At 39.9% G+C, this 144,179-nt stretch overlaps 1 protein-coding gene across 1 annotated transcript; it reads left to right on the top strand.

The window, feature by feature from the left end:
* The first annotated feature begins 139,594 nt into the window (after window positions 1-139,594).
* On the top strand, window positions 139,595-142,411 carry LOC110873147 (protein FAR1-RELATED SEQUENCE 5-like). The gene is made up of 4 exons (XM_022122073.2): window positions 139,595-140,309; window positions 140,424-140,682; window positions 140,794-141,366; window positions 141,460-142,411. Exons 1-4 carry the CDS (start codon window positions 139,645-139,647, stop codon window positions 142,114-142,116), a joined length of 2,154 nt encoding a protein of 717 aa, XP_021977765.2. The 5' UTR covers window positions 139,595-139,644; the 3' UTR covers window positions 142,117-142,411.
* Window positions 142,412-144,179: the final 1,768 nt, after the last annotated feature.

The raw sequence follows: 144,179 nt of genomic DNA, 5'->3' as shown, positions 1-144,179 counted from the left end.
AAAATGAAGTGAAACTTCCTGAATCAATTGATGTCACATTCAGTTCGTCATCTGATGAAGATAGTGTCGAATCTAAAGTGGTTAAAAGTGTGGTTGAAAAGGTCTTAAAATCTGAAAGTGACGCTACTGAGGATGATGAATGTTTTCTTGATAAATATATTCCAAAGTCTAAATCCAAAAACAACTTAAATGACGAACCAAATCTTGTGATGTACAAGATGGCGGGATCTGATAAGTTGTATTCGGATTGTGATTTTCCAATTGAGAATGTGAATGTTGGCAAGTTGAGGAAAGTTTTCAAGTTGATTGAGATCGATGTGTCGGAACTTGAAGGGTTGAAATATGCCAAAAGAGAATTAAACTTTTAAAAAGATAAATCTTACTATAAGAAACATGTTGTTCCTGTAAGTCCCGAAAAACCGGATCTTTCAATGATATCAAACAATCACCAAGTTTGTGCGGAATCCAAACTTGGTGAGATTCAAGAAATAAAACAAAAACCAACAAGAAATATGAACAACGAAGAACAAACCGAATCACTTTCAACACTTGCACACGATTCTATTACTTGAAAAGCAAAACCGTCTGGTACAAGTGTTCACCACTCCAATCGCCTCTCTCTCTAGCTCTATAGGGAATTCTGTAAATGAGTCTCCAAAGGTTCCAACCTAAAAACAAGTTGGAAACTTGTTTATATACTTACCCAAGCCCACTTCCCTACATGGGCTTCCCTTGGGCCTGCTTGGCCCACATGGCCTAAAGCTTGGCCCAAGTGACCTATAAAGGTCCAAAACCTAATATAAACTAACCCGGTAAGGCCAGTTCGTAACCATAGCCCGTTGTGTTGATTTGATGCGTCAGTCTCACACCTTAGGGCCTAACAATCTCCCCCTAGACTGATGCCATCAAATTGCCTTCATAACATGAATTCAGCAACGTCTTCAACGAAGTCTATGGTTGTCATAATGTTGCAGATGTTATGGAAATTCTTGACTTCTGAACTCTCAGCACTGGGTCTCTTTCTTCAGCTTTTGTGGTTAGCTTCATATCAGGATCTCGATCAGCTTTGCTTGAAAATCTTGTTAAAAAGAATGTGAGAGGAGGATTCTCAGCAGCTCTTTTCTTCTTCAATCTTTGTCTTTCAAGCAGGTTCACGGTACTTCTTCAAATGCACTATCACTGTCAGACGGCGTTTCGTATCCGGTTCTTCTGACTCAGGTACATCTTATTGTTGTGATGCTTCAGGCTTCTTCAACAACTAACAGCATCTCAGTCTTCATCAACCCCTGTTCTTGATTGAAATCAAGTTCTGCACATGCTCACAAACTCATAAGCAAACATTTCTTATGCAACAGGGAGAGTACCATATGAACACTTTGTACTCGGATTTCACAATTTAAATTCTTTCAACTTTTTATGATCAGTCAAATCTTCAAGAACGGTTATAATTTTTAATTTTAAGAAAAACAATTAAAAACTCTATTTTTGGACTTTTGGTTTTATAGAAAAACAAGACACTATTTTTGTATTTTTGTAATTTTCTATTTTTTTAATTTTTTTAATTTTAAGAACTAAAACAAATAAAAACTCAAAATATAAAGAACTACCATAATATACAAATACAATTGCAATGGGATCAAAATTCGTTCTCAGGCAGACTAAGGAACACTTTTCAGTACAAGCCTAATCAAACTGGTCTATGTGATTGCCAATATGTTTGTCCACTTAAACTTTAACGCTCAACTTTCAATTTTTCAACTTCGTGGTATGCTTAAGGTAATATTATACTATTATACTCGTGTGTCCCATTCCAAGGCATACCCCTGCGATCAAGGTAAGCACAATGATTCATCGTAACAGGTGAGTATATTGATGTCATCCTTTTTGTTTATTTACAACGTTAGACCATTGGTGACAGGTCAGTACTTTCGTACAGCTGAGCGACCAATGATTATGTCCAACGAGGGCGAGGCAAATACCTTTATGGTACGAATTTGGCTCTTTGAGCATTGGGAATTTTCTCTTTTTGAGATTTTATTCCTTGAGGTTTTTGTCCTCTTTGGGATCTTTTAAGATATCTTGACTGTGTCTAGGTCTGCATATAATCTGGATGCAATAGAAGGACAGCCAAGATATCCCCGGATGATTCAACAATATAAAGACCCGAAACCTCAGATGTTGGCTATCTATCAACGCAAGATTTAAGACCATAAAATCATATGTCGTTGGTATGTTACCCACATGGTACATAGTTCGTTATGTTTATATCACTTGGTATCCTTTATCATTTTGAGCATCAAGCCTATCGACATATCGCAGTAGATCCTAGTCTTTTCAGCTATGGCACCTTACATGTGTTAGTCAAGCCCTTTAACACGAACATTTATTTCACTTCCCATATCATGCAATTTATCTTTTTGGCTTTTTCATTTTTCTAATATTTTTGTATTTTTCTCATTTTCTCCCCCTAAAACAATGCATATATATACAGCAAACTCTTTTTGTATTTTTCATTTCTGAGTTTTCTCCTCCTAAACTCTATATCTATCTATATGTTCCTCTCCCCCCCCCCTAAATTTGTGCATAAATCTTGTATTTTTGCGCAAATTTACTATTTACTAGAGAAATGACACTTTATATACAAAATAATAAACTAAGAAAGAGAGAAAATATTTTTGCTTAACCATTCTATCATCAGATTGAAGACTAATCAATATTCAAATCAAAGTACTGAATTTAAATGGTACCTTTTGCTGATCTTATCTTACTTCTCTAATCTCCTCCAAAGGAAACATATCATCTGTAAAAAAAAAATTGAACTTTTTGCAACAGTGAAATGTTACCCGTTTTTATCTCTGGAACAACCGCTATCAACATTCCAGAGACTGTCAACAGCTCCTCCTTAGTTGTTCCTGAAAGGTAAGGGGATTAGTAAGACATGGGTACACAGGCCATCATGGTCCTGGGATTACCTGAAGCATCAAAATAAGACACTTCCTTTAAACATAAGTCCCCTTTAATTTCAAGGATTGGAGACGTTACTGCCTTGGATTTAGGTTTCCAAATTTGTTTCGTCTTAGCAAACGCGTTTGTTGCCTTCGGTTGAGCAACTTTAGCTGTTTCAGACTTGTTAGTTTTAGAAAAACGTTTTTGTTCCTGAAAAGCTTTGCGTTTGTTTTTGGCAGCGTTCCAATACCCATCAGAAGGTTTAACCTTGGGATTCACATTCTTCATTGCCTTAGGTGAAGATACCTTCATTGGCTTAGAATGGTAGTTATCCTTAGGTGTAACCCTCTGATTTTGCATATAGTAGGGTACGTAGGGACGATGTGTGCAATTCCGAGCAATGTGACCAGCAATGCCGCAATTGAAGCATGTTTGTCTCTTCATGTAGAAAGCATTCTGATCAGCTGGATTTACTCTTGCAGGCCCTGAAGCACGAACCGGTCCTTTCTGTGCTTGATTTTGTTGCATATTTCCTACAGACGACGATGAATTTGGATGCCTATACTTGTCGTTTGCAGGGGCCTTCTGTGGTGGAGATTTCTTTTGAGTTTTCTTGTTTTGAGTAGACTGCACGTCATGTTCAGAAATCTCACCAGTCTTTCCGAAAGCTTTGTTAGCACAGTCAAATGCATATTTCTCACCTTTGCCATTACTGACTGGCTTAACAAAGGCATTTTTCACATCACGGGCCTTTTGAGGACTATTGCTTCCCGTTGAGGACTGTGGAGAGCCTGATCGTCTGTGATGTTTAGGCTTCTTATTTCCACGTCCTTTACCTGCTTGCTTCGGCTCTTGTTGCTTGATCTGAACCTTTTCATCACTAACCGAAGGTTCAGATTGTTCAACTTGCGCACTTGGAGCCTTGTTCACATTAGTCTTCACTTCTTCCTTCATGTCGTCAGCTTTGATAGAATCGGAGAATTCTGATTTATCAGATGAAACACCAGAAACTTCAGTAGAAACTTCAGCTAAAATCATTAGACGAATTATCAGCACAAGATGGTTCTGCACATGACACCCTTGAGCTGAATTCACTAGAATCAACTGATTCTAATTTCTCAGAATCAGCTGCTTCAGGTGATTCGCATTTGGAATCAGATGGTTCAGCTGGCTCATTTGTTTCATTTGCCGATTCAGTCTCTGTTACACAAGCATCAACGTTTTCGCACAAATCATCAGGCCTGAAATTAATCACAGAGCGAAAAACTGATTTAAAAATATCAAACGTCGCAATAGAGTCTAGATTAGCTTCATTTATTAAATTTCCAGAAGCATCAGAGTCTGATGCTTGTTCATCCCCAACTACTTTTTCAACCGTTACTTCAACTACTTCATCTGCACATGTAGAAGAAGCATTAGGATCAATTGTACCCTTAGCAACAAAATTTATTGGAGGAGTCGCTCGTTTATCAACAAGTCTGCTGTTGATTGATGACTTATCAGTATTAGGACCATAAGTCATTTTACTTTCATTCATCAGCTCGTCCTCAGTCACAGGTAAATAAGTATAATTGTCATTATAAGGAGGAGGAGCCTGATTGAAACCCAATCCATACCCTTTCTTTTTCTTATATGCAAGCTGTTGATGACACAAGTTTTTAACTAGTTTGCTGGAAGAATCAAATTTCTTAATATTGAGTTCATTTATTTGATATCTATCTCTGATATCCTCCAGTTCTTTAGTTACAGTGCATAATTTCTCCTGAACATATAAGAGTTGAGTTGCTTTTACACTTACATCATCCTTGAGTTTGATGATGTCTTTTCGCTGAGCTTCAATTTTTTCTTTATAAAGTTTCTCATTTTTTGATAAAGTAAAATTTTTATTCTTTATATCTTGGTAATCTTGTATTAGCTCAGCGTTGTGTATTCGATAATACTCTACTCTACCCCTACATTCAGGAGTGCAAAAGACAGAAAGTAGTTCTTCTTTAGTGATGAATGCCATAATTTCCTTGGGTAGGTGATACTTTTGTTCTTCTCCTCAAAACACAAACCGAATGAGAACCCGTGTACTCGCCAACTTTCTGAATTTTGCACGTGATCGAATGAACCCGCTTTCTGATCCGCACCTCAAAACCTATCAAAACTTTTCACAACCAAACAAACAAACAAACCCCCTTTTTATTTAACTATAAAATAAACCTTTTTTTAAGTAAAAGTACTTATTATTATTATTATTATTATGATAATTATCAATATTATTATAATAAATGACTATGCAATAATGACCTAATGATTAATAATTATTTATATTATTATTTATAATAAAACCCTAAAACCACTGCTGTCTTCTTCTTCGATACCAGACGGTGATACCAACACGGGATTAAAGATGACGGGGATGATGGTCGTTACAGGTTAAACGGTGATCGGTGAATGCGGTAACTCGTATGAATGATGATGTCCAATGAAGATGGAGAATAACGTTATGAGTCGACAGAGATGGTTGTGATATTTGCAAGTTCTAACAACAATGTCAAACCAAAGAATGTTAAACGCTGAGGTTGATTTTCCGTCGGGGATGGTTTCCGGTGGTTCAATAGAGACGAGCACCAGATCACGGCAATCAAAGAAAGTGAACGTCGGTGTCGTGGTGGTGGTGCTCTGGCAGGTGATGACGACTACCGGTGGTGATGAAGATGATGAACATATGACGTTGTTGGTGACCGGAGGTGATGATGAAGAGGATGATGATTGCGACTCAAAAAAAACGAAAAGAGATGACTCGAGATCTTGGTTGCTACTCGTGTCACACCCTGGCTTTGCGGAAGCGTGGTTAATTTGGTGTGACTTCTTAATACCATAGCTTAACCATAACAAAGCTATATGAAATAAAAACATGCAAGATCATCCATTCAATTTAGTTTTAAAAATCCAAAAACAACAACAATGTTTTAACGGGAAAACACCCTAACAACCTTAACATTGTTCAACAAACATTACAAACTTAAACATAACATAAACATGGTTTAAGGACTGTGACTTGTTCAGGAAACAGTCGCATTCCCTAAACCCCGGATGACCTCGTACTGGTGCAGCGGGAAAACGTGTCATACCGTGCCAGATCCTTTAATTCCCTGAAATACATGTAAGTTGAAAAATCAACAATAATGTTGAGCGATTTCATGTGTAAGTGAGTAAATAAACCTTTGTATGTAAAAAATCCTGGTATGTAGCAAATAAGGAAAAAGAGATCACCAATGGTTTGCAAGGCCATTGATATGTGTGAAATGCAAGTAGGAAGGCTCAAACCTAGCAGATTTATGCGTCGGGTACAAAGTCATCCCGAGGTCCGTTATGCTGGGCCTGGGACTGGGCTCGCTACACCCACATAGATCTATCAATCCTACCCCTCGGTCCTACCCTGAGGATTAATGACCTCAAGTTTCCTCCTCCCATTCACATGATCTAAAGCAGTAAACCTCCTTACGCTAACCATACCATGTACAAAGTATTCGTAAACATTGTAACATGTATTTCGCCCCCGCAGTTTAGAAAACTGAAAACAGTTAAGAGAAAAGGGGGACAAGAACTCACAGTCGGTGCGTCTCTACCAAGTATACTCCAAATCAAGCAGCTGTGCAACGACCTACATGGACTAACTCTATTAGACGGACGGCCGTGCCTTAGCTTTATGGTTTAAGTTTTTGGGAAATAGTTAGACAACTATTTCGTGTTTACTTTTTGTATATACTTGGTAGTTAATCTCCTTCCCAAGGATGGGGGATTTAATACATGTGTGTTCGTATATCTTGAAAATATATTATTAAGTCTCACTTAATATATATTTATTTCTAATTCCCAAAATATAAATATTTTTCTCAAAAATATTATATTTTTACTTCACAAAATTCTCCCAAAATAATAATTGTCAAATATACGCGTTCATAAATATTTCCGTAAATTGCGTAAGTTACGTTTTAACGATCGAGTGGTAATAGTAATTACCGGTGTAACTTATATATTTATCGTGAAAGCGTTCGTATTATTTTGGATTCGTTAACGTTCGAAGATATTATTTTTACTCTAAAAATAATATTTATGCATTTTTCACAAAATAATCATAAACACGCATCAAGTGATTTATGAAAAATATATATATTAAATATATATTTACTAAGTTTTATTTTGTGAAATCCCACCTCCGATAATTTTGTAAATAAATTCGTGGTGAAACTTATATTTCGAAAACATGTCAAAAAGTATTTCTAACACTTATAGTGAAAATATTTCTTAGTGTTAGGTTTTTGGAAAAATTTCGCCAGAGTTTCCTCTGTAACTGGAGGTGGCCACGCTTTCAAGCCTATCATTTTCTTTTACAAAACAATTCAACAACTTCTTTATTCAATCAAAACAACGTTCAACACAACAAACTAGTTAATAAATATGTAAATCGCATAAATCACATGAACTTGTAGTTTTTCTAAAATTATAGTGTAAATCTCATCACTTTTAGCGGATTTTTATATAAAGCGATCCGATCCCGTAAAAACCTCGTTTTTAGAGAAAATCCGTCTTTACAACTTCTCGTCATCTTTTACAAGAATTGTTATTTTGTCGAAACTTTACGTTTCACAAGTGTTTACACACTTGTAGTTTATAAAAATCATGCTTGTTAGTGTAAGGTCCGTTTTTAGAAAAAAAACATGATTTTCTTGACACTCGATCCTTTGAAAATACCATTTGTAGATACGTAGATCCGCTAGTTTTAAACACTATTTCACAAGTAAAACGCTTTTACACAAGTTCATGATTCGTGTGTGGTAGAGTTTCACCTTTTAACCCTTGTTCCATTCAAAAGATCCTTATGTCATGATCCATGATCATGACCAAACCGGGTTAAATGATGATCCGAGCTACCACAACCTAGATCGGGTCCAAATAACCACACAAAATAAATACTACAACATTTACACAACTTGTAAGCTTTTAACCATCATTATTTATATTTTTAGTAAACTTTAAAGCTTCATCTTGCAAGATTTCGAGTTTCAATCGTTACACAACATATTAACCGCTTTAGATTAGTTCAAGAAAGGGATTTAAGCATCATACCACTAGCTCGAGGCTAGGGAAGAATCTAAGCGCAAAATGAGAGGATAAAAGCTAGAGAAAGAGGTCCTTCAAGCTCCGAGTGCACCAAGCCTCCTAATACGGGATCCTTGATGCTTGTATATACTTGGAATGTGATGAACAAGATCGAAATATGGTTGATGTATATGGGGGGTGTTCGGCCGAGAATATAGAGCAAGAGGGAGAGAGTTTTGGTGGGTGTTGATGTGTGTTATGATCACTTGTGCTCTAGCTTGTTCTTATAGACAAAATGGAAATTATGGACCAAGAGATCTTGTGTTGCCTTGATATGGGACACCAAGGAATATAAAAATCAAAAATGGTACACTTGGTGGTCACCAAGTGACCGAATCGGCCAAAGGGGGGGGGGGGGTTTCTAGTTCATTTCCAAGTATTAGTTAGGTTATTAGTTAAGTTAAGTAGGTTAGTTAAGTAGTTAACCCGGTTAGTTGTGTGTTGTGTTTTCTAACGGGTGTTATGGTATTCAGGGACCCTAACTGGCTCAGAAAAAGATCAATAATGTTAATGGCAATATTTTCATGTTCCGGGTAAAGTCCGGTTGTTCGGTTGGATAGTAATTCGTTAATGCGCTTAACAAAGCTTTTAGGTGTCGTTAATACCCTTTTTAGTGACACAACTTATTCCCGATACTTTGGAAAGTGTCTAGTAATATTTTTCTCATGTTTTGGCACTTTATTAGTTAACCAATTGCTGAATTGTTAATTAAAGTGTTGTGTTTTGTGCTTAGTGTACGTTTTAGGCACATCCGATCACTGTATCTTATTCCTAGAGACACAGTTCTACAACCCTTGTATCCCTACACTCACTATGGGTGTAGTAATCACTTCTGGCTCATACAGGCCTTAGAGGCAGTATCTGCCTGATGCTGGCTTTATCAGCATGTTCAATAGGTTATCCGTTCATAGTGCTACTGTGCTTTTGTGCATCATGTTTGTCACTAGGGTTCAGCATGTAAATAATGTAGTGACGGTAATTAAAGTATGATGCAGATATGTACAAGTATCAGAAATCAAGTAGCAGTTCATCAGTAATTTCAAGCAAGCACAGTAATTAAGCAGTAATTAATTATTAATTAAACCTTACGGATACCTGGTTTAGTGAGGGTTGTCACATTCTCCCCCCGTTAGAAAAATTTCGTCCCGAAATTTTAAGTTCTGCTTGTAGAAGCAGGGTTCTTGGGAAATAGGTGGGGGTATTTCTCTTTCGTCCGGTCCTCACGTTCCCAGGTGTATTCAGGACCATGTCTGGCATTCCAACGAATCCGTAACCTCAACGGGTTCTTCAACGAAGTGGAGCGTGTCGTCAACATGAATTTCGTCGGTAGGAATGACAACGGTATCTTGCGTTGGACTCTTCCTCAAATTTGATACGTGGAACGTATCGTGAACTCCATTAAGTTCGGCAGGTAGATCCAACTTGTATGCTATGGACCCAATTCTTTCCAGAATTCTGAACGAGCCAATATATCGCGGATTCAACTTTCCACGCTTCCCAAAGCGTGCCACACCCTTCCAGGGTGATACCTTTAACAAAACCATATCTCCTACCTCAAATTCCAGAGGCTTCCTTTTTCGATCCGCGTAGGCTTTCTGACGGTCACGAGCCGCACTGATGCGATCTCGGATCTGTGCAATCTTATCTTTGGTTTCCTGGACCACATCAGGACCAACCAATTGCCTGTCACCTGCGTCAGACCAACAGAGCGGTGATCTGCACTTGCGGCCATAAAGAGCTTCGAATGGTGCAGCCCCAATACTGGCGTGATAGCTGTTGTTGTATGAAAATTCAACCAAAGGCAAATGCTTATCCCAGCTACCGCCTAAATCCATCACACATGCTCTCAGCATGTCTTCCAAGGTCTGTATCGTCCGTTCGCTTTGACCGTCGGTCTGCGGGTGAAACGCGGTGCTCATATTCAATTGCGAGCCAAAAGCTTCTTGAAAGGATTGCCAAATCCTTGATACGAACCTTCCGTCTCTATCAGAGATGATTGAGAGAGGTACTCCATGGCGTGTAACAATTTCTCTCATGTAAATTTCGACCAACTTGCTCGTATTATCCTTCTCTCTGATAGGTAAGAAGTGCGCTGACTTCGTTAATCGATCCACTATTACCCAAATAGTGTCATGGCCTTTTGGTGTTCTTGGCAACTTCGTAACAAAATCCATGGAGATTTGTTCCCACTTCCACTTGGGAATTTCCGGTTGTTGCAGAAGTCCTGAAGGCTTCTGGTATTCCGCTTTAACCTTAGCGCAAGTTAGACATTTGCTCACATAAACAGCCACATCGCCTTTCATCCTAGGCCACCAATAATAATCCTTAAGATCTTGGTACATCTTATCCGCTCCAGGGTGGATAGAGTACCGCGACTTGTGAGCTTCATCGAAAATAACCTTCCTTAATCCTCCAAACAAAGGAACCCAAATCCTTTTCTCAAAACATAACGTTCCTTCCCCGTTTGGTACCAATAACTTCTCCATCCCACGGAGATATTCCTCTTCAAGGTTTCTTTCCTTGAGAGCTTCTTTCTGCGCGGCACGAATGCGCAAGGAAAGATCGGTCTGAATAATCATTTCCAAAGCCCTAACCCTTATGGGCTTGATCCTCTCCTTTCGACTTAGGTCATCGGCGACCACATTCGCCTTCCCTGGATGATACTTTATCTCGCAGTCGTAGTCATTTAATAGCTCAACCCATCGTCTTTGCCTCATGTTCAACTCCTTCTGGTTGAATATGTGCTGGAGGCTCTTGTGATCTGTAAATATTGTACACTTCGTACCATAAAGGTAGTGTCTCCAGATCTTTAAAGCAAAAACCACTGCGCCGAGTTCCAAATCGTGAGTGGTATAGTTCTTTTCATGTACCTTCAGCTGGCGTGACGCGTAAGCAATAACCTTTTGGCGTTGCATCAACACACAACCCAATCCTTGACGCGAAGCGTCGCAGTATACCACAAAATCATCAGTACCTTCCGGTAATGCTAAGATTGGCGCATTGCAAAGCTTATCCTTCAATATCTGGAATGCTTCTTCCTGTTTGATTTCCCAATCAAACTTCTTATCTTTCTGCGTGAGGAGCGTCAATGGTTGAGCGATCTTTGAAAAATTCTCAATAAACCTCCGATAATAGCCAGCCAAACCCAAGAGTTGCCGAATCTCGGTTGGCGTCTTTGGTGTTTCCCAATTCTTGATCGCTTCGATCTTGGTTGGATCCACGTGGATTCCATCTCCATTTACCACGTGCCCAAGGAATTGTACTTCTCATAGCCAAAACTCGCACTTAGAGAATTTGGCGTACAACTGTTCCTTCTTCAGCAATTCCAGAATGGCTCTTAAATGCTGTTCGTGCTCGGCCTTCGTCTTTGAATAAATCAAGATATCATCGATGAACACTATCACGAACTTATCCAAGTACGGCTTGCAAACTCGATTCATCAAATCCATGAACACTGCAGGTGCGTTTGTCAACCCAAACGGCATAACTAGAAACTCGTAGTGTCCATAGCGAGTTCTGAAGGCTGTCTTCGGGATACTCTCCTCTTGTATCCTTAACTGATGGTATCCAAATCGAAGATCGATCTTTGAATAGAAGCTTGAACCTTGCAGTTGGTCGAAAAGATCATCGATTCTCGGCAGAGGGTATCTATTCTTGATCGTCAACTTGTTCAACTCCCGGTAGTCAATACACATACGAAGACTACCGTCCTTCTTCTTGACAAACAGGACCGGAGCTCCCCAAGGCGAGAAGCTTGGTCGGATAAATCCCTTGTCTAACAACTCCTGAAGTTGTGTCGACAGTTCTTGCATCTCAGACGGAGCAAGTCTATAAGGTGCCTTAGCCACAGGCGCAGCGCCTGGAACTAAGTCAATTCGGAACTCCACTTGCCTCTGAGGCGGCAATCCAGGCAAGTCTTCTGGGAAGACTTCTGGATATTCCCTCACGACAGGGATGTCTTCGATCTTCGGTTCTTCAGCTTTCTTATCTACAATGTGTGCCAGAAAGGCAGCACATCCCTTCTGTAAACATTTTCGCGCTTTGAGGCAGCTGATAATCCTTAACGGTGTATCACGCTTCTCTCCGTGAACCACAATGGTCTCACCATCTTCGGTTGGGACACGAACGACCTTTTCGTGACAAACTATTTCTGCCTTGTTGCCTGATAACCAATCCATTCCTACCACCACGTCGAAGCTTCCCAACTGGACTGGTAGTAGATCCAGAGCAAACTCACGCTCTCCTAATTCGATCACACAACCTCTGATAACTTCATTGGCTTCTACCAACTTCCCATTAGCCAATTCGATCGAGTACGGAACATCTAATTTACTAGCGGCTAAACCAAGCATATTCTTAAACTCTAATGACACGAAGCTATAATCGGCGCCAGTATCAAATAAAACGGATGCATAGCGTTGGTTTACAGGGAACGTACCAGTGACAACATTGGGATCCTGGCGCGCTTCCCTTGCTTCAAGGTTAAATACTCTACCACGAGCTTGATTTAACTCCGGGCAGTTCCTCTTGTAATGCCCAAGATCACCACAGTTGAAGCATCCGGATCTTTGCCCATTTCCACCAGCATTTCCAGCTTGATTGTTCCTCTGGTTACAATTCACAGTGCCCGCTTGATTTGCATTGTTAACTCGATTTCCATCACCTCCATTGTTCCCTTGTGGGCGATTTGCATTTCCGCCCCGGTTGGTGTTTCTGTTTCCGATTCCTCCCTGGCCTCTCTGGCCAGCTATGGCCCAACAAGAATCCTTCAAGTGGCCAGTCTTTCCACAAGCTTCACAAACTTTCAAACCACAACGGCCAGAATGGTGGCGCTGGCAGGTATTACACTTGGGCTGGGTGCCCATGTATCCTTTTCCTTTCTTCCCACTACCAGCTGTAACCTGAGCTGGCATGCTTAATTCCCCTTTCTTAACCACCATCCCGGTGCCCTGCTTGAAGTTCGAGAACTTCCGCTTGTTACCTCCTGATGACTCCACATGAGTCTCTTTCTTCTTTGGCTCAGCTTCATCAAACTTGTTCAGGCGAATAGCTTCCTCTGTGAGAGCCACGCTCAAATCAATCGCCTCAGTAATAGTCGCAGGCTTGGAGGAGGTCACCATGCTTATGATTTGAGGAGCTAATCCCCAAATAAAACGTTCAATCCTCTTGAACTCAGGAGTGACCATGTAGGGTACCACATGCGATAAGTCGTGGAACCTCTGAACGTATTCTGCTATCTTTGGACCTTACATCTTCAAATGCCAGAACTCAGTTTCCAATTTCTGGATTTCAGCGCGGGAACAGTACTTTTTGCGCATAAGTTCCTTCAATTCTGTCCAGGTCAGCGCGTAGGCAGTAGCTTCACCAAGTGTCTGTACTTGCAAATTCCACCAAGATAGGGCTCCATCCAAGAATAGCCCAGAGATATAGGTGACTTGCTGATCTAGTGCGCATTTGCTCATGCGAAGAACAGATTCAGTTTTCTCAGCCCAACGAACAAAGGCGACAGCACCTCCTGTGCCATCAAAGTTGACGGGCTTGCAGTCCAGAAACTGCTTGTAGGTGCACCCTGCACGTACAGTATAACATGTGAACGGCATTAGCATCTTTGCTATAGATATCCAATTAGGTCATGGTATGTCTAAATGACTTAGTATTACCATGAGGTGGGTTGTTGTTGTTGCCAGTGTTGCCAGAGTTGCTTCCACTAGTCCCTCCTTGAGAGGCGGGGTATTGTGCGATGGCAGCAGCAATGATTTGCTGGAGTTCTGCCTGAGTGGTAGGCATCTGCGGTTCTTGACGTCTCGGCGGCATCTTCTAAAGATGTGTTTACGTCGGTCAGGTCATAGTAAAGTGCACGTATATAATAATAGTAATAGTACATAACATCTCATGTTATCAATATATCATTCACAATCCACACAACATCCCATGTCATAAAAACATAAATAATCAATCAAGCATCAAATATGATGAGAATACTGCGATTGCCATATATCGAGACCACATGGTAAGTGTATCAGTACATCTTAGTGTCATACAATCATCAACCAACTAGGGGCTACATCACCCCTGTCCAAAAACTATATCAAGTCAGTGTCAAATACATCAAATACATGTCAACAAAAGTCAGAATCATCATGTAGTCTCCAAAAATGCTGTGCAGTCAAAAGCAATCGCGGTCCTCTCACCAACGTCTACCCAAACGGTACTGATGAGCTCTATACGGATGGCGGTGGAGGAGGGGGAAAGTGAGTGTAAAACAAACGACGCAACTGGAGCCAGTCCTCCTCCATGGCTCTCTGAGTACGAATGAAAGAAGCAACCTGCTGCTCTAGTGCAAAGAGGCGTGCAGCATAATCTGGGGGTACAGGTCGAGAAGGCTGCAAAGGAGAGTGTGTCTGACCGTGACACGGACATGGTGGCAGCTGAGCTCTCTCAAGCTCCTGAATGCGCTGCGTGTGTGACTCATGCTGAAAAACGAAAGACATCAACACGTCCTCAATAGTGTGCCCCACATGGAAGGGATGGTAGGGGTCAGTCAGTGGCATGGCAGGCGGTGATGACCAGAGAAACGGATCCCTGGCTGGATCGAAAGGTGCCACATGAAATGGAGAAACAGGGGGTAAAACAGGTGGAAACTGTGGCATGAAAGGAACAGACGTCGGCACATTCCCAAAGGGATGGGCCGAAGAAGCCTCTCTAGGTCGCGCTGGAGGTGTAAACTGAGGAACTGGAAAAGAGAAATCAACGTGTCGAGCATCAGTGATGTGAGGGGGAATAGGTGGAACATCATCATCAGCAGGAATCCACCCGTGCTGTGCGTGCTCATCTGGTGGATCCATGTGTGCCGCGAACAGTGCATGCTCGGGCTCTAGTGGAACGGGATCAGGTGGGGGAGCAACATAAGGGTGAACGGGTGCAATGTGATCAACAGGATGGTCAACAGGTATATCAACAACAGGTGGGGGATCAACAGGATCAGCAGCAATGACATGATCGCCCTCCAACAACGGAACATCCACAGGGTGATCATCAACAGGTGGGTCAGCAAACACAGGCTCAATAAGGGGTGCGTCAGCATGAACTGGGTCATGCTCAAACACAGGGTCTAGAGCGGCTGCCTGCTCAGGGGCCATGGCAGGCTCGGGATCATCAAAAGCCATCTCAAAGTCAAACTCGGGGTCGATGGGATCCACTGGGTCAGCTGGGTCGACTGGATCCTCCATAGGCTGATCCATAGGTATAAACTCTATATCCTGATCCGGGTCGAACCCCGGGGGAAAGATAGGATCAGAATCCTCCACATCATCATGGTCAAACGCAAAACTAGGAATAGGAGCAATAGAGGATGCCTGGTCAGGATCTGAACCATGCGAAAAGTGCTGTGCGCTCAGAGTGTGGGAAGGTGCGGATGCCACAGACTCAAAGGAGTTTGGGACCGGAGAGTGTGCGGGTGAATCCTCGGCGGGAGCATCAGCGATCATCAGAAGATCGCCAGCAGGAAGAAGGGCCTCGCCCTGGATCTCATCCTCGATGGGCTCATCATCATACAGATCAATGTCGCCGTCAGCCTCCGCGTCAAGAAGTAAATCATACGCAGGATAAACAGCTAGGGGTATGGGAGCAGGAATCTCCACTAACGGTAGGTACTCAACAAGAGGGCCATCAGCGAGCTCATCAGCCCCATCAGGTAGTGCGAAGGGCTGGAAGTCGTCCTCATCAGTGCTAGAAACGTCCGACGTGTGCACCTCGTGCTCTGAAGAGGCTAGGTCATCTGATACTACAGGTATAGGTCCAGTGGTGTCCGAATCGCCGATGCCTGGCGAGTCCATGTGTCTGTAACATAAACACAAATATGCACAAATAATCAGTCATACAATCAGGTAATCACATAAGTCACCAAGTAAGAAATCACATAATTTTCCTAGTCCCACTAGCCTCCCAGTCTCCTAGACTGACACTCCTTGTCCCACTAGCCAAATTCCTCCCAGTCTCCAAGACTGCTCTATCATCTACCTCGACCTCTTAGATCGAGCCTCGGCCTCCAAGACCGAGCCTCAGCCTCCAAGACTAAGCCTATTCTCCCTAGTCCAACTAGCTATCTACCTCGATCTCTTAGATCGAGCCTCGATCTCCAAGACCGAGCCTCAGCCTCCAAGACTGAGCCTACTCATCCTAGTCTCACTAGCCCTCTACCTCGATCTCCTAGATCGAGCCTCGGCCTCCAAGACCGAGCCTCAGCCTCCAAGACTGAGCCTAAACATAAATAAATAAAATGTGCTCAACATTTGTTTGTAAAAACGTTTTGGATCTGGACTTAAGTGGTATGCAGTAAAAATGTTTTCATGAGAGCCCTAGTGATCATAGTCTAGACTCGAGAAGGAATCCTAGTTCGCTATGATCAGAGCTCTGATACCAAGCTGTCACACCCTGGCTTTGCGGAAGCGTGGTTAATTTGGTGTGACTTCTTAATACCATAGCTTAACCATAACAAAGCTATATGAAATAAAAACATGCAAGATCATCCATTCAATTTAGTTTTAAAAATCCAAAAACAACAACAATGTTTTAACGGGAAAACACCCTAACAACCTTAACATTGTTCAACAAACATTACAAACTTAAACATAACATAAACATGGTTTAAGGACTGTGACTTGTCCAGGAAAGAGTCACATTCCCTAAACCCCGGATGACCTCGTACTAGTGCAGCGGGAAAACGTGCCATACCGTGCCAGATCCTTTAATTCCCTGAAATACATGTAAGTTGAAAAATCAACAATAATGTTGAGCGAGTTCATGTGTAAGTGAGTAAATAAACCTTTGTATGTATAAAATCCTGGTATGTAGCAAATAAGGAAAAAGAGATCACCAATGGTTTGCAAGGCCATTGATATGTGTGAAATGCAAGTAGGAAGGCTCAAACCTAGCAGATTTATGCGTCGGGTACAAAGTCATCCCGAGGTCCGTTATGCTGGGCCTGGGACTGGGCTCGCTACACCCAAATAGATCTATCGCTCCTGCCCCTCGGTCCTACCCTGAGGATTAATAACCTCAAGTTTCCGCCTACCCATTCACATGATCTAAAGCAGTAAACCTCCTTACGCTAACCATACCATGTATAAAGTATTCGTAAACATTGTAACATGTATTTCACCCCCGCAGTTTAGAAAACTGAAAACAGTTAAGAGAAAAGGGGGACATGAACTCACAGTCGGTGCGTCTCTACCAAGTATACTCCAAATCAAGCAGCTGTGCAACGACCTACATGTACTAACTCTATTAGACGGACGGCCGTGCCTTAGCTTTATGGTTTAAGTTTTTGGGAAATAGTTAGACAACTATTTCGTGTTTACTTTTTGTATATACTTGGTAGTTAATCTCCTTCCCAAGGATGGGGGATTTAATACATGTGTGTTCGTATATCTTGAAAATATATTATTAAGTCTCACTTAATATATATTTATTTCTAATTCCCAAAATATAAATATTTTTCTCAAAAATATTATATTTTTACTTCACAAAATTCTCCCAAAATGATAATTGTCAAATATACGCGTTCATAAATATTTCCGTAAATTGCGTAAGTTACGTTTTAACGATCGAGTGGTAATAGTAATTACCGGTGTAACTTATATATTTATCGTGAAAGCGTTCGTATTATTTTGGATTCGTTAACGTTCGAAAATATTATTTTTACTCTAAAAATAATATTTATGCATTTTTCACAAAATAATCATAAACACGCATCAAGTGATTTATGAAAAATATATATATTAAATATATATTTACTAAGTTTTATTTTGTGAAATCCCACCTCCGATAATTTTGCAAATAAATTCGTGGCGAAACTTATATTTCGAAAACATGTCAAAAAGTATTTCTAACACTTATAGTGAAAATATTTCTTAGTGTTAGGTTTTTGGAAAAATTTCGCCAGAGTTTCCTCTGTAACTGGAGGTGGCCACGCTTTCAAGCGTATCATTTTCTTTTACAAAACAATTCAACAACTTCTTTATTCAATCAAAACGACGTTCAACACAACAAACTAGTTAATAAATATGTAAATCGCATAAATCACATGAACTTGTAGTTTTTCTAAAATTATAGTGTAAATCTCATCACTTTTAGCGGATTTTTATATAAAGCGATCCGATCCCGTAAAAACCTCGTTTTTAGAGAAAATCCGTCTTTACAACTTCTCGTCATCTTTTACAAGAATTGTTATTTTGTCGAAACTTTACGTTTCACAAGTGTTTACAAACTTGTAGTTTATAAAAATCATGCTTGTTAGTGTAAGGTCCGTTTTTAGAAAAAACATGATTTTCTTGACACTCGGTCCTTTGAAAATACCATTTGTAGATACGTAGATCCGCTAGTTTTAAACACTATTTCACAAGTAAAACGCTTTTACACAAGTTCATGATTCGTGTGTGGTAGAGTTTCACCTTTTAACCCTTGTTCCATTCAAAAGATCCTTATGTCATGATCCATGATCATGACCAAACCGGGTTAAACGATGATCCGAGCTACCACAACCTAGATCGGGTCCAAATAACCACACAAAATAAATACTACAACATTTACACAACTTGTAAGCTTTTAACCATCATTATTCATATTTTTAGTAAACTTTAAAGCTTCATCTTGCAAGATTTCGAGTTTTAATCGTTACACAACATATTAACCGCTTTAGATTAGTTCAAAAAGGGATTTAAGCATCATACCACTAGCTCGAGGCTAGGGAAGAATCTAAGCGCAAAATGAGAGGATAAAAGCTAGAGAAAGAGGTCCTTCAAGCTCCGAGTGCACCAAGCCTCCTAATACGGGATCCTTGATGCTTGTATATACTTGGAATGTGATGAACAAGATTGAAATATGGTTGATGTATATGGGGGGTGTTCGGCCGAGAATATAGAGCAAGAGGGAGAGAGTTTTTGGTGGGTGTTGATGTGTGTTATGATCACTTGTGCTCTAGCTTGTTCTTATAGACAAAATGGAAATTATGGACCAAGAGATCTTGTGTTGCCTTGATATGGGACACCAAGGAATATAAAAATAAAAAATGGTACACTTGGTGGTCACCAAGTGACCGAATCGGCCAAAGGGGGGGGGGGTTTCTAGTTCATTTCCAAGTATTAGTTAGGTTATTAGTTAAGTTAATTAGGTTAGTTAAGTAGTTAACCCGGTTAGTTGTGTGTTGTGTTTTCTAACGGGTGTCAGGGTATTCAGGGACCCTAACTGGCTCAGAAAAAGATCAATAATGTTAATGGCAATATTTTCATGTTCCGGGTAAAGTCCGGCTGTTCGGTTGGATAGTAATCCGTTAATGCGCTTAACAAAGCTTTTAGGTGTCGTTAATACCCTTTTTAGTGACACAACTTATTCCCGACACTTTGGAAAGTGTCTAGTAATATTTTTCTCATGTTTTGGCACTTTATTAGTTAACCAATTGCTGAATTGTTAATTAAAGTGCTGTGTTTTGTGCTTAGTGTACGTTTTAGGCACATCCGATCACTGTATCTTATTCCTAGAGACGCAGTTCTACAACCCTTGTATCCCTACAATCACTATGGGTGTAGTAATCACTTCTGGCTCATACAGGCCTTAGAGGTAGTATCTGCCTGATGCTGGCTTTATCAGCATGTTCAATAGGTTATCCGTTCATAGTGCTACTGTGCTTTTGTGCATCATGTTTGTCACTAGGGTTCAGCATGTAAATAATGTAGTGACGGTAATTAAAGTATGATGCAGATATGTACAAGTATCAGAAATCAAGTAGCAGTTCATCAGTAATTTCAAGCAAGCACAGTAATTAAGCAGTAATTAATTATTAATTAAACCGTACGGATACCTGGTTTAGTGAGGGTTGTCACAACTCGGAACCGGGAAAGAGATAACTCGAGACCAGTGAAGATGATGAGTCGAGACCAGCAACTTGCAGACCTGAAACCGTGGAGGTTGCGACTCGAGACCACTGCAGCTATTATGTAGGACTCGAGACCACAGAAACTGTTGTGAGTCGAGACAGGGGTTGCGACTCGAGAACTCGTGATTGCGACTGCGGAGCTTGCGACTCAAAAACCTACAACTCGAAATCTTTTGTTGCGACTTGAATATGTGGAGATTGGACTCGAGATCAGATGATATGGGAACACGCAACCTCAATATGAGTTTGAAACAAGATCTGGTCAACCAAAAATCTTTTAGAAGCAATTTTTTTCGGAAACTGTTGGAAATTAATCAAAGATTTAAAATCTTATCAAAATTAGAAAGAATTTCCAAATCAGTTTCAAATAAAATTTAATCCTTTAACACAAAAAAAAATAATCAAAACACCAAAATATGGATAGTTTTCAATAGAAACCCGATGAACACTTCAAGAACACGAAGAACGCGATGAACAAAAATTCTAATTCTTGAATATTTGATATCAAACCGAGCCTAGAATAGGTTCTAAAGGCTCTGATACCACTTGTAAGTCCCGAAAAACCGGATCTTTCAATGATATCAAACAATCACCAAGTTTGTGCGGAATCCAAACTTGGTGAGATTCAAGAAATAAAACAAAAACCAACAAGAAATATGAACAAGGAAGAACAAACCGAATCACTTTCAACACTTGCACACGATTCTATTACTTGAAAAGCAAAACCGTCTAGTACAAGTGTTCACCACTCCAATCGCCCCTCTCTCTAGCTCTATAGGAAATTCTGTAAATGAAACCTAAAAACAAGTTGGAAACTTGTTTATATACTTACCCAAGCCCACTTCCCTACATGGGCTTCCCTTGGGCCTGCTTGGCCCACATGGCCTAAAGCTTGGCCCAAGTGAACTATATAGGTCCAAAACCTAATATAAACTAACCCGGTAAGGCCCAGTTCGTAACCATAGCCCGTTGTGTTGATTTGATGCGTCAGTCTCACACTTTAGGGCCTAACAGTTCCACCATGTTTTTATAACAACAATCAAAACAGATGGTCGGGTGGTTATCAGGGTGGTAAAAATTATCAGAAAAGGAATTTTCAAAACAGAAAGTTTGTTGAGAAGAAAGTGTTTGTGAAAAGTTCGAGTTCTCATTCCGAGCAAGAGTCGGAAATTTTTTCAAAGACAAATCAAGAATTTTTTGAGAAAAAGGTCTCACAGCCTCACACTGAAGGTTCAAGTCGGGTAGTTGATACTCGAACATGTTTCAAATGTAATCAAGTTGGACATATTGCACGAAAGTGTACCAACTTGAAGCCTAAGTCTGAAACTGTTGAGATTCATAAGAAGAAAGTTGTTGAAAAGAGCAAGGTTCCATTGGTTGTTGAGAAAAAGGTTTTGAAAAATGACAATACAAAAATCAAAACTGAATCTGTAAAGAATGTGGTAACTAAAAATGACAAGTTTTACGCACAGGTTGCATCACCTCAACAAAAATGGAAGCCAAAAGTGGTTGAAAAGAAAACAAGTGCTCCAAAACCAAAGGTTTCAAAGTCGGAAAAACAATCTTCTTCTACCACATCGGTAAAGATGAATGTTCCTTTTGATTATTATGTTAAACTTGAAAAACAAGAGTCTAAGGTTTCTGAAAAGAAGGTTGTTCCAAAGAAAGACCAACCATCTGGTCAACTTCAAAAAGTCAATTTTTTCTTATACAAAGAAGTTGAGGTTGGGTCTGAAGAAAGTTTGAACGTGAATGATAAAAATTTTCCAAAATTGTACACCAAAACCACAGTTGTAAACATTCAGCTACCTGAGTCGAAAGAGGCTTGGGTGGCATCCAAATCAAACTAAACTTGTTTGATTTGTGCAGGAGCTTCCAAGATCCGTTTCACGATGGATTATGGATAGTGGAGCTTCTCGGCACATGACAGGGAAGACGACCCTGCTGTATGATGTTAGAAGTTTTAATGGAGGTTATATGGGTTTCGCAGGCAATAAAGGAGGTAGGATTATAGGTGAAGGAACTTTATCAAATGGGATTGTCACATTTGACAATCAAGTTAACTACATCGCCGAGCTGGAGAATAATCTTCTGAGCATATCTCAAATCTGTGACAGAATGTACGCAACACACTTCACAGACAAAGAATGTTTGATCTTGAAACCAGGATTTGTTGTCCCCGAAGAATGGATTATCATGAGAGCACCGAGAGTCAATGATCTGTACGTGTTGGACATGAGTATAGCTACTACAACCACGGGCCAGACTCACTGTTTTATGTCAAGAGCAACCGAAAAAGAATCTCAGTTGTGGCATCGAAAGATGGGCCACATTCACCTACGAAAAATGAATCACCCGGTGCACAATGAGTTAGTTACTGGTGTTCATCTAAAAGGTTTTCATCTTGAGGGGGAGTGTATTAGCTGCATCAAAGGCAAGCAGAAGAAAAAGTCACACCCTAAAAAGAAAGTCAATTCAGTCTCAAGACCTCTAGAGAGACTTCATATGGATCTTTTTGGTCCAGTGAATGTCAAAAGTATTACAGGAGATCTTTATTGTCTTGTGGTTACTGATGACTACTCAAGATTTTCGTGGGTATCATTCTTGAAGACGAAAGATGAAACATTTGAAAGCTTGATGGCGTTGTTCAGAAAAATTGAAAATCTGTACCAGACTCGAATAAGAAGAATCAGGAGTGATAATGGTACTGAGTTCAAGAACAACAAGATGGAAGAATTTTGTGAAGAAAGAGGTATATTGCAAGAGTTTAGTGCTCCGTACACTCCACAACAGAATAGAGTTGCAGAACGTAAAAACAGGACACTAATCGAAACGGCCAGAACAATGCTTGCTGATTCAAAGTTACCGATAAATTTTTGGGCAGAAGCAGTTGCAGCCGCTTGCTATACGCTCAACAGAGTTCTCACTGTCAAGAAATTCAACAAAACATGCTTTGAGTTGATCAATAACCGCAAACCAAATCTGAAGTATCTTGAACCGTTTGGGTCACCCTGTACTGTTCTAGAGCCTTTTGGAAAGTTTGGTCCGAAGAGTGTTGAGGGAATATTCATTGGTTATTCAAGTCCATTACGACAAGTGTTCGTTCCAAGTCTGAAGCGGATTATTGAAGCTCTCAATGTTGAATGTCAAGGTCATACAATGCCTCCACAGAATCCTTGAGATTCATGGCGTTTTAACTACGACACTTTGAGGGATTCATTTGACATGATGGAAGAACCAGAAGAAGAAACGAAGTTCTTTGATGAGCTGGATATTCTGAGAGAGTATGAGTCATCGCAGGAGAGGTTTCCAGCTGAGTATTCTAGACGACCACAGCAAACTTCAAATGATGATGAAGCCGGTCCAAGTAATGCTGGTGAACATGATGATATTCAACAGTTTTCAGAACAAGAAATTGCTCCTAATAATCAGACGACAGTCAATGATAATCAAGCATCAGATGACAGACCAATATTTGATCATGGTGATTCAGATTCTGAGGCGGAGCAGATCCAGATTTCAAGTCAAACAGATCTAGTCAATGAACACGATGCAAACCAAAATGTTACAAATTTGGAAGGTGAAGTAGATGTTCCAGGCGAAGTGATGCCAAGAACTCTTTCATACCATCCAGAGGAGTTGATCATTGGAGAATTACAATCAGGCGTTCGCACTAGACGTCAAATTGACCAAGGGCTTACTTGTCTTTATTCTACAGTTGCTCCTTTACAAACTGAGTTTTCACTAAGTTGTTTTATTTCGTAGATCGAACCGCGAACTTACAAAGAGGCGCAAACTGAAGATTCTTAGGTCAATGCTATGCAAGAAGAGTTAAGTCAATTTCAGAAGTTGGGAGTGTGGAAGTTAGTAGACTTGCCTGATGGTCACGGGAAGATTAACACAAAATGGGTTTTTAAATGCAAGAGAGACGACCGAGGGGTTATTGTTCGTAACAAAGCTCGACTCGTTGTCCAGGGTTTCAGTCAGCAGGAGGGGATTGATTTCACTGAAGTGTATGCTCCTGTTGCTAGACTTGAGGCGATTAGGATCTTCTTAGCATTTGCGCCGTGGAAAGGTTTTAAAGTCTTTCAGTTAGATGTCAAATCGGCTTTTCTCTATAGGAAAGTAAAAGAGGAGGTATATGTCGGACAGCCACCGGGTTTCACCGACCCAATCCACAAAGACAAGGTTTATTTGCTGGATAAAGCGTTGTATGGTTTACACCAGGCCCCGAGAGCTTGGTACGAGACATTGTCTCAACACCTACTAGCCAACAGCTTCATCCGTGGAAAAGTGGATGCCACTCTCTTCACCAAGTTAGTCAGTGGTCATCTTCTGATTGTTTAGATATACGTGGACGACATCATATTTGGGTCAACAAATGAAGATTTGTGCAAAGAATTTGAAAAAGTTATGAGGAAAAAATTTAAAATGTCATCGATGGGTGAGATGAAATTCTTTTTGGGTCTTCAGGTTGAACAGCTACCAAAAGGAATTTTCATACATCAGACGAAATACGTTCGTGATATTCTAGAGAAATTTGGGATGTCAGGATCTACTCCAGCCTCCACCCCATTAGCAACGAACCATGGGATAAACCCTGATCTCACCGGAGAGAAGGTAGATGAAACAATGTATCGTTCCATGATCGGTTCACTAATGTATTTGACAGCTTCAAGACCCGATATCATGTATCCTACGTGCCTCGCAGCAAGATATCAATCTAACCCGAGAGCTTCGCATATGGTGATTGTGAAATGGATATTACGCTACCTGAGAGAACTCCATCCCTGGGGTTGTGGTATCCAAAAAATGGCGATTTTATGCTCGAAGGGTATTCCGATTCTGATTTCGGATGCTGCAAAGTTAACGCAAAATCAACAACGTCGGGTTGTTAGTTTTTCGGACCTCGCTTGGTCACCTAGCAATGTAAGAAGCAGACCTCTGTAGCTTTGTCCACATGTTAAGCGGAATATGTATCTGCTAGCAGCTACTGTTCTCAGATCTTGTGGATCCAGCAACAGATGCGCGACTACGGTTTGCAATTTCTTACTACCCCTATCTTTGTTGATAATGAGGCAGCGATTAACATCATGAAAAATCCTATTCATCACGCTAAAACGAAACATATAGAGATTCGTCATCACTTTATCCGAGATTGCTTCGAGAAGAAGTTGATACGAGTTGAGAAAATCCACACTGACGAGCAAAAAGCTGATTTACATACCAAAGCTTTTGATAAAACCCGTTTAAAATATCTTCTAAAACTGAACGGTATGAAGCTTTTATCAGTGTCGGAGGAAATTCTTGGCGTTGAAGAGGGAGATATAGTTGAAGATGCTGAAAAGCAATCTGCAATGGTTTGTCGATTTTTTACTTGTTTTGGTATTTAGGGGGAGTTAGTATATTTTCGGAAAATACAAAAACAGTAAAAAATTCAAAAATACAAAAACATGAGATATTTCATAATCCAAAAACAATAGAAAACTGAAAAAGAGCTTGTGTAAAAAGGGAAAATGATAGTACATCGGCTAGACAGCTACAGTATGCTAAAGATTTGTAATGTTTAAATAGTCTTAAACAGTCTCGCTGATGATGTGCCGATAGGTTTTTACACGCTTAGTAGGTTTGTTCGGGATATAAACCTAAATTCATCACTTGCTTATTTCGTGGGGAACATCTCTCGGATATATAGGTAACCCCTGTAATCTTGTTTGGAAGACACTATTTCTGACATACTAGGTCTTTATACGTGATGATATCTGGAGTATTATACCAAGACTTCTGATTTTGCGGAAGCAATAGCCTAGTCCTCGTATAATGCTTTACACAGCTTTGTACTTAAAAGCTCACCCTCAGCATAAAAAATGATGAAACATTGCAAAATGTGAATCATGTGCTGTTGAAATAAAAGATTCCCAAAGGGAACACACCGGAAGTCGAACCGTCATCTCTCTGCGCGAACGAAAGTTCTGACCTGAGCTCTCACGGTCTCGCATTCACCCTATTACAGATATCATTAGTGTGCATTCACCTGTAAGACTGAATATAGATGTCTGGATACGGGAGTATATTCTGAGATGGTACACGCGTATAAGTTAAGTCTCTAAAACACTAAATTCGTATCCTGAACAGATTGAAATTTGTGTGAAAATTTAAAGTGGATCAGTATATCGACAATCTAAGTGAATTGTTTAATTCTGAGTATGTAATTAAAGCTTAACGGTACTCGTAGCTTGTCTAATAGCTGATATGATTCCCTAACACGCTCACCAAAAATATGTTTGTAAATAGTTTACTTTTACTGTATTTTATTTCTGTTTCTCAGATTCAAAAAGCTCAAAAAGATTTTATTGCTTTCTAGTTTAGAATCTTTATTAAAAATCCAAAAAAGATTTTTCATTTCTGCTTTATTTTCCGACAAACCAAAGTGGAAAGCTGATCTACAGATTCGCAGTTTGAAGCAGATGCAGGAAGATTCTAGCTGGATGATGAGTTTGGAGCTTACTATGATTGTACCTGGAAAAGTTAAAGTCAAAGCAAGTTCATTAAATTGAAACTTGTAATTTTCAGAAAATGTTTGAAAAATGTTTGAACAAAATCAGTTTTGTTTCTGTCACAGATCATCCAAGGTCACTGAGTTGGACTTGGTAGATAAATTAAGTATTCAGGGTCATTAACTTGGTCCTGAAGACTTAAGTGGATTTCTAAAACTGATGAACCATGATAGAAGTTAAATTATGAATAGTTTGTAATGTTATATCTTTGAGAAGCAGGTTACAAGTTTGTAGTGAGGAAGCAGAGAAGTGAAATCCCCATGGCAAAGAGAATGTCAAAGTTTGAAACAGAAATCCCAGCTTATCGAGAGGGGGAGTACACATTCTGGATCAACATTCAAAGGGGAGTTTGAAGTTTGAAGATTAAAGATAGAAGATTGAAAGATGCTTTACAATGTCAATACAATTTCGAGCAGAGAACGACAAATCAAGACTAAAGACTGAAGACTGGATGCTAAAGACTTCGTCAACATCCAAGGGGGAGTCTGTTGGTGCACTGCTGTCTGTTAACTTCGTCTTTGTTGAGTCTTGTATTGTATTAGATAGATCAGGGCACGAAAATCGAGAAAACAGGATTAAAAGGTTAATTCCGCTTGAAATGTGCTTATTGTCAGTTCAAACAGAATTAGATGTCTCAAGCGAAATTAACTAATTCCGCACGGAATTAGGTAATTCCGGTTGAAACGTAATTCCGTGTGAGATGGTTTCAAGCGGAATTACAACGCCTATAAATACCTGATCTTGATGTTCATTTAAAACGGAATTAAGAGTGTGTGTTTCAGAGCCGAGGTGCTGCCGGATTGTTATTTGAATCGTAAAAGCTCAGGAAATCAGTAAAAGAAGATAATTAGAAAGTATCAAGCTGTGTTACGTCGTTTTCATTGATTCCGCCTTTGATTTTGATGTTGAACCCTTTAGATTGACTCGTTAGGGTCACACGACGATCCAACAGGTCTGATAAAAGGAGGAAAATCATCATCGTCCTTGATCCACCCATTGTGGGTGAATGCATATCTGGGGTCTACATGGGTAGCAAAAGGAGCACGATCAACAAGTACAAGGATCGGGTCAGGCAAAGGTGGTGCAACAACTGGAATGTCAACGGGTGCAAGGTCATGCTCAGGCAAAAGGTCGTGAGCAGGTATAGGCTCGGGTGCAATCTCAGGCTCAGGGTCGGTTGGAGCAAACTCAAGATCAGCGGGTATATCGAAGAGCTGATCGTCACGAATGACAGGTGCCTCAAAAGGCTGCTCGTCAGGGACAAACTCAATCTCATGGTCAGGGTCAAAGTCTTTTGGAAAGACAGGATCAAACTCATCGTCAAACTCGAAGTCCTGTGGAGGAACAGGTGCAGCAGACATAGCGGTGTCGGAATCAGTGTCAGTGGGATGATGATGCACGCCCTGTGAGTGTAAAGTAGTAGATGACACCGACTCGAATGAATCAGGACCAGAATGGTCAAACAAAATCTCCACGACAGGAACCTCGACAAGCGGAACAGCAATGATATCAGCGACTAGGACCTCGACAAGTGGAACAACAACGTCATCATCGACTGGAATCTCTGCAAGTGGGACGACATGATCACCATCAACTGGATCTCCCTCATCCTGGGTACCCTCAGGGGGACCCTCAATAAAAAGATCGATGTCGTCGTCAGACATAACATCAAGAGGTAGATCCTCAAGAGGAAATGTAGCAAGAGGAAAAGGAGCAGGGATCAGAACAGGAAGTAGATCCCCGTCAGGAAAACCATCAGCTATTGGTATATCATCTCCAAAATCTGGTAAAGCAAACGGCTGAAAATCATCATCGTCGTCACTCATAGTGTCAGATGTAAAAACCTCAGGGTCCGTGGCTATCTCATCATCCGAGACTATGGCCATAGGGTCTACCGTATCGGATACTCCACTCTCAGAAGAAGATGACATAGTATCTGTAACAACACAATCACAATATATGCACATATATCAACAATCATCCAAATAAGCATGTAAGTAATGATAATGTAAGCATGTAATCATCCTAGTCTCCCCAGACTATCCCACCCAGCCTCTCAGACCGACTACCTAGTCTCTAAGACTAAAACCTTCCCAGTTTCTCAAACTGACTACCCAGTCTCTAAGACTCAATTCCCCAGTCTCTAAGACTTAATTTCCCAGTCTCTAAGACTGAACCTCCCCAATCTCTAAGACTGAACCTTCCCAGTCTCTAAGAATGAACCTCCCCAGTCTCTAAGACTGAATTATAAATATAGCCTTTGAAATGTATCTTGTGTCCTTTTGTTTGTAAAAATGTGTGTTTCCCTGGATCTGGACGTTTAGTGTATGCAATGTAAACATGTTTGAAAATGTTTTCATGAGAGCCCTAATGATCATACTCTAGACTCGAGAAAGAATCCTAGTTCGCTACAACCGAAGCTCTGATACCAAGCTGTCACACCCTGACTTTTGCGGAAGCGTGGTTATTGGTGTGACTTCTTAATACCATAGCATTCAATCATAACAACGCTATATGATAAAAACATGAGATGTTCATCCATTAATTAAGTTTAGAAAATACCACAACATACTTTTCTGAAAACATCGACACCAAATTAAGTTACAAACCATGACATGTCTAACTGAGTTCATAAAGACTCCACAAAAGACTTTAAATAAAATCGGAGTTTAGAAACATGTATCCCGTCCAGGATTAGGATACACCCCCTAAACTCGACAACCATGGATAACATCTCTTATTTCACGACGCAGCTTGAAGATACATGTATACACCTGCCAGATCCACTAGTTCCCTGAAATACATGTAGTTTAAAACTATCAATAAAAGTTGAGCGAGTTCATGTGTAAATGTTTGAATAAACCTTTAAAGTATGTCTGTATATGTCCATGGTATGTAGCAATAAGGAAAAACAGATCACCAATGGGTTGCAAAGCCAATGGTATGTGTGAAATGGTGCAGGAAGACTCAAACCTAGCAAATTTGTACCGGGCCTCCGGCTGGAAGACATAGTCACCCTATGGGCCACCCTGGTCCCCATGGGTGTGGGCTCGCTACACCCAAATAGATCTATCACTCATGTCCCTCGGTTCTACGACGAGGATTAATGGCCTTAAGTGTTATACCCACCTTTCACATGAACTAGCAGTAAACCCTCCTTAAGCTAATCATACCATGTATAAAACGTTTTTAATAATTGTAACATGTATTTCACCCCCAAAGTATAAAACTGAAAACAGTTAAAAGAAAAGGGGGACATGAACTCACAGTATTGCGTCTTCAGAATCGTAACCCAAATTTCCTCAGCGAACACGACTCCCTACAATGTACTAATGTCTATTAGAAGGACGGGCCGTGCCTTGCTTTTGTATTTATGTTTTTGAGTTACATTTCTTATGTTTCCAAATATTATTCCAAGTTATAATCGCTTGTTAAAATAAATTATTTTAACTTTGAATTATATTTAGTTTTGGAATAATTGTTAAACAATATTAATACTTCTCAAGTATTTAACTTCGTATTTCCTTCCCAAGGATGGGGGTATCTCATACATGTACTTTCGTATTCTTGCATTTGTAGATCAAAATAATATATTTTCAAATCTCACTTTAGAAAATATATAAGTAAACTCATTTTGTCTAAAAATAATGTATTGTCCAGAAAATATATATTTTTCCCAAAATCATACATCTTCTAAATATTCAAGAAAATATATTTTTACTTCCCAAAAATAATATATTTTCTCCTTGCTGAAAATATGACTTAACTTGGTAATATGTACAAAAATCATATTTTCACTTCTTTCGTTTCTAAAATAATACTTGCCAAAAATATATTTATAAGAGTATTTTACGGAATATTTTGTAAGTTAAGTTTTTGCGTTCGGTTTCACAATATCAAGTGTGTAACTTATGTATTTATCCCGTGAGATTTTTGGTATTATTTTGGATTTGTAAGTTCTTGGTATTTGTTAAGTTATATTATTTTACCCTAAAATAATATAACTATTCCACAAAGTATACAAATATTCACACAAGTGTCTTTAATATAACATATATATTGTAAATATATATTAATCCATTTTTATGTACAAAAACTAATCTCCAATACTTGTATTTTTGTAACAAAATTTATGGCAAGGTTTATATTGAAAAACATAGTTTAAAACATACTTGTAAATACTTGTTTAGAAAATATTTTCTAAGTGTTTGTATTTTTAGAAAATTTTGTCATAGTTTCCTTTGAAAATGGAGGTATCCATGCTATTTAAGCATATTATTTTCTTTTCAAAATCAACACACAATAATCAACAATCAACTCTAAACAATATTATACTTACCAAGTGCAAAAACAAGCTATCTACACAAAGATCATGAACTTGAGTTTTCGTAAAAACTTGTAGTAACTTGGTAATGTTTTAGTAGGTCTAGTTATCCTTTAAAGTGTGTTCATTTCTTTAAAAATCTCATTCTTAAAGAATTTAGGTGTTTACAACTTGTAAACATATTTTACAAAAATGTTTCTTTAGTGTTTCTACACTTATTTTATCACCAAAAATAGTGTAAGTTTAAGAACCAATATTTTCAAAAAAATCATCTTTTGGACTTGGTTCTTTTAGAAAAACCATTCATAAGTCTTAGATCTATAAGTTTAACAACTCACTTGATTATCATTTTTCAAGAAATCATTTTATTTTCAAGTTCATGTTTACACATGAGGATGATCATCTTTTTTCTTTACATAATCATCCTCTCACTGGCTAGATCATGTGTCTAATCACAATCTAGCAAGCTCCTTATGATGATCAACATCATAATCTCAAGAAAACAATAATCAAATATCATACATATACTAAACAACATCATTTCATCCATATTTCATCATATGTTAAGCTTATGTTTAAGATTCAAGATTATGTCTTTTAGTGTTCTTGTGATTTACAACATAATACATCCTTTAACCTGTTGGTGCACTGAATGTCTGTTAACTACGTCTTAATCGAGTCTTAGGTCTAGATAGGTTGTTCGGAGTCGGAAAACACGAAAAGTGGATTTAGCATGTAATTCTGCTCCAAATGACACTTGTGTCATTTGAAGCGAAATCAGGTATTGATGTAATTCCGCTCCAAAGTGTTTTTTGGTGATTCCGCTCCAAATGTTAACCAGGTAATTCCGCTCGAGATCACATGGGGTTCTGCTCGAACCATTTCGAGCGGAATCAGCTGCACTATAAATAGATGATATGTGATTTCATTCAGTAGTTGTTGGAGCGGAATTAGAGTCGAGGTGCTGCCGGATTTTTGTCAGAAATCATTGTAATCGACTCAGAAAGCATTAATAGAGAGGAAATTAAGAGGATATAGCTGTGTTACTTCATTTACTTTGATTTCGCCTCTGTATATGAAGATGAACTGCCTTTTACTGACTGTTTAGGGTCTCAAAACGGTCCAACAAGTGGTATCAGAGCTCAGGACGAGGAGTTCATACCATTACAGCTTGATTCTACCAGATTTTCTCACTTCTACTCACTTCTTCTTATACTTTTCTGATTTGAACCAGTTTCAGCGGTTGAAATGGCCTGAATTTCGAGTATATTGTGTAAAACATAGCATTAACAAACCCTAGAAAGAATTAGGTTAAAATTCGAAGTAAAAATGGTAAAAATAACCTAAAAACCTGATTTCGTTCGAAAAGGTCATCGGAGATTTCGCTCTAAAAAGTTAACTCCGCTCGAAAAACATTTAGACATTTGAAGTGAAATAGCTGATTTCGCTCGTATAGACATAAAAAACTGATTCCGCTCGAAAGTTAGGTTCTAATTCCGCTTGTATTCAGATCAGTTCTGATTCCGCCTGTAAGTTACAATCTGATTTCGCTCGAAATCAGAATATATCTGATTTCGCTCGAACACATTCTGTTGATTTTGCTCGAAAGTTGATTTCGCTCGAAAGACTGATTTCGCTCGAAATTGCTGTTTGTCAAAACTTTGAAAATTTTCTAAGTGTTTGTTGATTTTTTAGGTACGTGCAAGATGGATGATATTTTCATGAACCCGTTTAGCGACATGTATGCTTTTGCTGGAAATTCTGGAGACGATACATCTTCAAGCAACAACAATGAGAACACGCAAAATGCAAAGAAAAAGTTATCGGATGCTTTGGAAGTTGAAAGTGCTTTCGGAACTTACAACAAACCACCGAAGTTGATGGCTATTGAAGAATATTGTCGGTGGGCCAAGAAGTTTGAAGATTGGTTGAGGGCTTTTGCTTTTCCTAGCTGGAAGAGTCTCAAAAATGGATACAATGATGGAGGCAAAAGTGGTGAAAGTTTAACATCATCGGAAGACATAGATGCATTTGTCGCTGAGCAGAAATGCATTGCATTGCTATTTCAGTCTGTTCGGGAAGATATAATATCTTTGATCGAGTACAGCAGCTCTAAAGATCTCTAGAAAAAAGTTAGAAACCAAATGTTTAGGAAGTATAGAAATTGTGAAAAACAAAAAGTAACTACTTAGAAAAGAGTTTGATTTGTTTGGGTGTTTAAAGAATGAATCAGTTTGTAAAATGATTGAAAGGTTTGGGCACCTTAAACTGGAACTGGCAAGAAATGGAATTTCTTATTCTCAAGAAGAGCTAGTCGACAAGCCGTTTGACTCGTTACCGGATGAAATGGATTGGCAATATTATGCGTTGATGCTGAAGAATACTATCAAGCCGCCAGAAGTGTTGACTGTAGACTTGCTGATTGAAAGACTAGAGAGTCACAAGTTGGAGTTCAAGAAGACACACAAAGTCAATCACTCGTCTTACCAGCAGAACTTGGATTTGTATTATCCAAAGAGCATGATGCCAAAGAATACATCTCCCAAGACTGTGTTTTCGGCTGAGAGTTCCAATCCTTCAAGCAAAGAAAGCCAAAGCAGTGGTTATCACAGTGGGTCTTCATCAATTTCAAACCAGTCTGATGCAAAGAACTTATTTCAATGCAACATCGTTGTAGACTTAAAGAACGCTCAGAATTTTAGCGAAGAGTTGGCAAAGTAGCAGATGGTTTTCCTAGCGTCGGTACTGGAATCGTATGAAAGTCTTGTGGCAGGGAAGATTGGCAACACCAACCTGACGAAAGAAGATCATGACCAAATAGATCCTGAAGAAATGGAATTGATCGACATAAGGTGGTGTATGGCCGGTGCCGTTTGTCGGGCACAACGTTTCATGGAGATAACCGGAAGGAAGTCAATTGGTGGTCCTTCTACCAAGTTGGGTTTTGACAACTCCAAAGTGACATGTTTTAAGTGCAAACAGAAAGGTCACTTTAAGCGTGAATGCCGAAACGCGTATGCTGATGAATCTGAAAACCCGTTCTGAGAAGACTACTACAAGAAGGAAATTTATCATTAGAACAAATCGGAACCGCCAAGAATGAAGCAGATTGAAGATAACAAAGAGAAATCTAGAGCTCTTGCGGTGATTCATGATGATGAAGGGTTCGACTGGAGTGAGTTGTTACCGGAAGAGGACCGAAGAACAGAAGTATAATCACAGAAAGTTGTTAGCTCAGAACAGAATGATCAGAATATCTGGTATCTATTGTGAATCAAAAAGAGCAAATAGATGGGATCCAGACAGAGAATGTTATCTTGACCCCCAGGGAAACATTGCTATCGATCATAATACTCTTGATATGGAAACCATAATCAAAGAATTGAAAGAAGAAGGTGATTACTGGCAAAAGAAATGGTGGGGAAGCGGAGAAGAAGAGGAGAAAGAGAAGAAGGAGAAAGAAGAGAAAGAGAAGTCAAAGAAGGTTGATACTGGGATCATTGACACGACACAGGAGTTGAATGCTGAAAACTTAGGAAAGATGGCTGACAAGGTGCTGGCAGCTAAGGCGCTTGAGGTAGATTCTAAATCCGTCTCTAAGTCTAAAAGCCAGGTCAGGTCAAACACGTCAACAACTGAGTTACGTAAGAAAGCCAATGGTGGGTTTGACTGCAAAAATTGCATCAAGGAATGCAAAGTTTGTAGTACGGTCACTTATCTCAACGGTAAGAAGGTTGATGATCTGACTGCAAAAGTCAGAAGTGTTGAAGATCAAATCCTAGATCGAGATAAAATGGTGAAAGCTTCAACTGAACGGTTAAAAGAATTAACTAACAAAATTGAAAATGATAAAATTGATCATGAAAAGGTTAGGAAAGAAAATGAAAGGTTAGTTCTTGAAAACCGTCAGATCACTGAAAATTTTGAGAAGCTTAAGCGCACAATAAAAGATAATGATGACAAAAATGGTAAAACGTATAAAGAAAATGTTCATTTGTCAACAGTGCTTCGGTTAAAAGAAGAATTAATCAACCAACAACTGGATGAAATCGCAAAATTAAAGCTTAAATTTCAAGAAGCTGAAATTGAAAATGAGCGAATCAAGTTGAAGCTTAAGAGTTACAACTCCGCAAGCTTTGTTTTGCAACACATTGTTCCCAAACCCATCGGGAAAAACAAAGCAGGCGAAGATGTGTACTCTGATGGAACCGGGGTGGGTTTTCATCAAGTTCCACCACCAGTTCTTGATAATTACTAGAAAAAGCAATCTGGGTTGGTTGAAATTGAAGAAGAAAATGAAGTTAAACTTCCTGATTCAATTGATGTTACATTTTCTTCTACATCATCTGATGATAGTGTTCAGACAGAGATTGTTAAAAGCACAGCTGAAAGTGTTTTGATGTCCGATTCAGCTGAAGATGATGAATGTTTCTTGGACAAATACATTCCGAAACAAAAGTCCAAAAACAACTTAAATGATGAACCTACTCTTGTCATGTACAAGATGTTGGGATCTAATACGTTGTATTTGGATTCTGAGTTTCCCATTGAGAATGTTAATGTGAACAAGTTAACAAATGTTTTCAAATTGGTTGAAGTTGAGTTGTCAGAAATGAACAGTTTGAGTCAAACAAAGAGACAAATGAATTTTGAAAAAGATAAAGCGTACTACAAGAAACCTGTTGTTCCACCATGTTTTAACAACAATAACCGAAACAGATGGTCGGGTGGTTATCAGGGTGATAAGTCTTATCAGAAAAAGAATGTTCAAAACTAGAAGTATGCTGAGAAGAAAGTATTTGTGAATAGTTCAAGTTCACCGTCTGATGAAGAGAAAAAGATTTTTTTTTCAAAATCGAATGAAGAGTTCTTTGAAAAGAGAGCTTCACAGTCTCAGTCTGAAGGCAGAAGTCGAGTTGTTGACACTCGAACTTGCTTTAGATGCAATCAAGTTGGACATATTGCACGAAAGTGTACCAACGTGAAGCATAAGACTGAAGCTGTGAAGATTCAGAAAAAGAAAGATGATGCGAAGGGAAAAGCTCCATTGGTTGTTGAGAAAAAGAGTTTGAAAAATGACAACACTAAAATCAAAACTGAACCCGTAAAGAAAGTGGTAACTAAAAATGACAAGTTTTACAAACGGGTTGCATCATCTCAACAAACATGGAAGCCAAAAGTTGCTGAAAAGAAAGCAAGTGGTTCAAAACCAAAGGTTCCTGAGACTGAAAAACAATCATCTTCCACCACACCGGTGAAGATGAATGTACCTTTGGATTATTATGAAAAACTTGAAAAATCCATGGTTTCTGAAAAGAAAGAAGTTTCAAAGAAAGACCAACCATCTGGTCAACCTCAGAAAGATGAATTTTTCTTATACAAAAAGGTTGAGGTTGGGTCTGAAGAAAATTTGAAAATGAATGACAAAAATTTTCCACCACTTTACACTAAAAAGACTCACATTAAAATTGAGTTGCCTAAGTCAAAAGAGGCTTGGGTAGCTTCAAAATCTAAATAGGTGTTTGTGGTCTTTGCCAGAGCTTCCTAGTTGGTATCGTGAAGCATGAATCGGCATCTTTATTGAAATGTTTTTGAAAATGATTGTGTGTTTTATCTAAATCATTTTGTGATGTATGCAGGAGCTTCCAAGGTCTATTTCAAGATGGATCATGGATAGTGGAGCTTCTAGGCATATGACAGGGAAGACTGCGTTGCTGTATGATGTGAAGAATATCAATGGAGGTTACGTAGGATTCGCGGGTAATCAAGGTGGTAGGATTATTGGTGAAGGAACGTTATCCAACGGAATTGTGACGTTTGAGAGAGTTAATTACATTGCTGAGCTAGAGAATAATCTGCTGAGTATCTCACAGATCTGTGACAGGATGTACACTACTCACTTCACTGACAAAGAATGTTTGATCTTGAAGCCAGGATTTTTTATCCCTGAAGAATGGATTATTATGAGGGCACCAAGAGTTAATGATCTGTACGTGTTGGACATGAGCGTAGCTACTACAACCACGGGTCAGGCTCATTGTTTTGTGTCCAGAGCAACTGAGAAAGAATCAAGACTGTGGCACCGCAAGATGGGGCATATACATCTGAGGAAAATACATCTGTGAGGAAAATGAATCATTTGGTGCACAATGATTTGGTTACTGGAGTTCATGTCAAAGGTTTTCATCTGGAAGGGGAGTGTATTAGCTGCATCAAAGGCAAGCAAAAGAAAAGGTCACACCCTAAAAAGCAAGTCAATTCAGTATCAAGACCCCTGGAGAGACTTCACATGGATTTGTTTAGTCCTGTGAATGTCAAGAGCATTACAGGAGATTACTATTGTCTTGTGGTTACTGATGATTATTCCAGATTTTCGTGGGTTTCATTCTTGAAGACGAAAGACGAAACGTTTGATAGTTTGATGGCGTTGTTCAAAAAGATTGAGAATCTGTACCAGAGGCGTATCAGAAGAATTCGCAGTGATAATGGTACTGAATTCAAGAACAACAGGATGGAAGAATTTTGTGAAGAATGAGGTATTTTGCATGAATTTAGTGCTCCGTATACTCCGCAGAAGAATGGAGTCACAGAACGCAAAAATCGGACGCTAATCGAGACGGCAAGAACAATGCTCGCAGATTCAAAGTTACCAATAAATTTTTGGGCAGAAGCTGTTTCCGCCGCATGCTATACTCTCAACAGAGTTCTCACTATCAAGAAGTTCAACAAAACATGCTTTGAATTGATCAATAACCGCAAACTTAATTTGAAGTATCTTGAACCGTTCGGGTCACCCTGTACTGTTCTAGAGCATTATGGAAAGTTTGGTCCGAAGTGCATTGAGGGAATATTTGTTGGTTATGCAAGTCCTTTGCGACGTATCTTCGTTCCAAGTGAGAAGCGGATTATTGAAGCTGCAAATGTTGAATGTCAAAGCAATACTATGTCGCCGCAGAATCCTGGAGATTCATGGCGTTATCATTATGACAAGTTATGGGATTCGTTTGACATGAGAGAAGAATCAGAGGAGGAAGAAGATTTCTTTGATGAGTTGGATATTTTGCGAGAGTACGAGTCGCAGCAAAGGTTCCCAGCTGAGTATTCTAGACGACCATGGGAAACTTCAAATGATGATGAAGCTAGTCCAAGCAATGCTGGTGAACAATATGATGTCCAACTAGATGAAGTTGCTCCTGGTAATCAGTCGGCAGAGAATGATAATCAAGAAGCTGAAAACATGCCAGTATTTGATCATGGTGATTCAGATTCTGAGGGGGAGCAGATTCAGATTTCAAGTTAAACAAACCCAGACGGTGAACATGATGCATATCAAAATGTTACTAATCTGGAAGGCGGTGTAGATGTTCCAAGCGAAGTTATGCCAAGAACTCTTTCATACCATCCAGAGGAGTTGATCATTGGAGAACTACAATCAGGCGTTCGCACTAGACGTCAAATTGACCAAGGGCTTACATGTTTTTATTCTACAGTAGCACCTTTACAAACTGAATTTTCATTGAGTTGTTTTATTTCGCAGATCGAACCGCGAACTTACAAAGAGGCGCTAACTGAAGATTCTTGGGTCAATGCGATGCAAGAAGAGGTAAGTCAATTTGAGAAGTTAGGAGTGTGGAAGTTGGTAGATTTGCCGGATGGTCACAGGAAGATCAATACAAAATGGGTATTTAAATGCAAAAGAGATGATCGTGGAGTTGTTGTTCGAAACAAGGCTCGACTCGTAGTCCAGGGTTTCAGTCAACAGGAGGGGATAGATTTCACTGAAGTGTATGCTCCTGTAGCTCGACTGGAAGCGATTAGAATCTTCCTAGCATTTGCATCGTGGAAAAACTTCAAAGTTTATCAGCTAGATGTAAAATCGGCGTTTCTCTACGGGAAGGTTAAAGAGGAGGTATATGTCGGACAGCCACCGGGCTTTACCGACCCAATCCACAAAAACAAGGTCTATTTGCTAGACAAAGCGCTGTATGGTTTACACCAGGCCCCGAGAGCTTGGTACGAGACTTTGTCTCAACACCTACTAGCCAACAGTTTCATTCGTGGAAAAGTGGATGCCACTCTCTTCACCAAAGAGGTCGACGGTCATCTTCTGATAGTTCAGATATATGTGGATGACATAATATTTGGGTCAACAAATGAGAAGTTGTGCAAAGATTTTGAACAAGTGATGAAGCAAAAGTTTGAAATGTCATCAATGGGGGAGATGAAATTCTTTTTGGGTCTTCAAGTTGATCAACTACCTGAAGGAATATTCATTCACCAGATGAAGTACGTTCATGATATTCTAGAGAAATTTGGTATGTCAGGTTCTACTCCGGCGTCAACCCCACTCGCGACGAATCATGGGATACACCTGGATCTCACCGGAGACAGGGTAGAAGAGACACTTTATCGTTCCATGATCGGTTCGTTGATGTATTTAACTGCTTTAAGACCCGATATCATGTATCCGACGTGCCTCGCAGCAAGATTTCAATCTAACCCGAGAGCATCGCACAGGGTTATTGTGAAGAGGATATTACGTTACTTAAAGGGTACTCCATCTTTGGGGTTATGGTATACTAGAAAAGGCGATTTCACGCTCGAAGGGTATTCCGACTCGGATTTCGGATGCTGCAAAGTCAATGCAAAATCAACAACTGCAGGATGCCAGTTCTTTGGACCTCGCTTGGTTACCTAGCAGTGTAAGAAACAAACGTCTGTGGCGCTATCCACATGTGAAGCAGAGTACGTGTCTGCTAGCTGTTGCTGCTCTCAGATCCTGTGGATACAGCAACAGATGCGCGACTACGGTTTGCAGTTTCTTAACACACCTCTCTTTGTTGATAATGAGGCCGCAATAAATATAACGAAAAATCCAGTACATCACGCTAAAACTAAACATATAGAAATTCGACATCACTTCATCCGAGATTGCTTCGAGAAGAAGTTGATTCGAATAGAGAAAATCCACACTGACAATCAGAAAGCTGATTTACATACCAAAGCTTTTGACAAAAGACGTTTTAAATTTCTTTTAAAACTAAATGGTTTGAAGATTCTTTCGGTGTCGGATGGCATTATTGGCATTGATGAGCGTACTATTGTAGATGAAGATGAGAAACAATCTGCAATGGTTTCTCGATTTTTTACTTGTTTTGGTATTTAGGGGAGTAAATATTTTCAGAAAATACAAAAACAGTAAAAAATTCAAAAATACAAAAACATGAAAAAAATTTCAAAATCCAAAAACAATAAAAAATGAAAAAGTGCTTGTGTAAAAAGGGAAAATGATAGTACATCGGTTTGACAGTTACGGTACGCTAAAGATATGTAAAGAATTAAATGCGTTAAACAGTCTCACTGATGATGTGTCGATAGGTTTTCGCACATTTAGTAGATTTATTCGGGATATAAACCTAAAATTTTAAACTTGCTTATTTCGTGGGGAACACTACTTGGATATATAGGTAACCCCTGAAATCTTGTTTGAAAGGTCCCTCTTTCTGAGATACTAGGTCTTTATACTCAGTGATATCTGGGGTATTATTCTGGGACTTCTGCTGAATGGAAGTTCTGACCTAGTCCCTGAATAATACTTTCCGCATTGCTTAAAATATAGCACCACCCTTAGCATAAAAAACGATGAAACATTGCAAAATGCTAATCGTGTGTTGTTGAAATTAAAAGATCCTCTAAAGGGGACACACCGAAAAGTCGAAGCCGTCATCTCTCTGCGTATACGGAAGTATCGACCTGAGCTCTCACGGTCCTCGCATTTAACCCCTGACAGATATCATCTGTGGTATACTCACCTGTAAGACTGAATATTGGGATTCTGGATACGGGAGTATATTCAAGAGGTGGGACACATGAATGAGTTTAAGTTCATTAAGACATATAAATCGTATCCTGAATAGATTGAAAATTGTGTGAGAATTTAAGTGGACCAGTATATCGACAATCGAGGTGAATTGTTTAATTCTGAGTATGAAATTAAGCTTAACGGTACTAGTGACTTGTCTGAAAACTGATATGATTCCCTAACACGCTAACCAAAAATATGTTTGTAAATAGTTTACATTCTTTACATTCTGCAATTTAAGTTTCTGTTTTTCATTCTTAGTTTAGAAATCTTTATTAAAAATTCAAAAAGATTTTTCATTTCTGCTTTATTTTCTGATAAACCAAAGTGGAGAGTTGATTGTTGGATTCTCTGAAGAAGAAGCAGATGCAGGAAGTTTCCGGACTGGAGGATGAGGAGAGCTTATCTTTGATTAAAATCTGATTGTTGAAAAGTCAAAACAAGTTCGTTAACTTGATAACTTGTTATTTTCAGAAAATGTTTGAAAATTGTTTAAACAAAAATCAGTTTGTTTTGTCACAAGATCAACCAAGGTCATTAAATTGGACTTGGTAGATTAATTGAGTAATCAGGGTCATTAACTTGAACTTGAATACTTGAGTGGATTTCTAGAACTGATAGATGCTTATTATTGTGTAAAGATAGAATGTAATGTTATTTGGTTGAGGAAAAGGTTGTGGACTTCATCATCCCCACGACAACAAAATGTTAAAGATTGAACCAGATCAAAATCCCTGATCCCAGCATACTGAGAGGGGGAGTCTGGATCAACAGTCAAAGGGGAGACTGAAGATGGAGTCAGATTGAGATTCTGAACCTATGAAGAGAGAGTTTACAATGTGAAGACAAAGATTGGAAAGAGACCGAGACTGAAGGCTCGACGCCGAAGACTTCGTCAATATCAAAGGGGGAGTCTGTTGGTGCACTGAATGTCTGTTAACTACGTCTTAATCGAGTCTTAGGTCTAGATAGGTTGTTCAGAGTCGGAAAACACGAAAAGTGGATTTAGCATGTAATTCCGCTCCAAAGTGTTTTTAGGTGATTCTGCTCCAAACGTTAACCAGGTAATTCTGCTCGAGATCACATGGGGTTCCGCTCGAACCATTTCGAGCGGAATCAGCTGCACTATAAATAGATGATATGTGATTTCATTCAGTAGTTGTTGGAGCGGAATTAGAGTCGAGGTGCTACCGAATTTTTGTCAGAAATCATTGTAATCGACTTAGAAAGCATTAATAGAGAGGAAATTAAGAAGATATAGCTGTGTGACTTCATTTACTTTGATTCCGCCTCTGTATATGAAGATGAACTGCCTTTTACTGACTGTTTAAGGTCTCAACACGGTCCAACATAACCAACTAAAATAGAAGTAAACAAGGGTTATTAGAGTCTTACTAGGGTTATGGAGTGGATAAAAGCAATTGAGAGAGGTCCTTGATGATCTACAAGCTTCACACTTCGTTAGACACCTTCTTACACCCTTGGATGGTCTTGGATTGAATGGACTTGAAAGGAAAATGAAGATGGTGGTAGTGGTTACTGTCACACCCCGACCACGATAAAACAACAAATCGTGGCGGAAATGTCGGGGAGTGTTGTAACAGAATCATTGTTTCACAACCATGGATCGAACAGTATCGTTTTATTGAATTAAATGAGTTACAATGTCTTAACAACAAAGAAACATAACATAATTAACTAGTCTTGCATCTTTTAATGTCACTAAGGCCTCGTCCATTCCTATGTGAGCATACACCAATATCATCAACTATTGTACCTGAAACACATGTGAAAATACGTCAGCATAAAAATGCCGGCGAGTACATAGGATTTGTGTGAGTGTTAGATTCATGGCTCGTTTTGCATATTGCAATACTTATTTAAAAACCTTGTTTTGAAAAGCGTAGTATTGCGACATAATTAACCAACTCAAATCAAGTTGATTATAATTTATAAAATCTCGTAACCATGATTCCTAACTCCAAAACATTTGTTTAATTAAACCCAAATTTGAAAATCGTTTTTGAAATAAAAACTTGAATAGTATATATATATATATATATATATATATATATATATATATATATATATATATATATATATATATATATATATATCGTTAGAAAAACCTTGTAGTATAACTTTGTTTTGATAACCTTGCCCAAGTGATCTAGATAACGCAACGATATATAATGTGTTAAAAGAACTTATATATAGGAAGTACCAGCGGCATATCCACCATGCTTTTAGCACATTACACCCGCCCCGTTACCTAATCACTTCCCTAACCCAACGGTTCAAACATATTTCAAACGGTTCATGTCAATCAACAGATACAAACGGTTCACACAGTTCAACAGTTACAAACGGTTCCCATATTTCAACGGTTCACATAATCAAATAGTTACAACGGTTCACATAGTCAAATAGTTACAAATGGTTCAAAATGTAATTTAATGTGTCCATATGCTGGATGAGCATATGCAACAAAATGTAATGTAAGACAATGTACTAAGTATGCACACAATGGACATACATAGCAAAAACATAATGAAATCATGTACTAATAGTGTACTAATGAACATAGCAAGTATATGATATGAAAACATGAAAAACATGAAAGTAACAAGTAGGCGCATGTGTTTCACCCCAAAACAGTTTGAAAACAGTAAAAGAGGGGACTATGTACTCACTTGAGGGTGCTTAGAAGTCTTGAACAACAACCAAGCAAAGCTAGAGGGATCACGGAATCAAACGGCACCTAATATAGGTAACTATGTAAATAACCAGACCTAAATCAGGAGATCGGATAGAATGAGGTTTCGTAAATCAAATGAGTATAGGAACTCATGTAATATGGTTTAACAAAGCCTACATTCAAAAAGGAAACCTAACCTAAGTGCATACAACCCATTTCGACCCGTTTAGGTAGCTTATGCTACTTTAACGCGTCGTTCGCGTAAAACGTGTTTGGATCGCCTAACTAGTACTATGACAAGTAATATATGCCTTAACATGTCTAATACTGTTGCCTAATTGGTTTAGATGTCAAAATTTATGTTACATATGCTTAAAATGAATTTTGGCGCAAAAAGGGCATTTTGGTAACTTTCCTAAGGCATATAAACTACCTATCATACGACTAACTAAACGACGTGACCATAAGGTATAACCTCGGAAGGTTATTCCCTATACAACTATGTCACCTAATGTGTTTGGTCGGATCCTAGTGATCTACCAAACGGGTCGGGTTCGAAAGTATAAGCGATTGTTTAGATCGCTTACCTTACGACCCTATATAAGCACAATTCTAAAAGTGACGAGTTAAACATGTTAAAAACATGTTTAATGAGGTTTGAAAACAAGTTTAATATCAAGACAAAAGGTCTTGATACCCAAAAGTAGTTTGGTTACAAATTACGCAAGAATACGCATTTTGGCCGAAACTACGACTCGTCACTAAGCCTAGATAACGTGGTAATCAGTAGGTATAGTCACTAGGGACTATAACCATCGTGATTCCTGTCACACCCCCAAAATCCACATGCGGAGTATCACCGCTTGGAGGCGTGACTGACCAGGATCAAGCCACCAATCATATTGAACATTGTAAGTAGTAAATAAAATTCAACTCAACAATACGAAAGGTGTCCAAAACAAAACATAGTTAAGTGTTTAGCGGAAGCATAAATGTGAAAACCCAACATAAGCTGTTATAATGTTTTTAACATGGCACCCACTGTCCATGTCCCACAACGACCGCGCCACCCTGTGCAAGCTCCATGAGTACCTATTGACCTGCAAGGCATGTAACAACGAGTCAACAACAAAGTTGAGCGAGTTCACAGTTGGTAGTTCAGTTTTACCAGTTTGTTTTGATGTCATAAGTTGTTTCGTAAACCACGAGTTAACCAGTTCTTTTGTTTCCCAAACCGTAACCATAATCAGTGGGGGGCTTCCCCTGTGAACCACTAGACCATGCCATATCGACTACTAACGAAATATAAGTTGTGCCCTACATCAGTGTCTATCATCACTGACAGTTTTCCATAGTCCATTAGTACACGCCCGTTCGAACGAGACGGTGTGAGGTTTGTTAAACCTAATAGCGCGATTAACTAATGACCCGCTCGCCATCGGCCTTGGCGATTAAGTCGATATAAAGAGGAGGGACTTCATGATAGAGTTTTGTCTAGTAAGTTAAGGTTGTTGTCCTACCCAAGGAGGACGAACGTACGTAGTTCTACCCAAGGAGAATATGCAGGAGTTATAGTGGCATCCTACCCAAGGAGGATGGCCGTACATATCCTACCCAAGGAGGATATGTAGATTTCCATTTTAGTTTATTAACCCATTCCCAACCCTTGGGAATCCCATGCCTTGTAGAAAGTGTGAACTCACCTCGGTTTGCTCGGTAAGATTATTACTCGCTCACAAATAATTCAATCCAATCCTATAGTTGCACGTAAACACAATCAGTTGATATTCACATGTTCGACTAACAGGCAAGATCATCACATACATGCAAGTAACAACTAACACATAGCATTTATCAGTTATACAAGTTCATGCAAATCATGCTTATCCTTTAACAACAATTAACTAACCCAGTTAACCCCTAACAGACTTAACTAAGTTCACTGTGCAGTTTACCCATTTGACGAAACGCCCCCCTGTTTTGTCGAAATGTCCTTATGATGAAACTCCCATGTTTCGTCGGACTTTCCCTCGGCGAAACACCCCTGTTTCGTCATAATTACCTTCGGCGAAACACCCCTGTTTCGTCGTAAGCCCCATCGACGAAACACTCCGGATTCGTCGACGTGTGTTTCGTCGACAGGCAGCTGTTACGTCATCATCAGTTTCGTCGACATACCAGTTTCGTCCATTAAGTCAGTTACGTCATGTAACTGATGATTTCCCAGAAACCCTAACCGCCGATCATCATCACACAGCAATCATACAATCATACAGTAATCATCGATACCATTTTATCATACTCATTCACCATGGCATAAAACATCTAGCATGAGCCCTAGGTTACTAGATCATCATCATCACAAATTCATAACACCGATTCTTTAAACATACATAACCAGTGGATGACATACCAGATGAACATTAAACAGGAAAACATAAGTTCTAAGCAGTGAATCATGGATGAATGCAATCACAACATTAGATCCGGTTCACTAGATTAGCAACGGAATATCAAACCCTAGTTACGTGAATCTCAACTCAAGCATTAATCACAGCCAAAACATTTAGTAAACAAGCTTTCTTATTGTGATAAATATCTACGCATATAGTAACAAGTAGATCGTAACGATCATCGTGACTAACCGGTTGAGATGAAACACACGAACTCTCGGAAAAATGATGGTGAGGAATGAGGGTTGCCGTCGCACAGTGGAGAGAGACCTTAGGGTTTCACAATAACAAGTTACGTAACCTTTGACCTTTAAATACGTAGGTTTTACCGTGTTGGGCCCTTACTGTGCTTCGAGGAAACTGGGTCGGCGAAACACTCCGTTTCGTCGGAGTGTGGATGGCGAAACACTCCTGTTTCGTCGAGGTGTGTGTGACGAAACACACTTTGTTTCGTCGCTATGGTTTATGACGAAGGGTGTAGGTTTTGGCTAACTCTCATGTTTTCGTCATATTTATGTAATAATAATAATAATCATAATTGTCATATGTCAAACAGTTCACAATTAATCATATAGTCCATCAACAATGTGTCAAACATATAATCAACAAGAACAATTTCAACTCAACAAATTATACAAACATAGCTGTGAACAAATAACGTAAACAATTAACGTGCAATTAATGCAAAGATGAAACCTTGGAAACTCGAGTTGTCACATTATCCCCAACTTGAAAGAAATTTCATCCCGAAATTTAGCATGCGCTTACTGAGGAAGCTAGTTACGTTGCGTGGTTTAGTGGTTTTCCTGGGGTGTCACATCATCCCCCCGTTGATTTTGAATTTCATCCCGAAATTCCGCAGTAGCTTCAGCCGCAGTAGTAGTTGCATTGTTTCCGAACAACTGGGGATACTTGAGTTTCATTTGGTCTTCTCGTTCCCAGGTGAACTCTGGGCCACGACGGGAGTTCCAACGAACTCGAACAAGAGGTATTCTGGTGTGCTTGAGAACTTTCACATCTCGGTCAGTAATCTCTACCGGTTTCTCGACGAATCGCAACTGGTCGTCTATAGTGAGCTCCTTAAAAGGAACTATGAGGGTCTCATCTGACAGACACTTCTTCAGATTTGACACGTGAAATACGTTGTGAACTCCACTGAGTTCTGTGGGTAGGTTTAGCTTGTAGGCCACCTTGCCTATTTTCTCTATGATTTCGAACGGTCCAACGTAACGTGGGTTAAGTTTACCTCGTTTGCCAAAACGAACCACACCTTTCCACGGTGAGACTTTGAGTAGCACTCGATCCCCAACCTGGAACTCGTGTGGTTTCCTATGCTTATCAGCGTAGCTTTTCTGACGGTCACGAGCTACCGCCATTCATTGTCGTATCTGAGCAATCCTTTCCGTTGTGTCTACTACAAGTTCTGGACCCGTGATCTGACTATCACCCACCTCTGCCCAACAAAGAGGTGATCGGCATTTACGCCCGTACAATGCCTCAAATGGAGCGGCTTGAATGCTGGTGTGGTAACTGTTATTATACGAAAACTCCACTAACGAGAGGTGTTTTTCCCAGCCGTTACCAAAATCAATCACACATGCCCTAAGCATGTCTTCAGGGGTTTGGATGGTGCGTTCAAACTGCCAATCCGTCTGTGGATGATAAGCGGTGCTCATATCTAAACGTGAGCCAAAGGACTTGTGCATTGCTTGCCACAGTTCAGAAGTAAAACGCGCATCACGATCAGAAATAATAGAGGTTGGCACCCCGTGCCTCGAAACCACTTCCTTAAGGTAAACATCTGATAAGGTGGAGAACTTATCAGTTTCCTTGATAGCCAAGAAGTGTGTAGACTTTATGAGTCGGTCCAAGATCACCCAAATAGTATCATTCCCACGTTGAGATCTAGGCAGGCCAGTAACGAATTCCGTGGAAATTTGCTCCCATTTCCATTGTGGTATTTCTGGTTGTTGGAGTAGGTCCGATGGTTTCTGATATTCAGACTTGACTCTCGCACAAGTCAAGCATTTGCTGACGTAAGTTGCTATGTGGGCTTTCATGCTAGGCCACCAATACGTAGTTCTGGGATCGTGGTACATCTTATCCGAACCAGGATGTACTGAGTAGCGGGACTTATGTGTTTCATCCATCACAAGCTCGCGTAAGTTTCCAGAGAGTGGGACCCAGATGCGTCCTGTTACATAGTAGGCGCCGTCTTCCTTTTGTTCTAACCGTTTCCTTGATCCGCGTAGGGCCTCAGCCATGGCGTTTTCTGGTTTCAATGCTTCTACCTGAGCATCTCGTATCTGGGAAGGAAGACTAGACTGGATGGTAAGTTGTAATGCTCACACGCGCTTAGGCGTAGTATCCTTTCGACTGAGGGCGTCGGCCACAACATTGGCTTTCCTCGGATGGTATTTGATCGCGCATTCGTAGTCATTCAATAGCTCGACCCATCGACGTTGTCGCATGTTTAATTCCTTCTATTGGAAGATGTGCTCGAGACTCCTGTGATTGGTGTAAATGGTGCACTTGGTACCGTACAGGTAATGTCTGCATATCTTGAGCGCGAAAACAACAGCTCTCAGCTCCAGATCGTGTGTAATGTAATTCCTTTCGTGAATCTTAAGTTGGAGCGAGGCGTAAGCGATGACTTTATCCCATTGCATCAATACACAACCAAGACCCTGAATTGATGCGTCGCAATAAACCACAAAGTCGTCTGTGCCCTCTGGCAATGAGAGAATTGGTGCGCTGCAGAGTCTATCCTTTAGGTGCTGAAATGCTGATTCCTGTGCATTACCCCAACGATAGATGACACCTTTCTGAGTTAATGAAGTGAGGGTTTGCGCAATCTTGGAGAAATCCTTGATGAACCTTCTGTAATAGCCCGCCAAACCCAAGAATTGGCGGATTTCTATTGGTGTACGGGGTGCAAGCCAGTTCTTGATCGAGTCTACCTTGGATGGATCAACGTGAATCCCATCCTTGTTTACCACGTGGCCTAGAAAGTGAACTTCGCGAAGCCAAAAGTCGCATTTCGAAAACTTAGCGTACAACTGTTCTGTCCGAAGAAGTTCCAAAATAAGTCGTAGGTGACGCTCGTGTTCCTCCTGACTCTTAGAATAGATCAGGATGTCGTCGATGAAAACAATAACGAACTTATCCAAGTAGGGCTTGCACACTCTGTTCATAAGGTCCATGAATACTGCAGGTGCGTATGTCAATCCAAAAGGCATAACTAGAAACTCGTAATGCCCATAACGAGTTCTAAATGTTGTCTTAGAGATATCCTCGTCTTGGACTCTCAGTTGATGGTAACCTGACCTCGGGTCAATCTTCAAATAGTAGTTCGACCCTTGCAGCTGATCGAATAAGTCATCAATGCGTGGAAGTGGATAGCGGTTCTTCACAGTCACCTTGTTGAGTTCGCGGTAGTCGATGCACATTCTGAAGGTACCGTCCTTCTTCTTCACAAATAATACTGGATCTCCCCAAGGCGAAGAGCTAGGACGAATAAAGCCCTTATCCAAGAGCTCTTGTAGTTGCGTGGATAGTTCTTCTAGTTCTGATGGAGCTAAATGATAAGGTGCTCGAACTATGGGTGCTGCTCCAGGAGCTAGTTCGATTTGAAACTCAACTTGCCGATGAGGCGGAAGACCAGGTAATTCCTCAGGGAATACCTCAGGTTAGTCACATACAACCGGAATATCTTCTATCTTCTTCTCTTTCTTTGAGGTGTCAGTAACGAGGGCTAAAATAGCAGTGTGGCCCTTTCGCAAACACTTCTGGGCTTTAAGAAAAGAGATGATGCCCACCACAGCACCACTCTTATCACCATGAATCACTAAGGGTTCTCCATTTGAACGAGGAATGCGGGCGATCTTCTCCTGACAGAGGATCTCTGCTCGATGTTGAGATAGCCAATCCATACCAATAACAATGTCGAAGCTACCCAAAACAATAGGAATAAGGTTGATAGAGAAGGTCTGACCAGCTAAGATGAGATTACAACCCTTAACTACGTGTGTGGCCTCTACACTTTTACCATTTGCTAGCTCTACCATGTGCTTGGTGTTCAAAAGTGTTGGGACACGCTTTAACATTTGACTAACTTTTAGAGACACATAACTGGTATCGGCACCCGAATCAAATAAAACATTAACATAAAAGTCATCCAGTAGAAACTTACCCATCACGACGTTGGGATCATTCCTTGCATCTCCCTGACCAATCACGAACGCACAGCCCCGGGCGACATTGTTTCCGTTGTTTCCCCCGTTGTTATTCCCATTGTTGTTCCCGTTTCCCTGATTATTGTTGTTATTCTGATTCTGGTTCAACTGGGGGCAGTTTCTCTTGAAGTGACCTTCAGCACCACACTGAAAGCATCCCCTGTTACCATACTGTTGTTGCGGTTGATTCTGTGGAACTTGCTGTTGCTGTTGACGATTCTGATTTGCAGGTCGTGCACTCCTGCAATCCTTGGCTTCATACCAAACTTGTTACACCTCAGACAACGGCCCTTGTTGCACTGCCCACTGTAATGCCTGCTGCATCGGTTGCACTTGGGGTGGTTTCCCCTGTATCCACCCTGCCCTTGACTACCAGACGATTGCTGACCAGGACTCTGGTAGTCGTCGGTCTTTCGGTGCTAAGACTGAGACTGAGCCGATGTCGAACCCTTGCTTGAGACTCCATCCCATTTGCGCTTGTTGTCGCTGGGGGCATCAGAAGTAGTAGCGCCTGTAGCAGTAGTACCAATACGCTTGGGCAGTTTGTTCTGTTCCACCGCCTGATCAGTGAGACGATGAGCAAGTCGAGTGACTTGCTGGATGGTTGCGAGGTTTGCTGCTGTCACGTGACTCTGGATCTCTGGCACTAAACCTTTGAGGTACAACTCGATTCGCTTAATGGGAGGATCCACCATAGTAGGACACAAAATTGCCAGCTCATTAGACCTTTTCGTATACGCTTCGATTTCTGACCCCGTCATCTTTATGTTGAAGAACTCGACCTCTAGCTTGTGGATGTCGTCGCGACTACAATACTCTTCCTTGATCAGTTCCTTAAAATCATTCCATGGGGTGGCATTAGCAGCAACAATCCCCAGCATTTGAACCTGAGCGTTCCACCACGTGAGCGCTATTCCTTCAAGAGTACCAGTAGCATACTTCACCCTACGTGCCTCAGGGCATTCACACATCTCGAAAACAGACTCGAGCTTCTCAAACCAGTGGAGGAGGCTGCGAGTGGCTGCGAGTGCTGCAGCTACTTGCTCATTGATTAAAGCCGTCAGCTGGGCTTGAGTCATGTTGATACGTCCACTCATGAGCTTCATATCAAAGAAAATATGAGTGAGAGGGGTTCGCGAAAGTGCGATGACAGAAGAGAGTAAGCAAACATGGGTTCTCAAATAATAGTTGTTACGTTCATATAAGCATATCATGAGCAAAATTTCTATGTAACTAGCAAGTAGGCAATAAAACATAAACCATATCACCTATAGTGTTGAGTCTTGCACGTGGACCGAAGCATCGTTGTGGATCGTTGAGCACGGTATAGGTTATAGTCTGGTTTTAACAAAACCCTTTTCCCCTCATTAAAACCAAGTTCACTATAACCAATGGCTCTGATACCAATCTGTCACACCCCCAAAATCCACATGCGGAGTATCACCGCTTGGAGGCATGGCTGACAAGGATCAAGCCACCAATCATATTGAACATTGTAAGTAATAAATAAAATTCAACCCAACAATACGAAAGGTGTCCAAAACAAAACATAGTTAAGTGTTTAGCGGAAGCATAAATGTGAAAACCCAACATAAGCATTAAGTTCGAAATGTTATAATGTTTTTAACATGGCACCCACTGTCCATGTCCCACAACGACCGCGCCTCCCTGTGCAAGCTCCATGAGTACCTATTGACCTGCAAGGCATGTAACAACGAGTCAACAACAAAGTTGAGCGAGTTCACAGTTGGTTGTTCAGTTTTACCAGTTTGTTTTGAAGTCATAAGTTGTTTCGTAAACCACGAGTTAACAAGTTCTTTTGTTTCCCAAACCGTAACCATAATCAGTGGGGGGCTTCCCCTGTGAACCACTAGACCATACCATATCGACTACTAACGAAATAAAAGTTGTGCCCTACATCAGTGTCTATCATCACTGACAGTTTGCCATAGTATATTAGTACACGTCCGTTCGAACGAGACGGTGTGAGGTTTGTTAAACCTAATAGCGCTGTTAACTAATGACCCGCTCGCCATCGGCCTCGGCGATTAAGTCGATATAAAGAGGAGGGACTTCATGATAGAGTTTTGTCTAGTATGTTAAGGTTGTTGTCCTACCCAAGGAGGACGAGCGTACGTAGTTCTACCCAAGGAGAATACACAGGAGTTATAGTGGCATCCTACCCAAGGAGGATGGCCGTACATATCCTACCCAAGGAGGATATGTAGATTTCCGTTTTAGTTTATTAACCCATTCCCAACCCTTGGGAATCCCATGCCTTGTAGAAAGTGTAAACTCACCTCGGTTTTCTCGGTATGGTTATTACTCGCTCACAAATAATTCAATCCAATCCTATAGTTGCACGTACACACAATCAGTTGATATTCACATGTTCGACTAACAGGCAAGATCATCACATACATGCAAGTAACAACTAACACATAGCATTTATCAGTTATACAAGTTCATGCGAATCATGCTTATCCTTTAACAACAGTTAACTAACCCAGTTAACCCCTAACAGACTTAACTGAGTTCACTGTGCAGTTTACCCATTTGACGAAACGCCCCCCTGTTTCGTCAAAATGTCCATATGACGAAGCTCCCTTGTTACGTCGGACTTTCCCTCGGCGAAAACACCCATGTTTCGTCGTAATTACCCTCGGCGAAACACCCATGTTTCGTCGTAAGCCCCATCGACGAAACACTCCGGATTCGTCGACGTGTGTTTCGTCGACAGGCAGCTGTTACGTCATCATCAGTTTCGTCGACATACCAGTTTCGTCCATTAAGTCAGTTACGTCGTGTAACTAATGATTTCCCAGAAACCCTAACCGCCGATCATCATCACACAGCAATCATACAATCATACAGTAATCATCGATACCATTTTATCATTCTCATTCACCATGGCATAAAACATCTAGCATGAACCCTAGGTTACTAGATCATCATCATCACAAATTCATAACACCGATTCTTTAAACATACAAAACCAGTGGATGACATGCCAGGTGAACATCAAACAGGAAAACATAAGTTCTAAGCAGTGAATCATGGATGAATGCAATCACAACATTAGATCCGGTTCACTAGATTAGCAACGGAATATCAAACCCTAGTTACGTGAATCTCAACTCAAGCATTAATCACAGCCAAAACATTTAGTAAACAAGCTTTCTTATTTTGATAAATATCTACGCATATAGTAACAAGTAGATCGTAACGATCATCGTGACTAACCGGTTGAGATGCAACACACGAACTCTTGGAAAGATGATGGTGAGGAATGAGGGTTTTCGTCGCACAGTGGAGAGAGACCTTAGGGTTTCAGAATAACAAGTTACGCAACCTATGACCTTTAAATACGTAGGTTTTACCGTGTTGGGCCCTTACTGGGCTTCAGGGAAACTGGGCAGGCGAAACACTCTGTTTCGTCGGAGTGTGGATGGCGAAACACTCCTGTTTCGTCGAGGTGTGTGTGACGAAACACACTTTGTTTCGTCGCTATGGTTTATGACGAATCACCCAGTTTCGTCGGGTGTGGGTTTTGGCTAACTCTCATGTTTTCGTCATATTTATGTAATAATAATAATCATAATTATCATATGTCAAACTGTTCACAATTAATCATATAGTCCATCAACAATGTGTCAAACATATAATCAACAAGAACAATTTCAACTCAACAAATTATACAAACATAGCTGTGAACAAATAACGTAAACAATTAACGTGCAATTAATGCGAAGATGAAATCTTGGAAACTCAAGTTGTCACATTATCCCCAACTTGAAAGAAATTTCGTCCCGAAATTTAGTATGTGCTTATTGAGGAAGCTAGTTAAGTTGCGTGGTTTACTGGTTTTCCTGTGGTGTCACAATTACGCTCACGTTACGAAGTTCAAACGAACTTCGTGTTGACCACAAACTGGTCAATGCAGATAGTCAAACGTAGTTTGACTTTTAAGCTAAAAACGCATAAAAGAACGAAGGAATACTTACAAAGGGTCCAAGCAAGCAAATCTTGATCCAAATAGCTCAGGTATGAAGCAATGGCTTCAACTTAGAGCACATTAGATCAGATTTGTGTGAGTTGCAACAATGAAGCTTGGGGGTATTTATACAAGGGGCACTCAAATACCAGTCCATAGATTAAAGAAATACCATTTGCAAGTGGGAAAACAGGTAGAACAGCTGGAAACAGGCTAGAAAAGGATTCTGTGCAAATCTGGTGATCTCATGCAGGCCACGTAAGGTTTAAGGGGGGCTTACGCGGGCCGCCTGAGCTTTCTGATCAGCAAACAAGTTTCATAAATTGCAGTTTCAGTCCCTGCATGCTTTTAAGGCCATTTTTGATGTGTTTAATACCCGTTAAGACATTTTCAAGGCTCTACAATGATGCCTAAGTGTAGGGGACATGAAACGTGCTCAAAAATATGTCGGATGTGGGTTCGTTTGGCCTTACGATTGCGTTATTCGGTTAATTACGACGGAAGTCGTAACGAACGCAAAGACGTTCCAAATTAAGCGACGAATGGAATTTTATCATGCCAAACACTAAAAAAAATATTTTAATGCTTACATAAATTTTCGGATGTCCGGATATATTTAGAATGTAAAATATGCACGAAAATGCAAACTTATGCACTTTTTGACGCTTTTAGTCCCTATTGATCAAGAAAGTTTATTTTTGCGCACCAAACACCTCAAAGCCTATTTCTAAGCTATGTAAAGGATATTTATGGCATATTTAACTTATGATCAAGTTCCGGAATGTTTGTTACAGTACAAATCGGCATACTTTTGTAGTTTGTCGAATTTAGTCCCTGTAAGCGAACAAAACTTGATTTCGGCATACCAAACCATCCAAAACTTATTTCTAAGTTATGTAAAGGTTATTTAAGGTATGTTAAGCCTATGTCACTGTTCCGGAGTGTTTGTTGCATTAAACTGGTTATATTTACGCGTCAGATCGCGTATAACCTTCCAAAAAGCGATTTAAAGCCCGAAATTGAACAAGAATTGATATGTGCAAACGATACACATATTTATACAAATCCTAAGTATGAAACACAATATTTCATTGGTTTGGTATTTTTTTGATGGTCACAGTGACACAGGTGTCACAGTTACCTACGGCCGAGAGGGAGGGAGGGAGAAAGAGAGTGGTGGTGGTGAGGAGTGTGTGAGATAATGGTCCATCAAGTTTACTTATAAGCTAAACTTTGGGTATTATCCATTGTGTTTTATGTTTAAGAAGTACACTACATAATCTTCATCAAATCCAAGGGAGATTAGCAAGAGATCTATGAAGATTATGAAATCTTGAGGGTGGGGTCACTTCTTGTGACCGTAAGTGTGAAGGGGGGGGGGTTTATGTGTAAGTTTTGATGGTAAGTAGGTAATTAGTTGGAGGTTAAATGTAAAGTCTAGTGTTTATGTGTATGATGCATTATATAGTGTGTTAGGGTGTTCGGGGATCATAACTAGCTCAAAAATAATAAAACAATGCTTCTAGTAATATTTTGGTGTTCCGGGTAATGTCCGGTTGTTCGGTTAGATACCGGTTCGTTAAAGTGTCAAGTTATTCCATTTAGTGTCCTTTATGTAACTTTTTGTGACACTTTTAATTCCCGACACTTAGGAAAGCATTCAGGACCATTTTGTCATATTTTCGCATGTTACTAGCATGTTAAAATGCTGATTAATGCAGAATTCTGCACTTGTAGTAGGTTTTAGACACTTTCCGGCACTTAAGCTATCATCTAGTGACGTAGTTTTATGGTCCTTACTTCCCTACACACCATACTAGTGTAGTACCTTGTCTTTGGCCCTTACGGGGTCTCAAAACACTGTCTGTCTATGTACTGGCATTGTCAGCATGTTTCTGAGTTATCCGCTAACTATGCTAGCCGTGCTTTGTACATCATGTATGTCACTAAAGTCTGTATGTGAAATGATGTGACAGTATGTAATGTGTGATACACATGTATGTATGTTATAGAAATCAGAAAGCAGTTTAAGTCATCAATTGTAATTCAGCACAGTCATTAAGCACTAATCAGTATTAATTAATTGTACGGATACCTGGATTTATGAGAGTTGTCACAACCTGGGTGATCGTTGGTTGTCTCATGTAACCAGCACACTTTCTTGCAATCAAGGAAACTGACGAGTCTTCACAGCTTGTAAATATTCCTCTGAGAGATGCAGTTTTAGGCACGAGGTGTCAACTCCTGATACGTTTGATTTGATCTATACCTGGTTTATGTCAGGCAATACTCAACACCCTTGGCTCACGCCTAGGCATGAGCATTACTTATCACTGTAGGACAACCGGACAGAGTAACGAACCATCCAGACACACGAAGACATGTTGCGAGCATGTGCGTGATTCGTTTTGGTAAACATTTGGAAGGATACTTACCCTTGGTGGAGTTCTACTGCAGCAGTTACCATTTTAGCATTCAGACAGCCTTGTTTGAGGCATTGCATGGGCATTAATGCCAATCTCTTTGTTGGAATAAGGTGTGTGACAACCTAATCACGGGTCCAGATCTTGTACTCGAAACTCTTGGGAAGATTGCTTAAGTCGGAAATCGTTTAGCGGCAACGCGTGACCGCCAGGAAAACTGACAAGATCGTATCATGTCGAGAGTCTCACCCTGGGAGGGTGTGGTACGCTTGGGAAGCGTGGCAAGTTTAATCTACGTTACGTTGGGCCATCCAAAAACTTTGGAAAGAATCGATCTGGTGGCTTACAAACTCGGGTTATCCGACGAATTGGGTAACGTACACGGTGTCACTTAAGTTTTGAAACTCAGGCAGTGTTGCCAGATGAAATACTTGTGGTACTTTTACTAGAACCTAAGGCAAGTGACGAATTGCAGTTGTCGAGGAATCTATCGAAAACATGGACCAGGAAGTCAAGGTTAGTGATATAGTCGAATTTCTAACGCGAGGGTTCGATGGAACTCAAAGCGTGGACCGGAGTTCATGTGAGAACGTCAAGAGCTGATAAAGCTCTAGCATCCTCAGTTGTTGGCATAGTTGAATCAACTTTTGCGTTTATTGGCGAATTTCGAGGCAAAATTCCCTTTCAAGTTAGGGATGATGTGGTACCCGCGGAAAATCCATAAGTCATCCTGAGTTAACATTTTGCTGTTTTGGATTGCTTGTCAAATTTCGCGACGAAATTTCTTTCAAGTTGGGGATGATGTGACAACCCGAGATTTCAAGACCTTTCCTTTATGCATCAGCTGTTTTGCAAATCCTGTTTTACATTTCGTTGTACGTTGTATCATTAATATCATTGTAGAATGATATTAACATTAGTTGTGTGGTGGTTTAATGTTTAGCATGTAGGACTTTCGTCACAGGCCCATAGCAACGAAAGATAGGACTATTCGTCACTCCTGAAGCTCGACGAAACATGTCTTTTGCCAGGAAAGTGTTTCGCCAAAAAGGGGTTCGGCCCAATCCACTTCGTGGACCAACTGTTTAACGCTATGTTATGTTAAAACCCTTGTAACCGGCGAAAACATCAAACCCTAGACCTCTCTAGTCTTTGACGGCAACCACCATCATCATCACTGAAGCGTTCCAGTCTCTCGTTCTAGGCACTACACATCTCGGTTAGTATGATTATATATAATTGTCTTGTTTGCTATTGATTGTTCTAGGCTAAGTGCCACTTGCTGTGATTATGAATGTGATCTTGTATTATGGTTGTTAACATATGAATGATGAAGTGAAACGGATCTGATGTGATCTATCTATATCTTGATGTTAGTGAGGATTTATTATTAAATTAGGTTTTGAACAATATTGATGGTTCGATTATTACTAGCATGATATACATGAGATTATTTGCATAACTAGAACATGAACAAGGAACTGATAGGTGACTCGATCTATATGTTAAACCAGGAATTTCAGGACTCATGAATGATTACGTTTTTCAATCTAATTGAATAATTAACTATGAATAGTAGATCTCGCTGATATGATTGCTAGTTGATGATTAGGGTCATGACAGGTTTGAATATGTAATTGAATTGATTGTTGGCAGTTGTTAAAGAATGGTTAGGGTAGCATGCAAATAACTGAAACCAGTATACTGATTTAGAAGAACCTTAACCTGTAACTATTAGGGTTAGCAACAAAAAACTGTTGACAAACAATCAACGTTGACGAAACCCAATTTAACGAATCATGGGTCTTTCGTCACCCATATTCTCGACAAAACACTAGGTTTTTCGTTACCCCTCATCTCGATGAAACATGGGGTGTTTCGTCGTGTAAGTAAAGGAGCTGAACAGATAGGTTGTTGTACACTGGTGTTTGTGGAACTTAGTTTGTTGTATGATGAAAATGATAACCAGAAATGAGAGGCTTGACTTAACTGTTGTGGGTAGTCAACTTATCTGTAAAACATTGTATGTATCATGAACACAGGATGTAGACCTATTTGGAAACTGACTACTTGATATGTGTTATACTATGATCTTAACCAAATGGAATCTGTGACAACACGTGAATCGATTATTATGAAACTGGTGTCCTCAGTGATTACTGTTGGGAACCTGAACTTGTGATGTAAATGCTTATGAAATCTAAACACTTACTATGTGCTGCATGACTTAATGTGTACAAATACGTGACTTGTTGACTATGTGACTGATGTTGATTGGTAACCACGATAGGGTTTGGTTGACCAACTAGGAACGGGTAATGTAACGTAACGTACCGAGCAAATCTAAGGTGAGTTCACTGCTCTTCTTCAAGCATGCGTCCCGGGGAGGGACATCTAGTAAATATTCTGGGAAGGAATATTGGGTAAATGGGTTTAACTGGAATGTTAAACTGGGATGTTGGTTAATACACGTATATCTATCACTCAAGTCCCTTCTACCGATTGTTGTCGGGGAGGCAACGGGGTATTAGTTAATAGCGCTATTTAGGTTTGGCACCCTCACACCGTACCGGGGAGGACGGGAGTGAACTAATGATGTAACACCCTTATTATTATTTAAAGGTTTTCGTATAATTTACGAAAACAAACGAGTAATTATGATTTCAAATACATTGAAAATACGAGTTCATTAAACTTTATTTACAGAATTAAAAACTATACAACATATTATGGGTGAGTTCGTCATTTTACATAACAACGATACAAAGTGCAGAAGCTTATATCTTGATCGTGTTCGGTTCTTCGTTGTGCTTGATCGTCCTCCGGTGCTAAAATTATACCTGAAACTCATAAAACATGAGTTGGATTAGTCATACGTAACTTAAAACGTATTTAAACGAGTCTGGGAAGCGAAACTGATTAAAATAAAAATTTTTCGCCAAAACAGGGTTTTTCGCGCCACGCGAAGGAACCCAGTTGCTCCGTCGCGCCACGCGAGGGAGACTGTTTTGCAGCAGATCTGCAGCTCAGTTCAGCTATGCTAGTTTTTACGGAAACGGCCATAACTTCTTCGTTATTGATCCGTTTTACCCGATTGTTTTTCCTACGCGTCCGTAATTTAATCCTCCATCTTATGGAGTTGAAACCCAACATCCAACAAAATAATTTTTTAGACTTTTAAGCCTTCGACTCATCACCTTTTTACCGAATTTTAACCCGTTTATGCATTTTATCAAACAAACGTATTTGTTTGATTCCTATATCACATACACTTCTTCAAATTAATGTTACCTACCATATTAGGTTCTATTCATAGGTTTGTTACACAATTTAAACCCGTTTTCGCTCGTATGCTTATTTTGACCCGTTAAGGGTATTTAAGCACTTTCGAGCCTAAAATCGCTTCTGATTGCTTCTAACATTTCATCACCACATTTCTTATCCTATAATCTTCCACTACAACTATAAGTGTGTTGGATCTAATGTGGATATCTATATATTCCGAGTTTTACCCCTCGGATAAGAGATTTTACGGCAAGAAGCATTTTAAGGCATTTAACCTTTGAAAGTCACGCCTACAACTTTTATACGCATCTAAAGGTTACAATAATCATAATATGAGTTTCTAAACAACCTCTAAGGGTTGTTTACCCGGTTTACCCATCAAGGGCTTTTTGGTCACATTTAATCCTTCATTTTTACGATGAAGGACTTCTACTAATATTTGACCAAATTGCACATCTTACTACAACTTATTTATGCGTACCTGGCTCGGATCAACGTATAGACCCGTTTACACCTCGCTTTTATTAACCAATATTCTATAGCGTCGCAATTATCCCAAAATTGCTACTCATTCCTGTTTACATAGGACTTGACAACCAACATTAGTCATTATTGTCAAATGGTGTTATCACCACCATTTGACCCGTTTGGCTCATATGGCCGAACATTTACATATGTAGTAAAACGGGGTTTTCAATTTCCACTTTACACATCCGACCCATTTCGGATGTTGCCTCTTGACCCCTTCTTTTCTTTTTAACTCATTTCTTACAATTTTGACCCTATTTCGGCTTACGCCATGGGTATCCTTTTATTGTCAATTTACATTAATCAACACTAGATTAAATTTCCATTTTTACCCATTGTCTCAATATTAGATTACACTACAAGGTAATCTTATCAAAACTCATAATCTCTTAGTCATTACATGACCAATTTACCGATTCACCCTCTTTACCATAAACCATGGTTTTTATCATCCTTATATGTTCCGACTCGTACCAACCGCGTCGGAAACCATATTTTCGTTATTATCGTTATCGCATTTATTACTAGTAAGGTAAAAAAAGTATTCTACATAAGTGTGTAAGTTTCACTTACCTTGCATCCGAGCTCTTCTATGCTTGACTCGTTTGACCCGCTTTCACTCCAAGCTTCACCTGGCTTGTTTAAGCGCCAACTATTATTCATCATTTACAAGGCGGTTAAATTAGTCAATAACAATCACGACTATTCCACCTCACTTATATTCTATGTCTAATTATCATTCATCACATCGTAGGTCAGTTTGACTTTTTCTAAAAGTCAAATGCCCGTTAGTATTCTAATTGCATAATCGAGTTCATCAATTAGTTTTAGCGTTATTTAATTACCCGGTAGGCGTTATCTTTAGACCACCGTTTTAACCAAAGTGCTAACCACGTTTATCACATTTAGAACTCTTTTTAATCACATTTTGCATAATAGCCAAAACATCATAATTAGGTGTTTTAACTACAAAAATTCTAGTTTCGAGCCTTCTTTGAGGCATTTCTACAAACACTTTAAGGGCAGAATTTTACATGTTTATTTATCAAGTCTCTAGCTTATCTCTTAGCCCTAATTTCACATAAATCGACCATCTTACAAGGTTGTTAACTTCTATAATTCTGAAGTCACTTCACAATTGTCAAATTACACTGGAATATCACCCAATTTCCTGGTGTTTATTAAAATCTACATAACTCACTAATCACCTACAATGGTGTTTATGGATTTTTACTAGATTTTCACATGAATTCAACTTGTATTGGTCTAGGGTTTGTCCCTATACACTGTATTGTTCTTATTTCATCATAAAACTAACATGCAACCATAAATTTCAGAAATTCCCAATTTCATGAGAATTTCGAGTTGAGAGTTTTCATCAAATTTTACATACCTTGTAATCCTCTTGTGATGAGGATCAATAATCTATGCTTCAATTTGGATTTCAGCTTGGATTGAGCCTTCAATTTGAAAGTTTAGTGATGTTGAGGGTTTTGGAGAGTGGGGGATCGCCCCTGCTTGTTCTTGTACGACCAGACATCCCAAATGGGGTGTTTGGTTTTTGTTTTAATTAGAATTAGCAACATTAGTTTCAATTTTAACATCTTTGGCCCCTCCATTTTCCTTAGTTCATAATTTAAGTGTTTGAACCCATTCATCAGTCACTACCTAACTAGGTTAGAAGTATTCCTAGTTAGCTTAGTACGTTCGGGAAGTCGTAACCCGTTTTACTTTAAGTCCCGTTAAATCGGGCCTTTTATCTTCCTATTTTCTTGAAAGCTCTTATTTACTTTAAATAAATATTAGGATTATTTAAATAAATTCCTAATACTTGCCAATTTACTTTTACCACTAACGGTACTTTCCCCGTCTTTAGTATTAACGGGATTTAATTACCAAACCCGTTTTCGGGGTGTTACAAATGACCCCAATATTGACCATTGCTATGACAGAGGCATTGGAGTGCAGGGCAAATAATCTGGAGCCATCGGCGGTAAGCGTGTGATTAACAACAAATCATTGAAATGTTTTAATCTGGAAACTGGTAACTAAACGCGTAAACAAAACTTTGAACTCACCAGCGTCGTCTGACACACTTGTCTGCATGCTTGCAGGTCTATAGGGTTGTAGCATTGGGAACTTGCTATCTGGAAAGCTAGAGTGGTCATGGGTCGAGATACATGGTATCGCAATACAAGTCTAATGGTTTTTGTACATGTGATTTATAAAACTCTTAACAAATGAGTTATGCTTCCGCTGTATACAATGAATTATATGTAACCTTTTGTAGCACTTTATGTTAATGAATGAAAGTTGTATTTAAATATATTTTAAGAGTTCAATGTGATTGGTGGCTAGATCCTGGTACGTCACAACCCGCAGTGTTTCCGCAAGTGGTATTTTGGGGGTGTGACATGAAGGGTCTAAAATCACAAGTCATGCGTTCGGATTGTCGTTCGATCGGATGGCGGTCCAATCGGACGACAATCCGTTCAGCAACCTGATCATTTTGAAAACTTGTAAAATTTGTTAAGTAGTGAAGTTTTGCGATTGAACCGAGACGGTATGACCACGTGCCAAACAACGGAAACTCCATCAAGTCCATGTTATCCGATCATATGGGAATCACCCCGTCCGATCAGTTAGTTGTTCTTGACAGAACTTCATATTCAAGTCGTTAGGTTGTTCATCTCGTCGATAGAAATCAGTTCTCAAACTGGCACTTCACCAGAGAATGAGTAGAAGGCCTGAACGAGGTCAGATCCTATCGTTTTTTTTAGTGAAAAGTGAAGAAAGTTTAAAGAAAATTTTGAAACACTTGAAAGGTGTTTAGATTTAGGTGAAATCGGTATTTAAACATTGTAGAAATCCTTTAGATCTGAGTTGTTCTTGGTGGAATGAGATCACACTTTGGTGTTCTTGAGAACCCATGATGACATCATCCAAGAATAGCCCAAATCCACCGATTTCATGGTGAAAAATTAAGATTTGTGGGTGGAATCGATGAGAAAGTGTGTGCTGATTAAGGAAGTACACGATTTGAGTCGAAAACTTACAAGAATCGCGAGGAATCGAGAGAAAATGGCCTGAAAGCGTGTTGGTCGGAGGAGAGCTGTCACATCACATGAACAGTGATGTGACAGGTGGTATTTATAGGTGGTGAGGAAGAAAGGCGGTGCAAGTGTGACGGATCGAAGGGCCTTCCAATCGGATGGCCATCCGATCAGATGGTCATATGGACGGATGACCATTCGATCGAATGGTCCTTTAATCGGACGGTTCGGGTAGGTTGGTTTCCGACTTTTCGTTTCGTGCGTTGAGCATTGCGATGCGTTTAAGCGAGTGCCGAATAAGTGATGCGATAGATTTAAATAATAGTTACACAAATAACATAACTCACATACAACAACATCAATAACCTTGCATTTCCAGATCTCGATGAGATTGCGTTGCGATAGAGTTGCGATTGCGTTTTTGAATAACACCTTTAACGAACCTGCACAAGTAACACATAAATAGCACACACACATAAAATAATATCCAGAACATGCGATTCGAGTTGCGATGCGATAGCGATGAGATTTGCGTTAACTGCGATTATTGCATTTACTTCACATAATACAACTAAAGTAACATAAATTAAAGTATCGATTACAAAGTCAAAGAGTACAAGTTATAATTAAGCAAGGAATGACAAATCGAATTAGCAATCTTTTCTTCCTTTTACTTTGACTTTGACTTGTACTTTGATTTCCAAAACGTCGGGTTGTTACAGCCTCCCCTACTTTAGAGAATTTCGTCCCGAAATTAAGATGCATGCGCAACGAACAACTGTGGATACTTAGCCTTCATGTCACTCTCGAGTTCCCAGGTGAACTCGGCGCCGCATTTGCCTTCCCAGCGAACCTTCACTATGGGAATGCATGAGCGTCGAAGCTTCTTGGTTTCTCGATCTATGATCTCGACAGGCTTTTCCACAAAGTGTAATGTTTCGTCCACTTGTAGATCCTCAAGTGGTACATGTAAATTCTGCTCGGCAAGACCCTTTTTGAGGTTCGAAACATGGAAAGTCGGGTGGATGTTGCTAAGTTCCTCCGGTAGTTCGAGTCTGTAGGCCACTTTGCCAATCCTTTCTAGAATTTTAAAGGGTCCAACATATCGAGGCGCGAGCTTTCCTTTCTTGTCGAATCTGATCACCCCCTTCCAAGGTGAAACCTTTAGGAGTACATGATCGCCAACGTCAAATTCAAGGGGCTTGCGGCGTCTATCGGCATAGCTCTTCTAACGACTCCGAGCTTTCAGCAGACTGTCTCGAACTTGGAGGATTTTGTCATTCGTTTCCTGCAGCATCTTAGGACCGGTAATTTGTGCATCTCCGATCTCGTGCCATACAATAGGCGATCGACATTTCCTTCCATACAATGCCTCAAATGGTGCCATCTGAATGCTAGAATGATAACTGTTATTGTACGAGAATTCGACCAAAGGTAAGTGCGCGTCCCAGTTACCACCGAAATCTATGACACACGAGCGAAGCATGTCTTCAAGGGTACGGATCGTTCGTTCAGTCTGTCCGTCGGTTTGGGGATGGAAAGCGGTACTTAGATTAAGAGTAGTACCGAGAGCAGGTTGAAACGTTTCCCAAAGATGCGAGGTAAACCGACCATCGCGGTCAGAGATGATGTCACGAGGCGTTCCGTGTCGACATATAATTTCGTCGGTGTAGATCCGTGCTAATCGTTCTACCTTAAAGTCTTCTCGTATCGGCAGAAAATGAGCAGATTTAGTAAGACGATCAACGATAACCCAAATGCTATCGTGACCTGATGGCATGCATGGAAGTTTCGTTATGAACTCCATAGCTATACTCTCCCACTTCCACATAGGGATCTCGGGTTGTACGAGTAAGCCAGAGGGGCGTTGTTAATCAGCCTTGACTTTCAAACAAGTCAGGCACTTCGAAACATAGATAGCGATATCCTTCTTCGTTCCAGGGCCACCATTACCGAAGACAAAGGTCATGGTACATCTTTTCTGCACCAGGATGAATGGAATATCGAGATTTGTGGGCTTCAGTCAACAATATCTCCCGAAGGTTATTGCGACTTAGAATCCAGACGCGATCGAGATAGTAGAGGATACCGTTCGATTTGCTTTCTAATCGGCTTTCGGAACCAAGAATTTTTTTTCCTTCAGAGTACGTTCGGTGAAACAGGCATGTTGAGCATCACGAATAAGAGCTTCGAGGTCGTGCTGGGCTTGGATATCACGAACGCTATGCAAATAGCTTCGTCGACTTAGAGCATCGGCTACGACATTTGCTTTGCCAGGGTGATAATGAATCTCACAGTCGTAATCGTTGAGAAGTTCAACCCATCGGCGTTGGCGCATATTCAGTTCTTTTTTATTCAAGATGTGTTGTAGGCTCTTATGGTCGGTGAAGACCGTACACTTTGTACCATAAAGGTAGTGTCGCCAAATCTTTAATGCAAAAACAACTGCACCAAGCTCGAGATCGTGGGCTGTATAGTTCTTCTCGTGGATCTTAAGCTGACGAGACGCGTATGCGATAACCTTGTCTCGTTGCATAAGGACACAACTGAGACTGAGGTTAGAGGCATCATAATAGACTATGAAGTCATCGTCTCCATCGAGTAAGGCGAGAACAGGAGCATTGCAGAGCATATGCTTGAGAGTTTGAAAGGCAGTTTCTTGTTCAGTTTCCCAAACAAAAGGTTTGTCTTTGTGCGTCAGACAAGCAAGCGGTACAACGATTTTAGAGAATCCTTCAATAAATCCGCGATAATAGCCCGCTAGTCCTAGAAAAGAACGGACTTCAGACGGGTTCTTTGGTTTAACCCAACTCTTAACAGCTTCAATCTTTGCGGGATCGACGTGAATACGTTGACTATTGACAATGTATCCGAGGAATTGAACCTCCTCTAGCCAAAATTCACACTTGGAGAACTTGGCGTAGAGTCAATTACCTTAGAGTAGTTCGAGAAGCAAACATAGATGTTGCGCGTGTTCGGCTTTCGACTTGGAATAGATCAGGATATCATCGATAAACACGATGACGAAGCGGTCGAGAAAAGGCTTACACACGCGATTCATCAGATCCATGAATACCACAGGTGCTTTGGTTAAACCAAAGAGCATTACGACGAATTCATAGTGACTGTAGCGAGTTCTAAAAGCGGTTTTAGGTATAACTTCCTCCTGAATTCGTAATTGGTGATAGCCTGAGCGTAGACCGATCTTCGAGAAACACGTGGCACCTTGTAACTGATCAAACAAATCATCGATTCGAGGCAAGGGATAGCGATTTTTGATAGTCAGCTTATTCAATTCCCTATAATCGATGCACATCCGGAACGATCCGTCTTTTTTTTTTGACGAAAAGGACTGGTGCGCCCCAAGGAGAGGTGCTAGGGCGAATAAAACCTTTATCAAGCAATTCCTGGAGCTGACTCGAGAGTTCGCACATTTCGGATGGAGCTAGACGATAGGGAGCTTTTGCAACAGGATTTGCTCCAGGAATGAGGTCAATAGGGAAATCAATATCACGACTCAGGGGTAAACCATGTAAATCGTCAGGAAAGACACGAGGAAAATCACGAACCACAGGCACCTTATCTATTGCCTTCTCTTTCTTTTCCTTCTCCGCTACTACGATGTGCGCCAAGAAAGCTTTGCATTCCTTGCGGAGATACTTGCTTGCTTGGATACACGACATGAGTTTGAGATCCTTCGAGGGAGTTTCGCCATACACACAGAGTTGATCACCATTAGCGAGAGAGAAATGAAACATTTTGTCGAATCAAACGACTTCAGCACAATTTTCGCGAAGAAAATCCATGCCTACTATGATGTCAAAACTACCAAGCTGCATCGGGATAAGGTCGACAGGGAAGACGTGATTGTTGAGTTCAAGCGTACAATCACGGAGAACAGAATTAATAGTGACGGTTCTTCCAGTGGCAACTTCTACATCGAACGTCGAAGGGAGGTAAACGCATTTACGTTTTAGGAGCCTTTCGAATTCTAACGATACAAAACAATTATCGGATCCAGTATCAAATAAACACGAAGCATATATACCATTGACAAGAAACATACCATTAACCACGTTGTCATTAGCTTGGGCCTGGCGGACGTTGATGTTGAAAGTACGTCCACGGGCTGCTTGTTGAGCTAGTTGCTGGTGCTGTTGATATTATTGCGTTGGTTGCTGCTGTGGCTCTTGCTTCACCACTCTGTTTGGGCAGACATTTGCAAAGTGGTTGGGATCACCACATGCAAAGCAGGCTCTTGTGTGGGCAGCGGGAGCAGCAGCTGCTTGGTGGCCCTGGGGAGCAGGAAGTGGAGCTGGCAGTGCAGGAGCTTGAACTTGAGCTTGAACTTGAGCTTGAGCTTGGCGGGGACTAGTACGGCAGTTGGCAGTGAAGTGGCCATACAGGTTGCAGTGCACACAAGATCGACATGCGATCCCAATAGGATGATGATAAGTACAAGTAGGGCATAGCGGGTGTGGACCAGTATATGCACGCTTAGCTGGCGGTGCATTGGTCATGGGTGCTGCTACCTAGCGGTTCTGGTTCTGGGGTTGAGCGGGGACAACATTGAGTAGAGCAGCGGTGACAGCACAATTCTTGTTGTTGTTGTTCTTGCGCTTGCGGCGGGAAGACTTGGAAGCTTGTGGTGCAGTGGTCTCAGCGGTAGGAGCAGCGGTAACTTGATGGAGACTTTTGGCGGTGTTCTTGAAATAACCAGTCCTAACTCGTTTGTCATTGATTTCTACGGCGAGTAGGTAAGTCTCTTCGATGGTTGTCGTCTTCGCGGCTTGGACAAAATCAGCAACACAATCCGGTAAAGCACGGATGTATTTCTTGATGGTGATATCGGGAGTAGAGACTTGGCCGGGACAAATGATACTCAGCTGCTTAAATCGAGCAGTTAGACCAGCGTTGTCGCCACCCTCCTGCTTGATGTTCCAAAACTCGTCCTCCAGCTTCTGAAGCTCATGGGGAGGGCAGAATTCCTTCATCATGATATCCTTCAACTCATCCCAAGTAAGCTCATAGGCTGCATCATTCCCTCGCCTGTTCCTTTCGGCGGTCCACCAATCCAGAGCCCTGGGCTGGAAAACGCCAGTTGGGTTGATAGTGCGGAGGTTATCAGGACAACCGCTTTGGCGCAGGGTGACTTTAATTGAATCAAACCATTGAAACATGGCAGTAGGCCCGTCTTCTCCGATGAATTCATTGGGGCGCAGGCCTTAAACTGCTTGAAGCTAAAAGTAGCGCGAGAAGAGTCAGTCCTAGATTCCTCTGATGACTTGCTAGCATTTTCATTCAGCTCGCTGACAATTTGCGGAATGACCTTAGCCATTTGCTTGGCGACTATCGCAGCGATGCGTTTATCTTCGTGGTTCCGTCGTGAGGCGCGAGCAGTGTGAGATCCGAATGACGACATTGTCTGCAACAGACATCGCCGTAGGACTTAGACACTAATCGATTAATCTAGTATAGTCTAGCGAATCTCCAAAAGCTACTTTATGTAAAGCATAGGAACACGTCTAACACATAAGCACGTATCAAGTAGGCACATAAACCACATAGGCACGTAAACACATAGGCACATAAGCACGTATACACATAAGCACATAGCTCGCTAAAACCACATATTACACTATATTTTGCACGTATTCACCTACATTTATTGCATGTATTCATCTATCTTTCACAGCTGCGTAAAGCGATCGAGAGTTGCGAGTACGAATAGCGAGTAGCGATTGCGAGTATCATAGCACGCGATTTGTTAGCGTTTTGAGGTAGATGTGCAGTGCGAGTGGTGCGTGTTGATCAAAGCGAGTAGCGGAAAAGCATATAAATCTCCAAAAAATCGAAACATGTAAACAGGTAAAACCATATAAAACACCTAAAATTCCTCGTAAAAGCAATAAATCACAGAATCAGTGGCTTGCGAGCTCAGAATCGAAACACATAAAATTAGCGATTGCGAGCTTGAATTCGAAAATAGATTGTCCTGGGTGATAGACGTCGACTACCCAAAGTGATTTGACTATTCTCAAGGACTTCGAGTACACGTTTTAGCCTAATAGACTGTGCTCTCTCACCGACGCATGGTGAATGGCACGCATCCTCTCGGTTATCCACGCAACTCGAGTCATTGGAACCCATCGAGACATTGGTGAGAGTTTTGTAAAACCAAAATAAAGAACGAAACAAGTCATCAAGGTTCGGGTTTCACTCCTAACTTAACGACTGTGTTCCTGCTTGTGTGATAGAATCACGAGATAGAGAGGGAGAACTGCGTCGAAGTATGGATTTCACTCCTGATCCAACGCAAATTCTCATGTTTATAGTAAAAATGCGCGTCGAGCGAGCGATTTAATCGAGAGTTCGCGGTTTTCACACCTAGTCTCGATCCAATCACTCGTTCATTTTCGAAAAGTCATGTGCGGTGCTTGTCGGCTTTCCTAAGCCAAGCAGTAATATCCCATGTAACAATCCTAGCTAAACTGACACCCTCGATTATTTCCCGACACTCTAATATATTTTAAAATATCCCAACATGTCTTTAAATACACCCCGTATGTGAAAACCGAGCCTGAAATACAATATAGCGTTAAAAATAAATTAAAAACATAAAATTTTAGTTGAGGCGGGTCGCGTAGAACCCACCTCAACCTTACGCGGGCGGTATCAAGGTTTAGACCTGATTTCGTTGATTTTATTAAGTTCAGGCGGGCCGCGTAAGACCTCTGATTAGTTTACGCGGGCCGCAAGAGTCACAAATGGTGGTGCAGCCCGGTGATGACACGTGTCATCATCGTGTCGAGCCTACTAGCTGATCCGGATGAGCTACATGTTGACTCGGAATCAACGCGGGCCGTGTAGGCCTTGCCCGTATGTTACGCGGGCCGCGAGAGACCCAGATTCAGCAACTATAAATAGATGGCCTCGGATCTCAGTCGAAATCGTTCAAAATTCATTTCTCAATCTCAAATTCTAAAATAGTGGGCATTATACTCGAGTCTAATACCCCCCTAAATAGCGAGGTTCTGCTACGATGTAAGTATCATAACCCCTGGAGACGTATTAGATAATCTGCCCGATTGATCTAGGGTTTCGTAACGGCTGTCGTGGTTCTGCCCGACGTAGTCGTTGGAATGTCGTCTCGGGGAGGGTATTACTAATGTTAAAATGGGTTATTATACTAACACACGTGCATTTGTGTAATTTATAGATTATTCCCAGAAAATCCTTACTGAAAACCCTAAGACCGCAATGTGAGTAATCCTCTTTTTGTTAAATGTTTTTACAAAACCTCACTTAATTTAATATATACTAAATAGTTATTGAGTATTTGTAAGAATACAATTATAGTGGGTATGTTGGGGTTTTGTATACAAAATTTGTTACTGGCGTGGTAACATTCCACAAGTTGAGTATGGCAGTACCACTAATGTTAATTGTTATATCTTGGAAACAAATGTAATTGCGGATGCACCCTCAATACTGTAAAATGATTGGTATTTCAACTTGATTAAACTAGGATTCACTCACCAGTATTTCCCACTGACAAAATGTTTTTAAAACGTGTTTCAGGTAACAAAATGTGAAAGCCAAATAGAAGCTAGTTGGACAGCACTGAATGCTTGGAAAAGTGGTAATAAAGTTACCTAAAAGAAATAGATGTTTTTCTTAAATAAAAATAGGATTTATTCCTATGATGTGTGTATACTGAAAACTTGGGTTTTACCCATGTGTTTAATATATGGAAATGTGGTATTTTACTCTGATAAAATATTTCCTAACTACGGTCCTGATGAAAAATTCCGCTGCCAAATTAGACAATAACGTGATACCACCGAAACTGGCTCGCGGCCGCCCGTTCCCGGGGATTAGGGATTGGGGGTTGCGACAGAAGATGGTATCAGAGCTATGCCACTGATTCAGCCACAGAAGTGTTCTGCTGACAACAAATGCAAAGTGTTAGGAAATAAATAGCGGGAATACATGCATAATTGTATTTTCTTGTTATGTGTTATCTGTCACACCCCGACCACGTAAAACAACAAAACGTGGCGGAAACGTCGGGGAGTGTTGTAACAGAATCATTGTTTCACAACCATGGATTAAATAGTTTTGTTTTATTGAATTATTGAATTCAATGTTTTGGTACAATTTATAATAAAACAAATAATTGTTTCTCAGTTTTAAGTCGCTAAGGCACAAGTCCATCCTATATGTAGCGTGCATCAACAATCATCACATAGCTGTACCTGAAACATATATGAAAATATGGTACGTCAGCATAAAAATGCCTGTGAGTAACATAGGATTTTGTGTATTAGATTCATGGCTTTAGATAGTACGAGAAAAGGTTTTATGTTTTCAAAATAGCCATGAATCTAATGTAAAAGTTATGTTTCTGAAAGTGTGTCGTTTTGGAAAACGGGTTTATAGTATAGACAAAAATATACTTTGGTTTTGAAATGTTTGTATAAATAGTATATCAAAGTATACTTTAGTTTTGAAATAGTTAAATGGATAGTATATCAAAATATACTTTAGTAATTAAAATAATAGTTTTGGTAGTATATCTCAAGTATACTTTGGTTTAAGAATAAAAGTACTGGTAGTATATCAAATTATACTTTGGTTTGTAAATAGCATATCAACTATGCTTTGGTTAAAAGTAGCATATCAACTATGCTTTAGATAGTATATCAAAATATACTTTAGTTTAAAATAACAAAGTTGGTAGTATATGAAACTATACTTTGGTAAACAGTAGCATATCAAACTATGCTTTGGTAAATAACAAAGTAGTATGTTAAAACATATGTTGGATTTTGTACTTAGTATATCAAAATATACTTTGGTAGATCACATTTGAGAGCACATCAAACTGTACTTTTGTAGTATATCAACATATACAAAAAGAGTGTGATTTGGTATTCAATCATGCCTTAGTGTATCAAACTACACTTTGGAGACTATAGAAACACCACAAAGGCAATTTCTATTTGGTTAAAATTTGGTTTATGACATTCCATACAACAGGAATGGGGTGTCTAGTCCTATAGCGCTATATCATACTACCAATCGGCTGGGTGAATGTATAAAAACGGTACAATCCAACAATTTGTTTATTAAGTTTTGGAAAAAAAATCAGTGTTTAAACCATAGGAAATCGTTTAATTTGTCAAAAGAATGTGTACTAAACATGTATAATCATGTAGTTTAAAATCAGGAAAATAACAGATAGGCATATATGTTTCACCCCAAAACATTTGAAAACAGTAAAAGTGGGGACTATGTACTCACTTGAGATTGCGAGTATCCTTGATTAAGTGTCCTAACAAAGCTCGGGAAATCCAGGAATCAAGTGGCACCTAGAATGGATCACTATGTTAAACAATCGGATCCTAAGTCGGGAGGTAGGATAGAATGAAGTTCTATAAATCAAATGAGTATTGCAACTCATATGGCATGATTTAATAGAGCTAACATTCTGATTTGGAAGTTTACCTAAGTGCTTTTGACCCGTTTCGACCCATTATGGTAGTATAAGCCACTATAATGCGTCGTTTGCGTAAAACTTATGTTCGGATGGTTAACTATGTGCTATGTCAAGTCTTACATGCCCAATTATCCCTAAACATGTTACTAATTCAGATTATATGTCAAAAATATGTTCACATAATCAAAATATGGATTTTAGCTTCAAAGGGGCATTTTGGTCATTTCCTATGGGCATACAAGCTAACTAGCATACGACTAACCAATCCTATGTGATCATAAGGTATAACCTCAGTGGTTATTCCCTATGCAACTATGATCACTAACTAAGCTTGGTCGGATCTTAAAGATCGACCAAATGGGTCGGGTTCGAAAGGCTAAGCGGTTGTTTAGACCGCTTACCTTACGACCCTAAACAAGCACTAATCTAACAGTGTCGAGTTAAACATGTCAAAACATGTCTAACCTACTGATTTGGTATCAAAACAAAGTGTTTTGATACCCTAAAGTAGTTCCGAGGCAAAATACGTGCTAAAACGCATTTTGACCGAAACTTTGACTCGACACTACAACTAGCTAACGTGGTAATCAGCAGCTATAATCACGAAGGATTATAACTATCGTGATTACAATCACGTTTCAAAGCTCAATTGAACTTTGACTTGACCAATTGATGGTCAAAACCGAAAGTCAAACTGTTGGCCAAACTGTTTGACTTTCTGCACTAACATAAGGAAAAAGCAATTAAAGGAATGAAAGAAGGCTCACTTAAGTCCTTGCTATCTTTTCTACAAAGAAGACAAGTCCCTAACTCAGTTGAGAGAGCTCCAAAGCAGATGTAGAGAAGATAAGAGAGGAATGAGCAAGGAATGAAGTGAACTTGGATGGCTATTTATAGTGTTCATGAATTCACAAGATCATGACACTTGTTTTGCTTGGTCATTAAGCATGAAATCCTAGCCATACATTTGTTTGATGCAGGTGCAAAGCCTTGGAGAGGTGGTAACTTGGTTACCACACAAAGAAATTGCAAGATTGGCCCCTGAATTTACAAACTGTTGCTGAAAACAGACTTTCTGCCCAGATATGATGCTCGCGTAGCGCGACGGCATAGGCAGGAGGTGCTCGCGCTACGCTACCATGTGTCTGATTCAGCAAAGTTTCAAAAATGGCAGAAATGGTCCCTGCACGTGTTTAAAGCCTTTTTCGATGCGTTTAAACCCCGTTAACCTCATTTCAAGGCTCTAAAATGAAGTTAAAGTATAGGGGACTCAAAACATGCTCAAAAATATCTCAGATGTCGGTTCGTTTGATCGTACAATCGCGTTGTTCGGTTAATTACGACGGAAGTCGTAACGAACGCAAAATCGATCCAAATTAAGCGACGAATGGAATTTTTGCATGGCGATCACTAAAATAAAAATATTTTAGTGTGTACAAAAATTTTGGATGCCCAGATGTGTCCAGAACGCAAGATATGCGTGAAAATGCAAACTTACGCCGTTTTTGACACTTTTAGTCCCTGTAAGATCACATAAGCATGTTTTCGCACACCGAACCTATCAAAGCTTATTTCTAAGCCATGTTTAGGTTATATATGGTATGTTTAACTTATGATCAAGTTCCGGACTGTTCGACACCATACGAATCGGTATAGTTTCACAGTTTGACGCAAATAGTCCCTTCGATCGAATAAACTTGCTTTTGCCATACCAAACCTTCCAAAACTTATTTCTAAGTTATGTAAAGGTCATTTAAGGTATGTTAAGCCTATTTCACTATTCCGGAGTGTTTGTTGCGTTAAACTGATTACGTTTACGCATCAGTGCGCGTATAACTTTCCAGAAAGCGATTTAAAGCTCGGAATTGAACAAGAATTGATATGTGTAAAAGATACACATATTTATACAAATCCCCAGTATGAAACACAATGTTTCATAGGTTTGGCATTTGTTTGGTGTTCGAGGTGACACAGGTGTCACAGTCTCCCCTACTTTAGGAAATTTCGTCCCGAAATTTAATTCTAGAGGAAACTTGTAAAGACAACTGTGATCGTTTCGCTTTTGAATGAATCCTCCGTTTCCCAAAGTAAAACTCTAGGTTACGTTTGGATTCTTAGCGAATCTGATAACTGCCAGAATGTCCTTGTTGCAGTAACAAAAACATGGGGTTTCGAACAACGGATAGGAGAATGTTTCCTATGAAGACTATTATAGGAAACTTGTGTGTGCTCGAAATTAGAGTCGGAGATTACAAAATAAGATGTCATTGGCCAAGGTCCAGGACTTCTAGTAATTTAAATAATGCTACTTTCGCAATGTAATAAGGAACACTTATATATAGGAAGTACCAGCGGCGTATCCACCATGCCCTTTTTACATTGCTCCCGTCTCGTTATTCTCATCACTATAGGTCTTAACACATGACAAAATTTGTTGTGGTTTCTGTGCACTAAATTCCATAATTACGTATGCATCCATAATTACGTAATTCCTTGCACAGTCCGCACAGTTCATTTCATAATGTGTGGGGTAAAATCAATCAAATAAACATGAAATGATTTGACTAGACCACCAAAGGATCTTTTTTAACTAGATCAATGAACGATCCTTTTAATCAGATCAACACATGATCTTCCTTAACTAGACCGTTGTATGATCTCTTTAAATAGACCACTTAAGGGATCTTTATAACTCAGAACCAAATAATCATTTCGATACAGCACTTTGGAATCCAAGGTTCTTACTATTTGCATAGAAGCCCCTTAAGGATTTAAGATAGTACTTTGAGTATCCTTCAAAGAATCTATCATATGAAAATATGGAAGATTCCACCAGGACTTAGATAGCGAGCTTTGGAGTTACACATAGACACAATATCACCAAATTGTGTGTTCGTTAATTTAGTTACTAGCTCGATCGTTAATATGAATTAATGCATTTGAAGTACACCAGAAATCCAATCACGGACTTCAATTAGTACTTAAGACATCCTCAAGAATCTAACTATGAAGATAGGAAGATCTTATAAGGATTTGGAATTTGTTTCTGTCGTTTTATAACATTCGTTTTAGGATATTTAAAGAATCCAATTAAGGACTTATGATAGCACCTTTATCAAATCAAAGATTTGAAATGGTACTTCAAGTATTTGATTATGAATTGCACCTGTACTTTGTTTCTTAAAAGAAACTAGTACTTAGGATTTTTGGGGAGATCACAAATGATCATAGAATGAAGGAACCACAAGAGTAGTTTGTTCTGGAAAGAACATGGTTCTTTGGTGTCGGTATTGTAGGGGTATGTCGACACATACACACAATCGTATCAGTTTTGGAAATAAAATTGGAATAACCATTTTATTTATAATAACTGAATTGTCTCAAATGTCAAAAGATAACATCAAAGGAAATACAAAAGACTAATTGTTCACTGCCGCGTTGTCATTTGCATTTGCCTCGTTTATGTTGAATACTCGTCCACGTGCTGGATTTGTATTAACAAGTATTGGGCAATTGTTCCTGTAGTGAGTAAGGTCACCACAGTTATAGCACGATCCAGGAGGAAACTGTGCTCGAACAACGGCAGGATTTGCAGCATTTTGGTTTTGGATAACATGGCGACATGTATTGACCAAGTGTCCCAAACGCCCACAGTGGGTACACTTGAGACACGGTGTTTGATTCACATGATGACGGTTGCATTTGTTGCACAAGGGTGCAGTACCAATATAGTTCTTCCTAGCACGAGGCTGTGCTGGCTGATTTGGTGCAACCTGATCATTCTGAGCGACCACTGCGAAGTTTTGTGAAGCCTTACGCTTCTTCGACTTCTTAGAGGACTCAATCTGTTTATCCTTTGGTTTATCTTGTGTTGTCTTGTCAGATGGTCTCGGATCGCCTTTTCGGAAAAGCTTACCCTTCCTGATTTGAGATTCAGTCAGGGTGGCAGACAGTTCAATGGCTTGTCTGACGGTAGTAGGGTTGCTACCAGTAACAATATCCTGAACTGGGTCAGGAAGACCATCGATGTATCTTTCAATCGCCTTATCCAAGGGCGTAACCATGGTAGGACATAACAGACTCAATTCCTCGTAACGATCAGTGTAGGCTCGATGTTCACCGCTGTCTTGTTTGAGATCATCAAATTCCCGTTCCAAAGCCCTAAGCTCATGACGAGGACAGAATTCCTTCATCATTAGAGCCCGAAGCTCTTCCCAGGTTTGTGCCATTGCTACATCGGCACCTCGATCCCTCATTATGCCATTCCACCATGTGAGTGCTCTTTTCTGGAATACACTCGACGCAAACTCAACTTTTCGCTCGTTGGGGCATTGCACATGACGAAATGTGCTTTCAAGACTCTCAAACCACTATAGGAGTCCCGTGGCCCCTTCAGACCCAGTAAATGTGAGTGGCTTAGCTGAGTTGAATGTCTTAAAGGTGCACTGAACATTGTTATTGTTATTGTTTGCCTGATTTATCTGGGCGATAAGGTTCGGGAGTACAGCAGCGAATTGCTGAGCGATTAAGGCTGCCAAAGCGGCATCCTGAGCTTGATCACGTCGAGGAGGCATATTCTAAAAGAGCAAAGAATCATGAGGGAAAAACGAGTAAGATGTCATTGGATATTCAAAACTGGATGTTTAAGAATATCGACAGAGCATAAGGATTGTGATCATTCGTTCGTTACTTAAAACAAACAAACGACACTGTGACAAATCAAAGTAAATGGGTCAATATAATGTATCACTGAAGACATGCTCGCCTATAAGTGAACACTCACCCCAAGAGTTCCCAGGTAAGAGTGACTGGTCCGGTACTGCGGATTTGTACGAACACTCTAGCCTTAGACAGAAAACTCAGGGTACAGGCATTCACTCTTCCAGTTTGCATGTGTTCACATTATTTAGACCCAAACTTTGACGAGATTTTGAAAACTCAAAAGGCACAAAGCTAAAGATGAATCAAACTGGAAGGGTTCGAAACCTTATAACAAAGGGTTCAAAACCTAGTAATCAATCATCCAAGGATAGATGATTAATTTTCGAAGCGGATTCGTTATTGTGTTCTCGTTGTGGTTATCACCTAAGGATAGGTGACGTGTATTGTTTTAAGACTAAACACAAGATAACTTGTGTTAGGGTCCTAGGAAGGTTATAGTCTAGGTCAAAGCATTACTAATAACCTAATTCCCTATAACCATTGGCTCTGATAACAACTTTTCTGTCACACCCCGACCACGTAAAACAACAAAACGTGGCGGAAACGTCGGGGAGTGTTGTAACAGAATCATTGTTTCACAACCATGGATTAAATAGTTTTGTTTTATTGAATTATTGAATTCAATGTTTTGGTACAATTTATAATAAAACAAATAATTGTTTCTCAGTTTTAAGTCGCTAAGGCACAAGTCCATCCTATATGTAGCGTGCATCAACAATCATCACATAGCAGTACCTGAAACATATATGAAAATATGGTACGTCAGCATAAAAATGCCTGTGAGTAACATAGGATTTTGTGTATTAGATTCATGGCTTTAGATAGTACGAGAAAAGGTTTTATGTTTTCAAAATAGCCATGAATCTAATGTAAAAGTTATGTTTCTGAAAGTGTGTCGTTTTGGAAAACGGGTTTATAGTATAGACAAAAATATACTTTGGTTTTGAAAAGTTTGTATAAATAGTATATCAAAGTATACTTTAGTTTTGAAATAGTTAAATGGATAGTATATCAAAATATACTTTAGTAATTAAAATAATAGTTTTGGTAGTATATCTCAAGTATACTTTGGTTTAAGAATAAAAGTATTGGTAGTATATCAAATTATACTTTGGTTTGTAAATAGCATATCAACTATGCTTTGGTTAAAAGTAGCATATCAACTATGCTTTAGATAGTATATCAAAATATACTTTAGTAACAAAGTTGGTAGTATATCAAACTATACTTTGGTAAACAATAGCATATCAAACTATGCTTTGGTAAATAACAAAGTAGTATGTTAAAACATATGTTGGATTTTGTACTTAGTATATCAAAATATACTTTGGTAGATCACATTTGAGAGCACATCAAACTGTACTTTTGTAGTATATCAACATATACAAAAAGAGTGTGATTTGGTATTCAATCATGCCTTAGTGTATCAAACTACACTTTGGAGACTATAGAAACACCACAAAGGCAATTTCTATTTGGTTAAAATTTGGTTTATGACATTCCATACAACAGGAATGGGGTGTCTAGTCCTATAGCGCTATATCATACTACCAATCGGCTGGGTGAATGTATAAAAACGGTACAATCCAACAATTTGTTTATTAAGTTTTGGAAAAAAAATCAGTGTTTAAACCATAGGAAATCGTTTAATTTGTCAAAAGAATGTGTACTAAACATGTATAATCATGTAGTTTAAAATCAGGAAAATAACAGATAGGCATATATGTTTCACCCCAAAACATTTGAAAACAGTAAAAGAGGGGACTATGTACTCACTTGAGATTGCGAGTATCCTTGATTAAGTGTCCTAACAAAGCTCGGGAAATCCAGGAATCAAGTGGCACCTAGAATGGATCACTATGTTAAACAATCGGATCCTAAGTCGGGAGGTAGGATAGAATGAAGTTCTATAAATCAAATGAGTATTGCAACTCATATGGCATGATTTAATAGAGCTAACATTCTGATTTGGAAGTTTACCTAAGTGCTTTTGACCCGTTTCGACCCATTATGGTAGTATAAGCCACTATAATGCGTCGTTTGCGTAAAACTTAGGTTCGGATGGTTAACTATGTGCTATGTCAAGTCTTACATGCCCAATTATCCCTAAACATGTTACTAATTCAGATTATATGTCAAAAATATGTTCACATAATCAAAATATGGATTTTAGCTTCAAAAGGGCATTTTGGTCATTTCCTATGGGCATACAAGCTAACTAGCATACGACTAACCAATCCTATGTGATCATAAGGTATAACCTCAGTGGTTATTCCCTATGCAACTATGATCACTAACTAAGCTTGGTCGGATCTTAAAGATCGACCAAATGGGTCGGGTTCGAAAGGCTAAGCGGTTGTTTAGACCGCTTACCTTACGACCCTAAACAAGCACTAATCTAATAGTGTTGAGTTAAACATGTCAAAACATGTCTAACCTACTGATTTGGTATCAAAACAAAGTGTTTTGATACCCTAAAGTAGTTCCGAGGCAAAATGCGTGCTAAAACGCATTTTGACCGAAACTTTGACTCGACACTACAACTAGCTAACGTGGTAATCAGCAGCTATAATCACGAAGGATTATAACTATCGTGATTACAATCACGTTTCAAAGCTCAATTGAACTTTGACTTGACCAATTGATGGTCAAAACCGAAAGTCAAACTGTTGGCCAAACTGTTTGACTTTCTGCACTAACATAAGGAAAAAGCAATTAAAGGAATGAAAGAAGGCTCACTTAAGTCCTTGCTATCTTTTCTACAAAGAAGACAAGTCCCTAACTCAGTTGAGAGAGCTCCAAAGCAGATGTAGAGAAGATAAGAGAGGAATGAGCAAGGAATGAAGTGAACTTGGATGGCTATTTATAGTGTTCATGAATTCACAAGATCATGACACTTGTTTTGCTTGGTCATTAAGCATGAAATCCTAGCCATACATTTGTTTGATGCAGGTGCAAAGCCTTGGAGAGGTGGTAACTTGGTTACCACACAAAGAAATTGCAAGATTGGCCCCTGAATTTACAAACTGTTGCTGAAAACAGACTTTCTGCCCAGATATGATGCTCGCGTAGCGCGACGGTATAGGCAGGAGGTGCTCGCGCTACGCTACCATGTGTCTGATTCAGCAAAGTTTCAAAAATGGCATAAATGGTCCCTGCACGTGTTTAAAGCCTTTTTCGATGCGTTTAAACCCCGTTAACCTCATTTCAAGGCTCTAAAATGAAGTTAAAGTATAGGGGACTCAAAACATGCTCAAAAATATCTCAGATGTCGGTTCGTTTGATCGTACAATCGCGTTGTTCGGTTAATTACGACGGAAGTCGTAACGAACGCAAAATCGATCCAAATTAAGCGACGAATGGAATTTTTGCATGGCGATCACTAAAATAAAAATATTTTAGTGTGTACAAAAATTTTGGATGCCCAGATGTGTCCAGAACGCAAGATATGCGCGAAAATGCAAACTTACGCCGTTTTTGACACTTTTAGTCCCTGTAAGATCACATAAGCATGTTTTCGCACACCGAACCTATCAAAGCTTATTTCTAAGCCATGTTTAGGTTATATATGGTATGTTTAACTTATGATCAAGTACCGGACTGTTCGACACCATACGAATCGGTATAGTTTCACAGTTTGACGCAAATAGTCCCTGCGATCGAATAAACTTGCTTTTGCCATACCAAACCTTCCAAAACTTATTTCTAAGTTATGTAAAGGTCATTTAAGGTATGTTAAGCCTATTTCACTATTCCGGAGTGTTTGTTGCGTTAAACTGATTACGTTTACGCATCAGTGCGCGTATAACTTTCCAGAAAGCGATTTAAAGCTCGGAATTGAACAAGAATTGATATGTGTAAAAGATACACATATTTATACAAATTCCCAGTATGAAACACAATGTTTCATAGGTTTGGCATTTGTTTGGTGTTCGAGGTGACACAGGTGTCACATTTTCTGACTATTTGTTAGTTTAAAGTATGAGGGACCAAGGACCATCTGACGCATATCGTCAATTGTCTGGTTTGCCTAGCAGGGAAGGTGCCTCTTCTCAGCCTGCCCTCTCGGGGTACTCTGCTGATACCGAAGAAGGAATATTCGTATTTAAGGCTCAATCTAAAGAGCCATTTCCTCAGAAAAAGAGGGGATGGTTCAGTAGGGGAGCACACGAGCGTAGAAAGCGTATGAAAAAGTTACAAGACCAGAGAGCACTAGCCGCAGCCAAAAGAGAAACTGATGCATATGCTAAGGATATGCTCAATAGGGGTATAGCCAATATCCATATTTTCGCAACCACTGCAGCTGACCCTAACCTGGAGCAAATACTAGCACCACAACCACAACCACCAATTCCTGATCAACCCATGGAAATAGAAAACCTTGGAAATCAAGTAGAAATGCATGATTTCAACCCGGAGGAGATACCTAGGGTACCTGCACCAAATCCCCTACACCCAAATTACGACCCCTGGTGGGATGATGTTAGGGACTATGTGCAACGCTACCCGATTCACGACGATGTGTCAATGCCCAACCTAGGAGCCTATCAAGGGTTAGATACTCTAGATCCCTATTTTAAAAACGATGCATACATTAGGGAGATTATAGAAAATCCTTACCCATACCAGGCCCCTATACCTCCGTACCAGGAACCCGTACCCCAGATTCCAAACCCAGTCCTAGAACCTCCACCCCCAATGAGTGCAGAAAACGTACAAGAACTTAGGACTTTCGGTGAGGAAATTTTAGAAAGCAGTGAGAGAAGGCGACAAGTGGGAGAGCGTCTCGTATGGAAATACGATGAACGCAATATGGATTTTTGGATGAATCCATATCCCTGAATCGATGATGGAGATGGTAGAAATAATAATAATAATAATATAATATAATAATATATGTGTGTATGTGTTTAAAAAAACTACTACGAATACCTATTACTAGTAGCATAGTTTTAAATTTCAGTCGGTATTGTAATTTTTATTTTAGTACTGGTGTGTAATAGATGCATACTATATGAATAGAGTAAGTCGCAATGATCGACGCTTTTGACAAAAGTGTGTGACAAGGGATTGGCTATATTCAAATATTATTGGTGATATTAATATTTGGTAAATGTTTAAAATTCAGATGGACGAAGTGAATCAAGAAAACCAGAATGATAATATTCAGAACGACAACCACTCGAATAATGATAATCTAAATAATGAGAATCCGAACAACAATAACAATGGAAACCAAATGGATAATAGTGCCGTTCAACACATAGTGGCACAAGGAATCATAGATGCAATGCCATTTATTATTCAAACGGTTCAAGAAGCGAATAATAAAAATAAGCATAGTAGTAAGCGACCAACTGAACCGGAACACAGCGTAAACAATGGACCCGTACTTCAAGTGCTCATTCCCAAAAGAAGAAGAACCTTGCCATATGTTTGTTCTTACAAAGAATTCTGGTCCTGCAAACCAATAGAATTCTCGGGCAATGAAGGACGCATTGCAGCTCTACGCTGGATAGAGAAGACTGAGGTTGTTCTGTAAATAAGCAAGTGTGCTGAAGAAGACAAAATAATGTTTGCTTCTAATCTATTTAAGAATTCAGCCTTAGAATGGTGGAACACTATCCTCCAGTCAAGAGGAAGTGATAGGGTATATAGCATGGAATGGGAGGAATTTAAAAACATAGTAGAAAGGAAATTCTTTCCTCCCAATGAAAAGGAGCAGATAGCAAATAAGTTTCTGAACCTTAGAATGACCGGAGTAGATAGTAAGGGGTACACTACCACATTTTTTGAATATGCTAGAATAGTGCCAACCCTTGCATCACCTGAGCCGGTATTAATCTCCCGATACATCTGGGGATTAATCGGGGAGATTAGACATGTAGTCAAGGCAACTGTCACACCCCGACCGCGTTAAAACAACAAAACCGCGGCGGAAACGTCGGGGAGTGTCGTGGCAGAATTATTGTTTCACAACCATGGATACAAAAAGTGTTTCGTTTTATTGATAAAATTAAACATTACATTGTCTTAACACATAGAACAAAAAAGTTTTATATCGTCTATCATAGTTATTATGTCACTAAGGCCGTATCCAGATCCTACGTGACGCATGCATCCTAGTAATCATCATCAAGCATCAACACCTGAAACATATGTGAAAATAAGTCAGCAAAGAAATGTTGGCGAGTACATAGGTTTTATAAGAGTATCGGAATCATGGCTTCGTTTACATGTTGCAGTACTTTATTAGTCTACAAGAGTCAAAATACAAACCTCGTTTTGAAAAGTGTATTGCAACATAGTTAACCAACTCAAATTAAGTTGATTATAGTTTACAAAATCTCGTAGCCATGATTCTTAACCCAAAAACATTTGTTTTAGTAAAGCAATTTGTAAAACATCTCGTATTAAATTGTTAACAAAATCTCGTTAATAAAACTCGTATGGTTTATATCGTTTTGAAAACCTCGTTTTTGTGATATCGTTCCAAAACCATTTACCCAAGTGAGCTAAATAACGCTACGGTATGTAATATGTTGAAAACACTTATATATAAGAAGTACCAGCGGCGTATCTACCATGTTTTCACCATATTACCCCCGTCTCGTTATCTAAACACTTAACCAAAAACCAATCGTTTATCAAATTCGTTTAATTTTGTATGAATCGTTCCCAAATCGTTAACTTGTTCAAATTGTTTAAATCGTCCTCGTTTTAAGTGTGAAAACTATTTGTGGTCGCCTCGCTAATAACACTCAAACCTTTGTGAGTCGATCACCTCGCTTATTGCTTCTCGAATTAACAAACCACCAAAGGGTAAGTTAACAAACATCAGATTCAGTCGCTACCCACAACCCCGACACATAACCATGGGTGTAGTAAAGTAACGGGATTTGTCAGATCCTATGGTACCATAACCTAATACTGGTCGGCTTGATCAATGCTAATGAATGCCATTCGTTATGTAAATACAACCAACTAGTTTATTCACTTTATTGAAATCGTTATTAGTTTAGTATAAACCATCTTAATCGTTTTTGAAATCATCGTTATAATACCAAAAATCGTTTTGAAAACCATCGTTAAATCCTTGAAAACATTTAGCACATATGAATCACCCCAAAAGAATTGAAAACAGTAAAATAGGGGAACTATGTACTCACATGGAGTGCAAAGTATCCTCAATCAATAGAACTTCAACAAACTCGAGCAAACCAGAGAAATCAAACAGCACCTAGTAATCGAATCACTAGTCAAACAATAGACGCCTAAATCGGAAGATCGGACAGAATGAGGTCTTGTAAACCAAATGAGTGTTGGAACTCACATGATAGGGTTTAACAAAGCCTACATTCTAAATCGGAACCTAACCTAAGTGCTTTCGACCCATTGCGACCTATTTAAGGTAGCTCACGCTACTTTAATGCGCCGTGCACGCAAAAGCACGTTCGAGACGTCTAACTAGTCCTATGACAAGTATTATATGCCCATACATGTTTAATTATGTTACATAATTAGTTACATGTCAAAAGTTTAGGTTACATATGCTTAATTACCAATTATGTATGAAAAGGGTATTTTGGTAATTTACCAAAGGCATATAACTACCTATCATGCGACTAATTAAACCTAAGTGACCATATGGTATAACCTTGAAAGGTTATTCCCTATGCTACTATGGTCACTAAACATGTTTGGTCGGATCCTAATGATCGACCAAACGGGTCGTGTTCGAAAGTCTAAGCGGGTGTTTAGTCCGCTTGACTTACGACTCCACACAAGCACCAAACTAAGAGTGACGAGCTAAACATGCTAGAACATGTTTAATTAAGTTAGAAAACAGGTTTTGATATCAAAACAAACGGTTTTGATACCCTAGAGTAGTTTGGTTACAAAATACGCATAAACAGGCATTTTGGCCGAAACTACGACTCGTCACTACGCCTAGTCAACGTGGTAATCAGTAGGTATAGTCACAAGGGACTATAACCATCGTGATTACACTCACGTTGCAAAGTTCAACGGAACTTTGTGTTGACCATTGACTTGGTCAAAGCTAAAAGTCAAACTTGTTTGACCTTCATGCTTGAAATACAAGAACAAGCAAGAAGAGGACTTACAAAGGGTCCAAGAAGGATGTTTGATCTAAAATAGCTGAGGTATGAAGTGTAAACACCCCAACTTAGAGCTGAATTCAGATCAAGTGTGAAGAACCCAAATGAGGAAGCTTGCTATTTATAGGAAGTTAGGATCAATAGGATGATTCCAAGTGGTTTGAGGGAGTAATCTTGGCTATACATGTGGGTTAATGGTATTAGAATACAATGGGAGTCGAAAACCAGCTCCAGGAATTGCAAATATTATATTAAAACCCCTGAATTTAGCCCAGATTGCTGAAACTGAACATTCTGTCTGACATGGCCACGCGGCCCGCGTAATATACAAGCATATCTTACGCGGCCCGTGTGAGAAAGTTTCACAGAATGTCAAAACAGGTCCCTGCACTTCAGAATCATGCAATTTGGCTCATTTTTTACACGTTTAAGCCCCGTTAACCTCATTTCAAGGCTTTAAAATGATGTTAAAGTATAGGGAACTCAAAACATGCTCAAAAATATCTCGGATGTTGGTTTCTTTGGTCGTACGGTTGCGTTGTTCGGTTAATTACGACGGAAGTCGTAACGAACGCAAAAACGATTCAAATTAAGCGACGAATGAAATTTTATCATGCCAAACACTAAAACATAATATTTTAATGATTACATGAATTTTTGGATGTCCGGATATATTCAGAACGTAAAATATGCGCGAAAATGCAAACTTGTGCACTTTTTGACGCTTTTAGTCCCTATTGATCAATAAAGTTTATTTTAGCATACCGAACCCCTCAAAGCCTATTTCTAAGCTATGTAAAGGATATTTAGGGTATGTTTAACTTATGATCAAGTTCCGGAATGTTCGTTACTATACAAATCGGTATAGTTTCGCAGTTTGACACAAATAGTCCCTGCGATCGAACAAAGTTGATTTTAACACACCAAACCATTCAAAACTTCTTTCTAAGTTATGTGGAGGTTATTTAAGGTATGTTAAGCCTACGCCACTATTCCGGAATGTTTGTCACGTTATACTGACTGCGTTTATGCACCAGTTCGCGTATAACTTTCCAGAAAGCGATTTAAAGCTTGAAATTGGAATCGAATCGAATTGTAAAAATCACCAAACACAAATACACACATAATAACATCAAAACACATATAATAACACCAAAGCACATTGTTTTATTAATAATCAACATTGTTTTACATCGTACATTGATTACAGAGCACCGTTGTCACAGTCTCCCCTACTTCAGGAAATTTCATCCTGAAATTTTAACTAGGGAAAGCTTGTGAAAACAAATGCGGATATTTCGTCATCATTTGGTCCTTACATTCCCAAGTAAATTCTGGGCCACGTTTGGACTCCCAACGAACTTTAACCAAATGAATCTGTTTGTTCTTCAACTGTTTGAAGGTATGGTCCACTATCTCCACGTGTTTCTCGACAAAGTGCATCGTTTCATCAATTCGGATCTCGTCGAGAGGAATGTGAAGATCAGCGTCAGCTAAACACTTTCGCAAATTGGACACGTGAAAAGTCGGATGAATATTTCCAAGCTCTGGAGGTAGCTCTAGTCGATAGGCAACCTTCCCAATTCTTTCCACAATCTTGAATGGTCCCACATATCGAGGTGCAAGTTTTCCTTTCTTTCCAAATCTCACGACTCCTTTCCAATGTGAAACCTTGAGTAGGACACGATCTCCGACTTGAAATTCTAAGGGCTTACGTCGCATATCCGCATAACTCTTTTGACGGCTTCGAGCTGTCACAAGATTATCGCGGATTTTCTTGATTTTGTCCGTTGTTTCCAGAACGAGCTCAGGTCCAGTAAACTGAGCTTCACCGGTCTCGTTCTAACAGACAGGTGAACGACATTTTCGACCGTAGAGAGCTTCGAATGGTGCCATTTTGATGCTAGCATGATAACTATTGTTGTAAGAGAACTCGATCATTGGCAGATGAGAATCCCAATTACCACCAAAGTCTATCACGCATGCTCTAAGCATATCCTCCAAAGTTTGAATCGTCCTCTCGGATTGTCCATCTGTTTGGGGATGATAAGCAGTGCTTAGATTTAGATGGGTTCCCATAGCAGATTGCATGGTCTTCCAGAAATGAGATGAAAATCGAGCATCACGATCGGAAATGATATCCAAAGGAACACCATGTCGTGAAATAATCTCATCAACATAAATCTTTGCAAGTTTATCAGCAGATAGATCCTCGCGAATAGGAAGAAAATGAGCTGACTTCGTTAATCGATCGATAACAACCCAGATAGCATCGTGACCTTTAGATGTACGCGGTACTTAGTGATGAGATCCATCGCAAGGCTCTCCCACTTCCAAACCGGTATTTCTGGTTGTACAAGCAAACCAGAAGGTCGTTGATGTTCAGCCTTGACTGTAAGACAAGTTAGGCATTTCGATACGTACAAGGCAACATCTTTCTTCATACCAGGCCACCAGAACTTAGTGATGAGATCCATCCAGAAGTAGAGTAAACCATCGCCTTTCCTTTCGAGTTTAAGCTCAAGTTGAAGCGGTAGCTCTTCCTTCAATAAATCCTTGATCACACAGGATCGCTGAGCTTGAAGGACACGAGATTGGATATCGGATAGAGCTTGGACAGAGTGAAGCTTGACTCGCTCTTTTCGACTAAGCGCATCGGCTACGACATTCGCCTTACCAGGATGGTAGCGAATCTCGCAATCGTAATCGTTCAAGAGTTCAACCCAACGTCGTTGCCTCATGTTCAGCTCTTTCTGATTAAGAACATGCTGGAGACTTTTGTGGTCTGTGAAAACCACACACTTCGTTCCATAGAGGTAGTGTATCCAGATTTTAAGCGCGAAAACCATAGCTCCTAACTCAAGATCATGAGTCGTATAGTTCTTCTCGTGAACTTTCAACTGTCTAGATGCATATGCTATAACCTTACCTCGTTGCATGAGGACGCAACCAAGGCCTAAGTTGGACGCATCGCAATAGACAACGAAATCATCGCTTCCCTCGGGCAGAGATAGAACAGGAGCATTACATAACTTCTGCTTCAGCATTTGGAACCCTTCTTCTTGCTTGGGTCCCCACTCAAAAGGCTTATTCTTCTGAGTCAAAGCAGTGAGTGGAACCGCAATCTTTGAGAAGTTTGAAATGAATCAATGATAATAACCAGCAAGACCAAGAAAAGATCGAATCTCTGTAGGTGTCGTCGATGTACTCCAACAATCTTGGATGGATCCACATGAATACCCTGCTTGTTGACTATATGACCCAGAAACTGAACTTCTCTAAGCCAGAATTCACATTTGGAGAATTTAGCGAAAAGTTGTTCCTTCTTAAGGAGTTCCAACGTCAAGCGAAGGTGTTGCTCGTGATTGGCTCGAGTCTTCGAATAAATGAGGATATCGTCGATGAACACAATAATGAACTTGTCTAAATAAGGTTTACAGACCCTATTCATTAAGTCCATAAAGATAGCTGGAGCATTTGTCAAACCAAAAGGCATGACTGTGAACTCGTAATGCCCATATCTCGTGCGGAAAGCAGTTTTGGGAATATCTTCTTCAAAAACACGAAGTTGATGATACCTAGAACGCAGATCGATCTTAGAAAATCATGAAGCACCTTGCAGCTGGTCAAAGAGATCATCAATTCGAGGTAGGGGATATCAATTCTTGATGGTAAGCTTATTAAGCTCACGATAATCGATACACATTCGAAAAGACCAATCTTTCTTTTTCACGAAGAGGACAGGAGCTCCCCAAGGTGAATAACTCGGACGCATGAATCCTTTATCAGATAACTCTTGAAGCTGTTTCGATAACTCTTGCATCTCTGATGGTGCAAGACGGTAAGGTGCTTTCGCAATCGGGTTGGCATTGTGTACAAGGTCGATATGAAACTCAACTTGACGAACTGGAGGCAGACCAGGCAGTTCATCAGGAAACACCTCTGGATAATCCCGAACAATTGGAATATCCTGAATACTCTTACTCTTGTCTTTCTCCTCGGTGACATGTGCTAGAAAAGAAACATATCCTTTTCTCAAATAACTTTGGGCCTTTGTACACGACATAAGCTTCAAACCATCTGATGGTTTCTCGCCACGAACTTCCAGAACATTGCCAGACGAAAGAGGAATACGAACAATCTTATCGAAACAAACCACCTCAGCATGGTGTTTGGTTAACCAATCCATTCCAATGATAATGTCGAAGCTCCCAAGTTGCATTGGCGTGAGGTCAATAGGAAAAAGATGGTTATCAAGGTTCAACTGACAATCACGAATAACAGAGTCGAGGACAAGAGGTTTACCAGTAGCAACTTCGACAGATAAGGGTTTCCTCAATTTAGTTCTAGGTATCGCAAGCAAAGGTTCAAAAGATAACGAAACAAAACTTCTATCGGCACCAGAATCAAAAAGAATAGATGCGGGTTGATCGTTAACAAGAAACGTACCATTGACAACCTCGTTGTCAGCCCTTGCTTCGTTTGCATTCAAGTTGTATGCTCGCCCTCGAGCAGGATTCACGTTGACGTTCGCATTCGGATTTGCGTTAGCATTCGCGTTTGCATTTGCCAGCCTCGGACAGTTGTTGCAGAAATGACCAAACGCTCCACAATTGAAACATGAACCTGGTGGGAATCTAGCAGCATTCCCTTGTACCGGAGCTTGAACCTGGGCAACCTGATTTTGTCCTAAACGACAAACATTGGCCAAATGCCCAAGTTTACCACACGTCGTCCACTGCTTACAAGCTTGCTGTGCAACATGATGACAATTGCAGCGAGCACAATGAGGTGCGGTACCAGCATACGCCTTTTTCGCAGGAGGTTGAGCTGGTGAGTTCTGATTAGTCTGTGCAGTAACAGCAAAATTCTGGGCACCCTTTCGCTTCCTCGATTTTCTCGACGACTCACCTTCTTTACCCTTACCCTTTTTCTTGTCTTTCCCAGAATCAGTCGCCTTCTTTTTATCCCCCTTTCGGGTGAGTTTACCCTTTCTGGCTTGAGTCTCAGTCAGGGTAGCAGACAACTCGATTGCTTGACGAAGGGTAGTAGGATTAACACCGGTCACAATATCCAGCATAGAATCGGGTAGACCATCGATATATCTTTCGATTGCTTTGTCTGGTGGGGTAACCATGGTAGGACATAATAGACTGAGTTCCTCAAAACGATCCGTGTACGCACGGTGCTCAGCCCCATCTTGCTTTAAATCGTCAAACTCTCGTTCCAAAGCTCGAATCTCGTGACGGGGACAAAACTCTTTCATCATGAGAGCTCGAAGCTCTTCCCATGTTTGTGCTAATGCCACTTCGGCACCCCTATCGCGCATAATACCATTCCACCAGGTAAGCGCTCGCTTTTCAAACACGCTTGAAGCAAATTCAACCTTACGCGCATTCGGACACTGCACATGCCTGAATGTGCTCTCGATACTCTCAAACCACTGCAGGAGCGCAGTTGCTCCTTGCGACCCAGAAAACTTAAGCGGCTTAGCAGAATTGAAATTCTTGAAATTACACTGTGCATTGTTGTTGTTATTATTGTTATTGTTGTATATCTCGTGGACTTGAGTCACAACACCAGGAAGCACAGCAGCCACTTGCTGAGAGACCAGGGCTGCGATTTCCTCAATAGTAAAAGATTGTGCTTCACGTCGAGGAGGCATTGTCTAACAAGGAAATATGAGAAACGAGTAAGGTTGATAATTAGGAAAAAGCAAAAAAAGAGGTATCGACAAAACACAAGGAAGGCGATCATTTGTTCGTTACCTCGAACAAACAAACGACACGCAGTGACTAATCAAAGTAAATGAATCAAAATAATGTATCGCGAAGACATGCTCGCCTATAAGTGAACACTCACCCCAAGAGTTCCCAAGTAAGAGTGACTGGTCCAATTATGTGGATTTGTACGAACACTCTAGCCGTAGACAGAAAACTCAGGGTACATGCATTCACCCTTCTAGTTTGCACGTGTTCACACTATTTAGACCCAAACTTTGACGAGATTTTGAAAACTCAAAAGGGTTCAAAACCATATAACAGAGGGTTCAAAACCTAGTAATCAATCATCCTAGAACGGATGATTAATTTTCATAGCAGATTCGGGTTTGTGTTCTCGTTGTGGTTATCACCTAAGGATAGGTGACGGTTTTGTTTTAAAATCTAAACACAAGTAGACTTGTGTTAGGGTCCTAAAGTTATAGTCTAGGTCAAAGCATTACTAATAACCTAATTCCCTATAACCATTGGCTCTGATACCAACTCTTCTGTCACACCCCGACCGCATTAAAACAACAAAACCGCGGCGGAAACGTCAGAGAGTGTCGTGGCAGAATTATTGTTTCACAACCATGGATACAAAAAGTGTTTCGTTTTATTGATGAAATTAAACATTACATTGTCTTAACACATAGAACAAACAAGTTTTATATCGTCTATCATAGTTATTATGTCACTAAGGCCTTGTCCAGATCCTACGTGACGCATGCATCCTAGTAATCATCATCAAGCATCAACACCTGAAACATATGTGAAAATAAGTCAGCAAAGAAATGCTAGCGAGTACATAGGTTTTATAAGAGTATCGGAATCATGGCTTCGTTTACATGTTGCAGTACTTTATTAGACTACAAGAGTCAAAATACAAACCTCGTTTTGAAAACTGTATTGCAACATAGTTAACCAACTCAAATTAAGTTGATTATAGTTTACAAAATCTCGTAGCCATGATTCTTAACCCAAAAACATTTGTTTTAGTAAAGCAATTTGTAAAACATCTCGTATTAAATTGTTAACAAAATCTCGTTAACAAAACTCGTATGGTTTATATCGTTTCGAAAACCTCATTTGTGTGATATCGTTCCAAAATCGTTTACCCAAGTGAGCTAAATAACGCTATGGTATGTAATATGTTGAAAACACTTATATATAAGAAGTACCAGCGGCGTATCTACCATGTTTTCACCATATTACCCCCGTCTTGTTATCTAAACACTTAACCAAAAACCAATCGTTTATCAAATCCGTTTAATCTTGTATGAATCGTTCCCAAATCGTTAACTTGTTCAAATCGTTTAAATCGTCCTCGTTTTAAGTGTGAAAACTATTTGTGGTCGCCTCGCTAATAACATTCAAACCTTTGTGACTCGATCACCTCGCTTATCGCTTCTCGAATTAACAAACCACCAAAGGGTAAGTTAACAAACATCAGATTCAGTCGCTACCCACAACCCCCACACATAACCATGGGTGTAGTAAAGTAACGGGATTTGCCAGATCCTATGGTACCATAACCTAATACTGGTCGGCTTGATCAATGCTAATGAATGCCATTCGTTATGTAAATACAACCAACTAGTTTATTCACTTTATTGAAATCCTTATTAGTTTAGTATAAACCATCTTAATCGTTTTTGAAATCATCGTTATAATACCAAAAATCGTTTTGAAAACCATCGTTAAATCCTTGAAAACATTTAGCACATATGAATCACCCCAAAACAATTGAAAACAGTAAAATAGGGGAACTATGTACTCACATGGAGTGCAAAGTATCCTCAATCAATAGAACTTCAACAAACTCGAGCAAACCAGAGAAATCAAACAGCACCTAGTAATCGAATCACTAGTCAAACAATAGACGCCTAAATCGGAAGATCGGACAGAATGAGGTCTTGTAAACCAAATGAGTGTTGGAACTCACATGATATGGTTTAACAAAGCCTACATTCTAAATCGGAAACTAACCTAAGTGCTTTCGACCCATTGCGACCTATTTAAGGTAGCTCACGCTACTTTAATGCGTCGTGCGCGCAACAGCACGTTCGAGACGTCTAACTAGTCCTATGACAAGTATTATATGCCCATACATGTTTAATTATGTTACATAATTAGTTACGTGTCAAAAGTTTAGGTTACATATGCTTAATTACCAATTATGTATGAAAAGGGTATTTTGGTAATTTACCAAAGGCATATAACTACCTATCATGCGACTAATTAAACCTAAGTGACCATAAGGTATAACCTTGAAAGGTTATGCCCTATGCTACTATGGTCACTAAACATGTTTGGTCGGATCCTAATGATTGACCAAACGGGTCGTGTTCGAAAGTCTAAGCGGGTGTTTAGTCCGCTTGACTTACGACTCCACACAAGCACCAAACTAAGAGTGACGAGCTAAACATGCTAGAACATGTTTAATTAAGTTAGAAAACAGGTTTTGATATCAAAACAAACAGTTTTGATACCCTAGAGTAGTTTGGTTACAAAATACGCAAAAACACGCATTTTGGCCGAAACTACGACTCGTCACTACGCCTAGTCAACGTGGTAATCAGTAGGTATAGTCACAAGGGACTATAACCATCTTGATTACGCTCAAGTTGCAAAGTTCAACGGAACTTTGTGTTGACCATTGACGTGGTCAAAGCTGAAAGTCAAACTTGTTTGACCTTTATGCTTGAAATACAATAACAAGCAAGAAGAGGACTTACAAAGGGTCCAAGAAGGATGTTTGATCTAAAATAGCTCAGGTATGAAGTGTAAACACCCCAACTTAGAGCTGAATTCAGATCAAGTGTGAAGAACCTAAATGAGGAAGCTTGCTATTTATAGGAAGTTAGGATTAATAGGATGATTCCAAGTGGTTTGAGGGAGTAATCTTGGCCATACATGTGGGTTAATGGTATTAGAATACAATGGGAGTCGAAAACCAGCTCCAGGTATTGCAAATATTACATTAAAACCCCTGAATTTAGCCCAGATTGCTGAAACTGAACATTCTGTCTGACATGGCCACGCGGCCCATGTAACATATAAGCATATCTTACGCAGCCCGTGTAAGAAAGTTTCACAGAATGTCAAAACAGGTCCCTGCACTTCAGAATCATGCAATTTGGCTCATTTTTGACACGTTTAAGCCCCTTTAACCTCATTTCAAGGCACTAAAATGATGTTAAAGTATAGGGAACTCAAAACATGCTCAAAAATATCTCGGATGTCGGTATGTTTGGTCGTACGGTTGCGTTGTTCGGTTAATTAGGACGGAAGTCGTAACGAACGCAAAAACGATCCAAATTAAGTGACGAATGAAATTTTATCATGCCAAACACTAAAACATAATATTTTAATGATTACATGAATTTTTGGATGTCCGGATATATTCAGAACGTAAAATATGCGCGAAAATGCAAACTTGTGCACTTTTTGACGCTTTTAGTCCCTATTGATCAATAAAGTTTATTTTAGCATACCGAACCCCTCAAAGCCTATTTCTAAGCTATGTCAAGGATATTTAGGGTATGTTTAACTTATGATCAAGTTCCGAAATGTTCGTTACTATACAAATAGGTATAGTTTCGCAGTTTGACACAAATAGTCCTTGCGATCGAACAAAGTTGATTTTAACACACCAAACCATTCAAAACTTGTTTCTAAGTTATGTGGAGGTTATTTAAGGTATGTTAAGCCTACGTCACTATTCCGGAATGTTTGTCGCATTATACTGACTGCGTTTACACACCAGTTCGCGTATAACTTTCCAGAAAGCGATTTAAAGCTTGAAATTGGAATCGAATCGAATTGTAAAAATCACCAAACACAAATACAGACATAATAACATCAAAACACATATAATAACACCAAAGCACATTGTTTTATTAACAATCAACATTGTTTTACGTCGTACATCGATTACAGAGAACAGTTGTCACAGCAGCTAGACCTCAAACCATAGAAGAAGCTGTAGAACTAGCTAATACCTTGACAGATGAGTTAATCCGTACTAGAGAAGAAGACCAGAGGAGAAACCTAACCCAAAGGCTTACCCAAGAATTCCGTTTTGGGAATTCCAACCGTAGGAATGTAGGTTCTACCTCTGCACCATATTGCAAAACCTGCAGAAAGAAGCATTCAGGAAAATGCTCCGTTCACTGCAATTTCTGCAAGGCCTCAGGACACAAGGAAGAAGAATGCAAGAAGAAATCCAGTAATGGAATGTGTTTCAATTGTGGAGAAAAAGGTCATATCAGGCAGAATTGTCCGAAATTGGCTCCAGCTGCAAACAACAAGAATCCTAAAAATGCTAGAGCATTTGTCTTAACTGCAGATGAAGCCAAGATGATCCCGAATGTCATAGCTGGTACGTTTTTAGTTAATGATATTTTTGCTAAAGTATTATTTGACTCTGGTGCAAACCAAAGTTTTATTAATACTTTGTTTTGCAAACTTCTAAATCAATCATTAACTGAACTACCACAAGAATGTATAGTGGAGACCGCGAATGGAGAAACCGTTAGGATTTCTGAAATCTTGCAGGAAGCAAGAATAGAAATTTTTAATCAAAAGTTTATTGCAAACCTTTACCCAATGAATCTGGCAGGATTTGATGTCGTGTTAGGAATGGATTGGTTAATAGCTAATAAAGCCAGTATTTTATGTGATCAAAAGTCAAATGAAGTAAAATCACCAAGGGGTGAAAAGATCACAATTAAAGGAGATAAACCATCTAGATCCACTAAATTCATCTCTGTGATGAAAACTGGAAGTTATATAAGAAAAGGATCTATAGTGTATTTGATTTCAATCATCACTAACACTAAAGAAAAAGAACTAAGAGACATTCCAGTAGTGTCTCAGTTTTCAGATGTATTTCCAGGAGAATTGCCAGGACTACCTCCAGACAGGGAAGTTGAATTAAGAATTCATCTGCTACCAGGAACAGCGCTGATTGCCAAAGCACCTTACCGTTGGCACCCACCGAAATGCAGGAACTGAAGAAACAATTAGACGAATTGTTGGAGAAAGGATTTATACAGCCAAGCTCATCACCATGGGGAGCACCGATTTTATTCGTCAAAAAGAAGGACGGATCAATGCGTATGTGCATTGACTACCGTGAATTGAATAAGGTCACGATTAAGAATCGGTACCCAATACTAATAATCGATGATCTATTCGATCAACTGCAAGGAGCTCGATTTCTCCAAAATCGATTTAAGATCAGGATATCATCAATTAAAGGTACAGGAAGAGGACATTCCTAAGACTGCATTCAGAACAAGGTATGGCCATTATGAATTTACTGTCATGCCATTTGGTTTAACCAATGCCACAGCCGCATTTATGGACATGGTGAACCGAATATGTAAGCCATATTTGGATAAATTCATAATTGTCTTCATAGATGATATTCTAATTTACTCTAAGAGTAAAGAGGATCATGCAAAGCATTTGCACTTACTTTTAAGTCTATTAAGAAAGGAAAAGCTTTACGCTAAGTTTTCCAAATGCGAGTTTTGGTTAGAGCAGGTACAATTTCTTGGACACTTAGTCGATCATGAAGAAATTCATGTAGATCCAAAAAAGATTGAGGCAATTACCAAATGGAAAACCCCTGAATCACCAACCGAGGTTAGAAGTTTCTTAGGATTGGCCGGTTATTATAGAAGGTTTATTCGAGATTTTTCTAAAATAGCCATTCCCTTAACCAAGTTAACCTGTAAATCCATTAAGTTTGAATGGGGATCAAAACAGGAAGAAGCCTTTAGAATCCTTAAGCAAAGATTAACCCATGCACCCATACTAGCGTTACCAGAAGGAACTGAAGACTTTGTAGTCTATTGTGACGCTTCTAAGTTAGGTTATGGATGTGTGTTGATGCAACGACAAAAGGTTATAGCTTACGCCTCTAGACAGCTTAAGAATCATGAAGAGAGTTATTCAACCCATGATCTAGAACTAGGAGCCATAATTTTTGCCCTTAAAATTTGGAGACATTACCTTTATGGTAGTAAGTTTACCATATTCACCGACCATAAGAGTTTAAGGTATGTTTTTGGGCAAAAAAAGTTAAATATGAGACAAAGACGCTGCATGGAAATGCTTAGTGATTATGATTGTAATATCCAGTATCATGAAGGAGAGGCAAATGTAGTGGCTGATGCTTTAAGTCGAAAGTATCACGAAAAGCCAAAAAGGGTACGTTCTCTTAAATTAAATCTACAAGTAGATTTAAACGATCAAATAAGAAAAGCACAAGAATCAGTAATCAAGGACGATACTGAAAAATTAAAAGGAATGATTAAAGAATTAGAACAAGGAACAGATGGAATTTGGAGATTCCATAAAAAGAGAATGTGGATACCTAAATTAAGAAACCTACGCCATCGCATATTAGAAGAAGCCCATAAGTCTAAGTATACGATGCATCCAGGAAATGATAAGATGTACCAGGATTTAAGGAAAAATTTCGGGTGGATAGGAATGAAAAAGGATATAGCTGCTTATGTTTCTAAGTGTTTAACTTGTTCACAAGTTAAAGCTAAACACCAGAAACCCTAAGGTTTGTTGCAACAGTTAGAAATGCCAGTGTAGAAATGGGAATTGATAACAATGGATTTTGTTACCAAGTTACCCAAAACAAGAAAAGGTAATGATACAATCTGGGTGATTATAGATAGGCTAACCAAGTCAGCTCATTTCTTACCAATGAAAGAAACTTTCAGTATGGAACAGTTAGCTAAATTGTATGTAAATGAAATTGTTTCATTACATGGAATTCCTTTATCAATTGTTTCTGATAGGGATAGCCGTTTTACCTCTCATTTTTGGGCAAGTTTCCAAAAAGCAATGGGAACCAAGTTGAATCTAAGCACAGCTTATCATCCTCAAACAGACGGACAAAGCGAAAGGATAATTCAAACAATGGAGGATATGCTTAGAGCTTGTGTAATTGATTTTGGAGGTAATTGGGATATTTACTTACCTTTAATAGAATTTTGTTATATTAACAATTATCACATAAGTATCAGTGCTGCACCATTCTAAGCACTTTATGGACGAAAGTGCAGAACCCCAGTCTGTTGGGCAGAAATTGGGAAAAACAACTATCTGGACCTGAGATAGTGCAGGAGACAACCGATAAGATCATTCAAGTCAAAGAACGACTAAAAGCAGCATGTGATCGATAGAAGAGCTATGCTGATAACCGACGTAAGCCATTAGAATTCCAGGTAGGAGACAAGGTATTGTTAAAAGTCTCTCCTTGGAAAGGAGTGGTAAGATTCATCAAACGAGGAAAGCTAAGTCCCAGGTATGTTGGACCTTTTGATATTATTAGAAGAATAGGACTTGTAGCCTATCAGCTACAACTGCCAGAAGAAATGGCAGGAATACATGATGTATTTCATGTATCTAATCTCAAGAAGTGCCTAGCTGATGAATCACTAGTAGTGCCTCTTAAGGACATAGAGGTAAATGAACAACTCAAGTTTGTAGAGAGGCCTCTACAGATTGAAGACAGGAAAGTTAAGAATCTCAAGCATAAAAGATTAGTTTTGGTCAAAGTAAAGTGGGACTCCAAAAGAGGACCTGAGCACACATGGGATCTTGAATCAGAAATGCAAAGGAAATATCCACATTTATTCCAGTAAAATAAGGTGGGGAGAATGTAACAATCCTATCTAAACTGACACCCTCGATTATTTCCCGACACTCTAATATATTTTAAAATATCCCAACATGTCTTTAAATACACCCCGTATGTGAAAACCGAGCCTGAAATACAACATAGCATTAAAAATAAATTAAAAACATAAAATTTAAGTTGAGGCGGCCGCATAGAACCCACCTCAACTTTACGCAGGCAGTATCAAGGTTTAGACCTGATTTCGTTGATTTTATTAAGTTCAGGCGGGCCGCGTAAGACCCCTGATTAGTTTACGCGGGCCGCGAGAGTCACAAATGGTGGCGCAGCCCGGTGATGACACGTGTCATCATCATGTCGAGCCTACTAGCTGATCCGGACGAGCTACACGTTGACCCGGAATCAACGCGGGCTGCGTAGGCCTTGCCCGTATGTTACGCGTGCCGCGAGAGACCCAGATTCAGCAACTAAAAATAGATGGCCTCGGATCTCAGTCGAAATCGTTCAAAATTCATTTCTCAATCTCAAAATTCTGAAATAGTGGGCATTATACTCGAGTCTAATACCCCCTAAATAGCGAGGTTCTGCTACGATGTAAGTATCATAACCCCTGGAGACGTATTAGATACTCTGCCCGATTGATCTAGGGTTCCGTAACGGCTGTCGTGGTTCTGCCCGACGTAATCGTTGGAATGTCGTCTCAGGGAGGGTATTACTAATGTTAAAATGGGTTATTATACTAACACACGTGCATTTGTGTAATATATAGATTATTCCTATGAAATCCTTACTGAAAACCCTAAGACGGCAATGTGAGTAATCCTCTTTTTGTTAAATGTTTTTACAAAACCTCACTTAATTAAATATATACTAAAAGTTATTGAGTATTTGTAAGAATACAATTATAGTGGGTATGTTGGGGTTTTGTATACAAAATTTGTTACTGGCGTGGTAACATTCCACAAGTTGAGTATGACAGTACCACTGATGTTAACTGTTATATCTTGGAAACAAATGTAATTGCGGATGCGCTAAATACTGTTAATTGATTGGTATTTCAACTTGATTAAACTGGGATTCACTCGCCAGTAGGTCCCACTGACAAAATGTTTTTAAAACGCGTTTCAGGTAACAAAATGTGAAAGCCAAATAGAAGCCAGCTGGACAGCACTGAAGGCTTGAAAAAGTGGCAAAAAGTTACCTAAAAGAAATAGATGTTTTTCTTAAATAAAAATAGGATTTATTCCTATGATGTGTGTATACTGAAAACTTGGGTTTTACCCATGTGTTTAATATATGGAAATGTGGTATTTTACTCTGATAAAATATTTCCTAACAACGGTCCTGATGAAAATTCCGCTGCCAAATTAGACAATAACGTGATACCACCGAAACTGGCTCGCGGCCGCCCGTTCCCGGGGATTAGAGATCGGGGGTTGTGACAGAATGTGGTATCAGAGCTATGCCACTGATTCAGCCACATAAGTGTTCTACTGACGTCAAATTCAAAGTGTTAGGAAATAAATAGCGGGAATACACGCATAATTGTATTTTCTTGTTATGTGTTATCTGACTATTTGTTAGTTTACAGTATGAGCGACCAAGGACTATCTGACGCGTATCGTCAGTTGTCTGGTTCGCCTAGCAGCGAAGGCGCCTTTTCTCAGCCTGCCCTCTCGGGGTACTCTGCTGATACAGAAGAAGGAATATTCGTATTTAAGGCTCAATCTGAAGAGCCATTTCCTCAGAAAAAGAGGGGATGGTTCAGTAGGGGAGCACACAAGCGTAGAAAGCATATGAAAAAGTTACAAGACCAGAGAGCACTAGCCGCAGCCAAAAGAGAAACTGATGCATATGCTCAGGATATGCTCAATAGGGGTATAGCCAATATCCATACTTTAGCAACCACTACAGCTGACCCTAACCTGGAGCAAATGCTGGCACCCCAACCACAACCACCAATTCCTGATCAACCCATGGAAATAGAAAACCTTGGAAATCAAGTAGAAATACATGATTTCAACCCGGAGGAGATACCTAGGGTACCTGCACCAAATTCCCTAGACCCAAATTACGACCCCTGGTGGGATGATGTTAGGGACTATGTGCAAAGCTACTCGATTCACGAAGATGTGCCAATGCCCAACCTAGGAGCCTATCAAGGGTTAGATACTCTAGCTCCCTATTTTAATAACGATGCATACATTAGGAAGATTTTAGAGAATCCTTACTCATACCAGGCCCCTATACCTCCATACCAGGAACCCGTACCCCAAATTCCAAACTTAGTCCTAGAACCTGCACCCCCAATGTGTGACAACCCTCACTAAACCAGGTATCCGTACGATTTAATTAATAATTAATTACTGCTTGATTACTGTGCTTAACTGAAATTACTGATGAACTGCTACTTGACAGTTGATACTTGTACATATCTGCATCATACTTTGATTTCCGTCACTACACTATTTACATGCTGTACTCTAGTGACAAACATGATGCACAAAAGCACAGTAGCACCATGAACGGATAACCTATTGAACATGCTGATAAAGCCAGCATCAGGCAGACACTGCCTCTAAGGCCTGAATGAGCCAGAAATATTTTACTACACCCATAGTGAGTGTAGGGATACAAGGGTTGTAGAACTGCGTCTCTAGGAATAAGTTACAGTGACTGGATGTGCCTAAAACATACACCGAGCACAAAACACAGCACTTTAATCAAAGATTCAGCTTTTAGCTAACTAATAAAGTGCCAAAACATGAGGAAAATATTCCTGACACTTTGTAGAATAAGTTGTGTCACTAAAAATATTATTAACGACACTTAAAAGCTTATTTAAGCACTTTAACGGATTACTATCCAACCAAACAACCGGACTATACCCGGAACATAAAAATATTGACAGTAACATTATTGGTCTTTTTCTGAGCCAGTTAGGGTCCCTGAACACCCTAACACCCGCTATAGAACACATCACACCACTAACCAAGTTAACCCCTAAATCTAACTTGGTTTAACCTAACTAATACTTAACATCTAGTTGGAATTGAACTAGGAAACCCCCCCCCATCCTAACCGTCCCAACTAAGAGGGGACACCCATGGTACAAATTTGATTATTATAATTAGAGATGTTGGATATCTAACCTACATATGATCCAATGGATCAAGAACTTGTAATTGTCTATAAGTAACCTAGGTTAGCACACAAGATCATTCACATTTCACAACACCAAAACTCTCTCTCTTTCCCTTGCTCTAGCTCACGGCCGAGAGCACCTCACCCCCATCCATCCATTTTCGATCTTGATCCTTCCATTTCAATCACCTACAAGTGTTAAGGGTCGCATACGAGGAGTCTTGGAGCCAACGGAAGGCGAAGGACCTCTCTATCTTGCTTTTATCCACCTCTTTTTCGCATAGATTCTTCCCTAGCCTCAAGCTAGAGGTATAATGCTTAAAACTCGTACTCGAACTAATCTAAGGTGGTTAATAAGATATATGATGATTAAAACTCGGAATCTTGCATTTTGAAGCATAAAAGTCTACTAAAACATGAATAATGTTGGTTAAAAGCACATAAGTGGTGTAAAAGTTGTAGTATTTGATTTGTGTAGTTATCTAGGCCCGATCTATGTTGTGGTAGCTCGGATCACCATTTAACCCGGTTTGGTTAAGATCATGGATCTTGACATAAGCTTGTTTTGAATGGTACAAGGGTTAAAAGGTGAAACTCTACCACACGAGAAACATGAACTTGTGTAAAAGTACTTTTACTTGTAAAATAGTGTTTAAAACTAGCGGATCTACGTATCTGCAAGTGGTATTTTCAAAGGACCAAGTGTCGAGAAAATCATGTTTTCTAAAAGTCGGATAGTACACTAACAAGTATGATTTTTACAAACCACAAGTGTATAAACAATTGTGAAATGAAAAGTTTCGACAAAATAACAGTCTTTGGGAAAGATGACGGGAAGTTGTAAAGATGGAATTATTCTAAAAACGAGGTTTTTACGAGATTAAGCTACTCTATATAAAGATCTACAAAATATAATGGGATTTACACTATAGTTCCGGAAAAATTTCAAGTTCATGCGATTATGCGATTTACATACTTGTCGACTAGTTTGATGTGTCGGAAATTGTTTGATTGATTAAAGAAGTTGTTGAAATTGATTTGGTAAAAGAAAATGATACGCTTGAAAGCGTGGCCACCTCCAGTTACAGAGGAAACTCTGGCGAAATTTTTCTAAAACCTAACACTTAGAATTACTTACAAGTGTTAGAATTATTTTTGACATGTTTTCAAAATATATTTCGCCACGACTTTATTTACAAATATTCGGAGGTGGGATTTTCACAAAACTAAACGTGATAAATATATATTTGGTAAATATATTTTTCACAACACTGTTTATGATTATTTTGTGAAAAATACACAAATATTATTTTTAGAGTAAAAATAATATTTACGAACGTTAACAGATCCAAAATAATACGAACGCCTCTACGATAACTATATGAGTTACACCGGTAATTACTATTACCACTCGAACGCTAAAACGTAACTTACGCATTATACGGAAATATTCATGAACGCGTATTTTATCGACGTATTATTTTTGGGAAATATTATGTGAAATGAAAATATAATATTTTTGAGAAAAATATTTATATTTTGGAATTAGAAATGAATATATTAAGTGAGACTTAATGGTGTAATTCGAACGCACATGTATTAAATCCCCCATCCTTGGGAAGGAGATTAACTACCAAGTATATACGAAAAGTAAACACGGAATAGTTGTCTAACTATTTCCCAAAAACTTAAACTGTAAAGCTAAGGCACGGCCGTCCGTCTAATATAATTAGCACATGTAGGTCGTTGCACAGCTGACTGATTTGGAGTACTTGGTAGAGACGAACCGACTGTGAGTTCATGTCCCCCTTTTCTCATAACTGTTTTTCCAGTTTTCTAAACTGCGGGGGTGAAATACATGTTACTATGATTACGAATATTTCTTACATGGTATGGTCAGCTAAGGAAGGAACTGTTAGGTTATGTGATTTGGGTAGGTGAAACCTTAAGAACATTAGTCCTCGTAGTACGATCGAGGGATACAAGTGATAGGCCTATTTGAGCATAACAAACACCACCCATGCGCCCGCAGGTTGGACCATGTGGTGACCTTGTCGTAACACCACCCATGCGCCCGCAGGTTGGACCATGTGGTGACCTTGTCCTAACACCACCCATGCGCCCGCAGGTTGGACCATGTGGTGACCTTGTCGTAACACCACCCATGCGCCCGCAGGTTGGACCATGTGGTGACCTTTGTGACAACTCGAGTTTCCAAGATTCTATCTTTGCACTATTGCACGTTAATTGTTTAGATTGTTTGTTGACACGACTTGTTTATTTCGCAACTGTGCACGTTTGTAATATGTTATAGCGTGTTGGGATTTATCTGTTATATTTGATGTGCATGAGTGTGTTTGCTGTTATATGATTGTAGGTTGGTTAATATATGTTGTTGAGTAATAAAATGGAGCACATGCCAAACATCCCTTACGAAATCACCCCAACCCAAATGCCCCCACCCGAAAACACATCATGTTCGAAAACACCTAAGTGTTTTCGTCCATTACTCACCAACGAAAACCGAAAGTGGGCCTTTGGCCCAGTAGCAATCCACTATATCTTTGCCTCAACCTTTACGTAAACGTTTTAATCGTCAAACCCTAACTCTCACCTGCAAGTCGACGGCAGCCCTCCTCTCATTCGAAGTCAGATCATTTGTTTGATCATCCTTTGTTCGGTTAGTGTTTTCCATAGTTAAATTAACGATAGTCTATATGGATGTTTATGATGCTTGGAGGTTAATATGCATGACATGATCAGTTATATTAATTATTGTATGCGAAACCTGGTGTGATCTAGAGTTCTAGGGTTATTATGATTGAATGATTAATCTCGAGTGATGTGAAGGTGATCAGGATCTAAAAGCATGTTAACTTGTTAACAGTGTTTGATTAGGTGATATGTTAAGCTATTGCTGAATGTATAAAAGGGTTCTTGATAAATGTTATGATTGCTGTTGTTATGATAGGTGATAGGGTTCTTGAATTGCATGAATTGATATGATTGAATAACTGTATGTTGCAAGAGACGAAACTGTTATATGATTTCTAGGATTGTCCGTAACTGCTGTTGATGATGATGATGTTGCCAGCGAAAACACAGGGACCACGAAAACACAAGAGTCAGACGAAAACACAAGGTGTTTTCGTCACACCTTATGCCCAACGAAAACACTATCACAACGAAATCACCCTGGTGATTTCGGCCCATAGTTTGGTTTTCGGCCCAAAGTGTTTTCGGCCAAGGGATTTCGGGCCCAAGTGTTTTCGCCACAAGGTTGTTTTCGGCCCAACTGTTATGTCTGTTAAGTGTTCGAACCTATTAACTGGGCCAAGTTATTAACTCAATTAACCTTATCAACTCCGTTAGACTCATGTAGTTAATTCTGTTATGTACTCTGTTAAGTGGATGCTCTTGTTTAACTCTGTTAGTTAATTCTGTTAGTTAACTAACAGTGTTTGTTTATTATTTCGTTTACGAATGTAAACCTTGTTGAATTGCTAACTCCGTTAAGACTGTTAACACTTCCAAGTGGGTTAATGAATAATCAAGTTAGTAAAAACTATGATGGACATTTATGTGAAAGATGGATTTGCATGAATTGGATTAACTACTTACATGATACAAGATGCTAACTGCTGGGCACACTTTGTGATAATACTGTGATGCAAGTTACATGAGAAACATTACGAACATGAACTGATTGAGTATACGTGCACTATAGGATTTGACTGATTTCTTGTGAGCACATACTTAGCATACCGAGCAAACCAAGGTGAGTTCACACAGCCAAGGCATGGGTTCCCGGGTGGGAATGGGATTTGTTGAATTATTGTACATACTCAGCTGATAGAATCCAACGATAAGATACAACTAGACTAGTAACACTTACTGAACTGATCTTCGCACACCTGCCAAGGGTTGGCCGCGATATTATGACTGACTTCGCACACCTGCCTTAGGAAGGCCGCGAACTAAACTTACTAATCTTCGCACACCTGCCTGGTAGGCCGCGATACAGATAAACCTAGTCTAGAACACTTGGGAAAAACATCCCCTAATCTTCGCATACCTGCCTGGGAGGCCGCGATGGAAACCATTACGATACATGACATAACGAACGAACATAATGCTATTCATACTATTACTATTACTGAACTATACACTGTGAACTCGCTCAACTAGTTGTTGACTCTCTGCTGCATGCCTTGCAGGACCTTAGGTACTTATGGAGCTTGCACTAGGAGGAGCATGTCGTTGTGGAGCATGGATCGTGAATGCCATGTTAAAACGTTTAAACAATCAAACTTAACATTTCTTTGGATTTTTATTATTACGCTTCCGCTATTGATATTATGTTTGGTTTAGAACATCAATTGTATTGAATTGGGTTTCACGAACTATCTTATTTATATTATGCTATGTTCAATATGATTGATGGCTTGATCCTGGTCATGTCACGCCTCCAAGCGGTGATACTCCGCGGGTGGATTTTGGGGGTGTGACAGATTGGTATCAGAGCCATTGGTTATAGAGAACTCGGTTTTAATATGGGAAAACGTTTTTATTAAAACCAGACTATAACAAGAACAGTGCTCTCAACGATCCACAACGACGCTTCGCTCCACGTGCAAGACTCAACATCCTAGGTAATAAGGTTTATGTTTATTGCCTACTTGCTAGAACTGCATAGAACTTTGCTCGTAGTATGCTAGATTACATTGCTTACCATACGTCGTTACATGAGAACCCCTATGTGCTTACACTCTTCTGTCATCGCCCTATTTGCGAACCTCTCTAACTCACGTTGCATTTGCTATGAAGATCATGTCGGGACGTGTGAACATGACTCAAGCCCAGTTGACGGCTTTCGTTAAAGAACAAATTGCTGCGGCACTTGCAGCTGCTCAAGCAGGTAGTATACCCTGCAGTATAGACTCACACTAGGATCTTTAGATCCTACATTAACTCTCGTATTTAACTTGTCCTATTCGTACACAATAGGTCAACACACGCAGCAGCCTGTCTGCACTTTCAAGAACTTCATGGACTGTCGTCCAAGCTCATTCAGTGGCACCGAAGGGGTAGTGGGACTCCTCCATTGGTTTGAGAAGCTAGAGTCAGTGTTTGAAATGTGCGAATGCCCTGAGGCTCGTAGGGTCAAGTATGCCACTGGCACGTTGGAAGGGATTGCGCTCACCTGGTGGAACGCGCAAGTACAGATCCTAGGGTTGGCAGCTGCTAACGCCACACCTTGGGAGGATTTCAAGGAATTGATCAAACAAGAATACTGCACGCGAGACGACATCCACAAGTTGGAGGATGAGTTATACCACTTGAAGATGACGGGGTCAGAGATCGAAGCTTATACGAAACAGTCAAACGAACTGGCCATCTTGTGTCCAACGATGGTGGACCCTCCAGTTAAGCGCATTGAGTTGTATCTCAAGGGGCTTGCGCCAGAGATTCAGAGCCACGTGACGTCGGCTAACCTCAACAACATCAAAGACATTCAGCGTCTTGCTCATCGACTCACCGATCAGGCAGTGGAACAGAACAAGCTGCCAAAATGCATCAGTGCTACCACTACTGCTGTCACTACTTCCGCTACTCCCAGTGACAACAAGAGAAAATGGGAGGGGGATTCTAGCAAGGGATCAGTTTCTGTTCAGTCTCAAGCACAGCAGCGCGAGACAAATGATTACCAGAGTCCGAAATAGCAATCATCAGGCAGTCAGGGACAGGGTGGATATCGGGGAATTCACCCATGGTGGTAGTAGGTGCAACAAACACCACAGTGGAAGATGTCACAGGGAACGTTGTCAAAGATGCCTCAAGATGGGTCATGAGGCTAAGGATTGTAGAAGCTCACGGCCAGCAAATCAGAACCAACAACTCCCACCGCCAGCTCCACAGAACCAGCAGCAACAGCCACAGCGTGGAAACCGGGGATGTTTCCAGTGTGGGGCTGAAGGCCACTACAAGCGTGATTGCCCTCAATTAAACCAGAACCAGAATCGCAACCACAAAAATAACCAGGGCAACGGGAACAACAACAACGGGGGAAACAATAACAACAATGGCAACGAAGCTCGGGGTCGTGCTTTTGTGCTGGGTCGGGGCGACGCAATGAATGATCCCAATGTGGTTATGGGTAAGTTTCTTCTCGACGACATTTATGTTACTGTCTTATTTGATTCGGGTGCTGATACAAGTTATATGTCCTTGAAAATGAGTAAATTGTTAAAACGTACACCAACACCCCTAAACGCCAAACATGTTGTAGAGTTAGCAAACGGTAAAAGTGTAGAGGCCACACAGATAGTTAAGGGTTGTAGCATTGTCTTAGCTAGTCAGACTTTCTCCATCGACCTTATCCCCATAGTTCTGGGTAGTTTCGACATCGTCATCGGCATGGATTGGTTATCCAAGCAGCAGGCAGAGATTCTATGTAAAGAGAAGATCATTCGCATTCCTCGTTCGGGTAAGGAACCTCTCGAAGTTCAAGGCGACAAGAGTGGTGCGGTGGTTGGCGTCATCTCATCCTTGAAGGCGCAGAAATGTTTACGAAAGGGGCACACTGCAATTCTGGCACTTGTCACTGATGCATCAGCAAAAGAAAAGACGTTGGAGGATATTCCAGTTGTACGTGACTTTCCTCAGGTGTTTCCTGAAGATTTACCCGGTTTACCGCCTCACCGCCAACTCGAATTCCAGATTGAGTTAGCTCCTAGAGCAGCACCAATAGCTCGTACACCGTATCGTTTAGCTCCAACTGAACTGGAAGAACTGTCGAAGCAGTTACAAGAGCTTTTGGAAAAGGGCTTTATTCGTCCAAGCTCATCGCCTTGGGGAGCTCTAGTACTTTTTGTGAAAAAGAAGGATGGCACTTTCAGGATGTGCATCGACTACCGTGAACTGAACAAGGTGACGGTGAAGAACCGTTATCCTCTTCCGCGTATAGACGACTTATTCGACCAGTTGCAAGGGTCGAGTTACTACTCCAAGATAGACTTGAGGTCAGGGTATCATCAGCTGAGAGTCCGGGATGAGGACGTCTCCAAAACCGCTTTCAGAACTCGCTACGGTCACTACGAGTTTCTTGTCATGCCATTTGGGTTAACGAATGCGCCTGCCGTATTTATGGATCTTATGAACAGGGTGTGCAAACCCTACTTGGACAAATTTGTGATAGTGTTTATTGACGACATCCTGATCTACTCCAAGAGTCAGGAGGAGCACGAGCAGCACTTACGATTGATTTTGGAACTCCTTCGAACAGAGCAGTTGTACGCCAAGTTTTCAAAATGCGACTTCTGGCTTCGTGAAGTCCACTTTCTAGGCCATGTGGTGAACAAGGATGGGATTCATGTTGATCCATCCAAGGTAGATTCGATCAAGAACTGGCCTGCGCCGCGTACACCGACAGAAATACGCCAATTCTTGGGTTTGGCGGGTTATTACAGACGGTTTAACAAAGACTTCTCCAAGATCGCACAGCCGCTTACACTACTGACACAGAAGGGTGTCACCTACCATTGGGGAGGTCCCCAGGAAACCGCTTTTCAGTACTTAAAGGATAGGCTTTGCAGCGCACCTATTCTCTCATTGCCAGAGCGCACGGATGATTTTGTGGTCTATTGTGACGCATCGATACAGGGGCTTGGTTGTGTATTGATGCAGCGGGATAAGGTTATTGCTTACGCTTCACGTCAACTCAAGGTTCATGAACGAAACTACACGACGCACGATTTAGAGCTGGGAGCTGTTGTTTTCGCGCTTAAGATATGGCGACACTACCTGTACGGTACCAGGTGCACGATTTACACCGATCACAGGAGTCTCGAGCATATCCTTAAGCAAAAGGATTTGAACATGCGTCAACGAAGATGGGTCGAACTTCTGAACGATTACGAATGCGCCATCAAGTACCATCCAGGCAAGGCCAATGTTGTGGCTGATGCCCTCAGTCGGAAAGATACTACACCTAGGCGTGTACGAGCTTTGCAGCTCACTATTCAGTCCAGTCTTCCTGCACAGATACGAACTGCTCAGATAGAAGCATTGAAACCCGAAAACGTCAAAGCTGAAGCCTTACGCGGCTCAAGGCAACGAATGGAACAAAAGGAAGACGGCGCCTACTATGTAACGGGGCGTATTTGGGTCCCACTATATGGCGGTTTACGGGAGCTTGTGATGGATGTAGCACACAAGTCTCGCTACTCGGTACATCCAGGTTCGGATAAAATGTACCATGACATCAGAACTACATACTGGTGGCCTAGCATGAAGGCCCACATAGCGACTTACGTTGGCAAGTGTTTGACATGTGCAAAAGTCAAAGTGGAGTATCAGAAACCAGCGGGCCTACTTCAGCAACCTAAGATACCGCAATGGAAATGGGAGGAAATTTCCATGGATTTTGTTACAGGCCTACCTAGATCCCAGCGGGGGAATGATACCATATGGGTGATCGTGGATCGACTCACAAAGTCTGCACACTTCCTGGCTATAAAGGAAACGGATAAGTTCTCCACTCTCGCAGACGTCTATCTTAAAGAAGTTGTTTCGAGGCACGGGGTGCCCACCTCCATCATTTCGGATCGGGATGCACGATTCACGTCAGAGCTATGGCAAGCGATGCATAAATCTTTCGGCTCACGGTTAGACATGAGGACAGCTTATCACCCTCAGACGGATGGGCAGTCTGAGTGCACTATCCAAACTCTTGAAGACATGCTTCGGGCATGTGTTATTGATTTCGGCAACGGCTGGGAAAAGCATCTCCCTTTGGTGGAGTTCTCAGACAATAACAGCTATCACACCAGCATACAAGCCGCTCCATTCGAGGCATTGTACGGGCGTAAATGCCGGTCACCTCTCTGTTGGGCAGAGGTGGGGGATAGTCAGATCACGGGTCCAGAGATTGTAGTGGACGCCACGGAAAAGATTGCACAAATACGACAACGCATGGCGGCAGCACGCGACCGTCAGAAAGCATACGCGGATAAGCGTAGGAAACCGTTGGAATTTCAGGTCGGGGACCGGGTTTTACTAAAAGTCTCACCCTGGAAGGGTGTGGTTCGTTTTGGCAAAAGGGGCAAACTGAATCCGTGATATGTCGGACCGTTCGAGATCATTGAGAAAATAGGCAAGGTGGCCTACAAGCTAAGCTTACCAGCTGAACTCGGTGCAGTTCACAACGTATTCCACGTGTCGAATCTGAAGAAATGTCTGTCAGATGAGACTCTCATAGTTCCTTTTAAGGAACTCACTATCGACGAGCGGTTGCAGTTCATCGAGGAGCCAGTTGAAATCACGGATCGGGATGTTAAGGTCCTCAAAAGCAAGAGAATCCCTCTTGTTCGAGTTCGTTGGAACTCCAAACGTGGCCCAGAGTACACCTGGGAACGCGAAGACCAGATGACCGAAAAGTATCCCCAGTTATTCGAAAACCGTGCAACCACTACTGAGGCTGAAGCTACTACTACAGAATTTCGGGACGAAATTCCAAATCAACGGGGGATGATGTGACACCCCAGGAAAACCAGTAAACGATGCAACTTACCTAGCTTCCTCAGTAACCGCATGCTAAATTTCGGGACGAAATTTCTTTCAAGTTGGGGATAATGTGACAACTCGAGTTTCCAAGATTCTATCTTTGCACTATTGCACGTTAATTGTTTAGATTGTTTGTTGACACAACTTGTTTATTTCGCAACTGTGCACGTTTGTAATATGTTATAGCGTGTTGGGATTTATCTGTTATATTTGATGTGCATGAGTGTGTTTGCTGTTATATGATTGTAGGTTGATTAATATATGTTGTTGAGTAATAAAATGGAGCACACGCCAAACATCCCTCACGAAATCACCCCAACCCAAATGCCCCCACCCGAAAACACATCATGTTCGAAAACACCTAAGTGTTTTCGTCCATTACTCACCAACGAAAACCGAAAGTGGGCCTTTGGCCCAGTAGCGATCCACTATATCTCTGCCTCAACCTTTACGTAAACGTTTTAATCGTCAAACCCTAACTCTCACCTGCAAGTCGACGGCAGCCCTCCTCTCATTCGAAGTCAGATCATTTGTTTGATCATCCTTTGTTCGGTTAGTGTTTTCCACAGTTAAATTAACGATAGTCTATATGGATGTTTATGATGCTTGGAGGTTAATATGCATGACATGATCAGTTATATTAATTATTGTATGCGAAACCTGGTGTGATCTAGAGTTCTAGGGTTATTATGATTGAATGATTAATCTCGAGTGATGTGAAGGTGATCAGGATCTAAAAGCATGTTAACTTGTTAACAGTGTTTGATTAGGTGATATGTTAAGCTATTGCTGAATGCATAAAAGGGTTCTTGATAAATGTTATGATTGCTGTTGTTATGATAGGTGATAGGGTTCTTGAATTGCATGAATTGATATGATTGAATAACTGTATGTTGCAAGAGACGAAACTGTTATATGATTTCTAGGATTGTCCGTAACTGCTGTTGATGATGATGATGTTGCCAGCGAAAACACAGGGACCACGAAAACACAAGAGTCAGACGAAAACACAAGGTGTTTTCGTCACACCTTATGCCCAACAAAAACACTATCACAACGAAATCACCCTGGTGATTTCGGCCCACAGTTTGGTTTTCGGCCCAAAGTGTTTTCGGCCAAGGGATTTCGGGCCCAAGTGTTTTCGCCACAAGGTTGTTTTCGGCCCAACTGTTATGTCTGTTAAGTGTTCGAACCTATTAACTGGGCCAAGTTATTAACTCAATTAACCTTATCAACTCCGTTAGACTCATGTAGTTAATTCTGTTATGTACTCTGTTAAGTGGATGCTCTTGTTTAACTCTGTTAGTTAATTCTGTTAGTTAACTAACAGTGTTTGTTTATTATTTCGTTTACGAATGTAAACCTTGTTGAATTGCTAACTCCGTTAAGACTGTTAACACTTCCAAGTGGGTTAATGAATAATCAAGTTAGTAAAAACTATGATGGACATTTATGTGAAAGATGGATTTGCATGAATTGGATTAACTACTTACATGATACAAGATGCTAACTGCTGGGCACACTTTGTGATAATACTGTGATGCAAGTTACATGAGAAACATTACGAACATGAACTGATTGAGTATACGTGCACTATAGGATTTGACTGATTTCTTGTGAGCACATACTTAGCATACCGAGCAAACCAAGGTGAGTTCACACAGCCAAGGCCTGGGTTCCCGGGTGGGAATGGGATTTGTTGAATTATTGTACATACTCAGCTGATAGAATCCAACGATAAGATACAACTAGACTAGTAACACTTACTGAACTGATCTTCGCACACCTGCCAAGGGTTGGCCGCGATATTATGACTGACTTCGCACACCTGCCTTAGGAAGGCCGCGAACTAAACTTACTAATCTTCGCACACCTGCCTGGTAGGCCGCGATACAGATAAACCTAGTCTAGAACACTTGGGAAAAACATCCCCTAATCTTCGCATACCTGCCTGGGAGGCCGCGATGGAAACCATTACGATACATGACATAACGAACGAACATAATGCTATTCATACTATTACTATTACTGAACTATACACTGTGAACTCGCTCAACTAGTTGTTGACTCTCTGCTGCATGCCTTGCAGGACCTTAGGTACTTATAGAGCTTGCACTAGGAGGAGCAGGTCGTTGTGGAGCATGGATCGTGAATGCCATGTTAAAACGTTTAAACAATCAAACTTAACATTTCTTTGGATTTTTATTATTACGCTTCCGCTATTGATATTATGTTTGGTTTAGAACATCAATTGTATTGAATTGGGTTTCACGAACTATCTTATTTATATTATGCTATGTTCAATATGATTGATGGCTTGATCCTGGTCATGTCACGCCTCCAAGCGGTGATACTCCGCGGGTGGATTTTGGGGGTGTGACAATCTTGTCGTAACACCACCCATGCGCCCGCAGGTTGGACCATGTGGTGACCTTGTCCTATCCCCTCCCATGCGCCCGCAGGTTGGACCATGTGGTTACACATTAACTGATATGTTTCCTTATTTGCTTTCATACCAGAGTTTACAAAATATTCACACTTACAATGGTTATAAAGGTTTATTCGCGCGCACATAGTAAACACATGAACTCGCTCAACATTATTGTTGATTTTTCAACTTACATGTATTTCAGGGAATTAAAGGATCTGGCACGGTATGGCACGTTTTCCCGCTGCACTAGTTTCCGAGGTCATCCGGGGTTTAGGGAATGTGACCCTTTCCTGGACAAGTCACAGTCCTTAAACTGTGTTTATGTTTTGTTTGCTTGTTGAACAAGATTATGGTTGTTAGGGTGTATTCCCGTTAAAACAATGGTATTGTATTTGTTTTTCAAAACTTAATGGATGATCTTGCATGTTTTTAATTCATATAGCTTTGTTATGACTAAGCTATGGTATTAAGAAGTCACACCAAAATTAACCACGCTTCCGCAAAGCCAGGGTGTGACAGCTTGGTATCAGAGCTCTGATCATAGCGAACTAGGATTCCTTCTCGAGTCTAGACTATGATCACTAGGGCTCTCACGAAAACATTTTTACTGCATACCACTTAAGTCCAGATCCAAAACCTTTTTATAAACACATGTTGAGCACATTTTATTTATTTATTTTTAGGCTCAGTCTTGGAGGCTGAGGCTCGGTCTTGGAGGCCGAGGCTCGATCTAAGAGGTCGAGGTAGATGGCTAGTAAGACTAGGGAGAGTAGGCTCAGTCTTGGAGGCTGAGGCTCGGTCTTGGAGGCCGAGGCTCGATCTGAAAGGTCGAGGTGGATGATAGAGCAGTCTTAGAGACTGGAAGGAATTTGGCTAGTGGGACTAGGAATGTCAGTCTTAGAGACTGGGAAGAATTTGGCTAGTGGGACTAGGAATGTCAGTCTTAGAGACTGGGAAGAATTTGGCTAGTGGGACTAGGAGTGTCAGTCTGGGAGGCTGGGAGGCTAGTAGGACTAGGAGAATTATTTGATTGCTTATTGACTAACATGTTTATATGATAATATGATTGATTATTATACGTATATGTGTTTTTGTTACAAACGTCATGCTTTCATCATGTACAAGAAAGATGGACACTACGAATCCCATGGCCATAGCATCAGACGACATAGTTCATCGGAGCACGAGGTGCACATTTCCGATACTACCGGCACAGATAATGACGACATTCAGCCCTTTGCGCTGCCTGAAGTCGTAGCAGAGCCTACTGATGGCCATCTTGTTGGGATTTTGCCACTCGCGGTGATCCCTGCTCCTGTGCCCCTTGCCGCTTATCCTGTTGTTGATATGCCCCCCCCCCCGACGTGGCCTCTGACGGCGATAACGATCTACTAGAGGAGGACCCATTCGAGGGCGAGGCCCTATTGCTGCTGGTATTAGCCTACTGCTTGCGGACGCTCCTGCAGGGGAAACTCATGCCCATTCCCCTGTCCCAGACTCATTTGAGTTTCCGACATCCGCATTTTCGCATATACAGGGAGTGCAGCACCATTCACACAACGCCGACCCTGATACGGCATCATCGGCTGCACCGGTTCCCGCACACCACTTTGAGTTTGATCACAGTATTGAGGGTGATCCTGTTCTTCCATCTGGTTTTGATCCAGACCATGACCTTGAGTTTATACGCTTAGGCCAGCCCTTGGAGGATCCTGTAACCCCATGTGATGGTTGATCCAACTGATTTTGAGATGGAGTTTGTTGATCCGGAGCCAGCCGTGGCCCCTGAGCCAGGCGTCGCTCCTAACACCGCATTGGAGCATGACCCTGATCATGCCGATGCACCTGCTGTTGCTCCTTGATTGATCATCTGCTTGGACGAGAGAAAATTTGGGGTAACTGTGCAAGACAATTTATTATTACGGGGGCCCACGTAATAACGACTTGTAGTGCACAGAAATCCTGGTGGACTCTACGGGTCGAGCTAATGAAAACCAATGTGGCAAGAAATAATTCGAACACGAGTGACCAAGGCGACGAAGCCTCGAGTTCATTCTATTTCAAGCAACAAGCCAAATTGGCAAGCCTATGTGAAGGCTCAGAAAATTTATTTTCCCCACCAATACATTGAGTATATTTATGTGTAAAATTGGGTGAGTACATGATGGCTTATGGTGCTATGTATCTCCTAGACAATTGAGATGATGTCTAACCCGCTTCATGCCACTTCGGCAAAAGAGAATGCCACCCAGGCATGACACAAACACCAGTACGTTGCCAAGGATAGAAGCTGAGCTGCAAAAACGCAACTCATAGGCAATTGCACGACATGAAGCTCTCCGCTTTTAGCACAGCAATGGCACTACTGGAAATAACTCCCCAACTGACCACACTTATAAGCAGTTCCTGAACTGCAAGCCTTTGAACTTCGACGAAACAGTAAGCACCATTGCAATTGTTCGTTGGTCCGAAAAGATTGACTCCATTCTAAGAATGACTAACTGTTCACCCCAACGGAGTGTTACCTTTACCTCGGGGTCATTTCTAGATGGCACACTCTCATGATAGGATCTTCAGATTCAGACCCTTGGTACAGATTGCTGCTTATGCATTGAGCTGGGACGAGCTCAAGGAAATGATTAAGGAGAAATATGGTTCTAAGATTGGAATAACAGCAGTTTGAGATGAAGTCCTGGAATTTGAAAATGGACGAACCAGAGATTCCTGAACCTGTCCAGCGATCGCACGACTTGCCTAGGGTCGCCACCTACTAAGTCATTGATGTTGTATGATACAGTTGGGTACCTGTAAACCTTACATTCTGGTCTCGATTCGTGGCAATGCAATCGCAGTAATCTATTGTTTATGTTCTATAACATGAGATGTTATGTGATTGATTTGTTTATAACATGGGATGTTATGTGTTGATATTGTTGTATACTCACGTACACTTTACTTACTATGACCTGACCCATACGATCATCATTTAGAAGATGCCTCCAAGACGGGATGTACGCATACCCACCAACGAGGCGGAACTTTAGGGAATCATTGCTGCAGTCATCGCACAATACGAGGCCCATCACTCCGAGCACAACGGAGGTACCTCAGGAAATAACCCACCCAACGGCTGCACCTACAAGCAGTTCTTAGGCTGCCAGCCCCTACATTTCGACGGCACTGGGGGTGCCGTAGCCTTCGTACGCTGGATTGAGAAGACGGACACTGTTTTGCGTGCGAGCAAATGCGCCCCAAGAGATCAGGTCACGTACACTTCCGGGCTGTTCCGAGATGGGGCTCTGTCATGGTGGAAACTTCAGGTTCAGACAATGGGCGAGGCTGCTGCGTATGCTCTCTCGTGGGACGAGCTGAAAGATCTAATGCATAAAAAGTACTGTTCGAGAACAGAAAGCCAGAAGGTAGAAACTGAGTTCTGGAACTTGAAGATGGAAGGTCCAAAAATAGCTGAGTATGTGGAGAAGTTCCAAGTTCTATCGCGTATCGTTCCTTACATGGTAGATCCGGAGTTTAAAAGGATTGAGCGTTTCATTTGGGGATTGGCACCCCAAATCATGAGCATGGTAACGGCATCAAAGCCTGCAACAATCTCTGAGGCCATCAATCTAAGTGTAGCCCTGACGGAGGAGGCAATCAAGATGAACAAATTTTCAGCCTCTGAGGAGAAGAAGGAGACTCATGTAGAGTCATCTGGGGACAACAAGAGGAAGTTGGCGAATTTCAAACAGGGTACCCAGTCGAGTAGCGACGACAAGGCCAAAAAGAGAAAAGAGTACACGGGTATCCTACCAAAGTGCGACAACTGTCGACGTCACCATAACGAGCGGTGTAGATATGGAAAATGTGGTAACTGTGGCAAGGTGGGACATGTCAAGGAAACATGTCGGCAAGGTACTGAACATGGAAATAGAGGTCAAGATGGTAACGGAAATCGTGGAGGAAATAACAACGACAACAACTATCAAGGCAGGGATGGTGACGATCAAGGCTGTGGCCAAGCATGTTTTAATTGCGGTGATGTGGGGCATTTCAGGAAGTATTGCCCTAAGAACACTCAGGCGCGTGGATGAACGCTCAACAGCGGGGATAGAATCCAAGCGTGGATATCGGTACGTCTCATAATAGTCAATGTTACGCTCTATTTGACAGTATTGTCAAATTTTAGCTTCAGAAAATATAGTTGTTTTAGTAGTAAGTAACCTAGATACCCAGTTCTCGATAGAACAAGCCTAACGGAAGCTTCGACGTGGTAGTAGGAATGGATTGGTTATCGAGCAACAAGGCCGAGATAGTCTGCCATGAAAAGGTTGTCCGTATCCCAACCGATGATGGTGAGACCATTGTGGCTCACGGAGAAAAGCATGAGACGCCGTTAAGAATTATTAGCTGTCTGAAAGCAAGAAAGTGTTGCAGAAAGGATGTGCTGCCTTTCTGGCACACATTGTAGATAAGAAAGCTGAAGAACCAAAGATCGAAGACATCCCTATCGTGAGGGAGTACCCAGAAGTCTTCCCAGAAGATTTGCCTGGCTTGCCGCCTCAAAGGCAAGTGGACACCTTCCGCATTGACTTAGTTCCAGGCGTCGCGCCTGTGGCTAAGGCACCTTATAGACTTGCTCCGTCTGAGATGCAAGAACTGTCGACACAACTTCAAGAGTTGTTAGACAAGGGATTTATCCGACCAAGCTTCTCGCCTTGGGGAGCTCCAGTTTTGTTCGTCAAGAAGAAGGACGGTAGTTTCCGTATGTGCATTGACTACAGAGAGTTGAACAAGCTGACGATCAGGAATAGGTATCCTCTGCCAAGGATTGATGATCTGTTCGACCAACTTCAAGGTTCAAGCTTCTATTCGTAGATCGATTTGCGATCTGGTTACCATCAGTTAAGGATACAAGAGGAGAGTATCCCGAAGACAGCCTTCAGAACTCGATATGGACACTACGAGTTTCTCGTTATGCCGTTTGGTTTGACAAACGCACCTGCAGTGTTCATGGACTTGATGAATCGAGTTTGTAAGCCGTACTTGGATAAGTTCGTGATTGTATTCATCGATGATATTTTGATTTATTCAAAGACGAAGGCTGAGCACGAGCAGCATTTAAGAGCCATTCTTGAGCTGCTAAAGAAAGAACAGTTGTACGCCAAATTCTCTAAGTGCGAGTTTTGGCTAAGAGAAGTGCAATTCCTTGGGCACGTGGTAAACGGAGATGGAATCCACGTGGATCCCACCAAGATCGAGGCGATCAAGGATTGGGAAACGCCAAAGACGCCAACCGAGATTCGGCAATTCTTGGGTTTGGCTGGCTATTACCGAAGATTCATTGAGAATTTTTTCAAAGATCGCTCAACCATTGACGCTCCTCACACAGAAAGACAAGAAGTTTGATTGGGGAATCAAACAGGAAGAAGCGTTCCAGATATTGAAAGATAAACTTTGCAATGCGCCAATCTTAGCCCTACCAGAGGGTACAGATGATTTTGTGGTATACTGCGACGCTTCGCGTCAAGGATTGGGTTGTGTGTTGATGCAACACCAAAAGGTTATTGCCTACGCGTCACGCCAGCTGAAGGTACATGAAAAGAACTATACCACACACGATTTGGAACTTGGCGCAGTGGTTTTTGCTTTAAAGATCTGGAGACACTACCTTTATGGTACGAAGTGCACAATCTTCACAGATCACAAGAGCCTCCAGCACATATTCAACCAGAAGGAGTTGAATATGAGGCAAAGACGATGGGTAGAGCTGTTGAATGACTACGACTGCGAGATAAAGTATCATCCAGGGAAGGCGAATGTGGTCGCCGATGCCCTAAGTCGAAAAGAGAGAATCAAGCCCATAAGGGTTAGGGCTTTGGAGATGATTATTCAGACCGATCTTTCCTTACGCATTCGTACAGCGCAGCAAGAAGCTCTCAAGGAAAGAAACCTTGAAGAAGAGTATCTCCGTGGGATGGAGAAGTTATTGATGCCAAACAAGGAAGGAACGTTGTGTTTTGAGAAAAGGATTTGGGTTCCTTTGTTTGGAGGTTTAAGGAAGGTTATTTTCGATGAAGCTCACAAGTCGCGGTACTCTATCCACCCTGGAGCGGATAAGATGTACCAAGATCTTAAAGATTATTATTGGTGGCCTAGGATGAAAGGCGATGTGGCTGTTTATGTGAGCAAATGTTTAACTTGCGCTAAGGTTAAAGCGGAATACCAGAAGCCTTCAGGACTTCTGCAACAACCAGAGATTCCCAAGTGGAAGTGGGAACAAATCTCCATGGATTTTATTACGAAATTGCCAAGAACGCCAGAGGCCATGACACTATCTGGGTGATAGTGGATCGATTAACGAAGTCAGCACACTTCCTGCCTATCCGAGAAAAGGATAATACAAGCAAATTGGCTGAAATTTACATGAGAGAGATTGTTACACGCCATGGAGTACCTCTCTCAATCATCTCCGATAGAGACGGAAGGTTCGCATCGAGGATATGGCAATCCTTCCAGGAAGCTTTTGGCTCAAAGTTGAATCTGAGCACTGCTTTTCACCCGCAAAACCGACGGCCAAAGCGAGCGGACGATACAGACGCTGGAAGACATGCTGAGAGCATGTGTGATGGATTTGGGCGGTAGCTGGGATAAACATTTGCCTTTGGTCGAGTTTTCATACAACAACAGCTACCACACCAGTATTGGTGCCGGGCCATTCGAAGCTTTATATGGGCGCAAATGTAGATCGCCGCTCTGTTGGCCTGACGCAGGTGATAGACAGTTGGTTGGTCCTGACGTGGTTCAGGAAACCACCGATAAGACTGCACAGATCCGAGATCGCATCAGTGCGGCTCATGACCGACAAAAAGCCTACGCGGATCAAAGCAGGAAACCTCTAGAGTTTGAGGTTGGTGATATGGTTTTGTTGAAGGTATCACCCTGGAAGGGTGTGGCACGCTTTGGGAAGCGTGGAAAGTTGAATCCGAGGTATATTGGACCGTTCAAGATCTTGGAAAGAATTGGGACCGTAGCATACAAGCTGGACTTACCTGCTGAACTCCATTTAGTTCACGATACATTTCATATATCCAATCTGAAGAAAAGTCCAACACAAGAAAAGTCCAACACAAGATACCGTTGTCATTCCTACCGACGAGATTCATGTTGACGACACGCTCCACTTCGTTGAAGAACCTGTTGAGGTCACGGATTGGAAAGTGAACAAGACCCGCCGAAGCAGTGTCAAGCTCGTCAAAGTTCGTTGGAATGTTAGACATGGTCCTGAATTCACCTGGGAGCGTGAGGACCGAATGAAAGAGAAATACCCCCACTTATTTCCTAAGAACCCTGCTTCTTCAAGCAGAACTTAAAATTTCGGGACAAAATTTTTCTAACGGGGGGAGAATGTGACAACCCTCACTAAACCAGGTATCCGTACGATTTAATTAATAATTAATTACTGCTTGATTACTGTGCTTAACTGAAATTACTGATGAACTGCTACTTGACTGTTGATACTTGTACATATCTGCATCATACTTTGATTTCCGTCACTACACTATTTACATGCTGTGCTCTAGTGACAAACATGATGCACAAAAGCACAATAGCACCATGAACGGATAACCTATTGAACATGCGGATAAAGCCAGCATCAGGCAGACACTGCCTCTAAGGCCTGAATGAGCCAGAAATACTTTACTACACCCATAGTGAGTGTAGGGATACAAGGGTTGTAGAACTGCGTCTCTAGGAATAAGTTACAGTGACTGGATGTGCCTAAAACATACACCGAGCACAAAACACAGCACTTTAATCAAAGATTCAGCTTTTAGCTAACTAATAAAGTGCCAAAACATGAGGAAAATATTCCTGACACTTTGTAGAATAAGTTGTGTCACTAAAAATATTATTAACGACACTTAAAAGCTTATTTAAGCACTTTAACGGATTACTATCCAACCAAACAACCGGACTATACCCGGAACATAAAAATATTGACAGTAACATTATTGGTCTTTTTCTGAGCCAGTTAGGGTCCCTGAACACCCTAACACCTGCTATAGAACACATCACACCACTAACCAAGTTAACCCCAAAATCTAACTTGGTTTAACCTAACTAATACTTAACATCTAGTTGGAATTGAACTAGGAAACCCCCCCCCCATCCTAACCGTCCCAACTAAGAGGGGACACCCATGGTACAAATTTGATTATTATAATTAGAGATGTTGGATATCTAACCTACATATGATCCAATGGATCAAGAACTTGTAATTGTCTATAAGTAACCTAGGTTAGCACACAAGATCATTCACATTTCACAACACCAAAACTCTCTCTCTTTCCCTTGCTCTAGCTCACGGCCGAGAGCACCTCACCCCCATCCATCCATTTTCGATCTTGATCCTTCCATTTCAATCACCTACAAGTGTTAAGGGTCGCATACGAGGAGTCTTGGAGCTAACGGAAGGCGAAGGACCTCTCTATCTTGCTTTTATCCACCTCTTTTTCGCATAGATTCTTCCCTAGCCTCGAGCTAGAGGTATAATGCTTAAAACTCGTACTCGAACTAATCTAAGGTGGTTAATAAGATATATGATGATTAAAACTCGGAATCTTGCATTTTGAAGCATAAAAGTCTACTAAAACATGAATAATGTTGGTTAAAAGCACAGAAGTGGTGTAAAAGTTGTAGTATTTGATTTGTGTAGTTATCTAGGCCCGATCTATGTTGTGGTAGCTCGGATCACCATTTAACCCGGTTTGGTTAAGATCATGGATCTTGACATAAGCTTGTTTTGAATGGTACAAGGGTTAAAAGGTGAAACTCTACCACACGAGAAACATGAACTTGTGTAAAAGTATTTTTACTTGTAAAATAGTGTTTAAAACTAGCGGATCTACGTATCTGCAAGTGGTATTTTCAAAGGACCAAGTGTCGAGAAAATCATGTTTTCTAAAAGTCGGATAGTACACTAACAAGTATGATTTTTACAAACCACAAGTGTATAAACAATTGTGAAATGATACACTTGAAAGCGTGGCCACCTCCAGTTACAGAGGAAACTCTGGCGAAATTTTTCTAAAACCTAACACTTAGAATTACTTACAAGTGTTAGAATTATTTTTGACATGTTTTCAAAATATATTTCGCCACGACTTTATTTACAAATATTCGGAGGTGGGATTTTCACAAAACTAAACGTGATAAATATATATTTGGTAAATATATTTTTCACAACACTGTTTATGATTATTTTGTGAAAAATACACAAATATTATTTTTAGAGTAAAAATAATATTTACGAACGTTAACAGATCCAAAATAATACGAACGCCTCTACGATAACTATATGAGTTACACCGGTAATTACTATTACCACTCGAACGCTAAAACGTAACTTACGCATTATACGGAAATATTCATGAACGCGTATTTTATCGACGTATTATTTTTGGGAAATATTATGTGAAATGAAAATATAATATTTTTGAGAAAAATATTTATATTTTGGAATTAGAAATGAATATATTAAGTGAGACTTAATGGTGTAATTCGAACGCACATGTATTAAATCCCCCATCCTTGGGAAGGAGATTAACTACCAAGTATATACGAAAAGTAAACACGGAATAGTTGTCTAACTATTTCCCAAAAACTTAAACTGTAAAGCTAAGGCACGGCCGTCCGTCTAATAGAATTAGCACATGTAGGTCGTTGCACAGCTGACTGATTTGGAGTACTTGGTAGAGACGCACCGACTGTGAGTTCATGTCCCCCTTTTCTCATAACTGTTTTTCCAGTTTTCTAAACTGCGGGGGTGAAATACATGTTACTATGATTACGAATATTTCTTACATGGTATGGTCAGCTAAGGAAGGAACTGTTAGGTTATGTGATTTGGGTAGGTGAAACCTTAAGAACATTAGTCCTCGTAGTACGATCGAGGGATACAAGTGATAGGCCTATTTGAGCATAACAAACACCACCCATGCGCCCGCAGGTTGGACCATGTGGTGACCTTGTCGTAACACCACCCATGCGCCCGCAGGTTGGACCATGTGGTGACCTTGTCCTAACACCACCCATGCGCCCGCAGGTTGGACCATGTGGTGACCTTGTCCTAACACCACCCATGCGCCCGCAGGTTGGACCATGTGGTGACCTTGTCGTAACACCACCCATGCGCCCGCAGGTTGGACCATGTGGTGACCTTGTCCTATCCCCTCCCATGCGCCCGCAGGTTGGACCATGTGGTTACACATTAACTGATATGTTTCCTTATTTGCTTTCATACCAGAGTTTACAAAATATTCACACTTACAATGGTTATAAAGGTTTATTCGCGCGCACATACTAAACACATGAACTCGCTCAACATTATTGTTGATTTTTCAACTTACATGTATTTCAGTGAATTAAAGGATCTGGCACGGTATGGCACGTTTTCCCGCTGCACTAGTTTCCGAGGTCATCCGGGGTTTAGGGAATGTGACTCTTTCCTGGACAAGTCACAGTCCTTAAACTGTGTTTATGTTTTGTTTGCTTGTTGCACAAGATTATGGTTGTTAGGGTGTATTCCCGTTAAAACAATGGTATTGTATTTGTTTTTCAAAATTAATGGATGATCTTGCATGTTTTTAATTCATATAGCATTGTTATGACTAAGCTATGGTATTAAGAAGTCACACCAAAATTAACCACGCTTCCGCAAAGCCAGGGTGTGACACATTGAGTGTAGAAAACGTACAAGAACTTAGGACTTTTGGTGAGGAAATTTTAGAAAGCAGTGAGAGAATGCGACAAGTGGGAGAGCGTCTCGTATGGAAATACGATGAACGCAATATGGATTTTTGGATGAATCCACATCCCTGAATCGATGATGGAGATGGTAGAAATAATAATAATAATAATAATAATAATATAATATAATATAATAATATATGTGTGTATGTGTTTAAAAAAAAAAACTACTACGAATACCTATTATTAGTAGTGTAGTTTTAAATTTCAGTCGGTATTGTAATTTTTATTTCAGTACTGGTGTGTAATGGATGCATACTATATGAATAGAGTAAGTCGCAATGATCGACGCTTTTGACCAAAAGTGTGTGACAAGTGATTAGCTATATTCAGATATTGTTGGTGATATTAATATTTGGTAAATGTTTAAAATTCAGATGGACAACGAAGTGAATCAAGAAAACCAGAATGATAATATTCAGAACGACAACCACTCGAATAATGATAATCTGAATAATGAGAATCCGAACAACAATAACAATGGAAACCAAATGGATGATAGTGCCGTTCAACACATAGTGGCACAAGGAATCATAGATGCAATGTCATTTATTATTCAAACGGTTCAAGAAGCGAATAATAAAAGTAAGCATAGTAGTAAGCGACCAACTGAACCGGAACACAGCGTAAACAATGGACCCGTACTTCAAGTGCCCATTCCCAAAAGACGAAGAACCATGCCATATGGTTGTTCTTACAAAGAATTCTGGTCCTGTAAACCAATAGAATTCTCGGGCAATGAAGGACCCATTGCAGCTTTACGCTGGATAGAGAAGACTGAGGCTGTTTTGAAAATAAGCAAGTGTGCTGAAGAAGACAAAATAATGTTTGCTTCTAATCTATTTAAGAATTCAGCCTTAGAATGGTGGAACACTATCCTCCAGTCAAGAGCAAGTGATAGGGTATATAGCATGGAATGGGAGGAATTTAAAAACATGGTAGAAAGGAAATTCTGCCCTCCCAATGAAAAGGAGCAGATAGCAAATAAGTTTCTGAACCTTAGAATGACCGGAGTAGATAGTAAGGGGTACACTACCACATTCTTTAAATATGCTAGAATAGTGCCAACCCTTGCATCACCTGAGCCGGTATTAATCTCCCGATACATCTGGGGATTAATCGGGGAGATTAGACATGTAGTCAAGGCAGCTAGACCTCAAACCATAGAAGAAGCTGTAGAACTAGCTAATACCTTGACAGATGAGTTAATCCGTATTAGAGAAGAAGACCAGAGGAGAAACCTAACCCAAAGGCTTAACCAAGAATTCCGTTTTGGGAATTCCAACCGTAGGAATGTAGGTTCTACCTCTGCACCATATTGCAAAACCTGCAGAAAGAAGCATTCAGGAAAATGATCCATTCACTGCAATTTCTGCAAGGCCCCAGGACACAAGGAAGAAGAATGCAAGAAGAAATCCAGTAATGGAATGTGTTTCAATTGTGGAGAAAAAGGTCATATCAGGCAGAATTGTCCGAAATTGGCTCCAGCTGCAAACAACAAGAATCCTCAAAATGCTAGAGCATTTGTCTTAACTGCAGATGAAGCCAAGATGATCCCGGATGTCATAGCTGGTACGTTTTTAGTTAATGATATTTTTGTTAAAGTATTATTTGACTCTGGTGCAAACCAAAGTTTTATTAATACTTCGTTTTGCAAACTTCTAAATCAATCATTAACTGAACTACCACAAGAATGTATAGTAGAGACCGCGAATGGAGAAACCGTTAGGATTTCTGAAATCTTGCAAGAAGCAAGAATAGAAATTTTTAATCAAAAGTTTATTGCAAACCTTTACCCAATGAATCTGGCAGGATTTGATGTCGTGTTAGGAATGGATTGGTTAATAGCTAATAAAGCCAGTATTTTATGTGATCAAAAGTCAATTCAAGTAAAATCACCAAGGGGTGAAAAGATCACAATTAAAGGAGATAAACCATCTAGATCCACTAAATTCATCTCTGTGATGAAAACTGCAAGTTATATAAGAAAAGGATCTATAGTGTATTTGATTTCTATCATCACTAGCACTAAAGAAAAAGAACTAAGAGACATTCCAGTAGTGTCTCAGTTTTCAGATGCATTTCCAAAAGAATTGCCAGGACTACCTCCAGACAGGGAAGTTGAATTCAGAATGCATCTGCTACCAGGAACAGCATCGATTGCCAAAGCACCTTACCGTTTGGCACCCGCCGAAATGCAGGAACTGAAGAAACAATTAGACAAATTGTTGGAGAAAGGATTTATACAGCCAAGCTCATCACCATGGGGAGCACCGATTTTATTCGTCAAAAAGAAGGACGGATCAATGCGTATGTGCATTAACTACCGTGAATTGAATAAGGTCACGATTAAGAATCGGTACCCATTACCAAGAATCGATGATCTATTCGATCAACTGCAAGGAGCTCGATTTTTCTCAAAGATCAATTTAAGATCAGGATATCATCAATTAAAGGTACAGGAAGAGGACATTCCTAAGACTGCATTCAGAACAAGGTATGGCCATTATGAATTTACTGTCATGCCATTTGGTTTAACCAATGCCCCAGCCGCATTTATGGACATGATGAATAGAATATGTAAGCCATATTTGGATAAATTCATAATTGTCTTCATAGATGATATTCTAATTTACTCTAAGAGTAAAGAGGATCATGCAAAGCATTTGCACTTACTTCTAAGTCTATTAAGAAAGGAAAAGCTTTACGCTAAGTTTTCCAAATGCGAGTTTTGGTAAGAGCAGGTACAATTTCTTGGACACTTAGTCGATCATGAAGGAATTCATGTAGATCCAACAAAGATTGAGGCAATTACTAAATGGAAAACCCCTGAATCACCAACCGAGGTTAGAAGTTTCTTAGGATTGGCCGATTATTATAGAAGGTTTATTCGAGATTTTTCTAAAATAGCCATTCCCTTAACCAAGTTAACCTGTAAATCCATTAAGTTTGAATGGGGATCAAAACAGGAAGAAGCCTTTAGAATCCTTAAGCAAAGCTTAACCCATGCACCCATACTAGCGTTACCAGAAGGAACTAAAGACTTTGTAGTCTATTGTGACGCTTCTAAGTTAGGTTATGGATGTGTGTTGATGCAACGACAAAAGGTTATAGCTTACGCCTCTAGACAGCTTAAGAATCATGAAGAGAGTTATTCAACCCATGATCTAGAACTAGGAGCCATAATTTTTGCCCTTAAAATTTGGAGACATTACCTTTATGGTAGTAAGTTTACCATATTCACCGACCATAAGAGTTTAAGGTATGTTTTTGGGCAAAAAGAGTTAAATATGAGACAAAGACGCTGGATGGAAATGCTTAGTGATTATGATTGTAATATCCAGTATCATGAAGGAAAGGCACATGTAGTGGCTGATGCTTTAAGTCGAAAGTATCACGAAAAGCCAGAAAGGGTACATTCTCTTAAATTAAATCTACAAGTAGATTTAAACGATCAAATAAGAAAAGCACAAGAATCAGTAATCAAGGACGATACTGAAAAATTAAAAGGAATGATTAAAGAATTAGAACAAGGAACAGATGGAATTTGGAGATTCCATAAAAAGAGAATGTGGATACCTAAATTAAGAAACCTACGCCATCGCATATTAGAAGAAGCCCATAAGTCTAAGTATACGATGCATCCAGGAAATGATAAGATGTACCAGGATTTAAGGAAAAATTTCGGGTGGATAGGAATGAAAAAGGATATAGCTGCTTATGTTTCTAAGTGTTTAACTTGTTCACAAGTTAAAGCTGAACACTAGAAACCCTAAGGTTTGTTGCAACAGTTAGAAATGCCAGTGTAGAAATGGGAATTGATAACAATGGATTTTGTTACCAAGTTACCCAAAACAAGAAAAGGTAATGATACAATCTGGGTGATTGTAGATAGGCTAACCAAGTCAGCTCATTTCTTACCAATAAAAGAAACATTCAGTATGGAACAATTAGCTAAATTGTATGTAAATGAAATTGTTTCATTACATGGAATTCCTTTATCAATTGTTTCTGATAGGAATAGCCGTTTTACCTCTCATTTTTGGGCAAAATTCCAAAAAGCAATGGCAACCAAGTTGAATCTAAGCACAGCTTATCATCCTCAAACAGACGGACAAAGCGAAAGGACATTCAGACAATGGAGGATATGCTTAGAGCTTGTGTAATTGATTTTGGAGGTAATTGGGACGATCACTTACCTTTAATAGAATTTTCTTATAATAACAGTTATCACACAAGTATCAATGCTGCGCCATTCGAAGCACTTTATGGACGAAAGTGCAGAACCCCAGTCTATTGGGCAGAAATTAGGGAAAAACAACTATCTGGACCTGAGATAGTGCAGGAGACAACCGATAAGATCATTCAAGTCAAAGAACGACTAAAAGCAGCACGTGATCGACAGAAGAGCTATGCTGATAACCGACGTAAGCCATTAGAATTCTAGGTAGGAGACAAGGTATTGTTAAAAGTCTCTCCTTGGAAAGGAGTGGTAAGATTCATCAAACGAGGAAAGCTAAGTCCCAGGTATGTTGGACCTTTGAGATTATTAGAAGAATAGGACTTGTAGCCTATCAGCTACAACTGCCAGAAGAAATGGCCTCGGATCTCAGTCGAAATCGTTCAAAATTCATTTCTCAATCTCAAATTCTGAAATAGTGGGCATTATACTCGAGTCTAATACCCCCCTAAATAGCGAGGTTCTGCTACGATGTAAGTATCATAACCCCTGGAGACGTATTAGATACTCTGCCCGATTGATCTAGGTTTCCGTAACGGCTGTCGTGGTTCTGCCCGACGTAGTCGTTGGAATGCCGTCTCAGGGAGGGTATTACTAATGTTAAAATGGGTTATTATACTAACACACGTGCATTTGTGTAATTTATAGATTATTCCCAGGATATCCTTACTGAAAACCCTAAGACAGCAATGTGAGTAATCCTCTTTTTGTTAAATGTTTTTACAAAACCTCACTTAATTAAATATATACTAAACAGTTATTGAGTATTTGTAAGAATACAATTATAGTGGGTATGTTGGGGTTTTGTATACAAAATTTGTTACTGGCGTGGTAACATTCCACAAGTTGAGTATGACAGTACCACTGATGTTAATTGTTATATATTAGAAACAAATGTAATTGCGGATGCACCCTCAATACTGTAAAATGATTGGTATTTCAACTTGATTAAACTGGGATTCACTCACCAGTATTTCCCACTAACAAAATGTTTTTAAAACGCGTTTCAGGTAACAAAATGTGAAAGCCAAATAGAAGCCAGCTGGACAGCACTGAAGGCTTGGAAAAGTGGCAATAAAGTTACCTAAAAGAAATAGATGTTTTTCTTAAATAAAAATAGGATTTATTCCTATGATGTGTGTATACTGAAAACTTGGGTTTTACCCATGTGTTTAATATATGGAAATGTGGTATTTTACTCTGATAATAAATTTCCTAACTACGGTCCTGATGAAAAATTCCGCTGCCAAATTAGACAATAACGTGATACCACCGAAACTGGCTCGCGGCCGCCCGTTCCCAGGGATTGGGGATCGGGGGTTGCGACATCCCAGCTTTAGGAAAAGTTGGCTTTGCGCGAAGCTGTAGTATATGGTGTTCACGTAAAGGGAATTTCATGATAATAACAGAAATATGCCCACGCAGAACCCCTACTGGGTTCGCGCAAGGCGGTCCGTTGGTACTTAGACTATAGACTAGGTCGTTTCTAAGACGTCGACCCGGACTAGGTCGAGTCTTGCCTAATTCCCTATAGTTATGACTCTGATACCAATCTGTCACACCCCAACCGATGGCGGAAACATCGGGGCGTGGCACTAAGCGAAACAGATTGTCCAAGAGAATCCATAACAACTAAAATTACCGGATATTTAATGTTACGTCCCATACCATAACATATCAAATAAAAGCAGTTATTACAGACATAGATGTTCTCAAAGACAAATCATAGTTTCGACAACTCATAAATTGTTTTATTTGTTTCTAGACTCTCCTAGCTTGATTCCATGACATCCAGCAAATAAAGCAAGCATCCTAAACACCTGTCAGATACGTTAAAATAAAAGTCAATACACATAGTGTAAAGGTGAGCATACAAGTTTAATAGTGCAATAGTAGCGAAAGCGAGTTTACGCATAACCAGCATGTAACACGTAGTAATGCGAAGCAAGTAGGTTATCGACAATGAAATATGCACAGACATGACTGCGAGTTGTAGAATGCACAACACATATCACCACTGTGACACATGAAGAAATACCCTTAACAACCCCTGTCCACGACAGGTGCTGAGTCCAAACTATAGTACTATCGTTGCTAAGGTGTCAGGCAACAATCACTGTGTAAACATAACATACAAGCATTCATCGAATAACACGTATAACATACGATAGCGGTTAGCATATAAAATTTGTTTGCGATGTGTGATCGATGTGATTTGATATAGGTAACGTATGTAACACCCAAAAGTGCGTAAAGCAAAAAGGGATCAAGTATACTCACAGATCGTGTTTAATAACTAAACACAGTCTTGGATTGAAGGGAGCACTGAGCGATTAGCTTGAATAAATAACGATAGGATAAGCGTTGGACAGTGTGTTAAACAGCGTGTCGGTGGAATAAGTGACGAAGGTTGATCCGATCGGATGACCGTCCAGACGGATGACCATTCGGTCGGATGGTCACTCGTTTAGGAAGGATGTGTTTGTGTATGATGTGAACTTTAAAGTTTTCATTGTAGCATTTTGTAAAAAGACAAGTGTTTCTACAAATCAGGTCATCCGGACGGATGACCGTTCGGTCGGATGGCCTTTCGTTTGAAACTGATCTTCTGTAAATTTTGTGAAAATAATTAGTGTTGAAGGGTACAAAATCACAAGTCATCCGTTCGGATTGTCGTTCGATCGGATGGCGATCCGATCGGACGATAATCCGTTCAGCAACCTGTTCATTTTGAAAACTTGTAAAATATGTTAAGTAGTGAAGTTTTGCGATTGAACCGAGACGGTACGTGCCAAATAACGGAAACTCCATCAAGTCCATGTCATCCAATCGGATGGGAATTACCCCGTCCGATCAGTTAGCTGTTCTTGACGGAACTTCATATTCAACGCGTTAGGTCGATCATCTCGTCGATAGAAATCAGTTCTCAAACCGACACTTCACCAGAGAATGAGTAGAAGGCCTGAACGAGGTCAGATCCTATCGGTTTTTTTTTTTTTTTGAGTGAAAAGTGAAGAAAGTTTGAAGAAAAGTTTGAAACACTTGAAAGGTGTTTAGATTTAGGTGAAACCAGTGTTTAGACATTGTAGAAATCCTTTAGATCTAAGTTGTTCTTGGTGGAATGAGATCACACTTTGGTGTTCTTGAGAACCCATGATGACATCATCCTAGAACAGCCCAAATCCACCGATTTCATCGTGAAAAATTAAGATTTGTGGGTCGAATCGAAGAGAAAGAGTGTGCTGATTAAGGAAGTGCAAGATTTGAGTCGAAAACTTACAAGAATCGCGAGGAATCGAGAGAAAATGGTCTGAAAGCGTGCTGGTCGGAGGAGAGATGTCACATCACATGAACAGTGATGTGACATGTGGTATTTATAGGTGGTGAGGAAGAAAGGCGGTGCAAGTGTGAAAAAATCGGAGGGCTTTCCGGTCGGATGGCCATCCGATCGGATGGTCATCCGGACGGATGACCTCCTTCGATTGGACGGTTCGGGTGGGTTGGTTTCCGACTTTTCGTTTCGTGCGTTGAGCGTTGCGATGCGTTTAAGCGAGTGTCGAATAAGCGATGCGATAGATTTAAATAATAGTTACACAAATAGCATAACTAACATACAACAACATCAGTAACCTTGCGTTTCCAGGTCGCGATGAGATTGCGTTGCGATAGATTGCGATTGCGTTTTCGAATAACACCTTTAACATAAATAAACGTGCACAAGTAACACATAAATAGCACACACACGTAAAACAATATCCAGAACATGCAATTCGAGTTGCGATAACGATAGCGATGAGATTAACGTTAAGTAGATTAGCGTTAACTGTGATTATTGCATTTACTCCACATAATACAACTAAAGTAACATAAATTAAAGTATCGATTACAAAGTCAAAGAGTACAAGTTATAATTAAGCAAGGAATGACAGATCGAATTAGCAATCTTTTCTTTCTTTGACTTTGACTTTGACTTGTATTTTGATTTCCAAAAAGTCGGGTTGTTACACTAACCATGATTAAATTCCAGAACTCTGTTTCCAAACTTTGAATTTCGGCCCGCGAGTAATACTCCTCTTGCATGTGATTCTCTAGTTCTTCCCATGATAGCCCGTTCGTAGTACCATTCACTAAAGTTTGCACTTGGAGCTTTCACCAAGTAAATGCTTCATCCAGCAAGAGACGTTTCACCTACTTAATCTCTTGTTCGGGAGTACACTTACTAATACGACTACCCGACTCCATCTTTTCTATTCAACGGACAAAACTTACCGCACCTTCTAAAGAAAACTACAAAAAAACGAATATCGTAATGCGATTTGTCGCTCCCGCCGCATCGCGCAGGCATTCTACTAGTTCAATTAATATGGCAATAATTAATTAGGTCAAGGGCGGAACTAAAGGCATGTGAGCCGTAGCACGAGCTACGGCTGAAGTCCGTATGCGTAGTGTATTTTTTATATATATTTTTTGGTTTTATACAAAAGATACCCCTAAAATAATACAATGATACCCCTAACCAACCAAAATTTATAAAATAAGGGAGCCTGATTGAAACAATACTCAATTGATTAGATAAGTCCAACTGATTAGATTAGCCAAAAAAACACAAAAATACGTATGGCGGCATTCTTTCTTATCGTCGCTTAGATCGCTTAGGTTCTGGAAGAAAACCAAACGTCGCTGGTCATCCTTTACGCACTGGTCTTCTGTTTTGTTGCTGCCAATAACACCGGTTCGATAAAAGAATCCACAATCCTGTTGTTTGCTGTTGCGATAACACTGGTTCCGGACGTTCCGCCCCTGCTTAGGTATTTGTTTTTTAAAGTAAAAGACGACGGTGTGATTAAACGATTTCAAGCTATGAAAAAAAAGGACAAATTTATTAAGCACTTATTTTACTTTATTTATTTATTGTCTTTTTTTAATAATTTATTTATTATCGTTTTTTTAATATTGTTGATTGCACGTTAAAATTTTTTTTTGGGATACCCCTGATTTAATGGGCTAGTTACGTCACTGAATTAGGTGCAGTTTTCAATGAAAACTTATAAAAACAATTTAAATTGGTTTTACATGATCCATTTTGATTTACATAATACATAAAATTGTTTATGTTATGCACGTAAAACCATTAAATTAATTTATGAGTAAAATGCACGGATAGTTCTTGTGGTTTGTTAAAGTTTCACCTTTAGTCCCCAACTTTATAAAATTACATGTATGCTCCTAGTGGTTTGACAACTTGTTATTCGGATAGTCCGTAACATAGGTGGAGGTTAGTTTTTGATGTTAAATTGATGTAAAATGACAAAACTACCCGTACCATTAAATAAGTTTATAAAAATATAATTAAGCATTTAGTAACTCAAGTTGACCCACCTAGGCACCTATTATTATTATTATTATTATTATTATTATTATTATTATTATTATTATTATTATTATTATTATTATTATTATTATTATTATTATTATTATTATTATTATTATTATTATTATTATTATTATTATTATTATTATTATTATTATTATTATTATTATTATTATTATTATTATTATTATTATTATTATTATTATTATTATTATTATTATTATTATTATTATTATTATTATTATTATTATTATTATTATTATTATTATTATTATTATTATTATTATTATTATTATTATTATTATTATTATTATTATTATTATTATTATTATTATTATTATTATTATTATTATTATTATTATTATTATTATTATTATTATTATTATTATTATTATTATTATTATTATTATTATTATAAAAACTTAACCCCTATCCACACCCCACACCCATCGTCTGTACTCTCACCGGCACCATCTCTGGAGTCACGCCTGAATCAAACCACCATCTCCGGCATAATCAAACCACCGTCTCTAACAAAATCAAATCACCATCTCCTGCAAAATCAAACCACCGTTCTGTGCTTTCATGGTCATAATTCCTAATCATATTTTAGCAAAGAAACTTTTAGCTCGAAAGGAAGTCTTTGTGCAAAATAATCCGGCCGGAGAATGGAACAAACTCCGACGAAAGCTTCAATAAGCAACTTCCTTCTTCCGATTCGATAAGCAACTGCCTTCTCCCCTCATTTTTCCGTCATTAGATCTGTGAAAGTCTTCCCCCTCGTTGTTTTTCCGGTGTTAAATCCAATTCTTTGTGTGTATGTGTCATGATAATTTTGTTACTCTTAAAACTAATAATTAGATCGAAGATCTAGAACATGTTTGTGTGCTTGCACAAAACAGTTGAACAAAATATCCATTTCATTTTCCAAGACTACCTAATACCTTAGCATACGAAGACATCTTGAGTTTCAATCTTTCTTCAATTCGAGATGAACAATTTACCAAAATCTTCGCCGGCCATGTATTTACCAGAAATGAAGAAGATGGAGAAGGTGGATGGGTTGTTCTATGTTAAAAAAATGTGGGCCCCACCCAAGTTTGTTAAACTTTAATTACATTTGTTCTAATGCTTAATAAATTATTTTTTAAAGGGAAGGGTAATTTTGGCTTTTCACATTCACTTAGGCAATGGGGTACGGGGCTTGGATTGGGGGAAAACGCCCAAGGCACCACCCCGGGTGGGCTTGGGTTGGGGGCGTGGCCCTTAGGGCTTGGGTTTCAAGCCGGGCGTGGGGCGGGTGAGCAAGGTGACATGGCGGTTTGTGAATGGCCAATTCAAACTAGCCGTTGGGCTAGCCGTTGGGGGCTATTTTAAAAAAAAAAAATATTTCCTTTATAAATACTTACCACATTTAACATTTTTCTCACACAATATCAAACACATAAAACACAATATTGCCATGAGTTCTTCAAGTTATACTGAATCTTCATCATCATCTGACGATGGTGCGGACAAGGATCAAATTGGAAACGTGATGTACACATGTATCATTTTTCATAACATGATTTTGGAGGATGAAGGTAGAGCGGTCGTAACCTACTATGATAATGATGACCCCCAACCAGGTAACGTAACAGACGAAGATAAAGCGGCAAATGAATTTTTAATAAAGTCAAGGGATATACATCAGAACCTTCGAGCTGATTTGGTGAAACATGTTTCAACGATTCCTGGGTTCGAAACCGACGAAGACGACGAAGAATGATAGGTTTTTATTTTGATAATTATTTTGTATGTTTTTTTTAATAATTATGTTGTATGTTTAGTAGTTTTTGGTTATAAATATATATATATATATATATATATATATATATATATATATAGGGAGGGGCTCATGCGAGAACTCCATTTATTGCGAGAACCGCGAGAACCAATATGAACACAACCTAAAATAGCTAAAAAAAACCTAACCCCCACCCCCCCCCCTCCCCCAAAAAAAAACCTAAACAACCCCCCCCCCCCCAAAAAAAAAAAAAAACCTACCCCCCCCCAAAAAAAAAAAAACCTAAACCCCCCTCCCCCACCCCCCAAAAACCTAAACCCCCCCCCCCAAAAGCTAAAATGATAAAAACTAAACCCCCAAAAAACCTAAAAAATCTAAAAAAATAAAAAGAATCTAAAAAAAAATTTTTAATATTTTTTATGCTCAAATCGCTACTTTTATTGGCCATAAAAAAAATTTTAACAAAAAAAATTTTAATTTTTTTTTTTGCTTCGAAAAGTAGCGATTTTTATATAAAAATATTAAAAAAAAAATTTGTGTGATGTTTAGTTATTTTTAGGCATTTTTTGTTGTGTTCACATTGGTTCTCGCGGTTCTCGCAATAAGAGGTGGTTCTCGCATGATCTTCTCCATATATATATATATATATATATATATATATATATATATATGGAGAAGATCATGCGAGAACCACCTCTTATTGCGAGAACCGCGAGAACCAATGTGAACACAACAAAAAATGCCTAAAAATAGCTAAAAATCACATAAAAATTTTTTTTTTGATTTTTTTAATATTTTTTAGGTTAAAATCGCTACTTTTCGAATCAAAAAAAAAAAAAATTTTTTTTTTTTAAATTTTTTTTTTTTAAAAAAAAAAACTTTTTTTTTTGCTTCGAAAAGTAGCGATTTTAACCTAAAAAATATTAAAAAAATCAAAAAAAATTTTTTAGATTTTTTTTTTGATTTTTTTAGATTTTTTTAGATTTTTTTTAGATTTTTTTAGGTTTTTTGGGGGTTTAGTTTTTAGCATTTTAGCTTGGGTGGGGGGGGGGGTTAGGTTTTTGGGGGGTGGGGGAGGGGGGTTTAGGTTTTTTTGGGGGGGGGGGGTGGGGGTTAGGTTTTTTTTAGATTTTTTTAGGTTTTTTTTAGCTTGGGGGGGGGGGGGGTTTAGGTTTTGGGGGGGGGGGGGGGTTAGGTTTTTTTTTTGGGGGGGGGGGTTAGGTTTTTTTTTTGGGGGGGGGGGGGTTTAGGTTTTGGGGGGGGGGGGTGGGGGTTAGGTTTTTTTTAGGTTTTTTTAGGTTTTTTTTTAGGTTTTTTTAGCTTGGGGGGGGGTTAGGTTTTTTTTGGGTGGGGGGGGGGGGGTGGGGGGTTTAGGTTTTTGGGGGGGGGGGGGGTTGGGGGTTAGGTTTTTTTAGGTTTTTTTTAGGTTTTTTAGCTATTTTAGGTTGTGTTCACATTGGTTCTCACAATAAGGGTGGTTCTCGCATGAGCTCCTCCCTATATATATATATATATATATATATATATATATATATATATATATATATATATAGGGGCTGATAGAATGAAAACCACCCCGAGTTGTAAGAACCGCGAGAACTACACCCCACGGAGCGCCGTTCGCCATGATTTTTTTTTTTTACAAGTAGATGTGTGTATTATAAACACAGCCGTAAAAAATCATGGCGAACGGCGCTCCGTGGGGTGTAGTTTTTTACACCACAAGTTTGGTGTTTTTAATTTTTTTCTTTTTTCTTTTTTTTTTCACCAAACTTGTGGTGTAAAAAACTACACCCCACGGAGCGTCGTTCGCCATGATTTTTTACGGCTGTGTTTATAATATACACATCTACTTGTAAAAAAAATATCATGGCGAACGGCGCTCCGTGGGGTGTAGTTCTCGCGATTCTTACAACTCGAGGTGGTTTTCATTCTAGCGGCTCCCTATATATATATATATATATATATATATATATATATATATATATATAGGATAATGCTTGGTGAAAAACCCCACTTTCTTAAGAAACTTAGCAAACTGTATTTGTGGCTATTATGTTGCCACGTTGGATCTGATTACATGAGATTAACTTTTAAATGAAGGTTATATTAGTAATTTTCTTTACCCCCCTTAGAATTATGAGATGACATCTTCATTAATTGCCCATCAGTTCGTACTCTCACAATCCCCCATATTTATTTTTAATATTTCCCTTTTGCCTTTTATATCTTCTACATCTCTCATAATAGAATCTTCAATCTTCATACTTACACCACAGTAGCAAGCATCTCCATTAATATCAATGGAGACAAATCCACCAAACTCTGAATTAATGTCGCCGGTCCGTAGTTTCCCAAACATGTTCTTTTGCAGTGACTTCCAAAACGATGAAGAATTTAATGCTTCAGGTTTGTCCATATATAGTTTACTAACTGTTCTAGAAGATCTGTTATTCCTTTTTGTTTTTTACAACTTTTTAATCTAATATTCCATCCTATTATGCATGCCCATGTTCACGTGTTGCATTCGAAGCATCTGCATATACTTATATGCATGTTGATTGTTCCCGGTCGCCGGAAGACCCTGTTAGATCCCCGGATGTTTTGGTATCCAACAATTTTATGAAAAACGCGGTTATTGATGACCAGGATATGGATATTGATGAAGGTTTGTTTTATCTTACACTTTTCTTGTTTTATTTCTTCACTAGACATGTCATCTTTCAAACTTTTTCTATAATGTTCACATGTAGCATCCCAAGATTCCCAGATGGAAGCCATGACTGTAGCTGTTTCTGGATCATCTCATGGTCCTTCTATGTTTGAGGAATCACCACGCGGCCAGTTAGACGGTTGTACAATGGACAATGGGATCCCAATTTATTTTCATATCACACATTTTATAACCTGTAGTGTCATGCCATTTTATTGCAGATTCATAACTTTTTCCGTTTTATGGTACAGGTCCTTCGAACCCATACTTTGTTTTTGATACCCCTCAGGGAACCCGTTACTGGATTCCTAATGTTACTGATAAGTTCATACCGGTGTGTGGCAAAACATATCCAACCTTTCAGGATGTTCTTTCCATGTATGAACTCTATGCGCTCGAAGCAGGGTTTTCTGTAAAAAAAGGTCAAACTAAAGTCTGGAATGGAATTCCCACACACAAGTATCTCCGATGCTCAAAATATGGGAAACCCCAACCAAAGCGGACTTTTGACACCCTAGATGAATCTTCTGTTAAGCACCGGAGGACCACCTTCTCATGGTGTGACTGTAAGGCAAGCATACTAGTATCGATATCGAACGATTCATACACAGTCCTAACTTTCAATGATATTCATAATCATGAACTTGTTGAGAGTTACAACCGTGATCTTAGTAAGATATCACGGAAACTGTCATTCTCCACGAAACAATTCATTCATAACATGAGTCTAAACCGCATTGGACCAATGAGGTCTTATAGATGCCTTGTAGCTTTAAAAGGAGGGCATCACAATGTCAATGGGACACCGGTCGATTTTAAAAACTTTAGCCACCAGCTGCGAATTTTTATTGGTGAACGCGACGCACAAATTTTCCTAGAACGCTTGCGTGAGCGTTATGACAACCTACCCAACTTCTTTTTTGATTACACCGTATCAAACGGAAAGTTGTCCTCTGTATTCTGGGCTGATGAGATTTCAAAGCTTAACTACAAAGCTTTTGGCGATGTCCTAGCGTTTGATGCAACTTACAGCACAAACAGGTTAGCCCCCCTCCACTCTAACATATGTTAGGCCTGATCCCCAAGTATCCAATTTTAGGTTGACCAAAAAAGTTGTTCATATTGTTAACATCAAATCAATTTTTTTGTTCATAGGTACAAGATGGTTTTTGTGCCATTCACGGGTGTGGATCATCATTTCCAATGTGTTACATTTGGAGCTGGTTTGATATCAACTGAGTCAATTGAATCTTACGTGTGGTTGCTTAAGGCTTTCTTGAAGGCACACGGTACTCAACCAACTCTCGTGCTGAGTGATCAAGACCCATCCATGCTACAAGCTGTTCCTATGGTCTTTACAGAATCACGTCACCGTCTATGCATGTGGCATATAATGAAAAAACTACCATCCAAGGTATACATAAGTTTGTTAACCTTTAACATGTGTTATCCAACATAACACCCTTTTACATGTCTTCTCAAATTGATTTAATCTAACTCGTGTTATAACTATTAAAATTTTCAGATCTCAGCCGACGTGCTCGATAACACTGATCTTCGGTCCTGCATTCATCGGTTGGTTTGGAATGTTTATATCAAACCTGAAACGTTTGAGTCCCGTTGGAATGACCTCCTACAAACATTTGGGCTTCAAGAGCACAGCTGGTTAAACGACATGTACAACATGAGACATCTCTGGGTTCCAGCCTACTTTAGAGAACTGCCCATGTGTTGCTTGATGAAGACCACCTCCCGATGCGAAAGCTCTAATGCGGCCTTCAAGGTTAACTCAACAAGCGCAAACACGCTTGTACAATTTATGATGTGCTTTGAAAATAGGGTAGACAGCCAACGATATCGTCAACGTGTTTCGGAGTTCAAAACCTCTTCTACCATGTTCTCTAGCAATACTGAGTTAGCGATAGAGCAACACGCGTTCGCCATTTACACAAACGCTGTTTTCGCCCAAGTGCAAAAAGAAATAATTAAAGGTAAGTTTTTATGCTACATCACAAACCAAAGCGAGACGAGCGATTCCAGTCTTCTGATAGACGTCACTCATTTGGATAAAAGGAACAACATCACAAATGTCTATCAGGTAACACATGTTAGGCACTTACATTATTCCATGTACTCTAACATTTTTTTGCATCTAAATGTGTTTTCCTTTGTTTGTCTCTGTTCAAATCAGGTTACGTACAACAATGTCGATCAATCGGCCAATTGCTCATGCAGGAATTTCACACGTATCGGGTATCTGTGTCGCCATGTCTTTTGTGTCTATCGCTTGAAAAATGTTGAAAGGATTCCACCACAATACATAAACGACAGGTGGCGCCGAGATGCCCTCCCCAAACATGTTTTTTCAATTTCCAGTCGATACGGAGTCAACCCACACGCACCGTCCATTATGCGGAATGAAATCCTCGACCTCGTTACTGAATGCGTAGATGTTGCTAGAACCGATGAGGACGCGTTGGCAAAACTGGTTGACCAACTCAGGGATTTCAAGATCAATATTCTTTCCAGGCAACCGTTGGCAACAACTGAAAATGAATCAAATGAGGCTCAAATGGAAGAAATAGTTGGGCAACCAATCAACATTCCAGTCGAAGTTGCTAATCCAGAAGTTGCACGCAATAAAGGATGTGGTACTCATACTCGCATTTCTGGGCCCGGTGAGAAGGCCAAAGCAAAACCACCAAAACGTCCAAAGCAGCTTCGCTTATGCAAGCGTTGTGGTCTGTATGTCGACGACCACGACTCACGCAACTGCCTTAAGGTGGCTGCAATGAAAGCAGCAAAGGCAGCTGCTGAACAACTAAGGCAGACTGCCACTGGCGACTGATCATCTGATTAAAATCATTTTATGTAGTACTATGTAATGGGAGACTCTTCATTTTGGCCTTCTTACGCACATGTAACAGTCTTTTGTCATCATCCTGCTATTATCTGTTACGTGTGTAAGAAGGTATAACTTTTTGAGTCCCAATAATCATATTTAGGATTGTAAGAAACTATATGGCCTTTGGCCACTTTTGTCGTATTAGGCCCGAAGGTCATTCGTGGACCGCTGTGGTATATTAAGCGGAAGCAGCTTATCTTAACATTTAACTGCATTTTGATATCTGTTTTTCTGTGTTTCATTTTTCTACCAATTAAAGAAAAAAAAAACAAACAAACATGCATATCACATGTTAATTCCCCATAATGATTTGCTCTCTTTAACTTCAAATGATCAAAACAATCTTTTGTTAACTATACAGCTGTAGTAAAAAAAAAAAAACAGATTGGATAAAAAAAAAACTAAACAGAAACAGATGCATAACACATGTTACTTACCCATAATGATTTGATCTTTTTATCTCAAAAGGATCAAAACAATCTTTTGTTAACCACACATATGGAATAAATAAACAGATTGGGTCTGTGAACTTCAAAGCATCAAAGCAATCCTTGCTAAACACTCAATCTGGAACAGATACACTTGCTTAACACATGTTAGCTTACATTTTGAAAGTTGTAAAAAACTTGCTTAACACATGTTACTTTCAAAACACTATTTGGTTAACATGTGTTAGTTTACCTAATGGTTTGGATCTTCAACATGGAAAGATTAAAAACACTATGTGTTAACCACATAACAAACAACATATATACTAAACCACGCCAGGTTATAGAAGTAGACTTCAAGCAACTTAAACAAACATTCTACCACTAGGTTACATAAAAAGAAATAAAAACATAATAAAACACCAACAAGACGACATTCGTATGTCGTTTTGTTTCAACATAACGTCATCAGGTTAACACATTTTCAAACACTTTCACCATACCAACTACCCATGGGTATCCTCCACTAGTAACAACCTTTTAATCATGGTGTGGGGAATTCCTCATCATGAAAGTACACTGGAGACGGGCTGCGCTCACCCTCCCATGGGTCATGGTAACACCAGGACTGGATTGTTTCCGGTGAGTATGGACACAACGGGCAGCCACACATTTCATGGTCTGGGTCCGTCAGCAACCTAACCAACTCATCTGGTAGCCCCTTCAACTTTTCATCATCTGGAACAATGTGCTGCCTTCGGCCTGGTTGATCTCGCGACACACCAGATACATCAGTGACGTTTTTCGTTCCGCTTTCTGAAGCATCCTCACTTGAAGTTACTCCAGTTTTCCAGTCCTCTCCATTTTTGTGAGACCCTTTTCTTTCGTTAACCTCCATGCACCGGCCCTCACATGCTTCTTTCCCTTTTTGTTTGACCTTCTCCATGCTTGGTTGGCTAGCCGTATCCTTACCATCACACGGGTCCATCTCATTAACGCTCTTTTGGGACATCTTACAAAATATGGATAACTGAATTGGTGTAGTAGGATTGTGAAGTATTACAGAATATTAGGTGGGTTCTTCCCTCCAATACTTATAGAGGAGTTCCCTGTCTACATTTCATATAGTCTTCTTGACTTGACCTTTTTTGATGTGACCAAAAGCTGATAAAAAAGCAAATATTCCTTTTTTCCCAATAAAGTTGCTTTTATAGACCCCAACCCTCATGCTTTGTACTATTCTGCCAACAACTCTCTAGTGTTCCCCATATTTGTACTACCTATTTAGAAAGCCTGTTCCCCTTGGAAAGAGCGTTTTTTTGTTTTTCTTTAGTGTTACAAAACAATTTCACAATTTCTAATATAACATTATAAACTATGTCAATAAACTTGGTTAATACTATTATACGCCATTTAACAACACATCAATATTTTCTAGAGTTTATAATTACCGACTAACTAAACATCATATTTAATATATATAGTTCATCCACAAAAAGACATCCTGACGATGCCATACCCAACAAAACACCTACCCCCGCATTACGTTTGAAGCAAAATCCCCAAATCCATCAAAGT

The sequence above is a fragment of the Helianthus annuus genome, chromosome 8 (assembly GCF_002127325.2).
Source record: "Helianthus annuus cultivar XRQ/B chromosome 8, HanXRQr2.0-SUNRISE, whole genome shotgun sequence".
NCBI lineage: Eukaryota > Viridiplantae > Streptophyta > Magnoliopsida > Asterales > Asteraceae > Helianthus > Helianthus annuus.
This window is presented reverse-complemented; position numbering and strand designations above follow the sequence as displayed.

Bases quoted from the DNA above. Each gene is read 5' to 3' on its own strand.
- LOC110873147 (XM_022122073.2), top strand. From the start codon at position 139,645: ATGTATGAACTCTATGCGCTCGAAGCAGGGTTTTCTGTAAAAAAAGGT. The intron at 140,310-140,423 runs GTTAGCCCCCCT...TTTTGTTCATAG, and splicing joins GCAACTTACAGCACAAACAG to GTACAAGATGGTTTTTGTGC. The intron at 141,367-141,459 runs GTAACACATGTT...TGTTCAAATCAG, and splicing joins ACATCACAAATGTCTATCAG to GTTACGTACAACAATGTCGA.